The sequence below is a fragment of the Oncorhynchus masou genome, chromosome 1 (genome assembly GCF_036934945.1).
Source record: "Oncorhynchus masou masou isolate Uvic2021 chromosome 1, UVic_Omas_1.1, whole genome shotgun sequence".
NCBI lineage: Eukaryota > Metazoa > Chordata > Actinopteri > Salmoniformes > Salmonidae > Oncorhynchus > Oncorhynchus masou.
The window spans coordinates 17,172,020-17,292,019 of NC_088212.1; the positions used below are offsets into that span (position 1 = coordinate 17,172,020).

The 120,000-nt window shown below is 42.6% G+C and overlaps 1 protein-coding gene and 1 long non-coding RNA gene across 3 annotated transcripts in view; both read right to left on the reverse strand.

Moving 5' to 3' along the window:
- Positions 1 to 33,046: 33,046 nt before the first annotated feature.
- LOC135521789 (transmembrane protein 161B-like) lies at positions 33,047 to 75,802 on the reverse strand. Of its 2 annotated transcripts, XM_064947557.1 has the most exons (12): positions 75,367 to 75,798; positions 62,769 to 62,872; positions 60,965 to 61,048; positions 52,251 to 52,348; positions 51,821 to 51,977; positions 49,806 to 49,957; positions 49,415 to 49,475; positions 49,158 to 49,298; positions 48,783 to 48,896; positions 48,278 to 48,452; positions 42,279 to 42,375; positions 33,047 to 42,166 (listed from the first exon to the last, which is right to left on the reverse strand). In XM_064947557.1, the coding sequence occupies exons 1-12, from the start codon at positions 75,367 to 75,369 to the stop codon at positions 41,904 to 41,906; spliced, it is 1,449 nt and encodes a 482-aa protein (XP_064803629.1). In that variant the 5' UTR covers positions 75,370 to 75,798; the 3' UTR covers positions 33,047 to 41,903. The 2 variants fall into 2 exon arrangements, with proteins under 2 accessions (XP_064803629.1, XP_064803705.1); XM_064947633.1 differs by lacking the exon at positions 48,783 to 48,896 and having other exon boundaries at positions 75,367 to 75,802.
- A 31,299-nt stretch (positions 75,803 to 107,101) lies between these two features.
- LOC135521909 (uncharacterized) overlaps positions 107,102 to 120,000 on the reverse strand; it is a 69,908-nt gene continuing 57,009 nt past the window's right edge. Inside the window, exon 4 of the long non-coding RNA XR_010452623.1 lies at positions 107,102 to 107,622. This is a non-coding gene — a long non-coding RNA (uncharacterized LOC135521909). The remainder of the gene's footprint in view (positions 107,623 to 120,000) is intronic.

Here is a 120,000-nt window from a genome sequence, read left to right on the forward strand (position 1 = left end):
CACAGCTACTCTGAGCCCCTCACTGTAAATGGAAAGAGAGTGAGAGAAATGTTTCGGTCGTTTATTTGATATCTCTCTTTGAATCATCAGAGGGAGTAAAGCAAGGCATACAAAGTTAAGTACAATTAAGACTTGAAATGTATTCACAGATTTGAAAAAAATATGCCCTATACGGTAAACTGTAATCTTACAGTAAGGTCAATCAGTTTTGAGTCTTTTTATTTATTTTTATTTTACCTCGTTTTTCTCCCCAATTTCATGGTATCCAATTGTTTTAGTAGCTACTATCTTGTCTCATCACTACAACTCCTGTACGGGCTCGGGAGAGACGAAAGTCATGAGTCCTCCGTTACACAACCCAAACAAGCCGCACTGCTTATTAACACAGCACGCATCCAATCTGGAAGCCAGCCGCACCAATGTGTCAGAGGAAACACTGTGCACCTGGTAACCTTGGTTAGCACGCACTGCGCCTGGCACACCACAGGAGTCGCTGGTGCGCGATGAGACAAGGATATCCCTACCGGCCAAGCCCTCCCTAACCCGGACGACGCTAGGCCAATTGTGCCGCCCCACGGACCTCCCGGTTACGGCCGGTTACGACAGAGCCTGGGCACGAGCCTAGAGTCTCTGGTGGCATTGCAGTACAGCGCCCTTAACCACTGCGCCACCCGGGAGGCCGTCTTTGAGTCTTAACTCCTACCCTACCATAACGATGTTATAACCGGTTATATTGCCCAGTGAGGGAATTTCATAGTTATTACTGGCCTACCTGAAAACTGCAGATGTTTTTGAGCCAGTCTCCTACAGCAGGAAAATAATCCTGCAGCAACAGGAAGTGTGAATCATTATGTAGATTATAATTAATAGACATTTTTGTAGGTGTTGACAAATTCTTTTGTAAGGGAAAATAAAGTCTGAAATTTAAAAGTGGAAATTAAAAACTTTAGAAGCCTTTTTAAACCTCAAATATACTGCAAGTTTTAAATTCCCTTTGTTGCAGTAACGTTCTCCTGCAACAGGGTGATCAAATGAAGATTGTACATCAGTTGTGCACTGACATGAACTTTGTGGGTTCCTTGTAAGGCATACTGTACTGTGTCTGTTTCTGTTTCCTGCAGGGAGACCCCCTGAGTCTTACTGTATAACGCCAGGGACACTGCAGCTGGGCTGCTTTCACGTCCTCAGACATGCCACGGAGAGCGTGCAGAGTGTGTGTGTATACTGTGTGTGTATATGGTTGGATAGGAGGAGCTCACTGAGTTGTTTTTCTTAAACCATATAAACAACTACAGTACATATATATATACAGTATATATAATGACATAGTATGCACTTGGCCTATATATCAATACCTTTAAATCATCAGGTAAAGTAGGCCTATATCATAATATATCTAAATCATTAGTACCTCTAATAAAGCTGATTCTAATTATTATTACCCCACACAGCTTCAACATATCCTCCCGGAATCACCATCGGCAATATGCTTTCAAATTCAGTCCAAACCTGACAGAGGAAAGACTCAGTGAGTTCTGTGTGGGTTTTCCCTGCTAATTTGCGTTTGTGTGTGTGCGTATTTGTGTGTGTGTATGTGTGTGTGAGCAGCTGTGTGCCTCTGGTAGCAACTGCCAACGGCGAGAGCACGGGATGCTAATCCTGTATCTGCCTCCCGGTGTCTTGGCAGATGTGGGGGAACCTTTCAACCCTTGTAGTGTGCCGTGGGGCACAAACACTTGCCCGTCCACACTGCTACCTTGGTCATGTTCTACAGTTCCTCCATACTATAACCTATTAGCTTTCATCTGTGTCAGTCTTACTGTAGAGGGTGTCCATGAGGTAGCTTTCAATTGGCAGCATCGAGAGGTGGCGTAAGGGGAGAAAATAGCCTTTGACTGCCATGAGGGTTGAGCATGCATACGTCTACAAATGTACATCAATGTCTAGGGTGAAGAGAATTCTTTCTCTATTATCTGCTTCATGTATTTGTTCATCATGACAGGCACTTGGTTATAGAATGGATTAAGCAAAACAAAACAGACACTACATTTCCAAAAGTATGTGGACACCCCTTCAAATGAATGGATTCGGCTATTTCAGCATAAAATCGAGCACACCGCCATGCAATCTCCATAGACAAACACTATTGGTACTTGGTTACAGAATGGATTATGTACTGACATCGGAAATCGCCCAAATATTGAAAAGAAAAGTAGAGTTTATACATACCGAAATCAAGCTCCATGACTGCCGATCAAAATGAAGTCAATTAATGAATTTAATAACTGGCAATACTTGCGTACATCTATTCTGTGAGAGGATATACATCAAATCACATCGAAGCATGTCAGGACCATTTTCCAGGCTGTTACCTGTTAAAATGACTGATTCATCACAGGTAAAGTGAGATAGCTACCCCTCTTCAACAAACTGCTACACAATGTATGGGAAGACTGAAAATTCTAAATGGATTTGTCTAAATGGATAATGAAAAAAATACAAACACACGTCAGATAGAAAAGTAAAATCTACAACCAAGACTGTCCACCACCATAAACATTTCATTTCAACAGTCTGGTCCCATTCATCTGAGGTCGGTGTCTGGCAAATACAAGGTCTTAATCCTTTGGTTTCATGACCACCAGCCCTGGGCCTCTGAAGTGTTTATTAAGGGGTCTGCTGAGGGGGAGTGGTGGGGTGACAGGTGGTCAATAAATACTCCTATCCACCTCAACAACAGAGGGGTGGCCATAGAGCAAACAGCCGGCCAGACACTACCACAATCCATCTGTGAGTACAGGAGGTCTTTACACTGTATGGTCTGTAACAATTGACTGGTATACCATTTGGACTTGTCAATTCTTCTGGCTACGCCTCTTTCCTTTGACTGCATCACAGCTGTGGCAATAATCCTATTAAGACACCCCCTCTTCTGCTTTATTAGATGTAGGACATTCACCATGGAACCAGCGGGCCACCAAGAACCCCTCTCCTCAGTGGTTTCTGTAGCATCAGCTAATCACAGTTATTAGCTCATTTGGAGGGCTAGAATGAGGAACGTCGCTCTTGCTGTGGTGTTGTTTGACCTCCCTGGCCCTCCCAGCTCTGACCACCCTCTCTCTGAGAATGTGCTCGTTAGGAGAGACCCAGTTCCCCCCTGCTGTATTCCAGCACAGTCGTCCGCATCATTAGAGACAGGTAGAGACAGAGGTAAAGGACTGCCATGGCTACAATGCCACTGCTCATGGCTAGGAGATGTGCTGGAGAGTTTCAGACCAGAGTCTTGAAGACAATTATGAACCAGAACAGGTCCTGACCTACCCACCCGCCCATAGACTGGTTGTTCCAAAGCAAACGCCAATCAGCTCAGAGCTATGGTGCCACTATGGCACTGAGCTAGTATCAAGTATGTCTGGGCACAGTACTCTGTGGGGGCTGGGGGAAGGTTGAGTGGATAAAGGCGATTCCACTTTCCTGCTTGTGAAAACAGGGCAGAGAGGTGTGTGGCTGTGATGGTGTTCTGACCAGCTAGAGAGCGGGGTAATACCATGGGCCCCAGACACAGCCCTAGTACATTGATCAATGAATCATTGATCTGCTGCTTCTCTGCTACAGGAAGGGTGAATAGAACAAGGAGGGATTATTATACTGTCAGACCAATAACTGTTTGTTCATAGTTTTCTGCTTTGCTCTTTGAGCGTAGAGATGATAGAAAGTTTAGCTGAAAATGTCACCCTTCCAATTCACACACAATTAAAGCCATTACAGACAATTGCTTAAAATTATAGTGGATTCAATTCACTCAGTCCATAACATTCACCACATATTACAGTTTCTCACTATGCTTAGACCTTTCAATTTCAAGTAGAAATACTATGTGGCATGGGAAGCCTACCACATTTTCATCTCTCAAAAGCTTTATTGTCCAGGAGCTCCTCACAGAAAGCCCACTAGAATGTCTCCTGCCCAAGGTAACTATGATGGCATGAAATTACTGCAGTCTCAGAAGACTCTCTCTCTCTTTCTCTGCGTCGAGTCCATCTCTCTCTTCTCCCTCTCTTTCTCTCTGCTGTTCTCCTTTACCCCCCATTCAAACAGAATGTGTAACTGAATTTGAAATGCAGTGCTACGTCTTTCAAGGGCACCAGCTAATGAGAAGTTTTGCTCTGAATGGCGAGACCCTGTTGGGAAGAGCCTAAAGATAGAATCTGGGACAGGTACACCTGTCCAAATCCCCAAGACAGATGCATCCTGAGAGAAAAAGAGAATGAGAAAGAATGAGAGAGAGAGAGAAAGAGTGTCAGCCAGCAAGCCAGCCCATCCTTGGTATGATCACCTTAAAGCAGTTCCATTTAGCTTCGTAGAACCCCCCCCCCTCCCCAGCAGAGACAGGTCTTAGACAGTTTAGTGCCCACAAAAAAGGGAGTTAAGTACACTTTAAGTCGGAAGCATACATGTACTTAGGCCGGAGTCATTAAAACTCGTTTTCCAACCACTCCACAAATTTCTTGTTAACAAACTATGGTTTTGGCAAGTTGGTTAGGACATCTACTTTGTGCATGACACAAGTCATTTTTCCAAGAGTTGTTACAGACAGATTATTTCACTTATAATTCACTGTATCACAATTCCAGTGGGTCAGAAGTTTATATACACTAAGTTGACTGTGCCTTTAAACAGCTTGGAAAATTCCAGAAAATTATGTCACGGCTTTAGAAGCTTCTGATAGTCTAATTGACATAATGTGAGTCATTTGGAGGTGTACCTGTGGATGTATTTCAAGGCCTACCTTCAAATTCAGTGCCTCTTTGCTTGACATCATGGGAAAATAAAAAAAATTGTAGACCTCCACAAGTCTGGTTCATCCTTGGGAGCAATTTCCAAACGCCTGAAGGTAACACATTTATCTGTACAAACAATAGTACGCAAGTATAAACACCATGGGACCCCGCAGTCGTCATAGCGCTCAGAAAAGAGCGGAAAAAAAGTTGCGAAAAGTGCAAATCAATCCCAGAACAACAGCAAAGGACCTTGTGAAGATGTTGGAGGAAACAGGTACAAAAGTATCTAAATCCACAGTACAAACGAGTCCTATATCGACATATCCTGAAAGGCCGCTCAGCAAGGAAGAAGCCACTGCTCCACAACCTCCATAAAAAAGCCAGACTACGGTTTGCAACTGCACATGGGGACAAAGATTGTACTTTTTGGAGAAATGTCCTCTGGTCTGATGAAACAAAAATAGAACTGTTTAGCCATAATGACCATCTTTATGTTTGGAGGAAAAAGGGGGAGGCTTGCAAGCTGAGGAACACTATCCCAAACGTGAAGCACGGGGGTGGAAGCATCATGATGTGAGGGTGCTTTGCTGCAGGAGGGACTGGTGCACTTCACAAAATAGATGGCATCATGAGGGAGAAAAATTATGTGGATATATTGAAGCAACATCTCAAGACATCAGTCAGGAAGTTAAAGCTTGGTCGCAAATGGGTCTTCCAAATGGACAATGACCCAAAGCAGACTTCCAAAGTTTTGGCAAAATGGCTTAAGGATGACTAAGTCAAGGTATTGGAGTGGCCATCACAAAGCCCTGACCTCAATCCTATAGAACATTTGTGGGCAGAACTGAAAAGTATGTGCGAGCAAGGATACCTACAAACCTGACTCAGTTACACCAGCTCTGTCAGGAGGAATGGGACAAAATTCATCCAACTTATTGTGGGAAGCTTGTGGAAGGTTACTCGAAACGTTTGACCCAAGTTAAACAATTTAAAGGCAATGCTACCGAATACTAATGTAGTGTATGTAAACTTCTGACCCACTGGGAATGTGATGAAATAAATAAAAGCTGAAATAAATCCTTCTCTCTACTATTAATCTGACATTTCACATTCTTAAAATAAAGTGGTGATCCTAACTGGCCTGAGACAGGGAATTTTTACTAGGATTAAATGTCAGGAATTGTGAAAAACTGAGTTTCAATGTATTTGGCTAAAGTGTATGTAAACTTCAGACTTCAATTGTACATTGTCACGGCTGCTAAGGAGTAGTGGGTGGAGGAGTCAGGCGCAGAGAGCAGAGGTAGTTCAATCGTGGTCGTTTATTCCAGGACAACAAGTAACGGTGACGCCAAACACTAAGGCGCATCACTTAACGAGCCCAAAAGTAGGACCAAACAGTCCTGAGGAAAGAGTCCACGAGAATCCACACACACATGAACAGAAAAACAAGTCCGCACAAAAGCAGGTGGGCATACCTGGTTTAAATAGCCCAAATCAAAACCCAAACAAGAAACAGATGAGACTAATCAGACAAAACACATTTTGAAAAGGGGATTGGTGGCAGCTAGTAGGCCGGCGACGACGACCGCCGAGCGCCGCTCGAACAGGAAGAGGAACCACCTTCGGTGGGATGTAATAAAAAACATTCTGTAAATATATATTTATATATATATATATATGAACTCAGCAAAAAAAGACCTTCTCTGTCTTTCAAAGAAAATTCGTAAAAATCCAAATTACTTCACAGATCTTCATTGTAAAGGATTTAAACACTGTTTCCCATGCTTGTTCAATGAACCATAAACAATTCATGAACATGCACCTGTGGAACAGTCATTAAGACACTAGCAGCTTACAGACGGTAGGCAATTAAGGTCACAGTTATGGAAACTTAGGACACTAAGGAGGTCTTTCTACTAACTCTGAAAAACACTAAAATAAAGATGCCCAGGCTCCCTGCTCATCTGTGTGAATGTGCCTTAGGCATGCTGCAAGGAGGCATGAGGACTGCAGATGTGGCCAGGGCAATAAATTGCAATGTCCGTACTGTGAGATGCTTAAGACAGCTCTACAGGGAGATAGGACGAAGAGCTGATTGTCCTCGTAGTGGCAGACCACGTGTAACAACACCTGCACAGGATCGGTACCTCTGAACATCACACCTGCAGGCCAGGCACAGGATGGCAACAACAACTGCCCGAGTTACACCATGAACGCACAATCCCTCCATCAGTGCTCAGACTGTCCACAATAGGCTGAGAGAGGCTGGACTGAGGGCTTGTAGGCCTGTTGTAAGGCAGGTCCTCACCAGACATCACTGGCAACAATGTCGCCTATGGGCACAAACCCACCGTTGCTGGACCACACAGGACTGGCAAAAAGAGCTCTTCATTGACGAGTCACAGTTTTGTCTCACCAGGGGTGATGGTTGGATTCGCGTTTATCGTTGAAGGAATGAGTGTTACACCGAGGCCTGTACTCTGGAGCAGGATTGATTTGGAGGTGGAGGGTCCATCATGGTCTGGAGCGGTGTGTCACAGCATCATCGGACTGAGCTTGTTGTCATTGCAGGCAATCTCAATGCTGTGCATTACAGGGAAGACATCCTCCTTCCTCATGTGGTACCCTTCCTGCAGGCTCCTCCTGACATGACCCTCCAGCATGACAATGCCACCAGCCATACTGCTCATTCTGTGCATGATTTCCTGCAAGACAGGAATGTCAGTGTTCTGCCATGGCCAGAGTAGAGCCCGGATCTCAATCCCAGTGAGGGCTAGGGCCATTCCCCCCAGAAATGTCTGGGAACTTGCAGGTGCCTTGGTGGAAGAGTGGGGTAACATCTCACAGCAAGAACTGGCATATCTGGTGCAGTCCATGAGGAGGAGATGCACTGCAGTACTTAAGGCAGCTGATGGCCACACCAGATACTGACTGTTGCTTTTGATTTTGACTGCCCCTTTGTTTGCTGAAAATAAACGCAGTTGATAGTGAGAGGACGTCTTAAAGGGGTCTTAAAATTCCAAATCAAATAGCTAAGTGATTTTCTGATCAATGCCCCTACCTTTAAAAAAAAAACGTATCTCTGACCAACAGATGCATATCTATATTCCCAGTCATGTAAAATCTATAGATTAGGGCCTAATTTATTTATTTCAATTGACTGATTTCCTTATATGAACTGTAACTCAGTAAAATCTTTGAAATTGTAAGATGTTGCATTTATATTTTTGTTCGGTGTACATTAGGGCTTAAGATGAAAATAAAAACCACAAGGGTCTAGTGGGGAATATAAAGTGACAATTAGATTGAGCAGGAGGTGGTGGGCTGGATTAGACTGGCGTGAGGTGAGACGCATGGAGACTGGAGAGGACAGAGATGGGATGGCGGTGGAGCCCGTGGAAACAGGTACACTTGACAGTTGGCGGTCCAGTCAAGGGATCATCTGAGGGTCAGAGATGTTGAAAGAAGTCGAAAGGTTTGTGTCCGAGGGGTTCTCCTTTTAATCAGGGGCACTGAGGAGAGAGCACTGCAGCCTGTGGGCCTTCAGCCGCTGTTAACCACTGTCAGACTAATGGTAAGGGGCTCTGGGTTGGAATAAATGGAGCTAGCTTGTTACCAGAGTGCTAATTCATGTATGCTGCAGGGGTGTGAGGGGTTCTGCATTTTAATGAGGGATATGAGAGTGTGTGTGTATGCGGGAGGTGAAAGGGTTTTGAAGCATGGCTGAGTGGGATGAGAGGATTGGGTAGGGAATAGTGGCCCAAGTGCACAGGGTGATAAACCAATATTTCTGTCTGATGTGACAGTTGTTTGTGTAATTGTTGACAAGCCGAGACACAACTTGCCACCAAAAACAGAACTTTTGACCATCTCTCCTTTCTTCTCTTCTCCTCTCCTCTCCAGGCTGTTATGTCTGGGTCTCTGAAAGATTCCCCCTGGAGCTCTGAGCTAGGCCTCACCCTACACGACCTGGTCTGGCTGCTCCCTGTTCCCACTGACCTTTGGGCAGAGGACACATCTCTGGCTGCAAGCACAGCATATGGTCCGTAGGCCACAACATTGTCTGAGCCAGTCGTGTGAGGTTTGTGGAGTGGAGAGACAGCATTGTTGCATGTGTCTTCAAGACGAGACGTGTGTCAAAGTAACGTGATGGCCAATGGGGGGCGGGACCTTCCAAACTGCCCAAGCTCTCTCCCACATACCTCTGTGTCGCCTGTAAATGCCCACTCCACAAATACATGAGTGTTTTTATCTATAGAATTGACAGGTATTTTTATTTCATATATATTTTTTACAAAGCTTGATATTGATCTCATTATCATGGTTATCAAGTAAGTGTAAATAGTGTCCATAACCATTGTTCAAATATGGGTAGAATTACTTGGGCTAAATGCTCTGGTTCTTTGGTCTGTCATGGGACATTTTGTTTGAAATTTCAAATTTCTGACTTTGATCAATGGAAATTATTTTTAAAGGTTGAAGCTCTTCCATATCAAAATGATTATCTCTCAGAGACTTACCCAGTGTACTGTTGTTCTGTGCTAACAAATTCTGTTCCTCTTCTGCAGTCCATACCTGGAAACTGTTGCAATCTATTTAGAAAAACTGACTTGTGCCTATTGTGTCACGAATTTAGACTGAACAACCATACCATAAAAATATACCTGGTAGAGCTCTCTGCAGAATTAACTAAACACTACTTCTAGTTTTGACATCACCTACAGTAACAGTCAAAAATTTGGGACACACCTACTGTACTCTTTGAAGGGTTATTCTTTATTTTTACTATCTTCTACATTGTAGAATAATCATATTTCAAAACTATGAAATAACACATACGGAATCATGTAGTAATCAAAAAAGGGTTAAACAAACCTAAATATTTTTATATTTGAGATTCTTCAAAGTAGTGACCCTTTTTCTTGATGACAGCTTTGCACACTATTGGTATTCTCTCAACCAGCTTCATGAGGTAGTCACCTGGAATGCATTTCAATTAACAGGTGTGTCACGACTTCTGCCGAAGTCGATGCCTCTCCTTGTTCGGGTGGTGCTCAGCGGTCAACGTCACCGGTCTTCTAGCCATCATTGATCCATTTTTCATTTTCCATTGGTTTTGTCTTTTCTTCCTACACACCTGGTTTCAATCCCATTCATTATCTGTTGTGTATTTAACCCTCTGTTTCCCATCATGTCTTTGTCAGAGATTGTTTTATGTTCAGTTTCGTGTTGTTTGTATTTGATGCGCGACGGGTCCTCGTACCCAATTTGTTTCTTTTGTATTTATGGTTTTGGAGTTATGTTTTTTTGATTTTTAATTACTCCATTTTACCAAGTTTAATTCTCCTGCGCCTGACTTCCCTGCCATATATACACACGATTGTGACAAGGTGTGCCTTGTTAAACATTACATTTCTGGAATTTCTTTCCTTCTTAATACGTTTGATCCAATCAGTTGTGTTGTGACAAGGTAGGGGTGGTATACAGAAGATATCCCTATTTGGTAAAAGACCAAGTCCATATTATGTCAAGAACAACTCAAATAAGCAAAGAGAAACGACAGTCCACCATTACTTTAAGACATGAAGGTCAATCAATCTGGAAAATTTCAAGAACTATGAACATTTATTCAAGTGCAGTCACAAAAACCATCAAGTGCTATGATGAAACTGGCTCTCATGAGGACCACAACAGGAAAGGAAGACCCAGAGTTACCTCTACTACAGAGGATAAGTTCATTAGAGTTACTAGACTCAGAAATTGCAGCCCAAATAAATGCTTCACAGAGTTCAAGTAACAGACACAACTCAACATCATCTTTTCAGAGGAGAGTGCGTGAATCAGGCCTTCATAGTCAAATTGCTGCAAAGCAGCCAACAAATGCTCAGCATATATTCTTCAAGAATGTTGGATAATTATTCCAGGTAAAGTTGGTTGAGGGAATGCCTAAAGTCTGCAAAGCTGTCATCAAGGCTATATTTCTCATCATTACTCAATGCCTAGGTTTACCTCCAATGTACTCACATCCTACCATACCCCTGTCTGTACATTATGCCTTGAATCTATTCTCTCATGCCCAAAAACCTGCTCCTTTTACTCTCTGCTCTGAACGCACTAAACGACCAGTCCTGATAGCTTTTAGCCGTACCCTCATCCTACTCTTCCTCTGTTCCTCTGGTGATGTAGAGGTTAATCCAGGCCCTGCAGTGCCTAGCTCCACTCCTACTCCCCAGGTGCTCTCATTTGTTGACTTCTGTAACCATAAAAGCCTTGCTTTCATGCATGTTAACATCAGAAGCCTCCTCCCTAAGCTTGTTTTAGTCACTACATTAGCACACACTGCCAACCCGGATGTCCTAGCCGTGTCTGAATCCTGGCTTAGGAAGTCCACCAAAAACGCTGACATTTCCATTCCTAACTATAACATTTTGCGACAAGATAGAACTGCCAAATGGGGCGGTGTTGCAATCTACTGCAGAGATAGCCTGCAGAGTTCTGTCTTACTATCCAGGTCTGTACCCAAATAATTTGAACTTCTACTTTTAAAAATCCATCTTTCCAGAAACAAGTCTCTCACTGTTGCCGCTTGCTATAGACCACCCTCTGCCCCCAGCTCTGCCCTGGACAACATATGTGAATTGATTGCCCCCCATCTATCTTCAGAGGTCGTGCTGCTAGGTGACCTAAACTGTGGCATGCTTAACACCCCGGCCGTCCTACAATCTAAGCTTGATGCCCTCAATCTCACACAAATTATCAATGAACCCACCAGGTACAACCCCAAATCCATAAACACGGGCACCCTCATAGATATCATCCTGACCAACTTGCCCTCCAAATACACCTCTGCTCTTTTCAACCAAGATCTCAGCGATCACTGCCACATTGCCTGCATCCGTAATGGGTCTGCGGTCAAATTACCTCCCCTCATCACTGTCAAACGCTCCCTAAAACACTTCAGCGAGCAGGCCTTTCTTATCAATCTGGCCCGGGTATCCTGGAAGGACATTGACCTCATCCCATCAGTAGAGGATGCCTGGTTATTCTTTAAAAGTGCCTTCCTCACCATCTTAAATAAGCATTCCCCATTCAAAAAATGTAGAACCAGGAACAGATATAGCCCTTGGTTCTCTCCAGACCTGACTGCCCTTGACCAGCACAAAAACATCCTGTGGCGTTTTACAATAGCATTGAACAGCCACCGCGATATGCAACTTTTCAGGGAAGTTAGGAACAAATATACACAGGCAGTTAGGAAAGCTAAGGCTAGCTTTTTTCAAACAGAAATTTGAATCCTGTAGCACAAACTCAATAAAGTTCTGGGACACTGTAAAGTCCATGGAGAATAAGAGCACCTCCTCCCTGCTGCCCACTGCACTGAGGCTAGGAAACACTGTCACCACCGATAAATCCACTATAATTGAGAATTTCAATAAAACATTTCTATGGCTGGCCATGCTTTCCACCTGGCTACCCATACCATGTTCAACAGCCCTGCGCTCCCCACAGCCACACGCCCAAACCTCCCCCACTTTTCCTTCACCCAAATCCAGATAGCTGATGTTCTGAAAGAGCTGCAAAATCTGGATCCCTACAAATCAGCCGGGCTAGAAAATCTGGACCCTCTCTTTCTAAAATTATCTGCCAAAATTGTTGCAATATTACTAGCCTGTTCAAACTCTCTTTCATATCGTCTGAGATTCCCATAGATTGGAAAGCTGCCGTGGTCATCCCCCTCTTCAAAGGGGGAGACACTCTAGAACCAAACTGCTACAGACCTATATCTATTCTACCCTGCCTTTGTAAGGTCTTCGAAAGCCAAGTTAACAAACAGATCTCTGACCATTTTGAACCCAACTGTACCTTCTCCGCTATGCAATCTGGTTTCAGAGCTGGTCATGGGTGCACCTCAGCCACGCTCAAGGTCCTAAACGATATCATCATTTCCATCGATAAGAGACATTACTGTGCAGCTGTATTCTTCGACCTGGCTAAGGCTTTCAACTCTGTCAATCACCGCCTGTTCGCCTGGTGTCGCCTGGTTTACCAACTACTTCTCTGATAGAGTTCAGTATGTCAAATCGGAGGGCTTGTTGTCTGGACAGTCTCTATGGGTGTGCCACAGGGTTAAATTCTCGGGCCGACTCTCTTCTCTGTATACATCAATGATGTCGCTCTTGCTGCTGGTGAGTCTCTGATCCACCTCTACGCAGACGACACCATTCTGTATACTTCTGGTCATTCTTTGGACACTGTGTTAACTAACCTCCAGATGAGCTTCAATGCCATACAACTCTCCTTCCGTGGCCTCCAACTGCTCTTAAATGCAAATAAAACTAAATGCAATCTCTTCAGAGATTTTTATGTCAATGTTTTATTTGCCATTCAATACAGACAAACATCAGATGTATCACACATACATTTCCCCATAGTCTTAAATGGTCTAAGTATTACCCATGTAGTTGTGTCCATGGTCATACAGGCTCGGGGTAGCTTTTTCCACCTACTGTACATGTTGTCCATGTACCGTAAGGGCAAGTCAGTGCCCCCTGTATTCCCAACAACAAAAATACAAAATAGCAAGTATAAAATGCAAAATAGCAAGTATAAAATACAAAATAGCATAACCTATCACAGGTGTCTGTTCTGGACCCATTTTGAGGAACTTAAATGTTGTTCTTGCTCGTCCTCCAATGTAAAGTGCCATTATAAAATGTTAAGGGCTTTTCCCTCTTTCATGTCAAAACCACATGCCGTTATGCCAAATGGTTTTGTGAACATAAACTCTGGTGAAGGATTAACATATTGAACCGGTGATGACATGCATTGTGGCCATGGTGATACAATGATACTAACCAGACATGCGTATAGCAAATACAGGTGTCTATACATGTATGAAATACAGTGAGTACTGTGCATTTGCTTTCAAAGCTCAAAACACTCAATTCACATAAAATTTGGTCATCATCAATGTTCAATATGTATTGTAGTATTTGGGGGAAAATAAGACACACATCCTCAATATATATAAAATCGTATTATGTGACATTACATTATCATGACCTACAATTATTTGCACTGTGACACAACAAAGGACAAATGCCAAAAACATTTCACATGACATTTGCCATGATGTTGCGTATTTTAATGCATTTATTATTAAAATCAATTGAATTGTGTATTTGTATTGTGTGTCAAAATAGCAATAGTATATTGGTGTGTAATTCTAATGACAAAGGTCAACAATAATAATCTATGATGCTATTTTGATATTTTCAAATCAATTAAAAGCCTACATGTATTATGATGCTCTGAGGGAAAGAACTCAAATGTTACCTCAGATTTTCTACACATCTGTAATGAGTGTTTTATTGCGTAATTAATGGATGTGTGTGTGTGATTGTGTTTGTCTGTGCTCGCTTATGTGTTTGTGTGTGCGTGATTGTGTGTGTGTGTGTGTGTGTGTGTGTGTGTGTGTGTGTGTGTGTGTGTGTGTGTGTGTGTGTGTGTGTGTGTGTGTGTGTGTGTGTGTGTGTGTGTGTGTGTGTGTGTGTGTGTGTGTGTGTGTGTGTGTGTGTGTATGAATCAGAGAGAGTGAGAATTTTAACGGTAATCAGGAGTAAACAAAAATCGCTACACAATTACAAAGCGTGTTCATTGTCCTTACTGTACAATTATACAAGCAACCAGAGACAAGCAGTATATATGTCATATACAAGTCAGAGCCATGTCTCCCCTGCTTTTTGAATATGCTTCACTTTAACAGGATGTTCATCCTTTGATACGAGCTCTCAGAAAAATCACACTAAATAGACATGTCCTTGCATGGACTTAACCTCTGAATTTGGTTTTTAAAAGATTTTCACAGAGCATACTAGATATAAAAGTATTACGTAGCTTTATCACTTACAATTCTTAAACTCTCTCCGTTTTCATTGGCCTGAAGTGTCTGTGTTTGAATCAAAATGTCTGAATAGGTTTTGAGGTAAAATTGGAAGCAGGGTGAGTGTGGGAGGAGGTGAGAGTGGGACACACAGTAAGAGGGAAGATTAGACTGTGGAGAAGGTAGAAGGTAGGCGTGAACCTGGAGAGCAGGTCAACCCCATAATATACCAATTTGGAGGGAGCATCATTAGAGCCATTTACCATGACTTTTCCCTACACCCTAGTAATCACACTGTAGGTTCCTCTCAAGTGCTTCGAAGAAAATGGTGGAAATCCTACAAAAGCACACTTACAATACAGTACTTTCAGAGAGAAAGCCTTGGCTGTTATTACATCACTATGGAATGCATAGGCGTCTCCATTATATCTGTAGGCTCTATGGGCTCTGTAGAGAAGAAGGGAAAAGATGGAGATGTTCACGGTGGCAGAGCCACATTTTGACCCATTGTTTTATTACTCTGAATAGAAGTGGTGGATGCTGTTTGAATGACATCACGGGCGATGAAAGGCGATGTGAGGACCTGCTTTACATTTCTACTTTTTGCTCCACCTTACTCGAGCCTGGCACATTTGTAGAAGGTGGTGAATGGCATTTTTTTAGGGTCAAGTGAGACGGCACAGCGAGAGAGAGAGAAAGAGGGATAGAGGTAAAAGAGGATGGGTAGGTGCCTCATTGCTCTTGATATACGCAAGTAAAGGAAAGAGAGGTGAAGGCCTTGTTTGTAGTTCTCTGTGGCTCAAAGTCCTACACACACCTTTAAAGCCTCCTGCACCACTAATGTGCTGTTGGTGTGGGTATGACATCATCTGCATTCAATCAGATAGGCCTGTCAATGACGCAAGTATAGAGAGATGGTGGAAGAAGACAAACTGTGGCCATGTTAGAATGGCAAAGGTAAAACAAAGCAAGAAAGAAGGCAGGGAATATGAACGGTATTATACAGTTGCAGACGTGTCACGGTTTTGATTCACGTTGTGATGAAAAGCCCTGAGATTGGAGGAAATCCTGGGCTTGGAAGAAAAAAAAGCCCTATCCTTGCTGATGCTATTTTAATTAAATAGTTGCTAGGTTACACAGAGCAAGACGGCAGGGGTGTGTGGTGGCAGAGGCACATGGCGAGGGGGGTAGTAGTGGTGGGGGATGGGAGGGGTTTGTTTGAGGAGGGGACTTGTCCCCAAACAATGAACGCACATCCCTTTTTACAAACCCAATCTATAATAATAATTTCAAATTAGACATATTGACATGTAATACAGTGCTCTCTTTCTCTCTTTCTCTCCCTCCTTCCACCCTTTCTCTCTTTCCCCATCTCTCTCATTCCCATCTCCCTCTCTCCATCCTCTCTCTCTCTCTCTCTCTCTCTCTCACCCTCTTTCCCATCTCTCTCTCTCTCTCTCCCTCCATCTCTCCATCTCTCCATCTCTCTCTCTCTCTCTTTCATTTCTCTCACAGATCAGAGGGTGGAGAAGTCCCCTTTTATCTTGGTGACACCGCTTTTCACCTCCATTAGTGACTTACTGGGGGCCGGTGCTCCTGTTGCACCCTGGGATACCAGACGATGGAGGATGCCTCTAGCCCAGGTACCCTGGCAACCGTTCATGGAGCCTACAGCTCCACTCTCCAAACCTCCACCCCCTAACCCCTTCACTCCCCCAGCCCTCAACCCTCCATCCCTTCATCCAGCGTCCTCAGTCCAGGGCTCTGGCCACACATAAACCCCAGACAGGCCTCTGATGGATGGGGCTGGAGAGAGAAGAGATGCCCTTGATGTTGGAAATAAATCTGACAGGCCCTACTGGAAGGGGCCTAATCTTTCCCAGACTAAGGATTTTTCCTTTTCTTATTTTTTTTTATATCCTTCTCTCTCTTTATTTCCACCCCCACTCTCTTCTCTTCATCCATGTCTACAGAGATAATGCTGTAATTTACAGCCAAGCATTATGGAAGATGAATGATAGTTGCTTTTAGACTTAATACACATTAGCCTTTAACAAATAATAGCCTACTGGTAAGAGGAAAACAAAGAAATACCTTCAAAAGGAATTCGTTATTTGGTCATATTCTTCCCCTAATGTTCTAGTTATATAATTCCTGTTCTTTCATAAGATTCAAAGTTGCTACTGATCAAAGTACACTGATCAATCTTCTTTTCAAAGGTACCTTGCTTTTATTTTTCATATTCATGGATAAAGTATAGTTGAGAATAAACAATAAACCAATGCTTTTCCCATTTTTGTGACTGTTTGTGATTTTCCTGAGTGTATACATGTGTGAAACTGGCTGTAAAGACACAATGTGGATATAATTTGAAACACACACACACACACACACACACACACACACACACACACACACACACACACACACACACACACACACACACACACACACACACACACACACACACACAGGTCAACAGCAGATCCACAACAGTGGTTTAGCCATTTTTAGATTGGTAAGTTAGTCTAGCCAGTTATCTAAACTTGTAATAGTCATGGCCGAATAGGGACCGGGCACACAGGGCACGTGCCCAGGGCCCCTGACCTCCAAGGGGCCACCACTGATTTGGTTAGTCACTCTCACTCAGGTATCATTAACATGGCAAAATGGGTAGAATTGTAGGAAATTTGCTTTAAATCTACTAAGATTTCTCTTCACCCCATGGCAAAATGGGTAGAACTGCAGAAAACTTGCTTTAAAACTGCAACAACAACAAAAACTTTTCTCTACCCCATGGCAAAATGTGTGGAATTGGAAATTAACTTTAAAAATACATTCTTATCCACCCAGTCAAAAGGTGGACCACTAAAAATGTTTGTTCGCCTGTTTAAGGCCCCCAAAATGCAAGAGTGGTTTGGTTCTGCATGCATCCGCCAGCTCCCGCTATAGCAGAGGATCAGCCTTGCGGACAGTGGAGTGTGCAGTGCAGGAATGGCCAGTCTCCACAGTCTCCCCTGGGAACCTCCATTGACTCTTCTGAATAGCCCTAATGACCTGAGCTGCTCCCAGGCCGCCGGCCAACGCTCTAACAGGTGGCATGCAGGGGTGAAAGATCAAGTCAATGTGTTACCTAACACAATCAAAGCAGTTAATGGACTTGAAAACACAACCTTATTCATTTTTGTCAAACAGGCTAATTTCAAGTTGTATTTTCAATGACATGAATTTCCTCTGCAGAAATTACATTCGTATGTGTTTATTTTGGTTCGTTAGGTCAAGTCAACCTTATTGAAAATGAATGGATAAAACCAAACAAATACAGTAATCAGAATAAGAGCTCAACCATGCTGTACACGGAGATGAGATTTGGACCCCACATGTTTTTTTACACTATGGTGTAGAAATGAAAGCCTAGATTTAATCAGATCAGGCGGTAGCTGAAGATAGCCGACACCCGCATAGCTGATGTTTAGGTGGTGTCGGAGGTGGAAATGCATTGGAGTTGAGCAGCTGCTCTTGGGATCATTGTCATGCAGCCACACCTGTCTCACTCGCGTTAGAAGTTCAGAATGAGAAAGTGTATCCTATATAGAAATAATGACGCTCAAATTTAAATTCCTTAAACAAAAGAATGATGATTTCGATCAGCCTAATGGAGGTGTAGATTACATCTATCAGCCTAATGGAAGTGTAGATTACATCTATCAGCCTAATGGAAGTGTAGATTACATCTATCAGCCTAATGGAGGTGTAGATTACATCTATCAGCCTAATGGAAGTGTAGATTACATCTATCAGCCTAATGGAGGTGTAGATTACATCTATCAGCCTAATGGAGGTGTAGATTACATCTATCAGCCTAATGGAGGTGTAGATTACACCTATCAGCCTAATGGAAGTGTAGATTACACCTATCACCCTAATGGAGGTGTAGATTACACCTATCAGCCTAATGGAGGTGTAGATTACACCTATCAGCCTAATGGAGGTGTAGATTACACCTATCAGCCTAATGGAGGTGTAGATTACACCTATCAGCCTAATGGAGGTGTAGATTACACCTATCAGCCTAATGGAGGTGTAGATTACACCTATCAGCCTAATGGAGGTGTAGATTACACCTATCAGCCTAATGGAGGTGTAGATTACATCTATCAGCCTAATGGAAGTGCAGATTACATCTATCAGCCTAATGGAGGTGTAGATTACACCTATCAGCCTAATGGAGGTGTAGATTACATCTATCAGCCTAATGGAGGTGTAGATTACACCTATCAGCCTAATGGAGGTGTAGATGACATCTATCAGCCTAATGGAAGTGTAGATTACATCTATCAGCCTAATGGAAGTGTAGATTACATCTATCGGACTAATGGAGGTGTAGATTACATCTATCGGACTAATGGAAGTGTAGATTACATCTATCGGACTAATGGAGGTGTAGATTACATCTATCAGCCTAATGGAAGTGTACATTACATCTATCAGCCTAATGGAAGTGTAGATTACATCTATCGGACTAATGGAAGTGTAGATTACATCTATCGGACTAATGGAGGTGTAGATTACATCTATCAGCCTAATGGAAGTGTAGATTACATCTATCAGCCTAATGGAAGTGTAGATTACATCTCACATCCCAGCGTTCCAACTTGTAAACAAGGCTGCATTGGATTTCTCTTTTTGCGAATCCGTGCAACCAATGGCAATTCTCGCTTTAGGTATAATGCCAGGAGCCGTTTGTGCATTTGACAACTCTAACACAGTTCCCCCTCCGACACTGTCAAAACAACCGCTATGTGGATGTCGGCTAAAGTGGATCTGATTGAATAGAGCTATAAATATGGACACATACTGTAAGAATTCTGTGTGTTCAGCATATTTGCCCAGATTAATAACGAAACATGAAACAGTTGATGTGTGTATACTATCCTCTGTATGATGACATTCTATTGATCTCACTCTAATCAGAATTGAAATGACATTTCCTGAATGTATAGTAGAGTGTTAAATTGCCGTCATGAGGGACATAGGTTGATCTTCTGGAACGGTGTGAAAGGACTGGGCATGTAGAACTCCAGGAATGTATTGTTCATTGTCAGCCTTGATGAAATACAGTGCTGCAAATGAACTCTTATTAGAATTAAGGCATGCAGGAAACATACCCTGTAGCACAATAATGCAGGCATCGGTCGGCTGTGTGTGTGTGTGTGTGTGTGTGTGTGTGTGTGTGTGTGTGTGTGTGTGTGTGTGTGTGTGTGTGTGTGTGTGTGTGTGTGTGTGTGTGTGTGTGCGCGTGTGTGCGTGTTTGAGCGTGTGTGTGTGTGTGTGTGTGTGCGCGTGTGTGCGTGTTTGAGCGTGTGTGTGTGTGCGTGTGTGTGTGTGTGCGCTTGTGTGTGTGTGTATGTGTGTGTGAGCGTGTGTGTGTGTGTATGTGTGTGTGAGCGTGTGTGTGTGTGTGTGTGTGAGCGTGTGTGTGTGTGTGTGTGTGAGTGTGTGTGTGTGTGTGTGTGTGTGTGAGCGTGTGTGTGTGTGTGTGTGTGTGTGTGTGTGTGTGGAGGAGGAGGGAATGCACAGGGTTTTGGATGTTCAAGTATTGGTGTTACACACTATATCAATCTATGACAGTCTAAATCCTATCCAACCAAAATGCAATCCACAGACCGATATTTAATTGAATTAGGACAGATTACTCATTGGGTAGACTTTTTTTCCCCACACTCTTCGATGCAATGTAATGATAGCACACAATAGGCTTATGGATGAGTCAACGCCACTATTTCCGTGATCACAATAACAATCTGTCAATCATCCTGCTGTTCCATGTGGGACACTAATATCTCATGACAAATACACCCCCATTGCCCATCCTTAAATTGCTGAATTTCAGGGTATTCCAAACGTTCTTGTTATTATCATGATTGGATCTTGAAAGAAATAGAAGTGCCCTACCATTGCCAAGGACAAACCTTGATCTTATTCTTAGGCTGAAAAAATATGTACTTGCATTCTTCACCTGGTTCCATTGGATATGAACACTTTAATAAGATGCTTTCTCATTGGACATTCTGAAGGTTGAGGATTATGCTGCTGATTTTCAGGTTTACAGTGCAGTTCTGCCCAAAGACCACTAGGGGGAAGTCAACCCTGTTTATTCACCTCAGTGAGCCGATCCCTCGAAGTGTTCAAATCTAAATGTATATAAAAAAATAAAAACATCTATTTAAAATGATCAGTTGATTGGCATTTACTTTGATGGTGTTTTCCGACATGTTGTAACAATTCAAATACATTTCCCGATTTGTTCCTTTTCAGTGTAGAAGTCTCATGAAAGCCCTATTTTTGTCCTTCTGTACTTCAATTATTTTTAGAATATGTCCTACAGAAGGGTCAACTACCAAATCTAACAGCTATTGTGTTTTCATTTTAAAATCACATTTACTGTAGTTCTGTTTTATAAACTACTATGAATGATCATTATATTACTTGACTGATTTTACACACACACACACACACACACACACACAGAGAGAGAGAGAGCTTTATAGACTATCAGAAAGCTTCTAATTAAAGGCCACACTAGAATGCACCATAGAGACCCCAGAGGAGCCATGTTCATCTCAATGTGAATGAATGTAAGAGTACTGGTGATTACAAGGAGGGCTGCAAGACATTTCATATGGCTATGAGGAGCAAGCACACCCCAATTTGTCCATGAATAGATGTTACTATGAGCACTGTTCAAGATCATGTTTGGGCTCCCTAGTGGTGCAGCGGTCTAAGGCACTGCATCTCTGTGTTAGAGGTGTCACTACAGACACCCTGGTTTGAGTCCAGGCTGTATCACAACTGGCTGTGATTGGGAGGCCCATAGAGCAGTGCACAATTGGCCCAGTGTCGTCTGGGTTTGGCCGGTGTAGGCCGTCATTTTAAATAAGAATTTGTTCTTAAAACTGACTTGCCTAAGTTAAAAAAAAATGTTTATCATGACTTGTTGTAAGTACTGATGTTGCCATAGCTGCTGACTGTAGTATTCATATTTCCATATTTAATCATACAACATTTTTTAGGAATCTTTTCTGAAGCACTGTAAATATTCTGGTCAAAATATTTTGTCTATATTTATTAAAATGTGATTGACTGAAATATTAAAGGCTGTACAAATACAATGTGGGTCCCTTTGCTGTACAGAACTTAGGTAAGATGAGATGGTGCGGTACATTTATGTCGACCAATGATATCATGAACATTTGGTAGAGAAACACTGCCACTAACTAAAACTTTGTTTTCTTGTTCATTCATAACAATAAAATGCTTAAATGTCTCCGTTGTCATAATCAATGAAATGTCTCAATATTCAGCCACAATGGAACTGTAATGTTAACCTGACAAGCATTGTAACTTGACTGAAAATAGCATAACAGGTCTTTCTATTTCGGGGGGGGGGGGGGTCTTGACTGGAGATGTTCATAAACCAGGTAAAAACTTCTGACATGTTCTGACAGTGATGATGAAGGAACGGCAAATGGTGGCATAGCAGGAAGGTTGGCATAGCAAGAACGTTGGAATGCTGTGAACTGTGAGGTTGTGCGTTCAAATCCCAGATGCAGACATATTGAATACTAATAACTGTAGAAATGAACATGCCCAATGTCATCAAGTATGTTAGTGTGTCAAAAGGTTGAAGACATAGTATGATAAAAGCCCTGTGTGGGCGTATAACTAGTTCCATATACTTGTTTTGCTGTCAAATTGAGCAAACACATCATTTTACGTTGATTTAATTTTTGCCAACGTTTTCTCATGTTGGAGCTAAGTTTTGTGACCAACAAAAAATGTAAACTTCAGGTCGCACTTTGATCGAAAAGTTGAGTAACACAAAAAAAAGGCTGTGGAACCAGTTACGTAATTATATTTAGTTGAAAAAAACTAGATTTTTTAATTTTTTTTACAGTTTACCCTTGTTCAACTGATAAAGATTTTGAAAATAGATTTCATGTTTGAGGAAAAAAACTATTACTGGACTACAGCTATTGGAATGGGGCATATACAATTTATTTATTTTTTCTCTCAAAAGTACACTACCAGTCAAAAGTTTTAGAACATCTACTCATTCAATGTTTTTTCTTTATTTTTAATATTTTCTACATTGTAGAATAATAGTGAAGACATCAACACTATGAAATAACACGTGTTGTAACCAAAAAAGTGTTAAACAAATCAAAATATATTTATATTTGAGATTATTCAAATAATCACCCTTAGCCTTGATGACAGCTTTGCACACTCTTGGCATTCTCTCAACCAGCTTCATGAGGTAGTTACCTGGTATATATTTCAATTAACAGTTATACCTTCTTAAAAGTTCATCTGTGGAATTTCTTTCCTTCTTAATGTGTTTGAGCCAATCAGTTGTGCTGTGAGAAGGTAGGGGTAGTATACAGAAGATGGCCCAATTTGGTAAAAGACCAAGACCATATTATAGCAAGAACAGCTCAAATAAGCAAAGAGAAATGAGAGTCCATCATTACTTTAAGACATGAAGCTCATTCAATACGGAAAAATGCAATAAATTTTAGCGTTTCTTTAAGTGCAGTCGCAAAAACCATCAAGTGCTATGATGAAACTGGCTCTCATGAGGACTGCCACAGGAAAAGAACACCCAGAGAGTTACCTCTGCTGCAGAGGGTAAGTTCATTAGAGTTAACTGCAACTCAGATTGCAGCCCAAATAAATGCTTCACAGAGTTCAAGTAACAGACACATCTCAACATCAACTTTTCATAGGAGACTGCGTGAATCAGGCCTTCATTGTCGAATTGCTGAAAAGAAACCACTACTAAAGGGCACCAATAATAATGAGAGACTTGCTTGGGCCAAGAAACACGAGCAATGGACATTAGACCGGTGGAAATCTGTCCTTTGGTCTGATGAGTCCAAATTTGAGATTTTTGGTTCCAACCGCTGTGAGATGCAGAGTAGGTGAACGGATTATCTCCGCATGTATGTTCCCACTGTGAAGCATGGAGGATATGTGATGGTGTGGGGGTGCTGGTGACACTGAATGTGATTTATTTAGAATTCAAGGCACACTTAACCAGCATGGATACACCATCCCATCTGGTTTGCGCTTATGACCTAAAATGACCTCAAATACACCTCCAGGCTGTGTAAGGGCAATTTGACCAAGGAGAGCGATGGAGTACTGCATCAGATGACCTGGCCTCCACAATCACCTGACCTCAACCCAATTGAGATGGTTTGGGATGAGTTGGACCAGAGAGTGACGGGAAGGCAGCCAGCACATGCTCAGCATATGTGGGAACTCCTTCAAGACTGTTGGAAAAGCATTCCTCATGAAGCTGGTTGAGAGAATGCCAAGAGTGTGCAAAGCTGTCATCAAGACAAAGGGTGGCTACTTTGAAGAATCTCAGATATAAAACATGTAAAAAGTAACCACTCTTTTTGATTACTAGATGAGTCTGTATGTGTTATTTCATAGTTTTGATGTCTTCACTATTATTGTACAATGTGGAAAATAGTCAAAATAAAAATAAACCCTTGAATGAGTAGGTGTGTCAACTTTTGACTGGTACTGTATATATTTGGCATTAATGATTGTGGAGGATGTCTTCATTAATCACAGCTTTCATTACACATTGGATATATATTATGGAGATGATAGATTTTCTGTATATTTTGTTGGGTAATGTCACATTTTTCTGCCTAATCTACTGTAATTTACAGTACTGTAGCATATTACTTTTAGCACTTCTAAAGGAGATTTGAAACACGCATCTTACATTGTATACTATTGGCTTGACTGGCAGTTAAAATAACTAAATTGAAAACATGTATGTTGTGCTTTGGTGATTAAACCAATGTTCTCATTACATTTCACAAACTTAGATTTTGAATAAATGGTTGTGTGGTGAAACACACAACAATGAATGCACAGTGACAGGTTTTGAATGAAAGGCATTACAAGTGTGACCAGTTTGTAGTTTTGTACTAAGAGTTGTGAAAATGTACTACATACTTGCAGTATGTGAGTAACCCCCCCCCCAATCCATATTACAAAATATATGTGTTGTGATAGTTGCGTTGTTTGCTCGATAACCTGTTAGTTCATATGCCTTGTCACTGTGACATATAGGCCGAAGACAGAGACAATAAGAAGACACAGTGGCAGAATAAATTCAACCACACCTTGTTTTAATCACCAAACCGGATAGCAACCTCTGTCCAGTGAATTCCACAAAGCATATTGCATGTACAGTTACATCACCTACAGTATGGTTAAAGCAAGTTAATGTTTCCGACATTTTCAGATCACTAAACATGATTGATTTAGAAGTCGCCAAGAAAACAGAAGCTGCCTCCGCTATTCCAGCACCATTTCAACTTCAACATCATCAAATCACCTCTGCTTAGTCTAATACAGTCAAAACTAAAAGATACCAAAAACAATTTAGTCCAATCAACATAAGCTAAATATGATGGTTCTGATTTCTGTGTGTGTGCACATTCGTGCAAGTAGAAACACGTGTTGGCTCACACTACTTGTAGAGAAATGCCAGTGCCATCCTCCCCTCTTTCATGTTGACGAATCGGTCTATGACTCTGTCATACAGTACACGCTTTAAGTTTTTGTTGTCATAGGCTACCTTGCTATAATGCTTGCTCGCTATCCTAACTTCCATTCATGGGCCACGTTAGCTAGTTAACATTAGACTTTTACATATAGCTACATATTGAACTTCCATCCTCTCAGGCCAGGGGTACAGCAATGTATGAATTAATGGTTAGATTAGAATTGCCGTTACAATCATTGGCCAGTACAGAGAATTAAGTAAAACCACAAGTCCATCCATGGCTGATTTAGGAAAGGGCCACTTTTAGCTAGCTGGCCAGCTAGCCACCTGAAGACAACAACAATTCCAAGATGCAACACTTCAAGTTTTTCTGTCAATGACGTATGCTCCCAATGGGATTTGATAGGAGTGACTCCAAATCCAAGCTGGCTTTTTGGTGCGCCAGGACCATTTACAGTTGAGCTCACAAAGTATAGCTCAACACGGATTGGCTGATACATTTTTTTGTCAAGGAAGGCCAAATATTGCTGGCTTCCCTTGCCTTCAATTCTACGGGCTGCAACAACGTCATACTCATTTGGACCAGACAGCATCAGATAGATGGCCTACACGTAGAGACACAGGGGCGCTGTTTCACTCGCTCGGATGCTTTCTCCTGTGAGATACATTTATCCTCTTGTGAATTTAAGGAAAATGATGAAACTCAGAGAGAGACGAAAGAAAAAATGTATGTTTTTCAAATGTTTTATTAGTCCATTTTTGGGGGAAGCCTGGCTTCTCTTGGCATCCATGAATACACGGCACCGCATACTTGAGAAAATAATACCAAAGCAGGCCACGTTTTTCCTTTTTTCAAATCTGAAGTAGAATTGCAAAAATGATCTACATGTATAAAAACAGGTCAGAGGTGTCCAGGAGAACCGAAGTGTCCTCTTTTGAGCCATTCGTTCTACAAGGTCAGGTCATTCAGGGAGCAGCTCCTCTTTATGGCTACTTCTCCCAGTTCCAATAACACAATGGTTGAATTCCTATTCTCCCTCAGAGACCTAGTGATTAAAGGGACACCTCTCCAGAAGATTCCATCATTCTTAATGTGAGATGGGGGTCTGGAGGGGTACGCCAACCCCCCAAAGGGGTGCTCTGTTGCCCTCTGTGGTGAACAGACTGATCTGAATGGGCCCCTTTCAAGGGAAAGAAAAGAGCCTCACCAGAGGTTGGTTTTGGGATCTGTCTCATTGATCCAGCTGCCTTTGAAATGAATGTATTGGCCCAGTTTCCCCTGTCCATATGGAGTATGGACAATGGCACTCAGCCTTTATTATAGCGCTGTACTATTCAAGAAATGCCTCATAATGCCTGAGTTTGAGTATGACTCCCCTGTCGTACAACTCATCACCTCACTCCAACATACAAGGACATCAGAGGACAGGCAAAGCAAATCAATAGAGAATGGCTAAATTAATTTCAGTTGGTACAAGGACTTCCATTTAGTCTAAAGTGTCACTCGAGGCTAAATGAAAAGATATGACGACAAAACAATATTGAACGCTATCTTGAGACTGGTTTACAATGAAGCCGAAAATGTGTCCTCAAAGGTAACTCGATGGAGGCCTTGGAAAGTCAAAATGAACACAAGTAATTTACAGTGAGGGGCTTATCAGAGCATTTTCATTATCAGTCTAGTTGACAGGCTGATGCTAAGCCACATCCTGTTAGGAGCACAACCAGGACAGAGCCAAATGTGAGGAAGACATCGGGGATGAAAAGGCCAGTTACAAAAGTTCATTTCTTTATTTGTTTCTGTTGAACTCTGGAACTGCAAAATGCTGTTGCCTGTAGCCAGTCTACACAAGCTACTGTAACCCCTGAAATAAATAAAAGCAGTGCTGTAGTGGCATAATGTAAACAAACAATGCTATGCATTACATTCAAGCAGCACTTTTCACTGAGGTCTTAAAACACTCATTATTGCATGGGGTTAATTAATCCCATCCACTGACAATATGTAGCATCCACCTGGGTGATGCACGGCAGCCATTTTGGATTGTAAATAACATGGTGGGCTTTTCAACGCATGGGTCGTGTTCCCCTGCTCAGACGTTACATGCATCAACCAATGATTGCGTGCCACATCATCAACTGTGCCGTTGGGCACCAGATTGCTATAACACGATGTGGTTAGCTGATACGTAAAATACCTACCCAGGTGTTGTAAGATCTGGCATGCATCAGTATGACTGACTGACTGTCATCAGATTCCTGCTTACCATATCAGAGTGAGTCTAACTTTCCTCCACATTAAACCAAATAAGTTAAACATAGGTCATAATAAGACATGACAAAGAAAATTACAAAACAAATGCCACTTTATTTAAATGCAAGACTCAAATTCAGACAATTTGAGTCTTCAATTTGAGTCTTCAATTTAAATTCAGACAATGTATAAAATCAGTCGGTTTTTCCACTGAGTAAAAATAAGCAATTACTTGCCTGTTATAGTCTACAGAGAACTGTTAAATCATTGGGAATAATTTCACTATACACACACAGTGTGCCAAACAGTATAAACTCACTGTTGTCAAAAACACATTCAAACAGGAAAGAATGGTTCTCATGTTCTGATTTTGAGAAGAGAGCACAGAGGTGTCGACACAGAGAGAGGGACAATATAAGGACACATGGTTGTGTTTCCCTGCTCAGGTGTTGTTGATGCATGCCAATCTTACAATTCCTGGATTGGCATTTAACGTATCAGCTAACCATGTTATAGAAATCTGGTGCTAGACCCCAGTTGATGACATGGCACTTCAAGGAAAACTCCACTCAAAAACTATCATTTGGTCTTTTTTTCCTTAGTCCACTGTTGATACAGTCCCAAAGTGTTTTGCATGTCAGCAGTAAAGTTTTCAAGATATTGGACTTTTAAGAAGCAAAGTGTCACTTCATCATGAAGTTTCAAGTGACAACTTTGCTTCTTAAAAGTCCAATATCTTGAAAACTTTACTGCTGACATGCAAAACACTTTGGGACTGTATCAACAGTGGACTAAGGAAAAAAAGACCAAATGATGAGTTTTCCTTGAACCAATGCAACATCTGATCAGGGTAACAAGGCATCACTTCTGTCCATTAGTTTTGTACTGAACGCACGTATCAGACAATACTAAGGAGATGATTGTGGACTTCAGGAAACAGCAGAGGGAACACCCCCCTATCCACATCGATGGAACAGTAGTGGAGAGAGTAGCAAGTTTTAAGTTCCTCGGCATACACATCACAGACAAACTGAATTGGTCCACTCACACAGACAGCATTGTGAAGAAGGCGCAGCAGCGCCTCTTCAACCTCAGGAGGCTGAAGAAATTCGGCTTGTCACCAAAAGCACTCACAAACTTCTACAGATGCACAATCGAGAGCATCCTGGCGGGCTGTATCACCGCCTGGTACGGCAACTGCTCCGCCCTCAACCGTAAGGCTCTCCAGAGGGTAGTGAGGTCTGCACAACGCATCACCGGGGCAAACTACCTGCCCTCCAGGACACCTACACCACCCGATGTTACAGGAAGGCCATAAAGATCATCAAGGACATCAACCACCCGAGCCACTGCCTGTTCACCCCGCTATCATCCAGAAGGTGAGGTCAGTACAGGTGCATCAAAGCTGGGACCGAGAGACTGAAAAACAGCTTCTATCTCAAGGCCATCAGACTGTTAAACAGCCACCACTAACATTGAGTGGCTGCTGCCAACACACTGACACCGACTCAACTCCAGCCACTTTAATAATGGGTATTGATGGGAAATGATGTAAATATATCACTAGCCACTTTAAACAATGCTACCTTATATGTTACTTACCCTACATTATTCATCTCATATGCATACGTATATACTGTACTCTATATCATTGACTGCATCCTTATGTAATACATGTATCACTAGCCACTTTAACTATGCCACTTTGTTTACATACTCATCTCATATGTATATACTGTACTCGATACCATCTACTGTATCTTGCCTATGCTGCTCTGTACCATCACTCTTTCATATATCCTTATGTACATATTATTTATCCCCTTACACTGTGTATAAGACAGTAGTTTAGGAATTGTTAGTTAGATTACTTGTTGGTTATTACTGCATTGTCGGAACTAGAAGCACAAGCATTTCGCTACACTCGCATTATCATCTGCTAACCATGTGTATGTGACGAATAAAATTTGATTTTGTTTTTTGATACTGAAACACTAGGAAATAATTCAAATTGAAGCTATTTTTTTTCACTGGTAACATATGATTAATATGAGTCTGGCCTAACTCTTTCTAATCATCATCCAACAGCTGCCTGAAGGTATGATCAATTTAGTTCTAAAGTCAAATACTACAACAGATGCCATCATAATAATAATGCTGATAATGGATTGGATTTATATAGAGCCTTTTTATCGAGGTACTGAAAGCACTTTACATAGTAAGTGGGAAACTCACCTCATCCACAACCAATGATGACTCACTATATTAACACTTGTCTATTGGAAAATGGCTGCATTATTGAGTCAGAAACTGGCAACATTTTCAGAGCTTTCAAGAAGAGGTACATACATGTATGCCATGCCTCTAGTGGCACTCTTCATTCCGTCCTGCAGTGGGTCATCCCTGCAGTGGGTCCCTCCTGCAGTGGGTCATCCCTGCAGCGGGTCATCCCTGCAGTGCGTCCCTCCTACAGCGGGTCATCCCTGCAGTGGGTCCCTCCTACAGTGGGTCATCCCTGCAGTGGGTCCCTCCTGCAGTGTCCACAACTCTGGCGCATAGAGCTCAAGTGATCAGTGGTCTAAAGGTCCTCGATAATATTTCAGAACAAACCGGTTAAAAAATACAAATGTTTTAGATAATATAGTCTTGAACGTAACCTCTCATGCAGTTTAAGTGTAATGGTTACTCAATCATGCCACTGCTGGCCCAGCCTGGCCAGTGGGATAGGAACCCTCTGAGACATAAAACATTTGCTTTTCCTTGTGCTGTGCCTCAACTTGGTCAATTAGCAACCAGTAAGTCAGTAAATGGACATTCTTGAGATTGAAAACAAATTAAAAAAATATATATATATTTTAATTTAAAAGACAAACTAAACCAGAAATAATAAAACACATGGAATGTAGAAATACTGTTGAACCCAAATAAAGAAATACAAACAACAAAAAATCTCAAATGGTGACAGACGAGACAAACAATGCCTTTTGGCCAATGCATTGTAAACGTATCTCAGCTTCTCCCCGATTGACAAATTAAAGATACAATTTGCAATTGATTTGTCTTGAACACATTTCTGAACTGAAACATTGTACAGTCCAATAACACATTGTTTGGTGTTAAGATTAGAAATTATTAGATACAGGCCCTGAAATACTGTATATACTGAACAGAAATATAAACACAACATGCAACAATTTCAATGAGTTTACAGAGTTACAGTTCATATGAAGAAATCAGTTAATTGTAATGAATGAATTAGGCCCAGCCATTGGTGGGCATAGGGCCACCCACTGGGGAGACAGCTTTTCCCCACAAAAGGGCTTTATTACAGACAGGAATACTCCTCAGTTTCACCAGCTGTCTGGGTGGCTGGCTTCAGACGATCCCACAGGTGAAAATGCCGGACGTGGAGGTCCTTGGCTGGTGTGGTTAAAAGTGGTCTGCGGTTGTGAGGCCGGTTGGACGTACTGCCAAATTCTCTAAAACGTCATTGGAGGCGGTTTATGGTAGAAAAATTGACTTTAAATTCTCTGGCAACAGCTCTGGTGGACATTCCTGCAGTCTACATGCCAATTGCACACTCCCTCAAAACTTGAGACATCTGTGGAATTGTGTTTTGTGACAAAACCGCACATTTTAGAGTGGCCTTTAATTATCCCCAGCACAAGGTGCACCTGTGTAATGATCATGCTGTTTAATCAGCTTCTTGTTATGGCAGACCTGTCTGGTGGATGGATTATCTTGGCAAAGGAGAAATGCTCACTAACATGGATGTAAACAAATGTGTGCATATGGAACATTTCTGGGATTTTTTTTATTTCAGCTCATGAAACATGGGATCAACACTTCACATGTTGCATTTATATTTTCGTTCAGTATAGAATAAATGAAAAAAAAAGATTTAATTTAAAACGTGGTGTTCGTAGAGGTTTAATAAATCTTCTGTTGAACTAGTCACAAGGCATAGGGCTGGTAATAAGAGCCATGTGCAGCTGTTAACCGTTGAAGGTAACAATTTAAATCATGGACGCCAAACACTTTCATCATAAGAACAAGCTGAAATTAGGCAGGATTGATACATTCAGTGTGCACACTCCCCACCTTTCAAGAGAGGAACAAGGTAAGACTGACAGAAAGCATTCACATGAAATAAAACAATGATTTTGTCATCCGATATAATGCTGTGTGAACATGTTAAAAGGTTGACTCAGTGAAATGACGTTGCCACAAGCAGCACAGCAGATATTGCGACGAGTGAGATGCAAGACTTCACTCTCACACAGTATCTGTGCATGTGCACGGGTTCGCTTCACGCTGTTCACAGCTTGGTAGCCAGGGCACCAAAACAGCGGAGAAGTTGAGCTTCACGCTTCAACGCTCTTAGTTGTTGTGGAAATTGACCAACTATGCGGTTTACTTTCTGCATCTACGTCACATCGCTGAATCTACATATCAATACGGAGTTAGTGTTACGATAACCATTGACCAAAACAAAGCTCTCTCTGAACTCTGATGGGTATACTGCAATGATCAAGGGGGCTCCCGAGTGGTGCAGCAGTCTAAGGCACTGCATCTCAGTGCTAGAGGCGTCACTACAGACACCCTGGTTCGAATCCAGGCTGTATCATAACCAGCCGTAATTAGGAGTCCCATAGGGCGTCGCACAATTGGCCCAGCGTCGTCCGGGTTTGGCCGGCGTAGGCAAAATCCGCCAAGTAGACATAGGCCTACAATCAGAGTAGTGTACAGACACAACTGTCTTTTATTCCTGAACGGGCTGGACAATCATCCCTGTGTTTAAGCACATGACTGTGTGTGTGTGTGTGTGTGTGTGTGCATGCATGTCAGTAAGCCTGTGAAAGTCTTGCTGCACATAAAAGATATGCACAAGCGTATGAGTACACACTTGTGCTCTATTGATTCCTCATTAGGACTCTGAAGACAGAAGGCCGCAGAGTTGCTGTATGTTCAAAACTAGCAGACATCAAATCCAAAGCCCACTGGAAGGGTCAGTCTAACTTGGCACATCTTTCAAAAAAAATATTCCTAAATTCACAGAAAATCATAGTTTCTCTACTGGCTCTACAATGGGTGGAGGAGGGGAGAAGAGGGGAGAAGAGAGTGGAGGAGGGGAGAAGAGAGTTGAGGATGGTGGAGGAGGGGAGAATGGCCGAGGAGAGTGGAGAGTCGAGGGGAGAGTGCAAGATGGCCGAGGAGAGTAGAGGAGGGTCGAGGGTGGAGGATGGGAGGGGAGGGTGGAGGATGGGAGGGGAGGGTGGAGGATGGAGGGTGGGAGGGGAGGGTGGAGGATGGGAGGGGAGGGTGGAGGATGGGAGGGTGGAGGATGGGAGGGGAGGGTGGAGGATGGGAGGGGAGGGTGGAGGATGGGAGGGTGGAGGATGGGAGGGGAGGGTGGAGGATGGGAGGGGAGGGTGGAGGATGGGAGGGTGGAGGATGGGAGGGGAGGGTGGAGGATGGGAGGGTGGAGGATGGGAGGGTGGAGGATGGGAGGGGAGGGTGGGAGGGGAGGGTGGAGGATGGGAGGGGAGGATGGGAGGGTGGAGAGTCGAGGGGAGGGTGGAGGATGGGAGGGGAGGGTGGAGGATGGGAGGGTGGAGGACGGAGGGTGGGAGGGGAGGGTGGAGGATGGGAGGGTGGAGGATGGGAGGGGAGGGTGGAGGATGGGAGGGGAGGGTGGAGGATGGGAGGGGAGGGTGGAGGATGGGAGGGTGGAGGATGGGAGGGTGGAGGATGGGAGGGGAGGATGGGAGGGTGGAGAGTCGAGGGGAGGGTGGAGGATGGGAGGGGAGGGTGGAGGATGGGAGGGTGGAGGATGGGAGGGGAGGGTGGAGGATGGGAGGGTGGAGGAAAAGAGTCTGTGGCTTATAAGTGGCAGTTGACTTAACTCTTTTCCTCTTGATCAAAATGCCCTTTTAGTTTTTAACCGCTAGGCTACCTGCTGCCCACGGGCATAATGTATGCCAACATGACAGCAGCGATCTTACTCACATTCACATGGATACATACGACACATACACACATGCCAATCTTAGTTAACCCAGAAGTAAAGTCTTGTGTAATTGGTAAAATGCCCATTTAAGTTATGGTTCCACGTTAAGAGAAGATATCGAAAAAGGATCAGACCCGGAACGAAGACCTCCACCTTCTCTCTCTCTGCAGGTTACGGCATGTCTATGGGTCAAATGTCCCCTCTCCTTCCGAAACACCTGCGAAATCGTGATTTGTCCAAAGTACCGGAACTAATACCGCTCGTTATCTCAAGGATCCCATTGCATCATTACAGATCTACAACACAATTTCTGTTTACTTTAGTCTGCACACACAAGTATTAATCTACAGGGCACACCTGTAAAAGAGACATTGGTGTGATTTCCCTGTCAAACTAAAAGATTAAATAAAACATCTACAGATGTTATTCCCTTGAACATGCCCTGTGTGCTGCCCTACCTGACTGCTGTCACAGCTTGTCAGAAGGGACACACGTTTCTTTCAGTATGGCTCAGTTTGTACCAGGGTCAGGTAATATATACACCACAAACCATAAGAACACATTGCACAGTTTCAAGTGATGGGATCTCAGCAAGGAATGTCCCAGTGAGGTTCCCCTCCTCCTCCTCCAGCAGGAATAGCATCGCTTCCAGCTGTCCTTTCTCAAACCGTGACTTGCGAGCAGTGGTTTAGCTCTCATGTCCCATCACACCATCCACAGGTCCCAATCCCCCACCACAGTATGCAGAGACAAGGTCGTTTCTGCTGCTCTGTTTAAGACTGTACGCACATTGAGTGTACAAAATATTATGAACACCTGCTCTTTCCATGACAGACTGGCCAAGGAAATCCAGGTGAAAGCTACTGAATGATCCCTTATTGATGACACTTGTTCAATCCATTTCAAATTCCGTGTAGATGAAGGAGGGACAACAGGGTAAAGGACTTGTAAGCTTTCAGACATGGTGTGTATGTGTGCCATTCAGAGGGTGAATGGGCAAGACAAATATTTAAGTGCCTTTGAAAGGGGTATGGTAGTAGGTGCCAGGCGCACTGGTTTGAGTGTCAAGAACTGCAACACTGCTGGGTTTTTCATGCGCAACAGTTTTCCGTCTGTATCAAGAATGGTCCACCCCCCAAAGGACATCCAGCCAACTTGATATAACTTTGGGAAGCATTGGACTCAACATGGGCCAGTCTCCCTTTGGAACACTATCGACACCATGCCCCGATGAATTGAGGCAACTCAATATTAGGAAGGTGTAGGGCTGTGGTGGTCATGAAATTTTGTCAGCCGGTGAAAATAACTGCCGGTCTCACTGTAATTGACCGTCAATTAACATAAACACGTTTAGCATCTCCTGGCTTCCACGCAGCCTACAAGCCACTGATGTAGAACTTTGGAACATCTACATTTTAAAAAGACTAATAAATCAATGTAATATAGCCTACACCTTCACAATAAATCCATTACAGGTCTAAAGAAACATGATATGAAGAATAGGTAGCCTATTTCAGAAGAGCAGAATCTGGCTATGCCATATGGCTCTGGGCGCAGACAAAATTTGCTTAGAATTCTGTGGTATTATTTTACACTATGAAGAAAATATTTTTGAACATACAGTGGGGCAAAAAAGTATTTAGTCAGTCACCAATTGTGCAAGTTCTCCCACATAAAAAGATGAGAGGCCTGTAATTTTCATCATAGGTACACTTCAACTATGACTAAATCCAGAAAATCACATTGTAGGATTTTTAATGAAATCATTTACAAATTATGGCAGAAAATAAGTATTTGGTCAATAACAAAAGTTTGTTATATACCCTTTTTTGGCAATGACAGAGGTCAAACGCTTTTGGTCCCAGCTCTCTGCAGGTCATTCACTAGGTCCCCCCGTGTGGTTCTGGGATTTTTGCTCACCGTTCTTGTGATCATTTTGACCCCACGGGGTGAGATCTTGCGTGGAGCTCCAGATCGAGGGAGATTATCAGTGGTCTTGTATGTCTTCCATTTCCTAATAATTTCTCCCACAGTTGATTTCTTCAAACCAACCTGCTTACCTATTGCAGATTCAGTCTTCCCAGCCTGGTGCAGGTCTACAATTTTGTTTCTGGTGTCCTTTGACAGCTCTTTGGTCTTGGCCATAGCGGAGTTTGGAGTGTGACTGTTTGAGGTTGTGGACAGGTGTATTTTATACTGATAACAAGTTCAAACAGGTGCCATTAATACAGGTAACGAGTGGAGGACAGAGGAGCCTCTTAAAGAAGAAGTTATAGGTCTGTGAGAGACAGAAATCTTGCTTGTTTCTAGGTGACCAAATACTTATTTTCCACCATAATTTGCAAATAAATTCATTAAAAATCCTACAATGTGATTTTCTGGATTTTTCCCCCTCATTTTGTCTGTCATAGTTGAAGTGTACCTATGATGAAAATTACAGGCCTCTCTCCTTTTTTAAGTGAGGGGGCATGCACAATTGGTGGCTGACTAAATACTTTTTTGCCCCACTGTAGCTGAATAAAACACAAAGGTCTTTTTTCAAACGATTTCTGTGGGAGAGCCCACACATGGCTATTCTGTGATAGGTTAACAAAGAAACAAGTTCTCCTATATGCTTCATTTAGAGTTATTTCTAACTGGTAGGTTTATTTGAACAGTGAGACAGAATAACAACAACAAAACTCCAGAAAAACGCATGTCAAAAATTTTATAAATTGATTTGCATTTTAATGAGTGAAATAAGTATTTGACCCCCTCTCAATTAGAAAGATTTCTGGCTTCCAGGTGTCTTTTATACAGGTAACGAGCTGAGATTAGGAGCACTTAAAGGGAGTGCTTCTAATCTCAGCTTGTTATCTGTATAAAAGACACAGAAGCAATCCATCAATCAGATTCCAAACTCTCCACCATGGCCAAGACCAAAGAGCTCACAAGATTGTAGACCTACACAAAGCTGGAATGGGCAACAAGACCATCGCCAAGCAGCTTGGTGAGAAGGTGACAACAGTTGGTGCGATTATTCGCAAATGGAAGAAACACAAAATAACTGTCAATCTCCCTCGGCCTGGGGCTCCATGCAAGATCTCACCTCGTGGAGTTGCAAAGATCATGAGAACGGTGAGGAATCAGCCCAGAACTACACGGGAGGATCTTGTCAATGATCTCAAGGCAGCTGGGACCATAGTCACCAAGAAAACAATTGGTAACACACTGCGCCGTGAAGGACTGAAATCATGCAGCCCCCGCAAGGTCTCTCTCCTCAAGAAAGCACATATACATACCCGTCTGAAGTCTGCAAATGAACATCTGAATGATTCAGAGGACAACTGGGTGAAAGTGTTGTGGTCAGATGAGACCAAAATGGAGCTCTTTCGGCATCAACTCAACTCGCCGTGTTTGGAGGAGGAATGCTGCCTATGGCCCCAAGAACACCATCCCCACCGTCAAACATGGAGGTGGAAACATTATGCTTTGGGGGACAGGACAACTTCACCGCATCAAAGGGACGATGAACGGGGCCATGTACCGTCAAACCTTGGGTGAGAACCTCCTTCCCTCAGCCAGGGCATTGAAAATGGGTCGTGGATGGGTATTCCAGCATGAATATGACCCAAAACACACGGCCAAGGCAACAAAGGAGTGGCTCAAGAAGAAGCACAATAAGGTCCTGGAGTGGCCGAGCCAGTCTCCAGACCTTAATCCCATATAAAATCTGTGGGGGGAGCTGAAGGTTCGAGTTAACAAACGTCAGCCTCGAAACCTTAATGACTTGGAGAAGATCTGCAAAGAGGAGTGGGACAAAATCCCTTCTGAGATGTGTGCAAACCTGGTGGCCAACTACAAGAAACATCTGACCTCTGTGATTGGCAAAACCCTTGTTGGCACCAAGTACTAAGTCATGTTTTGCAGATTTGCAGAGGGGTCAAATACTTCCCTCATTAAAATGCAAATCAATTTATAACATTTTTAACATGCGTTTTCCTGGATTTTGTTGTTGTTATTCTGTCTCTCACTGTTCAAATAAACCGACCATTAAAATTATAGACTGATCATTTCTTTGTCCGGGGGAAAAAGTACAAAATCAGCAGGGGATCATACTTTTTTCCCTCACTGTGCATAGCTGATGACCCCTGGACTGTTTCAATAACACGGTACCTCATTTTATTTACCTGTTGGCCCCAGCCTCAAACTCAGGTCCTGTATGTACCTAACTGACCCACTCTGCCCATTCATCGCCATTTACCCGTTGTTGTCTTAGCTCTTCTGATCAACACCTGTGTTTGCTTCATGTCTCTCTCTAATGTCAATAGGCCTTGTCTACTGCTGGCTTGGCTAGTTTTTATTGTTTTATATCACTTTAGAGCCCTCAGTCCCGCTCAAAATGCCTTAGATAGCTCTTTTGTTCCACCCCACACACATGCGGCGACCTCACCTGGCTTAACGTGCTTAACGTGCCACCTGGCTTAACGTGCCTCCGGAGACGAAACCTCTCATCATCACTCAACGCCTAGGTTTACCTCCACTGTACTCACATCCTACCATAGTCTATACATTATGCCCTGAATCTATTCTACCATGCCCGGAAATCTGCTCCTTCTATTCTCTGTCCCCAAAGCACTAGACAACCAGTTCTTATAGACTTTAGCAATGCCCTTATCCTACTCCTCCTCTGTTCTTCTGGTGATGTTGAGGTTGACCCAGGACATGTAGCCCTCAGTTCCATTCCTATTCCCCAGGTGCTATCATTTGTTGACTTCTGTAACCGTAAAAGCCATGGTTTCATGCATGTTAACATCAGAAGCCTCCTCCCTAAGTGTGTTTTATTCATTGCGTTAGCACAGTCCTCCAACCCTGATGTCCTAGCCGTGTCTGAATCCTGGCTTAGGAAAGCAACCAAAAATTCAGAAATTTCCATCCCCAACTACAACATTTTCCACCAAGATAGAACTGCCAAAGGGGGTGGAGTTGCAATCTACTGCGGAGATAGCCTGCAGAGGTCTGTCATGCTATCCAGGTCTGTGCCCAAACAGTTTGAGCTTCTACTTTTAAAAATCCACCTTTCCAGAAATAAGTCTCTCACTGTTGTTATTGACCCCCTCAGCCCCCAGTTGTGCCCTGGACACCATATGTGAATTAACTGCCCCCCATTTATCTTCAGAGTTTGTACTGTTAGGTGACCTAAACTGGGATATGCTTAACACCCCAGCTGTCCTACAATCTAAGCTAGATGCCCTCGATCTCACATAAATTATCAAGGAACCTATCAGGGACAACCCTAAATCCGTAAACACGGGCACCTTCATAAATATCATCCTGACTAACCTGCCCTCTAAATACGCCTCTGCTGTCTTCAACTAGGATCTCAGCGATCACTGCCTGCATCCATAATGGGTCCGCGATCAAACGACCACCCCTCATCACTGTCAAACGCTCCCTAAAACACTTTAGCGAGCAGGCCTTTCTAATCGACCTGGCACGGGTATCCTGGAAGGATATTGACCTCATTCTGTCAGTAGAGGATGCCTGGTTATTCTTTAAAAGTGCCTTCCTCACCATCTTAAATAAGCATGCCCTATTAAAAAAAATGTAGAACTAAGAACAGATAAAGCCCCTGGTTCACTCCAGACTTGACTGCCCTTGAGCAGCACAAAAACATCCTGTGGCGTACTGCATTAGCATCGAATAGCCCACGCGATATGCAACTTTTCAGGGAAGTCAGGAACCAATATACACATGCAGTTAGGAAAGCAAAGGCTAGCTTTTTCAAACAAAAATGTGCATCCTGTAGCACTTACCCCAAAAAGTCCATGGAGATAAAGAGCACCTCCTCCCAGCTGCCCACTGCACTGAGGCTTGGAAACACTGTCACCACTGATAAATCTACAATAACCAAGAATTTCAAACATTTTTCTACGGCTGGTCATGCTTTCCACCTGGCTACCCCTACCTGGGTCAACAGCTCTGTACCCCCCACAGCAACTTGCCCAAGCCTCCCCCATTTCTCCTTCACCCAAATCCAGATAGCTGATGTTCTGAAAAAGCTGCAAAATCTAACACCTACAAATCAGCTGGGCTAGACAATCTAGACAGATTGGGGTTGCAAATAGTTACTAGCCTGTTCAACCTCTTTCATATCGTCTGAGATCCCTAAAGATTGGAAAACTGCCACGATCATCCCCCTCTTCAAAGGGGGAGACACTCTAGACCCAAACTGTTAAGGGCCTATATCTATTCTACCCTGCCTTTCTAAAGTCTTCGAAAGCCAAGTTAACAAACAGATCACCAACCATTTTGAAACCCACCGTACCTTCTCCGCTCTGCAATCTGGTTTCCGAGCTGGTCATGGGTGCACCTCAGCCCCGATCAAGGTCCTAAACGATATCATAACCGCCATCAATAAAAGACAGTACTGTGCAGCAGTCTTCATCAACCTGGCCAAGGCTTTCGAATCTGTCAATCACCACATTCTTATCAGGAGAATCCACAGCCTTGGTCTCTCAAATGACTGCTTCACCAACTACTTCTCAGATATACATTACTGTTTCAAATCAGAGGGCCTGTTGTCCGGACTTCTGGCAGTCTCTATGGGGGTGCCACAAGGTTAAATTCTCGGGCCGACTCTTTTCTCTGTATACATCAATGATATCGCTATTGCTGCTGGTGATTTTCTGATCCACCGCTACGCAGACGACACCATTCTGGATACTTTTGGCCCTTCTTTGGACCCTGTGTTAACAAACATCCAGACGAGCTTCAATGCCATGCAACACTTCTTCCGTGGCCTCCAACTGCTCTTAAATGCAAGTAAAACTAAACGCATGCTCTTCAACCGATTGCTGCCCGCACCCGCCTACCTGTCGAGCATCACGACACTGGACAGTTCTGAATTAGAATATGTGGACAACTACAAATACCTAGGTGTCTGGTTATACTGTAAACTCACCCTTCAGACTCACATTAAGCATCTCCAATCCAAAATTACATCTAGAATCGGCATCCTATTTCACAACAAAGTATGCTTCCCTCATGCTATCCTACCGATCCTTGACTTCGGCGATGTCATTTACAAAATAGCCCCCGACATTACTCAGCAAACTGGATGTAGTCTATCACAGTGCCATCCGTCTTGTCACTAAAGCCCCATATACTACCCACCACTGCAACTTGTATGCTCTCATTGGCTGGCCCTTGCTTCATATTTGTCGCCAAACCCACTGGTTCCAGGTCATCTATAAAGTCTTTCTAGGTAAAGCGTCACCTTATCTCAGCTCACCGGTCACCACAGCAGCACCCACCTGTAGCACATGCTCCACCAGGTATATTTCACTGGTCATCCCCAAAGCCAATTCCTCCTTTGGCCACCTTTCCTTCCAGGTCTCTGCTGCCAATGACTGGAATTAATTGCAAAAATAACTGAAGCTGGAGTCTTATATCTCCCTCACTAACTTTAAGCATCAGCTGTCAGAGCAGCTTACCGATCATTGCATCTGTACACAGCCCACCGAACTACCTCATCCCCATATGGTTATTTATTTTTTTGCTTCTTTGCACCCCAGTATCTCTACTTGCACATTTCATCTTCTGCACATCTATCACTCCTGTGTTAATGCTAAATTGTAATTACTTCACCACTATGGTCTATTTATTGCCTTACCTCCCTAATCTTACTACATTTGCACACACTGTATATTGATTTTTCTATTGTGCTATTGACTGTATGTTTGTTTATCCCATGTGTAACTCTGTTGTTTGTGTCGCACTGCTTTGCTCCATCTTGGCCTGCTCGCATTTGTAACTGAGAAGTTGTTCTCAACTGGCCTACCTGGTTTAATAAAGGTGAAATAAATCATAAAAATAGAGGCCATCAAAACTCTTGTTCTCTCACACAATTGCATAGCCTATAGAAATGTTGCACATGAGCTCATGGGCTCACATGGAGTGTTTGATTTTCGATTTCTTTGCATTGTTGTCAGAGTGACAATAGTGTGCTGAGTACCAGGCAGTAAGCAGGTTTGGTAGTCTACTAATGACCATCAGCAGCAGAGCTTGGAGAAGCCAAGTTACCGTGACTAAATGGTCACATGGAATTTGACTGCTGTCATGAACGCCAGTGTGGCGGTAATACGGTCACCATAACAGCCCCTAGGAAGGTGTTCTTAATGTTTTGTACACTCAGTGTATATTATCACTACCCTCATTTACATTAGTCTCATGGTAAGGATTTGTGAATCCTGCTCTCAAAAATAAGGTTGTAAAAAAACAAGGTTTAGAGTCATCCATTGAGGAAGCATTAGGGCACCTAATGACAACTCAGTCACTTCTGAACTGGCCTGGAACAGAGCCTTGTGGGACACCACACTGACCCTGGGGCAATGCTGCTATGCCGCCATAAGATACTGATGATAGAAGAGGCCGAATATTGATGTGGAGAAGAGGCAGGCAGCGATCCACCAGGTGAAGAAGGAGAGGAGGCCGCGGAAAAGCAGGGGGGTGAACACTGTCCGCAAGCCCCCGAGAGCCACTGACAGCTGGGCCTCCACCTCCGGCCCTGGAGCTGCAGTTGGTGCTGCCACCATGGCAGGGTCAGAGTCCAGCGGACAGGGGAAGTCTTCCTCAGGGTACACACCCCAGGAGTGTCCACCTATAACACAGAGAGTAGGGGGTACGTTAGCAGAGTGGTGGGCTAAAGACTGCTGTTAAAACGTTCAATATACTGTACAGACAATCATTTCTGATGATGGTACCAAACTCACCTAAGGTTTTTAGCAGCAAGGTTGTATGCAGCAACATCACCAAGGGTGCCACATACTGCAGTGCGATTACACATAGGTAGTAGAAAATACGGGCCACCTGGAAAGCACAAGAAAAGAGTAAAGACAGTCTTCAAACCCAGCGAGTTTTGTGCCATTGAAATCCTTGGGCGGGCCTCTTAACCTCTCTAGGGTAGGTGAGACGCTAACGTCCCACCAGGCCAACATCAGGTGAAACTGCAGAGAGCTAACAGTCTAAATACACCATTTGGTATAGTGAACATTCTTGTAAATACATGCATCTTACATCATTTAAAAGATGAACGTCTTATTAATCCAGCCGCTGTGTCAGATTTCAAAAAGGTTTACTGCAAAAGCAAACATGCGATGGAGGACGGCGCCCCACACACACAAGTATTACTAGCATGTTCCAACCAAGCATTAGCATTAGAAAGTCAGAAATAACAATAAAATAAATTGCTTACCATTGAAGATCTTCCTCTGGTGGCAATGCCAGGTGTCCGAACTACACAGTGAATGTTGGTTTTGTTTGATGAAATCAATTTTTATAGCCTAACATGAAACATCTGTAAACCGCTTGCATCGTGATTTCCGTCTCATTCAACTTTGGACGAAGCGTTCGTGGTAATTACACACACTAAACAAACGTTTATCCAGTCATTGTTGATTTCATTGCAATCCTCTGGTTGTTACTAACAAAACCATACTGGATGGTTCTATTCCCTGGACGTATTGACCGAAAACAAACCGATTTGAAGACACCAATCAATGACCTCATTGCGCACCAATGGTAGGACCGGTCTATCGTTGATTGACTGTATTTTGGCCCAATGACCACTGATCATCTTGAAATCTAGCTTGGAAGATAGCCAATGCGCTGAGGTAAACAGCAATATGTAATGGTTATACGTTCGAAGACCAGCCTTTGTCGTAAACTCGGGCGTAAAAGAGGTTCATTCGCCATTGCAAATCCTACTTGACCGAGCCACGAGTGTTTACGCATAGCAGTACATATTAAGTAGCATTTTCAACAAGTTTAAATATTTAAATTATGGCAAATAAATCAGGAACAGCTAGAACAAAGTCTAGCTATACAGATTTAACCCAAATGATAGAGGAAAAAGCTAGAGAAAGCGAGACCGAGTTGCTTCAGGAAGTTAGTTTTGACTCCCAGGCGGGAGACATGTTTCTGCAATCCATGCTTGATTGGTAAATTCTAATGTTAATGTCATTGTTTCAAATTAATAATATCAAATATTATTCATTTGAGATTTTTTGTTGTTGATTTTCTTATTTTATTTGCAATATATAAAAATATAATCTGTAATGAAATGTGTAAAGTACACATTGGCTATACTGTGTGTGTGATATATATATTTTCATAAACATGGAATGGAACAGCATTTCACCATAGTGATTATGTTCCCTGTACTCTATATATATATATCTGTTTATTTTACGTGTTGATACAGGGCTCATACATGAAAGTATTGTTACTGATTATTTAAATCTTTCACAGTGGCAGTGATTCTGATTATGAGCCGCCAATGTCTAGGTGTCCATCTCCCTCTGAAGCTGGTTCATCCAGCCGGACCCCCGCTGTCTCCGGCTCCACACCTACCCGGCCATCTAGAGATGTGAAGTCAGTGACAAAGAAGAGGAGGTGGGGAAGAGAGAAACCTGCAGACAGGGGGACAGAGGGTCGTTGTCACTCTGTGTGAGAAGATGATGTGGAACCGTTTTTAGACCCAAAAGGCAGCCAGGACCTCAACTAGACATGACTGCAAAGTACAACCCCCTTCAACTTTTTCAACTGTTTTCACCTCGTCAGTTGTTGATTCCCTGGCGTCGAACACCAATAAGTACGGGGCGAAGAAGCAGGCAGGACAGAAAGAGGCATGGAAGACCATTTCCATGTCAGACCTATTCTGCTACTTTTCAATGGTCATTTACATGGAGCTGGTGAAGTTGAAAACTCTACGGGACTACTGGAAAACGTCAGCTCTCTATCAACTGCCTTTCCCCAAGACTGTCATGTCTTGTAAAGGGTTTCTGACACGCTCACTTCACATCAGTGACCCAGAAGTTGATGGGGAGAATGACAAGGAGGCACAGCAAAGTTTGATAGGTTTGATTTTGCACAGCCCCTCTAACCCAACATCGTTGAGGCCTGCAAGACCTATTTTCAGCCAGACCAGAACCTGTCCATCAATGAGAGGATGGTAGCCTCAAAGGCCAGAATCAGCCTAAAACAATACATGCATAACAAACCAACCAAATGGGGTTACAAACTGTTTGTTTTGGCTGATTCTGTGTGTGCCTATACTAGCAATTGTTTTGTTTATGAGGGGAAAAACAGTTTTGCTACCGGTAATGGACTGAGTTATGATTCCATTATGGAGTTATTGGATTTTCAACTGCTGGGGAAGGGCTACAAACTGTTTGTGGACAACTTCTACACAAGCCCTAACCTGTTTACTGAGCTGAGGAAGCAGGATGTGTGGGCTTGTGTCACCATTCGGACCAACAGAGTGGGCTTTCCAAAGACAAAGGTGAACGACATGCCTAAGCGGGCTGAGCGGGGTACCATGGGATGGATCCGTGAAGATGGCCTACTCTTTGTGAAGTGGATGGATACCAGAGAGGTGGTCATGTGCTCCAGTATCCACAAGTCCTTCAGTGGAGATCACGTTGTCAGGCGTGTGAATGTCCCCATTCCAGCTGCTGTGAAGGACTACAACAAGGGCATGGGAGGTGTGGACTTGTCAGATGCACAGATAGGATACTATAATGTTCTCCACAAGACCATGAAATGGTACAAGACATTTTTCTATCATTTCATTGACATTGCGGTGGTGAATTCCTTCATCCTCCAGAAGGAAATGGCCAAGAGCTGTTCCACATCTCACAACTAGCCTTCAGGGAGCTGCTCATCCAGGAGCTTGCTAGCAACAGCAAGTCCACTGCAGCACAGTCTGTCCCTTCTGCTCCAACCAGTGATGTTCACCTACCCAGATTCATCTATGCAGGCATGAATGTGCCTCAGGGCAAAAAGGGCACAGTAGGGAGACGTCGTTGTACCCTTTGTCACAGGAAATGCCCATCACCTGCACCACCTGTTCAGTAACCCTCTGCTTTACAGCAGAAAGAGACTGCTATGGGCCATGGCACCAGCAGCACAATATTGTGTAGAGGACTGAGGGTCTTCACAATATTGTAAATAGAAAACGTGTAAATAGTTACCCTTGTTATTTGTTTGTTTTATTATTTTTATGTTATTTTTATGTTTTTGGGGGGGTGTGTGTTAGAATAACATTTATGTATTTTGTATATAGTTCTTTCCTTCAAAGTGTATCACTGTACCAATTCGGCCACTTGGGTACATTTGTGTGTGACATCTGGGTGACTTCATGCTCAATGTCATGTAGCTCACTCATTTTTGAAGTTATCTGTCCAAAACTTTACTCAGCTATTGTTGCCATCTTATGTTATTCATTCAAATCATCCCCATCATCCTATTTGTATGTTTGTCTGTTCTTGGTCATTTGAAAGATGATGCAGCAACAATAAAAAACAGAAAATGTATGTTTATTTCCTTGTATTTTCTTCTACCAGATCTATTGGTGTTATGTTCTCCTACATTCAATTCACATTTCCACACAATTCGGAGTGTTTCCTTTCAAATGATACCAAGAATATGCATATCCTTGCCTCAGGCAGTTAGATTAGGGTATGTCTTTCGGCGGAAACGATATCATGGCTTTAGAAGCTTCTGATAGGCTAATTGACATAATGTGAGTCAATTGGTGGTGTACCTGTATTTCAAGGCCTACCTTCAAACTCAGTGCCTCTTAGCTGGACATCATGGGAAAATCAAAAGAAATCAGCCAAGACCTCCACAAGTCTGGTTCATCCATGGGAGCAATTTCCAAACGCCTGAAGGTACCACATTCATCTGTACAAACAATAGTATGCAAGTATAAACACCATGGGACCACGCAGCCATCATACCGCTCAGGAAGGAGACGTGTTCTGTCTCCTAGAGATGAACGTACTTTGGTTCAAAAAGTGCAAATCAATTCCAGAACAACAGCAAAGGACCTTGTGAAGATGCTGGAGGAGACCGGTACAAAAGTATCTATATCCACAGTAAAACGAGTCCTATAAATCGACAAAACCTAAAAGGCCGCTCAGCAAGGAAGAAGCCACTGCTCCACAACCGCCATAAAAAAGCCAGACTACGGTTTGCAACTGCACATGGGGACAAAGATCGTACTTTTTGGAGAAATGTCCTCTGGTCTAATGAAACAAAAATAGAACTGTTTGGCCATAATGACCATCGTTATGTTTGGAGGAAAAAGGGGTGGCTTGCAAGCCAAAGAACACCATCCCAACCATGAAGCACAGGGTTGGCAGGATCATGTTGTGGGGATGCTTTGCTGCAGGAGAGACTGGTGCACTTCATAAAACAGATGGCATCATGAGGACCCCAAGCATACTTCCAAATTGTGGTTAAAATTGCTTAAGGACAACAAAGTCAAGGTATTGGAGTGGCCATCCCAAAGCCCTGACCTCAATCCTATAGAAAATGTGTGGGCAGAACTGAAAAAGCGTGTGCGAGCAAGGAGGCCAACAAACGTGACTCAGTTACATCAGCTCTGTCAGGAGGAATGGGCCAAAATTCACCCAACTTATTGTGGGAAGCTTGTGGAAGGCTACCCGAACCGTTTGTCCCAAATTAAACTATTTAAAGGCAATGCTACCAAATACTAATTGAGTGTATGTAAACTTCTGACCCACTGGGAATGTGAAAGAAATAAAAGCTGAAATAAATAATTCTCTCTACTATTACTCGGACATTTCACATTCTTAAAATAAAGTGGTGATCCTAACAGACCTAAAACAGGAAATTCTTACTAGGATTAAATGTCAGGAATTGTGAAAAACTGAGTTTTAATGTATTTGGCTAAGGTGTATGAAAACCTCCGACTTCAACTGTACACTACCGTTCAAACGTTTGGGGTCAATTAGAAATGCTCTTGTTTATGAAAGCAACTTTTTTGTCCATTAAAATATCAAATTGAACAGAAAAAAAACTGCCATTTCCAGCTACAATAGTCATTTACAACATTAACAATGTATTTCAGATCAATTTGATGTTATTTTAAATGGACAAAAAAATGTGCTTTTCTTTCAAAAACAAGGACATTTCTAAGTGACCCCAAACCTTTGAAAGGTACTGTATATAAAATCACAGGAAATTGGCTTAAATTCAAAAAACATTTTTTTTTTAGAGAAATTCAACTGCACCCATTACCACACCACGTAAGCCCCTTTTAGATCCAGAAAAACAATGGGGTTTTAGAGTTCTCATACTCTGCCCATCTGTCAAGGCCAAATTATTGTCAGATTCAAGGCGCTAGGCTTGGGACGATAAACCGAAAATTAGACAGACATGGCCTCCCTTGTTACCAAAGCATTTTTCTTACATCTGTAATTTTGCTACATAACATTCCTGTAGATTGTTCAAAAACCATTCTTTGATCAACATTAATAGCCTATGCACAAAGATGTCGGCATTTCTCTGAAGAGCCAAAAATAAATCTGATCATTCTGGATCCTATTTTGACAGGTTGCACATTGAAATATCAAATCATACATTTCCTGGATATGTTAAATGAAAGTCTATGAGTCAAAAAGTAAACTACCATCTCAGTTGTCTTACTTGGCACTGGGAAAAAATTGTCTAGATCCCTGCCGCTAATGTAAAGTAACTGTCCATAAAATGTTGTGTGTTATTGGGCCAAATAGTTACATTTATCATGATATAACTTTTTGTCCATATTGCCCAAATGTAACAATTTCCCCCCCAAAAAACTTAAAAAAAGCTGATTTATTGTTTTTGAAGAACATTGGCCAATTTATTGCGATATGGATTTTTTTCTTCTCCATATTGCTCAGATCTGCAACATGTCACTCACCATCTTCTGCAGGTCGACGGTGCCGATGCGTCCCGCCTCCTTCTTCATCTGCTCCACGCCCTTCTGGGCCAGGCTGAGGTAGGCCTGGAGGTGGTGCCTCATCATAGCCAGGCGCAGCACACACAGCAGCAGGATGGTCCATAAACGCAACGTATCGTACGTCTCCTCATTCATCCTGGTGGGGAGAAGAGAGACAGAGAGAGTCAATGTATGAGAGAGAAAGAAAGAGTGTGTGAGTCAGTGTGAGGAAAAATGATTGGCCAACCCAAGTCAATAGCGTGAGAGAAGGTGAGGGTAGGAAAGAAGAGAAGTGGGATGACAGGGAGAGGTGGAAAGAGAGAAGATGGGAAGCTGTTTTACATGATGCAACTTACTACAAATATTTCAAACATTGGAAAGGCCTGGCTCTTTGACCTTGGGTGTGCCGTGTCATCACCATACATGTGGTTGAAAAGCACTGGGAAAACATGAAATGACAAATGAAACAACCCAGAAGTGAACTTACAAAGGCACACTCTCCTTCCCCAGGGTAGGGTTCAGGATGTAGTCCTTGGTTATGGGCTTGACCCACAATAATACCATAATAAGAGGGGCCAGGAAGTTGATATGAAGCAAGGTCCTGGGAGACAGGAATAACATAAATAGGTCACACATTTTAGTCAGCAAAAGCCTTGCCCTATCCAAGAGTCCTTGAGAAAAGTGAATGAGTCCTCATAGGATGTCTCCCCACTCCAATGTGTGTTAACTGCACAGATCTGAAAACAACATAACACTCACACAACTACCGCAGCAAACTCATAGAGGAATGGGATAACAGCAGCTGTTGAACTGTGGTCTGGTTGAGGAAGGAAGAAAGACTGAAAGGAAGAGAGGAACTCACTGTGTGACTTTAGCTGTGGTCAGGTTGAGGGCGTCCAGGTGCATTTGGGCCAATCGTAGGCCGGGGAAGGTGAGAAATGCACCAATCAGAGAGCAGAGCAGGGCCAGGATCAGCTTAAAGGTGAGTTTAGATATGGGACCCCTACAGAAAAGAACAGAGACACAGTCTCACATGACATTCATGTGTCAAAACACACAGTCCAGGAGTCATTTAGATTCATGACACCATGCATACTGATAGAATAAGCTCTTACTTACTGGGACTCCAACCCCTGGTTCTCTAAAAAATGTGTGGCACTTTCGGAGAAATTTGCAAAACCTAGGAGGAAATTAAAACATCTCTATATTTTAATTTGTCCTACAAATACCAGAAAAACAACAATTACAGTATATTAGAAAAATGGATTCAACTATGGTCCTGGGGAACCACAGTGTTTGCATGCTATTCTATCCTATCACTAACACACCTAGCTTGGGGAGTTGAATTGTATGTGTTAGCACTGGGCTGGAACAACAGCCAGACCAGCCTGTGAGTCCTAAGGGTTATATTCATATGGAAGCAAAGTTTTGCACTAATGAATAGGTTGCAGGCGCAGGACTGAAGAAGTGCTATCTAGACGTAATGACAGATGGTTCATGGCCCACTCACCTGTCTCCAGGCCGAACTCCAGGTAGTTCTCGGTGACGATGAGGATGGCCATGGCTTTGACGAAGAAGAAGAAAGCAAAGGTGATGCAGAGCGAGCGCTCACCGCCCTCCTCCAGCTTGAAGTAGAAGGCCGTCAGGGAGAACAGAGTCTTACTGTGGGGCACGGGAGTTAAGGAACACACCAGCAGAAACACACAACTCATGAAATATAGCCTACAAATCATACTGCTGAGCTCCAAGGCTGTGCAGAGATCAAAAATCAAAATCAAACTTTGTCACATGTGCTGAATACAACATGTGTAAACCTTACTGTGATATGCTCACTTACAAGCCCTTAATCAACAGTGCAGTTCAAGAAAGAGTTAAGACAATATTTACCAAATAAAAGCAAGTAAACAATTATAAAAAGTAACACAATAAAACAACAACGAGGCTATATACAGGGGGTACTGGAACCGAGTCAGTGTGCGGGGATACAGGTTAGTCGATGTAATTTGTATATGTAGGTAGGGGTGAAGTGACTATGCATCCTACACATGTATCTGGAGTAATGGTGTAATATACCAGATGTATCAGAAGCACTACTGCATTGTGACCAGCAACACACACACACACAGTCTAGCATCTGTCTCCCTCCTCAACAGTAGCTGTCATACATTACCCTGGGGTTCAATGGGCCAGGCTTCCTCAGACCTAGAATGGTATTTGTTTGTGTCTCTAGAGCTGACCTGGCTCTCCATGGAGAGGGGGCTCAGCCTTTATTTCACAAACCAATGTCTCAGTGCATTCTGAATGGGGGAATCCAATGGACTTTTTCTGTGGGGTCACAAACGGGATACTAAAGGCTGCATTTTAGCTAGCCTCTCAAAAGAGCAATGCAGCCCCATTGACAGAGCTGTCAGTGAGGCTGCTGCTAACGTACCCCTAAACACTATCTGGGAAGCAGCCACAGAAAGTAAGGTGCAAATATTGCAGCAGCATTTCTGTAAGAGTAGCTTTTGCCCATTCCAGTTATACCATCACTGTTTGTCTTGATAAGTCTAGGCTAACCAACATCTACTTGATGTGTATTAGTTTGGGTATTCAACGTCATCAACATTTATAGAAACTCAGAGCTCAGGAACAATCATGAGTTCTAATACTGAGCCACTGCAACCTGTGTTTTTCCTAACTTGCATGAAAACATTTTTATCTGCTAAATACATTCAAACTTAGCCGTTTTAAGATTCCATTCCATGGCTTAGATGCGTCAAGTCGAGGTTACCACAGCAGGTGCCTGGCTGCAGCCTCTGGCTCTTTACCACCTGAGAGGGTTGCTGGAGATGGGAATCTGAAATCAAGTGTGGCATTAACACACAGACCATTGCATGCCCATCATCATCTTCATCATCCATCCAGCCGTGCTCCCCCCTCCTCCTCCTCCCACCACCTCAAAGTCTCGTCTTTTCCCAGGCAAATCAGTCTGGTGGGCTGTGAAAATTGGGCATCCAATCTTCCTCAGCAGGTAGGCAGGAAATGACATGCCTTCCGACCGCACTCAGCCAGTTCCCGACAGGGAGTGTGGGAAAGATTGACTGTGGCGAAGGATAACGCGTTGAATATAGTGACGTGTCGGTGGAAGAAAGTAACAGGTAGGGGGAGACAGGTGGTGGTAGCAGTGGTTGGAGCCGTGTCTGTCAGTTTATGGCCACTAACTGCCTGCTCTCCTGATGATCTCCTGATGCTCCCTGACTACTGAAATGGAGCCTGGAAACAATCAAGGCTCTCGCTCAGGTTTTTTTCTGTTAACCAGAAACAGAAGGGATGATTCTCAGTGTGTGTGTGTGTGGGATACTGCTGAAACTCTTTTACTAGGTCTTTAACCCAATATTTGGGGATTTGGCTTGACGGTGCTACTAGGTGAGATCAAATTGAACCTTCAACATCCTCTCGACAAATGTCAAATTGATTTGATATAAAAAAAGAGTGATTGAAAGAGAGAAGGATGTATTGAACGATGTATTGACTGAAGGATACATGACAAAGGCAAGGACCAGCAGGCACCACACCACGCTGATGTTCATCTCTCCTGAGGGCTGGGCCACAGTGTAGTACAGCTCTGTGATCAGATACACCACTGTGGCTGCCACCGTGAAGTCCACCAGCCACTGGAACTCTGGGAAGTAGTGCAATGCTGCAGAGACCAGGAGAGGCGGGAAGAGGAGGGGCAGCGGGAAGAGGAGGGGCAGCGGGGAGAGGAGGGGCAGCGGGGAGAGGAGGGGCAGTGGGAAGAGGATTAGTTTGTTAATTTATGACAGTAGTTCTGGATGGGGATGTTGATATTTCGGGGAAAATGTAGATGTGCACAAATACTGAATTATGAAGATTTGTTGAGGTTCAAGGGACAAAACGAAGGTCATAAAGATAAGATGATAATTGAATAGTGTTTGTAGATATGGCCTCATACCTAACGTATCCACTTCTGTGATGCACTTGGTCTCCAGCTGCAGGTCTATGTCCTTGGGAATGGTCAGAGGCTTGTAATCTATGTGGCCATTGTTCCTCCTGGGACAAAAGACAGTGCCAAATCACTACCAGACAGACAGACATGTCCCATGTTGCAGGCAGGTGTACTCATGTTTTTCGCGGTCATTGTTCCACCTCTAATCAAGTGCACAGCAAAGACTGCTTAATACAAATATACTGCTATCATGTCTAATTACTGGCTGCCCTAAAGAACAATACATTAAACCCTGGACTAAATCAAACTTGATTTGTGTACAAGGTAGTGATGGGGTTTGAAATAATTCCACTATTCAATTAGTATAATTTTGCCAGATATCGGGATATTCGAAAATACATGTATTTAACCTGAGCACTGCTGCATGATATCATCTAGCAACTTCCAGCGACAAATGGATCAACCAACAGATAACGGTACTTTCCTTGAAAAATAGTTGGGCAACACTGAGCAGACGGAGGGAGAGAGATGCCAAGGCAACTCGGCTACAGCCAAGAATAGATAACTTGTAACAGCCACGTTATTTATCATCCCATAACGTTAACAGTGCTTGTCTTGACTGGAGTAGCCTAGTAGTAGAGAAGATAGCTATAGTAGTTAGCTAAGCTATAGCTTGCTAGGCTAATTAAGGCCACATGCTGTGCTTTCTGCCCAACCCCATTCAAAAAAAAAAAAAAAACAGACTACCTGTTGGTTGCTCGTTGCAGCCTACTCCTCAATTCACGCACTTTTAATTACGTAATTTATTCCATCTGGCATTGCATTCGTGAACTTTCACTCCACTTGCAATACATTGAGCCTCTTTGCATCTTTGCACGTGCATGTCATAAAAAAAATACATTGACAATTTTGTTTTATTAAATTAATCATTTGAAATGTCATGGTATATTCTTGTATGTAACAATGTCACATGGATATTTTAATTTAGAAAAAGACTTTTCAATGTTATAATAGGCCTTATACATTTTAACTCTCATAAACAAATACTCACAAGTATTGAAATACTAATGTCCGTTCAGATATTCAAATAACTGCACATCCCAAGTACAAGGTAATTTGGGCATCTGCTAGCATCAAACTGGCTCGCGTCATCAAACTGGCTAGTCTTCCTTAACTTAGTCTCTATTGTCAACCTAACCAAGGGGTGCTGAGCACTGATGCTTTCTCTTTTGTAGTGCGGATTAGGGCTCATATAATTCATAAATCCAATATTTTGTCATAGGGCTAAAGGGGGCGAAGTGCAGGACAGGCTGCAAGAGCAGCACACGGCAGAGATTGGGCCAGCTGTTCCTGGGACAAACTGACCTTTCTAGTGGGCCTTCGGGACACAGGGCAGTGTTTGCTCAGCTCTGTGTGTGCTGGATTCAGAAGACAATACCTCGGCAAGACACTGGAGCCAAACATGCCCTGGACACATTTCAATTCTGTGGCACCTGACTGGAGAAAAGGGCTTCACAACAAAAGGATGGATATGTGTGGCACAAGCAGGCAAAAGGACAGTGATCCGTCTTTTTAAGCATACACAAATGTGTGGCGTTGAGCTACGACCTGCCTCATGGAAGCTTAAGGAATGGTCTAGGACTAACTCATGGCTCCCAGCGTCAATCTAGATAGCATCAACTTCATACACTTCAATTCTCAAATGTTCCAGAACATTTCACATTGCCCACCTTGCTTTCTGTGAGGCTAAAGGCAGTAACACAGAATGTAGATATGGAATATGATCATTTATCACTGACGGCCATACAGATTAGAAATAAAGACATTACATGGCATGCCTACCTTCAGAACTCGCCATAGCGTCGCCATGACCCCTGACGTGTGGGGCTACAGCTCGTTTTGTTGGGAGTCTGAAAAAACTGCTGTTCATATACTACAGAATTGATTGGTGAATTCAGGAAGCAGAGGAGGCAACATGCCCCAATCCACATTTGTAGTAGAGAGTCACAAGTTAAGTTCCTCTGTGTCCATGCTAGTAGATAACCATAGACTTCCTGTCAACACTAGTTAGCATTGGCTCGCAAAAATACCTCTAAAAATGTGTATTTTTCCATATATAGACATATCATATGTGTTTAAATCAAATCAACTATATGCACTGAGCTTGTCTGATGGTTTAAGCGAACTGTTGGATTAAATAATTAAGACAAATGACTAGGAGTCCGACGCAATTGATTTCATTGTGCTGGGCCTGGCTCAGATTTGCTGTGCTGTGTTAAAAAATAAAACAGAGGGACTGTGTGACTAGCACCAGTTGTCTCTCTCCTCCCTCCTGCAGCGTCCACCACAGAACATCAACGGTGTACATCGCGCTGTCCGTGTTGCTGAAGAGGCAACATACAGTACCAGTCAAAAGTTTGGACACCTACTCATTCAAGGGTTTTTCTTTATTTTTTACATTGTAGAATAATAGTGAAGACATCAAAACAATGGAAGAACACATATGGAATCAGGTAGTAAGCAAAACATATATTTTATATCTGAGATTCTTCAAAGTAGCCACCCTTTGCCTTGATGACAGCTTTGCACACTCTTGGCATTCTCTCAACCAGCTTCATGAGGTAGTCACCTCGAATGCATTTCAATTTCAAGTGTGCCTTGTTAAAAGTTAATTTGTGTAATTTCTTTCCATCTTAATCTGTTTGAGCCAATCAGTTATGTTGTGACAAGGTAGGGGTGGTAAACAGAAGAAATCCCTATTTGGTAAAAGACCAAGTCCATAATATGGCAAAAACAGCTCAAATAAGCAAAGAGAAATTACAGTCCATCCTTAATTTAAGGTTGGTCAATCTGGAACATTTCAAGAACTTTGAATGTTTCTTCAAGTGCAGTCGCAAAAACCATTAAGCACTATGATGAAACTGGCTCTCATGAAGACCGCCACAGGAAAGGAAGACCCAGAGTTACCACTGCAGCAGAGGATAAGTTCATTAGAGTTACAGTGCCTTGCGAAAGTATTTGGCCCCCTTGAACTTTGCGACCTTTTGCCACATTTCAGGCTTGAAACATAAAGATATAAAACTGTATTTTTTTGTGAAGAATCAACAACAAGTGGGACACAATCATGAAGTGGAACGACATTTATTGGATATTTCAAACTTTTTTAACAAATCAAAAACTGAAACATTGGGCGTGCAAAATTATTCAGCCCCCTTAAGTTAATACTTTGTAGCGCCACCTTTTGCTGCGATTGCAACTGTAAGTCGCTTGGGGTATGTCTTTATCAGTTTTGCACATCGAGAGACTGAAATTTTTTCCCATTCCTCCTTGCAAAACAGCTCGAGCTCAGTGAGGTTGGATGGAGAGCATTTGTGAACAGCAGTTTTCAGTTCTTTCCACAGATTCTCGATTGGAATCAGGTCTGGACTTTGACTTGGCCATTCTAACACCTGGATATGTTTATTTTTTAACCATTTCATTGTAGATTTTGCTTTATGTTTTGGATCATTGTCTTGTTGGAAGACAAATCTACGTCCCAGTCTCAGGTCTTTTGCAGACTCCATCAGGTTTTCTTCCAGAATGGTCCTGTATTTGGCTCCATCCATCTTCCCATCAATTTTAACCATCTTCCCTGTCCCTGCTGAAGAAAAGCAGGCCCAAACCATGATGCTGCCACCACCATGTTTGACAGTGGGAATGGTGTGGTCAGGGTGATGTGCTGTGTTGCTTTTACGCCAAACATAACGTTTTGCATTGTTGCCAAAAAGTTCAATTTTGGTTTCATCTGACCAGAGCACCTTCTTCTACATGTTTGGTGTGTCTCCCAGGTGGCTTGTGGCAAACTTTAAACAACACTTTTTATGGATATTTTTAAGAAATGGCTTTCTTCTTGCCACTCTTCCATAAAGGCCAGATTTGTGCAATATATGACTGATTGTTGTCCTATGGACAGCGTCTCCCACCTCAGCTGTAGATCTCTGCAGTTCATCCAGAGTGATCATGGGCCTCTTGGCTGCATCTCTGATTAGTCTTCTCCTTGTATGAGCTGAAAGTTTAGAGGGAAGGCCAGGTATTGGTAGATTTGCAGTGGTCTGATACTCCTTCCATTTCAATATTATCGCTTGCACAGTGCTCCTTGGGATGTTTAAAGCTTGGGAAATCTTTTTGTATCCAAATCCGGCTTTAAACTTCTTCACAACAGTATCTCGGACCTGCCTGGTGTGTTCCATGTACTTCATGATGCTCTCTGCGTTTTTAACAGACCTCTGAGACTATCACAGTGCAGGTGCATTTATACGGAGACTTGATTACTCACAGGTGGATTGTATTTATCATCATTAGTCATTTAGGTCAACATTGGATCATTCAGAGATCCTCACTGAACTTCTGGAGAGAGTTTGCTGCACTGAAAGTAAAGGGGCTGAAAAATTTTGCACGCCCCATTTTTTCTGTTTTAGATTTGTTAAAAAAGTTTGAAATATCCAATAAATGTCGTTCCACTTCATGATTGTGTCCCACTTGTTGTTGATTCTTCACAAAAAAATACAGTTTTATATCTTTATGTTTGAAGCCTGAAATGTGGCAAAAGGTCGCAAAGTTCAAGGGGGCCGAATACTTTCGCAAGGCACTGTAGTAGCCTAAGAAATTGCAGTCCAAATAAATGCTTCACAGAGTTCAAGTAACAGACACAGCTCAACATAAACTGTTCAGAGACTGTGTGAATCAGGCTTTAAAATGGTTGAATTGCTGCAAAGAAACCACTACTGAAGGACACCAATAAGAAGAAGAGACTTGCTTGGGCCAAGAAACACAAGCAATTGACATTAGACTGCTGGAAATCTGTCCTTTGGTCTGATGAGTCCAAATTTGAGATTTTTGGTTCCTACTGCCATGTCTTTGTGAGATGCAGAGTAGGTGAACGGATGATCTCCACATGTGTGGTTCCCACCGTGAAGGATGGAGGTGGAGGTGTGATGATATGGAGGTGCATTGCTGGTGACACTGATTTATTTCGAATTGAAATACCTTAACCAACATGGCTACCACAGCATTCTGCAATGACAAGCCATCCCATCTGGTTTGCGCTTAGTGGGACTATCATTTGTTTTTCAACAGGACAATGACCCAACACACCTCCAGGTTGAAGGAGGAGAGTAATGGAGTGCTGCATCAGATGACCTGGCCTCCACAATCACCTGACCTCAACCCAATTGAGATAGTTTGGGATGAGTTTGGGATGAGTTGGACTGCAGAGTGAAGGAAAAGCAGCCAGCAAGTGCTCAGCATATGTGGGAACTCCTTCAAGACTGTTGAAAAAGCATTCCAGGTGAAGTTGGTTGAGAGAATTCCTAGAGTGTGCAAAGCTGGCTACTTTGAAGAATCTCAAATATATTTTCAGTTGTTTAACAATTTATTTTCTGTAGGTTGCCGCTTCAGCAACACTGACAGTCTGGTTTTAGACCCCACCATAGCATTGAGACGGCACTTGTGAAGGTAGTAAATGACATTTTAATGGCATTGGACCGAGGCTCTGCATCTGTCCTCGTGCTCCTAGACCTTAGTGCTGCTTTTGATACCATCGATCACCACATTCTTTTGGAGAGATTGGAAACCCAAATTGGTCTACACGGACAAGTTCTGGCCTGGTTTAGATCTTACCTGTCGGAAAGATATCAGATTGTCTCTGTGAATGGTTTGTCCTCTGACAAATCAACTGTAGATTTCGGTGTTCCTCAAGGTTCCGTTTTAGGACCACTATTGTTTTCACTAAATATTTTACCTCTTGGGGATGTTATTCGAAAACATAATGTTAACTTTCACTGCTATGCGGATGACACACAGCTGTACATTTCAATGAAACATGGTGAAGCCCCAAAACTGCCCTTGCTAGAAGCATGTGTTTCAGACATAAGGAAGTGGATGGCTGCAAACTTTCTACTTTTAAACTCGGACAAAACAGAGATGCTTGTTCTAGGTCCCAAGAAACAAAGAGATCTTCTGTTGAATCTGACAATTAATCTTAATGGTTGTACAGTCGTCTCAAATAAAACTGTGAAGGACCTCGGCGTTACTCTGGACCCTGATCTCTCTTTTGAAGAATATATCAAGACCATTTCAAGGACAGCTTTTTTCCATCTACATAACATTGCAAAAATCAGAAACTTTCTGTCCAAAAATGATGCAGAAAAATTAATCCATGCTTTTGTCACTTCTAGGTTAGACTACTGCAATGCTCTACTTTCCGGCTACCCGGATAAAGCACTAAATAAACTTCAGTTAGTGCTAAATACGGCTGCTAGAATCCTGACTAGAACAAAAAAAATTGATCATATTACTCCAGTGCTAGCCTCCCTACACTGGCTTCCTGTCAAAGCAAGGGCTGATTTCAAGGTTTTACTGCTAACCTACAAAGCATTACATGGGCTTGCTCCTACCTATCTCTCTGATTTGGTCCTGCCGTACATACCTACACGTACGCTACGGTCACAAGATGCAGGCCTACTAATTGTCCCTAGAATTTCTAAGCAAACAGCTGGAGGCAGGGCTTTCTCCTATAGAGCTCCATTTTTATGGAACAGTCTGCCTACCCATGTCAGAGATGCAAACTCTGTCTCAACCTTTAAGTCTTTACTGAAGACTCATCTCTTCAGTGGGTCATATGATTCAGTGTAGTCTGGCCCAGGAGTGGGAAGGTGAACGGAAAGGCTCTGGAGCAACGAACCGCCTTGCTGTCTCTGCCTGGCCGGTTCCACTCTTTCCACTGGGATTCTCTGCCTCTAACCCTATTACAGGGGCTGAGTCACTGGCTTACTGGGGCTCTCTCATGCCGTCCCTGGAAGGGGTGCGTCACCTGAGTGGGTTGATTCACTGATGTGGTCATCCTGTCTGGGTTGGCGCCCCCCCTTGGGTTGTGCCATGGCGGAGATCTTTGTGGGCTATACTCAGTTTTGTCTCAGGATGGTAAGTTGGTGGTTGAAGATATCCCTCTAGTGGTGTGGGGGCTGTGCTTTGGCAAAGTGGGTGGGGTTATATCCTTCCTGTTTGGACCTGTCCGGGGGTGTCCTCGGATGGGGCCACAGTGTCTCCTGACCCCTCCTGTCTCAGCCTCCAGTATTTATGCTGCAGTAGTTTATGTGTCGGGGGGCTGGGTCAGTTTGTTATATCTGGAGTACTTCTGTCCAATTCGGTGTCCTGTGTGAATCTAAGTGTACGTTCTCTAATTCTCTCCTTCTCTCTCCCTTTCTCTCTCTCGGAGGACCTGAGCCCTAGGACCATGCCCCAGGACTACCTGACATGATGACTCCTTGCTGTCCCCAGTCCACTTAGCCGTGCTGCTGCTCCAGTTTCAACTGTTCTGCCGTTTAATTTTCGACCATGCTGGTCATTTATGAACATTTGAACATCTTGGCCATGTTCTGTTATAATCTCCACCCGGCACAGCCAGAGGAGGACTGGCCACCCCACATAGCCTGGTTCCTCTCTAGGTTTCTTCCTAGGTTTTGGCCTTTCTTGGGAGTTTTTCCTAACCACCGTGCTTCTACACCTGCATTGCTTGCTGTTTGGGGTTTTAGGCTGGGTTTCTGTACAGCACTTTGAGATATCAGCTGATGTACGAAGGGCTATATAAATAAATTTGATTTGATTTGACAGCAAGATACACACTGTTGATGCTCTGTGGTGGTCGCTGGAGGAGGGAGGAGAGAGACAACGGGTGCTAGTCACACAGTCACTCAGTTTGTTTTTTTTAAACAGTGAAAATAAAGAAAAACCCTGGAATGAGTAGGTGTGTCCAAACCTTTGACTGTTACTGAATATGGTTGAATAATAAAGCTAGGCACATGTAACAGTTAGGCTATTGATTATAGACCTAATTAATTTGGAGTTAGCTCTCTCCTCACTTTTCTTAGACAATTAAGGCAAGGGCTGTTTTCTCGTCTCCTAGCTCCGCTGCTGCCTCCACTGCATTGTTCTCAACACAATACGCTGGTTAACTTTGCTATTATGCACATAGAAACATGGTCTAGGAAGGCGACAATTCAACAGCGCACTGATGTGTTTCAGAACCACAGACAGCGACCACTATGCAACGCGGGAGAAAGCGCATCTGTTATAAAAATATAAAATATTTTTCTTACATAATATAACCATATACAATTTCAGTAGCAACTGTCTTAGACTGATGGAATGTGCCATCCCCACAACCTCCACAACGGATTAGTGCACTCAGACGAATCAGACAGGTGTTTCCTACTGCTCGACTAAAGAAATCACGGTCAACCATCAACTTATTGACCAAACAATCGACCAGTCGACTAAATGGGGTCAACCCTAACAGAGACATAAAAATGGTATCTACGAGTTCATCGGAGTAGATAAAATCCTGCCAAAATACTGAAGTATCCCTTTAACTCACTACCACAAGATAGTCAGAGCCCATTCTAATAAGCAAAGGCTAGCTTTGCTCACCGGCAAAAACAAACAAAAATACTTCAGGACTTAAACAAGCTTCCTAAACACATCTGCTTCATCTCTCCGTTGTCGCACCTGTGTTCTCCACCCTTCTCAAACGTCTGCCACTCCTCTTTAAATTCCTGCCTGATCCAAAAGGCACCACTCGCTCCCCTTTGTGCCACTGCCGTCCCCACCCCTACCCTCCCCACCCTCCCCTCCTCACCCCTACCCTCCCCTCCCCACCCCACCCCCCCAGTCTGCTTTCTTACCGGTCCTTCTTGCTCTTTGTTTTTTGTTGTTTTCCAGCAAGGCTCCTCAACTCATCTTCCGTAGGGTGCTGGTACCACCGAAGACTTGGGAAGGAGAGAGGAGACAGAGGAAGGAAGGAGACAAGTTAGTAATCTAGGTAGCTTTAGAACTACACCTGTGGTCCCCAGTCCTGGTTCGGGGGGGGTACAGGGTAGGCAGGCTTTTACTCTGAAGCCTAGCGAGGAAACACCTCAATCTATTAACCAATTAATAGCAGAGAGTGCTACATTTAGATTTTTTATCCCAGCCCCCATCCCCGCAGGAGGCATTTTGCCTCTTGGTAGGCCGTCATTGTAAATAATAATCTGTTCTTAATTGACTTAATACCCGAGTTAAATAAAGGTTAAATAAAAGAATCATCAATGACAGTAGTAATGTGGATTGGAGGTTTTAGTGCTGTGCAATACCAATATAGGCGATTCTACATAGGCTGTGACCCTCCAGGACCCAGTATTGGTGACATAATCCATCATCATACTTAAAAAAAGGAAAATGCCTTCAAAAAGTAGACGTTTATGATATATAGGACAATAGTTTGTCGTTCCAGGCCTACATGATTGAACATGATTAGGACCATCACTAATGAGCTGGATTTGAGATCCTTTACCAAACAAAATACACACATAGGACAAAGAAAACCCTCAAATCATCTTAACATATTCAAATCAACTAATACACTCCTGACAGCAAAGAGGCTAGTTTTTGTGTTCCTTGAGGACCGGACTTAAAAATAAAAGAGCCAATTTAAGCACAGCCTTTTGAAGACTAAGATTTCATACAACCTCTAACTTTGTTTAGAAACCCACTTGTCACAAGCTCTGAGAGGCATAAGGGAAGGAGGGGTGGAGGGCTCAGGTTTAATTTTGTGTACTTACTGTGGATCCGTCTCACCGTATGTACGTGATGAGTTCCAATATTTGCATAATTGTTGTGATTGAAAGGATAGCTGTGAAGGTGATCGAATCAGGATCAAAGCCTCTGTTCTCTCAGAGCACAGTAATGATAGAATGTTGATATTTGAAGATGGCAGAAAGGCCCGTCTCTTTGGCACATCACATGGCGTAAAGGGAGAGGATTAGCTAAAGCGACTAACTGCCTTCCATTTTTGGAGACATGTATTTTCATTGTTAGAGTGGCCACTTGAGTATCTGGTCAAAATAATGGATAATCTGTGGTTACACACGATAACTGAAATGTTTTAGTCACACAGGATACTTCAATTGGCCCAAGGGGGTGCTGCATCATTTGTGGGGCACAACATGTTTACTGCTGCCTTGTTTATTAGGGGAAACTTCATTGCGGATCTCTCTGGAGCGACACTATGGGCCTCCAGCTTGCGTCAAAGTTGTTTTTTTTATGCTTCAAAAGCCCCCTGAAAAAAAGCACTGATTAATTATTAAGTGTTCGGAGGAGCTGTTTACTCAAAAACACATCTGGCGCTAATTATAGGAAACGAGACGGGCGCTTTATTTTAATTCCCAGTCCTCTTGGGTCGTCCCAATAGCTGATGATGCCCTTTGGTCTATGCAATACAACTAATTGTGTTTTTTTTTTAAATGCTTTTTGTGTTTTCAGAAAATGTGCTTTCAGCAGACAACTTGTAAACAAAGAGACTGTTTACAAGTTGAGCAAACACTCTGTTCCACATTGTTAAGCATCCTTTGAAATGAATGAGTCTGAAGGGTAAACCAGTGAGGAGATTAAATCATGGCTCTTACAGACACCATCAGAAACAAAAACAGCAGGTACAGACTTCTACATTACCCTCCACTGCAGAGCAGCCATCTTGCGAAGGAATAATGAGGTATGATCTTCTGAATGACACTGGCCATTACCATGGTAACCACCAGCTGCACACCAATCACACCCTAAGGGAGGGAAAACAAATCAAGTTATATTCTAATATGTACAAAACATTAGGAACACCTGCTCTTTCCATGACAGACTGACTAGGTTAATCCAGGTGAAAGCCATGATCCATTATTGATGGCACCTGTTAAATCCACTTCAAATCAGTGTAGATGAAGGAGACAGGTTAAAGAAGGACTTTTAAGCCTTGAGACAATTGGGACATGGATTGTATATGTGTGCAATAAAGAGGGTGAATGGGCAAGACAAAATATTTAAGTGCCTTTGAAAGGGGTATGGTAGAAGGTGCCAGGCACACCAGTTTGTGTGTGTCAAGAACTCCAACACCGCTGGGTTTTTCATGCTCAACAGTTTCCTGTGTGTATCAAGAATGGTCCACCACCCAAAGGACATCCAGCCAATATGACAACTGTGGGAAGCATTGGAGTCAACATGTGCCAGCATCCCTTTGGAAAGCTTTCAACACCTTGAAGAGTCCATGCCCCAACGATATGAGGCTGTTCTGAGGGTAAAAGGGGTGCAACTCAATATTATAATAATATTCCTCATGTTTGGTATACTCAGTGTATAGCACACATATACACTCTTCCAAATGGAAACAAGTCATTAAATCATGGTGTTTCATCCTCTATGTAAAAAGTTAAATGTATGTAACACAGAAATTCATCACTCAAATTTTCAGTGATCATGTGACAGCTAAATTGAGAATAACTTTGTAGAATTGAGAGCGGCAAAATACAGTATTATTGGAATTTATTCCACCATTTCTAAAATTATCCACCTAAAGGGCGTTATGGGTTTTTGCTGAAGGGAGTTGTGTTTTTTTGCAGAAAAAGCAGTTGTCTCTAACAGCATAGGAACATAAGGGGATGGATGGATGGTGTAGTCAAACTATTGGGCCATAAGACGTGGACAATCCTTATGTGACGTGCTTAGCTAGACACTGATAACACACCAACCCAGACCACACCTCAACACTCCAACCAGAGAGTATCCGGCATGCAGCTCCGAAAGACTGTGTGGGGGGATTCTGAATGGTCCACCTCTTTTCAGTCATGAACGGAACGTGTCTGGGAATGCAGCGGGTGGCAAGGTTGGGGCGTTCAAATTAGAGATTGACCGATTAATTAGGGCCGATTTCAAGTTATCATAACAATCGGTAATCTGCATTTTTGGACACCGATTATGGCCGATTACATTGCACTCCACGAGGAGACTGCGTGGCAGGCTGACTACCTGTTACGCGAGTGCAGCAAGAAGCCATGGTAAATTGCTAGCTAGCATTAAACTTACCTTATAAAAAACAATCAATCTTAACATAATCACTAGTTAACTACACATGGTTGATGATATTACTAGTTTATCTAGCTTGTCCTGCGTTGCATATAATCGATGCGGTGCCTGTTAATTTCTCATTGAATCACAGCCTACTTCGCCAAACGGGTGATGATTTAACAAGCGCATTCGCAAAAAAAGCACTGTCATTGCATCAATGTGTACCTAACCATAAACATCCATGCCTTTCTTTAAAATCTATACACAAGTATATATATTTTAAACCTGCATATTTCGTTAATATTGCCTGCTAACACAAATTTCTTTTAACTAGGGAAATTGTGTCACTTCTCTTGCGTTCTTTGCAAGCAGAGTCAGGGTATACGCAGCAGTTTGGGCTGCCTGGCTCGTTGTGAACTGTGTGAAGACCATTTATTCCTAACAAAGACTAATTCATTTGACAGAATTGTACATAATTATGACATAACATTGAAGGTTGTGCAATGTAACAGCAATATTTAGACTTATGGATGCCACCCGTTAGATAAAATACAGAACGGTTCCGTATTTCACTGAAAGAATAAACATTTTGTTTTCGAAATGATAATTTCCGGATTTGACCATATTAATGACCTATGGCTCGTATTTCTGTGTGTTATCATGTTATAATTAAGTTTATAATTAATTCTATGATTTGATATTCGATAGAAAAGTTTGACTGAGCGGTGGTAGGCAGCAGCAGGCTCGTAAGCATTCATTCAAACAGCATTTCCGTGCATTTGCCAGCAGCTCTTCGCTGTGCTTCAAGCATTGAGCTGTTAATGGCTTCAAGCCTTTCAACTCCCGAGATTAGGCTGCTGTAACCGATGTGAAATGGCTATCTAGTTAGCGGGCTGGGCGCTAAGTGTTTAAATCGGTGACGTCACTCGCTCTGAGACCTTGAAGTATTTGTTCCCCTTGCTCTGCAAGGCCCGCGGCTTGTGGAGAGATGAGTAACGATGCTTCGAGCGTAGCTGTTGTCGATGTGTCCCTGGTTCGAGGAGAGGGATGGAAGCTATACTGTTACACTGGCTATACTAAACTGCCTATAAGAACATCCAATAATCAAAGGTATATGAATTACAAATGGTATAGAGAGAAATAGTCCTATAATTCCTATAATAACTACAACCTAAAACTTCTTACCTGGGAATATTGAAGACTCATGTTAAAAGGAACCACCAGCTTTCATATGTTCTCATGTTCTGAGGAAGGAACTGAAACGTTACCTTTTTTACATCGCACATATTGCACTTTTACTTTCTTCTCCAACACTTTGTTTTTGCATTATTTAAACCAAATTGATCATGTTTCATTATGTATTTGAGGCTAAATTGATTTTATTGATGTATTGTATTAAGTTAAAATAAAAGTGTTCATTCAGTATTGTTGTAATTGTCATTATTACAAATTAATTACTTAAAAAAAAAAAAACTTTTTTTATTTAAAATCGGCAGATTTATCGGTATAGGCTTTTTTTTGGTCTTCCAATAATCGGTATTGGCATTGAAAAATCATAATTGGTCGACCTCTAGTTCAAATTATCCATCTCAAATTGCACACCAGACTCCATATAGAAGTCTCTCAGAAGCAATGCAAACGAAGGGGACCTAACAACAGGGCTGGCAAGACGTCACAGAAGACAGGATTGTTTCAAAACCAAGAGAAACACACAGATAGGCTAAATCGATGGCTCCATGTTTACATGAAAATACCTTACGGAATGAGAGGGCTGAGAGGTGCTGTCGGTCATCAACTCCTTAACAATATCCCTGCTCTTAACAATCACTGACAGTCACAGCCATTTAGACCATGAGTATGAGATCCAACCTGTGGCCTTCTCTTCTGATGAGCGCATAATTCACTTGGCTTAGTATGCATGTTCTCTTCCAGTATTGGCACAGCGTGGACGATTTGGGCTTAAATATAGCCTAGCCAAATCTATACAGGATGGAAGTGGTGGGCTTAAGTAGGCCTACATGGAATAATACCCTGTTTGCAGTGTACCATTAACAAATAGGGTAGTACTACTGGTCCCAGAGTTCCCACAATTTGGAGATAGTGGTGTGGCTGTTCATATTAAACACAAGAGCCTTTTATTCTTCTGTAACATGCAATATGTCTGATTAAAACGGTGTTCACCGCAAAGCAAAGAATGGGAATACGTATTTTGTTGACCTTTTGATTAGATTATATCAATATGGGAAGGGTAGGCCGACTTCTACAGTGACCTTCAATTGAGTTGACAAAGGGACAGGGAAACAGTGCTAGCTAGGTTACTTGTTCATCTGAATGTCAATTCACCTTCCTCATCCTCACAACATGACAGTAAAGGTAAGATTTTTTCCCTAAAACCCCAGGTATTGTAGTTCATTGCGCTTTCTGCTATGTATTGTGGAGGAGAGTTGTTGAACATTTCTAAAGGCTTTGGTAATTGTGCTTTGAGAGTATTCACTTAATCTATTGCCAGGACAGAAAAGAGCTTGAACTGGGCTGAGTGGGAGCTGCCCTCCTGTAGGGGTCGGAGGGCCAAAAGACCAGTATGTGGCAGAACGGAGTGCTCGGGTTGGGGTGAAGGGTTTGAGCATAGTCTGAAGGTGGGGGGGGGGGGGCAGTTCCTCTTACTGCTCTGTAGGCAACATGGTCTTGAAGTGGATGCGAGCTTCAACTGGAAGTCAGTGGAAAGGGCAGAGGAGCGGGGTGACATGGGAAGGTTGAAAACCAGGCAGGCTGCAGTGTTCTGGATAAATTGCAGAGATTTGATGGCACAAGTGGGGAGCCCAGCCAACAGTGAGATGCAGTAGTCCAGATGGGAGATAACAAATTCCTGGATTAGGACCTGCACCGCTTTCTGTGTGAGGTAGGGTCGTACTCTACGGATGTTGCAGAGCATGAAACTGCACGAGCGAGTCACTGCTTTGAGATTTGCAGAGAACAACGGCGTGTTGTCCTGGGTCATGCCAAGGTTCTTTGCACTCTGGGAGGGCAACGCTGTGGAGTTGTCAACTGTGATGAAGAGGTCTTTGAGCAGGCAGGCCTTCCCCGGGAGGAAGAGCAGCTCTATCTTGTCAAGCTTGAGTTTGAGGTGGTGGGCTGAGATACAGTGGCAAGAAAAAGTATGTGAACCCTTTGGAATTAGCTGGATTTCTGCATAAATTGGTCTTCACATTTGATCTGATCATCTAAGTCACAGTAATTGACAAACATAGTTTAAGCACACAAATAATTGTATTTTTCTTATCTATATTGAATTCATAATTGTACATTTTCACAGTGTAGGTTGGACAAAGCATGTGAACCCCTAGACCCCAGCTAACCTGGGGTCCAATCAATGAGACAAGATTGGAGATGTTGGTTAGAGCTGCCTTGCCGTATAAAAGACACACAAAATATGAGTTTGCTATTCACAAGAAGCATTGCCTGATGTGAACCATGCCTCGAACAAATGAGATCTCAGAAGACCTACGATTATGAATTGTTGACTTGCATAAAGCTGGAAAGAGTTACAAAAGTATCTCTAAAAGCCTTGATGTTCATTAGTCCACAGTAAGACAAATTGTCTAGAAATGGAGAAAGTTCAGCACTGTCGCTACTCTCCCTAGGAGTGGCTGTCCTGCAAAGATGACTGCAAGAGCACAGCGCAGAATGCTCAATGAGGTTAAGAAGAAAACTAGAGTGTCATCTAAAGACATACAGAAATCTCGGGAACATGCCAACATCTCGATTGACGAGTTTACGATATGTACAACACTAAACAAGAATGGTGTTCATGGGATGACACCACGGAAGAAGCCACTGCTGTCCAAAAAAAAACATTGCTGCACGTCTGAAGTTTGCAAAAGTGCACCTGGATGTTCCACAGCGCTACTGGCAAAATATTCTGTGGACAGATGAAACTACAGTTGATTTGTTTGGAAAGAACACACAACACTATGTGTGGAGAAAGAAAAAGGCACAGCACACCAACATCAAAACCTCATCCCAACTGTAAAGTATGGTGGAGGGAGCATCATGGTTTGGGGCTGCTTTGCTGCCTCAGGGCCTGGACAGCTTGCTATCAGACGGAAAAATTTAATTCCCATGATTATCAAAACATTTTGCAGGAGAATGATAGGCTGTCTGCCAATTGAAGCTCAACAGAAATTGGGTGATGCAACAGGACAACGACCCAAAACACAGAAGTAAATCAACAACAGAATGGCTTCAACAGAAGAGTCCTGACCTCAACCCGATTGAGATGCTGTGGCATGACCTCAAGAGAGCAGTTCACACCAGACATCCCAAGTATATTGCTGAACTGAAACAGTTTTGTAAAGACGAATGGTCCAAAAGTCCTCCTGACCGTTGTGCAAGTCTGATCCGCAACTACAGAACATGCTTGGTTGAGGTTATTGCTGCCAAAGGAGGGTCAAACTGTCCAAGGGTTCACATACTTTTCCCAACCTGAACTGTGAATATTTACACGGTGTGCTCAATACAGACATGAAAAAGTATACTTGTTTGTGTGTTATTAGTTTAAGCAGACTGTGTTTGTCTATTTCTGTGACCTAGACGAAGATTAATCAAATTATGACCAATTTATGCAGAAATCCAGGTATTTCCAAAGAGTTCACGTTTTTTTCTTGCCATTGTATCTGCCAGGCACGCAGAGATGCGTGTCACCACCTGATGCCTTTTATACGGTTCCATTAATGCCCTTCTAACCATTCCAATGAGCCCATCCTCCAGTAGCACCTTCCACCAGCCTCCTCTGATTTATACATTGTACAATACAGAAGAGCACACTCCCCCCAAAGTCAGAAAATTCATCCATTTATACCATAGTTCAATGTAGCAGTCTTCTTTTTACAGCGATAACTATTTGCTTTCCAAACTATTGCGATATGCCTGGCTTGGCCTCTCTACTTTTCACAGTCACAACTTAACAAAAATCTACCCATATTGAGCGTGCTGCTTTCCTTCCGACTGTAGGTAATATGATTGAAAACAATCCACAATTAATATTTTTTTTAAACAGGTAATGATCCTCTGTGGCCAAATCATGCTTTAGCATTTTTAATTATTACTGTGTAGACAGGAGTAGGCTATATCATTTTGGTACCTAACCTCAATTCAATTGCAGGTGGTCCATTCTAAATAAAACATTATTCCACTCATAGGCTATATGTAAAACCCAGATTAAATTATGAATAGTCTAATGGGTGAGATTATCATCAAGTGCTTGTCAAATTATTGTGAATGAGACTGATAGTGTGCAGGCTGCACAAGAAATAGAGCATGGTACTATTTTCAAATCATCATGCAGCCTTAGAATGTTTTAAAAATCAAAACATATAGCCTAAGGTTTGTATCACAAGTAAAGTTGCATAAATAACTCTAAATTAATCATCTAGGAGGACATGTTTCTTTGTTAACCGCTCAACACAGAATAGCCCATGTGCACACTCCCTCAAATCTTTTGTAGAAAAAAATCCTTTCTATTTTATTCAGCTATGTTCAATTGTATTCTTTATACTATAAAATAATGCCACGGAATTCTAAACAAATCTTGTCTGCTTAATGAACTAGTGTAGCATACAGCCATATGGCAGAGCCAGATCAGGGCCTAACAAGGACATCTCAGAATATGCTATTCTGTTCTTCTGAAATAGGCTACCTATTCTTCATATCATGCTTCTTTAGACCTGTCTAAAATAGATCATGGATTTATTGTGAAGGTTTAGGCTATATTACATGGATTTATTAGACTTTTTAAATGTCCCAACGGTCTCCATCAGTGGATTGTAGGCTATGCATGGAAGTCAGGAGATGCTAAACGTGTTTATGTTCATTAGAAGGTAAATTACAGTGACAGCCACAGCCCTACTTCTTCCCTTATCATATACAACTGCAGTAACAAAGACGTGAGAGCATTTTATTGGCACTTGCACAAAATGCCCTCAGTGCAATACAAAAATTAGTGTCGGACTCTCAGCACCCATGATGCTCAGCTGAGAACAAGCAGCAGTCAACAGTGGAGAGCTGACAGTGATAGCCAGCTTTAGCACAGGGGGTTCAATTTCAACCCTTACAGATCAATATTCCCTTAACAGGTTGGCTAGAAGTGTGCTGCTACTTCATCCCTCACTGTAGGGTAGTCCAACTTTTACCCTAGTAAGTGGGCTTAGTGATATCAGCACACGTGTGTTGGTGAATATAGGCCTTTGAATAGCACACTTCAGAGTTTGTTGGGTATGTTACATAGGCAATAATCAAATGTATTTATCATGCCCTTCTTACATCAGCTGATGTCACAAAGCACTGTACAGAAACCCATAACATATTGCGTAGCAGCTATAACTCTCCCATATGATTAGAATTATCACCTCCAAAAGCAGAGCCAGACACCAAATGCCACCAAGATCCATCCTCTCTCTCTGTTCACCTAGCTATCTGGCTGTGATTACACACGGGAGACACCCAACTGAAGGCCTGCCACCTTGCCCCTGAAAACAACAAGAGCCCAGACAGGGAAGCCCTGGGTGCCCCCTGCTCCCTAAGCTGGCAGTTGTGGGAAGCTTCAAGGTTCTCCTCACAGAAAATGTTTCTCACTACTAGCAATATGGACTCAAAGAGACAACATACAATCTCTTCAAAAGTGGTCAAAGAATTCTGAGTAGACCTACAGTGCATTCGGAAAGTATTCTGACCCCTTCTTTATCCAAACTCTGTTACTTTACAGAGTTTTATTCTAAAATGTTTTTGTTTTTTCCCTCATCAAGCCACACACACACACAATACCCCATAATGACAAAGCAAAAAACAGATGTTAAGACATTTTTGCAAATGTATAAAAACTATAAAAACTGAAATATCACATTTACATACAGTACTAGTCTGTTTGGACACCTACTCATTCAAGGATTTTAATTTTTTGTATTTTTTTACATTGTAGAATAATAGTGAATACAACAAAAACAAATGGAAGAACACATATGGAATCAGGTAGTAACCAGAAAAAAGTGTTAAACAAATCAAAAAATATCTTATATCTGAGATTCTTCAAAGTAGCCACCCTTTGTCTTGATGACAGCTATGCACTCTTGGCATTCTCTCAACCAGCTTCATGAGGTAGTCATGATGCATTTGATCCAATCAGTTGTGTTGTGACAAGGTGGGGTGGTATACAGAAGATAGCCTTATTTGGTAAAAGACCAAGTAAGCAAAGAGAAATGACAGTCCATCATTACTTTAAGACATGAAGGTCAATCAATCTGGAAAATGTCAAGAACTTTGAAAGTGGAGTTGCAATAACCATCAAGCACTATGATGAAACTGGCTCTCATGATGACTGCAACAGGAAAGGAAGACCCAGAGTTACTTCTACTGCAGAGGATAAGTTCATTAGAGTTACCAGCCTAAGAAATTCCAGCCCAAATAAATGTAAAAGAGACATCTCAACATCAACTGCTCAGAGGAGACTGTGTGAATCAGGCCTTCGTGGTCAAATTGCTGCAAAGAAACCACTACTAAAGGACACCAATATCACGAGCAATGGACATTAGACCGGTGGAAAACTGTCCTTTGGTCTGATGAGTCCAAATATTTGGTTCTAACTGAATCAAATCAAATTTTATTTGTCACATACACATGGTTAGCAGATGTTAATGCGAGTGTAGCGAAATGCTTGTGCTTCTAGTTCCGACAATGCAGTAATAACCAACAAGTAATCTAACTAACAATTCCAAAACTACTGTCTTATACACACAAGTGTAAGAGGATAAAGAATATGAACATAAAGATATATGAATGAGTGATGGTACAGAGCAGCATAGGCAAGATACAGATACAGAGTACAGTATATACATATGAGATGAGTATGTAAACAAAGTGGCATAGTTAAAGTGGCTAGTGATACATGTATTACATAAAGATGCAGTAGATGATATAGAGTACAGTATATGTATACATATGAGATGAATAATGTAGGATATGTAAACATTATATTAGGTAGCATTGTTTAAAGTGGCTAGCGATATATTTTACATCATTTCCCATCAATTCCCATTTATTAAAATGGCTGGAGTTGAGTCAGTGTGTTGGCAGCAGCCACTCAATGTTAGTGGTTGCTGTTTAACAGTCTAATGGCCTTGAGATAGAAGCTGTTTTTCAGTCTCTCAGTCACAGCTTTGATGCACCTGTACTGACCTCGCCTTCTGGATGATAGCGGGGTGAACAGGCAGTGGCTCAGGTGGTTGTTGTCCTTGATGATCTTTATGGCCTTCCTGTAACATCGGGTGGTGTAGGTGTCCTGGAGGGCAGGTAGTTTGCCCCCCCGGTGATGCGTTGTGCAGACCTCACTACCCTCTGGAGAGCCTTACGGTTGTGGGCGGAGCAGTTGCCGTACCAGGCGGTGATACAGCCGCCAGGATGCTCTCGATTGTGCATCTGTAGAAGTTTGTGAGTGCTTTTGGTGACAAGCCAAATTTCTTCAGCCTCCTGAGGTTGAAGAGGCGCTGCTGCGCCTTCTTTACGATGCTGTCTGTGTGAGTGGACCAATTCAGTTTGTCTGTGATGTGTATGCCGAGGAACTTAAAACTTACTACCCTCTCCACTACTGTTCCATCGATGTGGATAGGGGGGTGTTCCCTCTGCTGTTTCCTGAAGTCCACAATCATCTCCTTAGTTTTGTTGACGTTGAGTGTGAGGTTATTTTCCTGACACCAGACTCCGAGGGCCCTCACCTCCTCCCTGTAGGCCGTCTCGTCGTTGTTGGTAATCAAGCCTACCACTATTGTGTCGTCCGCAAACTTGATAATTGAGTTGGAGGCGTGTGGCCACGCAGTCGTGGGTGAACAGGGAGTACAGAAGAGGGCAGAACGCACCCGCAACTGCTGTGTCTTTGTGAGATGCAGAGTAGGTGAACGGATGATCTCTGCGTGTGTGGTTCCCACCGTGATGCATGGAGGACAAAGGTGATGTGGGGGTGCTTTGCTGGTGACACTGTCTGTGATTTATTTAGAATTCAAAGCACACTTAACCAGCATGGCTACCACAGCATTCTGAAACGACACGCCATCCCATCTGGTTTGCACTTAGTGGGACTATCATTTGTTTTACAACAGGACAATGACCCAACACACCTCCAGGCTGTGTAAGGGCTATTTGACCAAGAAGGAGAGTGATGGAGTGCTGCATCAGATGACCTGGCCTCCACAATCACCCAATCTCAACACAATTGAGATGGTTTGGATGAGTTGGACCGCAGAGGGAAGGAAAAGCAGCCAACAAGTGTGGGAACTCCTTCAAGACTGTTGGAAAGGCATTCCAGGTGAAGCTGGTTGAGAGAATGCAAAGCTGTCATCAAGGCAAAAAGGGTGGCTCCTTTGAAGAATCTCAAATATAAAAACATTTTTGATTTGTATATCTTCCGAAGGCACTGTATGCCACTTTTGAACAACACAATCATGGTTTGCTACACGTACATTGATTGATTATTAGGCTATTATCCATATTATTTACTACTGTGCAGCCATAGTGCATCCCGTTAAAACTGCTTACTACAGAAAACTTGAGAGGAGCGAGCTCACAAAAGGCAAATCAGTGACTGAGTCAGTCCCACTGACCATCACAGATTACAATTTAGCCTCATAGTTTATCTAAATGTCCAATATGAAAAGCCTAGGCATCATAAGACAAATTGCATTAGAAATGGTCTCCATGACAATCTCTGTTATAAACCTCTTATAACTGGCATATAAACCACCAAATTTAGTGAGTGAGTTCATCCTTAGTGACACTGAACAGGTTTCCTATATCTCACACCTGTGCTTCCATTACACAAAAACATGAGTGCTTTCCTCCAAGTCCCTTTTTTAAATTGTCATGAATTACTTGCCTGACTAACGACGCCACGCCCACGGACGTTAGTTTCTTCTCTGCAATGAGTCTGGATCGGAGTTCATCCCGACAATTTCTAGAACGCAAACACATTCTAACCATTCTGATGGATCCAGAAATTGATGGGTTGGGCCAGAACACATATGGGTGAAGCAGCATTTTGAAAATATGTCATTGGCTTTGATATTCTGATTGGTTAGAAATTATCCAATCGATTATGACTTTGTGTTGTACAACAATTCTCATTTTGACATTATCACAAACGACTTCAATGATCACAGTCTCAGAGGGATGTATGTAGCAAATCATAGAGCAGCAGAAGAATTCCGCTTGAGTCATCAGGCAAGTTAATTACAGACATTTCTGTAAAAGATGAGGCCGCTTTGCTGTAGCCTACTAAATTAGGAATCTAATCTATTTCAGCAAACCTAGGCCTATAGTCTAGGAGACCTTATGATAACACCCAATTCACCTAAACATTCAAATGGACATCAAGAGTCCATTTACATTTAAACCAGAGAGGGTAGGCCCCTTCAAAATGTTTTAAATTGTACTGTTTTGGTCTTTGGTAGTGCATTTGACTTTTATAAAATGCCAAGGGCTGCTATGCTCCTGCTTTTATGTTGCATCTTTTGAACATCCAGTGCCAAAAGTTCTTCTTAACCGGTTGCCCTGGCGATGTTGCAAATAATACCAGTACCCTAACATTATAAGATACACGAATGCGGGACAGTGTATGGCTCATCAAAAAGCAGTTTTACAGTGTATACATTTTGCTCTGAATAGGTAGAAAATAACCCTAAAGCATACCACCTCACGGAGGGCAATCTGAGGTCAAAACGAGTCGTCTAGATGTGAGAAAAACACCTTTCCCTACTTGAACGTTCTCAGGGAGTGACATAAACAACGTGAAGTTAGCAAACCAGCACGTATCTATTTGCTGCGCGTCACGAGCACCAAATGAGCAATCTAAGCAGTTGTCAGAAAACGATGGATAAAAACATTGATTAGTGATATTAGATCATTTGCTTTACTACCTGTCGGCAGCTACCCACAGTAGCTAACGTTAGCTAGTTAACGTTAGCTACTAACTAGCAAGGGAGATGCCAAGCTAACGTTCGCTAACTTCGCTAACACAGAGGGACTGCACATTTAGCTAATATTACAACTGGTTGTGAAACACTATTAGCATGTTCTACCTATATCAAGATACGAACCATTGCTGAAGTGCAGCTGTATTAGTTCTGATATCAAGCTAACGGCTAATAGCTAGCTACTGTAGCCATAGCAGGATACTCACCATGTTGATGCAGTGGTGCTGAAAAGGACTCAACGCCGACACCTGTCACATTAAGCTCCCGAGTCGAAAATCAAGCGTCGCGGAGCACATAAGCCTTTTCTAAAGTTAGTAATATTTAAGAGTAATGCATTTGTAAATCAAACTGCTTCCCGGTTGCTGCAATTATATTTAAATGATCCATTCATTCAACCTCGGTTCCCAAGTGTTTTGAACGGTCGTCACTAGGTGACACAGCCACAGGATCCTGCATAAACCCCGACTATTTCTACAATTTATCTTCTTAAAATGTGATCTTAACCCTTCCCTTGACCAGACTGCTAATCTCAAGCCTAACCCTAAAATTAAAACCAAAAAGCAAATGGTTGTTTTCATACATTTTTACGATAAAGCCAATTTATATTTTGTGGCTGGGGTAACTAGTGGAAACCGTTTTCAACTGGAGTAGAGGTCATGCTAATAGGCGTCACTGGATATGCCAGTTTACAGTATGAGGGATGTGAGCGTTATTTTCCTTTTTACCAACCACTTGCGCACTGTATTTAAAACCTTATTCAAAAACAGTGAGATATTGCATACGTTCTACTGTATTATATTGATTTTATTACGGCATTATGGACGGAAAAAAATATATATAAAACGGAAAACTTAAAGGTACACGTGACTTTTATTTTAGAACTGGTAGATGGTGTTGCCAATTTAGCAACTTTGTCGCTAGATTTAGCGATTTTTTTCCAGACGCCTCCAGCGAATTTTATTGGTTAAAGTCTATAGCAACAAATGTATACGGCTGCCCCAGCGACTTTTGCTTGATTTAGCGACTTCCCTGTTTGTGTATGTGCCTGCTCTGCTGTGCTGCACGCAGCTCCGCCGGCTGCTGCTGAATGTGTGTGTGCATTCGTCACTTGCGCGCATTTCACCCGCCTCTCGGTCTTCTATGGAATTAATATCATGCCAAATGTATTCACAAATGTAAATCACTTTCCACAAATGCAAATCACCAATTCTGAAAAGATTTGACATTGGTCCCTAGATCCTCAAAAGGTTCTACAGCTGCACCATCGAGAGCACCCTGACCAGTTGCATCACTGCCTGGTATGGCAACTTCTCGGCATCTGACTGTAAAGGCGCTACAGGTGGTAGTGCGAACGGCCCAGTACATCACTGGGGCCAAGCTTCCTGTCATCCAGGACCTCAGAGGAAAGCCTATAAAATTGTCTGAGACTCCAGTCACCCAAGTTATAGACTGTTTTCTTTGCTACCATACGGCAAGAGGTACCGGAGAGCCAAGTCTAGGACCAAGAGGCTCTTCAACAGCTTCTACCCCCAAGCCATAAGAGCCACCGGACAATTTACATTGACCACCCCTCCCCTCCCTTTTGTACACTGCTGCCACTCGCTGTTTATTATCTCTGCATAGTCACTTCACCCCCACCTACATGTACAAATGATTCAAATAACCTGTACCCCCACACACTGACTCGGTACTATATAACCTCATTATTGATATTCTTATTGTGTTACTTTTTTATTATAATGTTTTATTATAGTCTACTTGGTAAATATTTTCTTAACTCTTCTTGAACTGCACTCTTGGTTATGTGCTTGTAAGTAAGCATTTCAAGGAAAAGTCTACACTTGTTGTATTCAGAGCATGTGACAAATAAAGTTAGATTTGAATCCACAAATGTAAATCACTTTCCACAAATTTAAATCACCAATCCACAAATGTGAATCGCTATCCGCAAATGCAATTCACTATCCACAAACAAACACCTTTTGATTTGCATTTTCAAATTGATATATTGCATTATATATTTTTTTTATAACTGCAGATATGTGGGTCATTTCCAAGGGCCTTAAGTAAAATGACTGCCATACAGATTTGCACGTAGGAGAGATATGCGCAAACATGACAGATATGGCAAACCTGCAACTCCATAGAGCGCTTAGGTCCATGGAAGCGCTTAGGTCACCTGACTTTTGACAGGGATTTGAGGACAAGAAAAAGACAAGAAGTTATCACGCATAGAAAGCGATTTGTATTCATAGAAAAAGGTTTGTATCCATAGAAAGCGATTTATATAAATCGCTGGCAGCCTCTCGTTTGTTCATGTTGATGCCTGCCTTTCAAGGCTGCAGAAATTATAGTATGGTAACCATAATATGTTAACCATATGTGTAACCAACGTAAATAATCGAAACCCTGGCCCTAGATTACTCCATATTTCTCCCCACGATGAACATGAAGATAAATATTCCTGAGGGCTCTAACCGTTTTCCCAGGAGAGGCATGCAAAAGGTAGAAGGAAGATGTAGGGGATATGGGATCAGACTTTGTAACAGTATTTCTTCCACCCTTCTCCTCGCTCCAACCTTGGCTTGAATCAGGGATTCTCTGCACACATTGACAACAGTCACCCTCGAAGCATTGTTATACCCATCGCTCCACAAAAGCCACGGCCCTTGCAGTGCAAGGGAAACAACTACTTGAAGGGTTTAGAGCGAGTGATGTCACCGATTTAAACGCTATTAGCGGTCACTAGCTAGCCATTTCACACCGGTTACACTCAACCCATTTGACCACCTTTTCGGCAGTTATCCAGGTAAACAACAGCATCAATGGGATCAACTTTTTTTCTACGACTACAAATAGCTGTTTATGCGTGAGAACTTTGTCTTTATGGCAGTCATTTTACTTAAGGCCCTTGGAAATGACCTGCATATCTGCAGTTATATATATTTTTTATATCGATTTACAACTACAACTCAAAAGGTGTTTGTTTGTGGATAGTGAATTGTATTTGTGGAAAGTGATTTACATGTGTGGATTGGTGATTTACCTTTGTGAATACATTTAACATGATACTGATCCAACATTCTCCCTACAGCTGCAGCAGCCGGTTCCGGTTGGAGCGAGCGGTCGCATCTACACTTCGGTCCGCAGGTAGTATAACTTTTCATTACATTTCATTACATTTCGTTATAGTACAACGGTTTGATTTGTCTTATCTTAGCAATTTCTTCTTAGCTAGCTACATAGCCGTCTTTGTATCAACGACAATTGCATATTATCGTATTTCGTCGTCCTAACGTATCTGCCCAGCAGCTAGCTAAGCAGCTAGCTAACATCCACTGTCCACTAGCACTGTAGAAACTATTACACTCAACTGAACGACTCGATTAGCGTAGTGTCAGCTAGCTACATAGTTGTCTTCGCTGTCTTCGTATCCAAGATAATTGTGCAGTTTAGAGTGTGTAGACTTAGAGTGATTATCTTAATTTACCGAGGTTAGCTAGCCAGCTATTTGTCGTCCTTAACGTAGGAAATGCTGCTAGCTAGCTAGCCAACAGCTAGCCAACCTCTACCGAATTGAACTCCAACTACCCGGTCAACATTCCGCGTCGCTCCACAGGTAGTATCACATTTTTCATTTCACTTCATTACAGTACAACGGTTTGATTTGTTTGATCGTAGCTAGCCAGCTACATAGCCGTCTTTGTATCTAAGACAATTGTGTAGTCTAGAGCGATTTTCTAGGTTAGCTGGCCAGCTATTGTCGGTCTTTCAACGTAGCTAGCCAGCTAGCCCCGAATAGCAGCACTGTAGTAACTATTACAGTACAACGGTTTGTTTTGTTTGATCGTAGCTAGCTAGCTACATAGCCGTCTTTGTATCTAAGACAATTGTGTAGCCTAGAGCGATTTTCTAGGTTAGCTGGCCAGCTATTGTCGTTCTCTTAACGTAGCTAGCCAGCTAGCCCCCGAATAGCAGCACTGTAGTAACTATTACAGTACAACGGTTTGTTTTGTTTGATCGTAGCTAGCTAGCTACATAGCCGTCTTTGTATCTAAGTCAATTGTTTAGCCTAGAGCGATTTTCTAGGTTAGCTACATCGCAGCCACTACCAGCTAGCCTACTCCAGCAGTACTGTATCATTTCAATCATTTTAGTCTATAAGATTCTTGCTACGTAAGCTTAACTTTCTGAACATTCGAGACGTGTAGTCCACTTGTCATTCCAATCTCCTTTGCATTAGCGTAGCCTCTTCTGTACCCTGTCAACTATGTGTCTATCTATCCCTGTTCTCTCCTCTCTGCACAGACCATACAAACGCTCCACACCGCGTGGCCGCGGCCACCCTAATCTGGTGGTCCCAGCGCGCACGACCCACGTGGAGTTCCTGGTCTCCGGTAGCCTCTGGAACTGCCGATCTGCGGCCAACAAGGCAGAGTTCATCTCAGCCTATGCCTCCCTCCAGTCCCTCGACTTCCTGGCACTGACGGAAACATGGATCACCACAGATAACACTGCTACTCCTACTGCTCTCTCTTCGTCCGCCCACGTGTTCTCGCACACCCCGAGAGCTTCTGGTCAGCGGGGTGGTGGCACCGGGATCCTCATCTCTCCCAAGTGGTCATTCTCTCTCTCCCCTTACCCATCTATCTATCGCCTCCTTTGAATTCCATGCTGTCACAGTTACCAGCCCTTTCAAGCTTAACATCCTTATCATTTATCGCCCTCCAGGTTCCCTCGGAGAGTTCATCAATGAGCTTGATGCCTTGATAAGCTCCTTTCCTGAGGACGGCTCACCTCTCACAGTCCTGGGCGACTTTAACCTCCCCACGTCTACCTTTGACTCATTCCTCTCTGCCTCCTTCTTTCCACTCCTCTCCTCTTTTGACCTCACCCTCTCACCTTCCCCCTACTCACAAGGCAGGCAATACGCTCGACCTCATCTTTACTAGATGCTGTTCTTCCACTAACCTCATTGCAACTCCCCTCCAAGTCTCCGACCACTACCTTGTATCCTTTTCCCTCTCGCTCTCATCCAACACTTCCCACACTGCCCCTACTCGGATGGTATCGCGCCGTCCCAACCTTCGCTCTCTCTCCCCGCTACTCTCTCCTCTTCCATCCTATCATCTCTTCCCTCTGCTCATACCTTCTCCAACCTTTCTCCTGAGTCTGCCTCCTCAACCCTCCTCTCTTCCCTTTCTGCATCCTTTGACTCTCTATGTCCCCTATCCTCCAGGCCGGCTCGGTCCTCCCCTCCCGCTCCGTGGCTCGATGACTCATTGCGAGCTCACAGAACAGAGCTCCGGGCAGCCGAGCGGAAATGGAGGAAAACTCGCCTCCCTGCGGACCTGGCATCCTTTCACTCCCTCCTCTCTACATTTTCCTCCTCTGTCTCTGCTGCTAAAGCCACTTTCTACCACTCTAAATTCCAAGCATCTGCCTCTAACCCTAGGAAGCTCTTTGCCACCTTCTCCTCCCTCCTGAATCCTCCTCCCCCCCCCCCTCCTCCCTCTCTGCAGATGACTTCGTCAACCATTTTGAAAAGAAGGTCGACGACATCCGATCCTCGTTTGCTAAGTCAAACGACACCGCTGGTTCTGCTCACACTGCCCTACCCTGTGCTCTGACCTCTTTCTCCCTCTCTCTCCAGATGAAATCTCGCTTCTTGTGACGGCCGGCCGCCCAACAACCTGCCCGCTTGACCATATCCCCTCCTCTCTTCTCCAGACCATCTCCGGGGACCTTCTCCCTTACCTCACCTCGCTCATCAACTCATCCCTGACCGCTGGCTACGTCCCTTCCGTCTTCAAGAGAGCGAGAGTTGCACCCCTTCTGAAAAAACCTACACTCGATCCCTCCGATGTCAACAACTACAGACCAGTATCCCTTCTTTCTTTTCTCTCCAAAACTCTTGAACGTGCCGTCCTTGGCCAGCTCTCCCACTATCTCTCTCAGAATGACCTTCTTGATCCAAATCAGTCAGGTTTCAAGACTAGTCATTCAACTGAGACTGCTCTTCTCTGTATCACGGAGGCGCTCCGCACTGCTAAAGCTAACTCTCTCTCCTCTGCTCTCATCCTTCTAGACCTATCGGCTGCCTTCGATACTGTGAACCATCAGATCCTCCTCTCCACCCTCTCCGAGTTGGGCATCTCCGGCGCGGCCCACGCTTGGATTGCGTCCTACCTGACAGGTTGCTCCTACCAGGTGGCGTGGCGAGAATCTGTCTCCTCGCCACGCGCTCTCACCACTGGTGTCCCCCAGGGCTCTGTTCTAGGCCCTCTCCTATTCTCGCTATACACCAAGTCACTTGGCTCTGTCATAACCTCACATGGTCTCTCCTATCATTGCTATGCAGACGACACACAATTAATCTTCTCCTTTCCCCCTTCTGATGACCAGGTGGCGAATCGCATCTCTGCATGTCTGGCAGACATATCAGTGTGGATGACGGATCACCACCTCAAGCTGAACCTCGGCAAGACGGAGCTGCTCTTCCTCCCGGGGAAGGACTGCCCGTTCCATGATCTCGCCATCACGGTTGACAACTCCATTGGGTCCTCCTCCCAGAGCGCTAAGAACCTTGGCGTGATCCTGGACAACACCCTGTCGTTCTCAACCAACATCATGGCGGTGGCCCGTTCCTGTAGGTTCATGCTCTACAACATCCGCAGAGTACGACCCTGCCTCACACAGGAAGCGGCGCAGGTCCTAATCCAGGCACTTGTCATCTCCCGTCTGGATTACTGCAACTCGCTGTTGGCTGGGCTCCCTGCCTGTGCCATTAAACCCCTACAACTCATCCAGAACGCCGCAGCCCGTCTGGTGTTCAACCTTCCCAAGTTCTCTCACGTCACCCCGCTCCTCCGCTCTCTCCACTGGCTTCCAGTTGAAGCTCGCATCCGCTACAAGACCATGGTGCTTGCCTACGGAGCTGTGAGGGGAACGGCACCGCAGTACCTCCAGGCTCTGATCAGGCCCTACACCCAAGCAAGGGCACTGCGTTCATCCACCTCTGGCCTGCTCGCCTCCCTACCATTGAGGAAGTACAGTTCCCGCTCAGCCCAGTCAAAACTGTTCGCTGCTCTGGCCCCCCAATGGTGGAACAAACTCCCTCACGACGCCAGGACAGCGGAGTCAATCACCACCTTCCGGAGACACCTGAAACCCCACCTCTTCAAGGAATACCTAGGATAAGATAAGTAATCCTTCTCACCACCCCCCTTAATGATTTAGATGCACTATTGTAAAGTGGCTGTTCCACTGGATGTCAGAAGGTGAATTCACCAATTTGTAAGTCGCTCTGGATAAGAGCGTCTGCTAAATGACTTAAATGTAAATGTAAGTGCATTTATTAAATCGGTTCCTTATTAAATGATACCACAGCTTTCCAAGGCATAAATATGAATTATAATACTCAGTTTTGTCTTATGTTAAATTTTTCAAACATTTTTGTTCTCCTTCAAACATGCTATTTAGTTTTGCTTTGGGGAATTTATCTTTCATCACGGAGTTGAGATGGGAAACTGGGATGCTAGCAAAGCCGGGAGGAAATTAGTTCTGGGACATGGATATGGGAAGTTGGATTTCAGAGAGGGAAGGATGAAAAAGAGGAAGGGGAAGAAGAGAGTGAGGAAAGCAGAGGTTGAGTTTGAATCTGGTGGGGATGACGATAGTGGGGGAGCTGGTGTGTCGAAGAAGGTTACGTACAAACATAGAGAGCCGTGTGTCAGACCCGTGTTCTGGAAGTGAAATGGAATTGAATGAGGGACATTTAAGTGAGGTGGAAGGTGTGGTGAGGAGCTTGGAGCCCGAGCCTTGCATCGATAGACATGGTAATGATAAAGATGAGTTTGGTCCAGTGGGAATGAGATTTTTGGAGAAAGTGGATCCAGACCTTTTGGCTGATCCATATGTGGCATCAGGTTGGGTGGAAGAGATGTTGGGCGCTGTTGAGTCGGTAAGGTAAGGTAATCCAATTATAACTCTTCCTGTTAGGTTTTTCATGAAAGGAACCATGTCTAAACATTGAAGATCGTATCATCTAACATTGGCTCCCCGTGGTTAAAAGAAACGGAGCCATCTCCTAGGCCTGGAGGCCTGTATTCGTCATCCCACTGGTCGGAGCTTGGAATCGGTCCGTATTCCACCATCTGTTACGTCATCGACCTCTCCAGAGTTCTGGTGATCAAACCTCTCACACATGGTACCAAACAGCATCCACACAAAACCAACACACTCATACAGGTGAAAGCAGCCCACAATACAGTACTTACAATATTTTTCAATTTCCCAGACATGCTATCGAACCACCCTGTCAGGGAAGTATCCACCCCAGACTTCTCTGCTAACTCATGAGCTAATGTGGTCAAACCTGCCAGGGCCTTGGTCACTGATCCGCCTGGAGCTGTGTTATTTAAAAAATAAACATACAGCAATGAACCCCAATCATTCTACATACCCCGCCATTTTCTGCCAATAACATATCGAGAGTCAGTCTATTTTACCAGGTCATGAGGGAGGTGGAGGATAATTGGTCAGAGAACCCCTTTACTGCATCCCCAGTATCATTCACAAATCTGTTGATTAGATGTCATTAATCCAATCCACATTTTTATTTATTGTCAACCACCAAAATAATGTAGTTGTAAAGCCTTCACATATTTGATTCATAGCTTTGTATTCATCTGGAATTTCCCTGGGGATGCCAATAGCATCCATCTAGACAAAGCTATTCTCATCCTGGTCAAAACTCCTCCTGTGCCTACTTTAGCCTCCTATAACTGGCCTCTGATGACTAACTTGAAATGGTTGGACCAATAACCCTGTGGTGTAATTTTCTAACCACCCTTTTTGGTAGTTTATTTCGTGTGCATCTTTATTACTACAAGGCTATTCTTAAACAATGTTTTTAGCAACCACATTGTGTTTACCTTTCACCACTTTGTTGTGTTGAGTTGTGCATAGCTATGGCGAGTCTTTCCATTGTCCCTTGGTTGTGAAGGATATACGTAGATGCTAATTGGTCTATAAACAGTTGGACAGGTTGAATGCCCCTCCCTCTGTTTATATGATACTGTATCAAATCAAATTGTATTGGTCACATGTGCTGAATACAACAGGTGTAGACCTTACAATGAAATAAATGCTTACTTTCAAGCCATTAACCAACAATCCAGTTAAGAAAAATACAAAAAAATAAGAAATAAAGTAACAAATAATTAAAGAGCAGTAGTAAAACAATAGCAGTTGCTATATACAAGGGGTACCGGTACAGAGTCAATGTGCGGGGACACCGGTCAGTCGAGGTAATATATACATGTGGGTAAGGAGCGTGTGAATTCTCAGCTTTTTGTTAAAAATCGCGCAAAATTTCAACATCCTGCTACTCATGCCAGAAATATAGTATATGCATATGATTAGTATGTGTGGATAGAAAACTCTGAAATTTCTAAAACTGGTTAAATCATGTCTGTGACTATAACAGAATGTCTGTTGCAGGCAAAACCCCAAGGAAATCTGTTCACAAAAAAATATCACTCCGCCAGTCTCTGTATTGTCTACGGCAAGAGAAAATAGATAGGAACTGTAAACTGGACCCTACAGCTTCCGCACGATGTCGCCAGTGTTGGGAATTGAGTTAAAGTTAATCCTTGGTGGAATGAGAAATAGGCACTTCCTGTCATCGAGTACACAACAGAAAGTAATGGAAGAGAGAAAATCGTCCAATGATTTGTTGACTTGCTGCTATTGAATACAGATCGCTCAGTGATCAATTTGATCGATTATTAACGTTTACTAATACCTAAAGTTGGATTACAAAAGTAGTTTGAAGTGTTGTCAAAGTTTATAGGCAACTTTTTTAATTTTAAAAAATGACGTTGCGTTTTGAAACAGTTTTTTCCTGGATCTGACGGTCTTCATAAATGGACATTTTGGGTATACATGGACCGATTTAATAAATAAAAAAAGACCCAATTGTGATGTTTATGGGACATATAGGAGTGCCAACAAAGAAGCTCGTCAAAGGGAATGAATGTTTTCTATTTTATTTCTGCGTTGTGTAGCGCCGGCATGCTATCAGATAATAGCTTCTCATGCTTTCGCCGAAAAGCATTTTAAAAATCTGACATCTTGGCTAGATTCACAACAAGTGTAGCTTTGAGTACCCTGCATGTGTGTTTTAATGAAAGTTTGAGTTTTATCGAGTACTATTACTTGTCACTCTGAAATTTCCCCTGTTGTTGAGCCCTGTACAGGGACTGCAGCCATAAAAAGTTAGTGACTTATGCATAGATAATGACAGAGTAGCAGCAGCATAAAATAGGAGGGGGGTGGGCAATGCAAGTAGTCTGGGTATGCATTTGATTAGATGTTCAGTAGTCTTATGGCTTGGAGTAGAAGCTGTTTAGAAGCCTCTTGGACTTAGACTTGGCACCCTGGTACCCCTTGCCGTGCGATAGCAGAGATTTTTTTAGTGCCTTCCTCTCACACTGCGTGGTATAGAGGTCCTGGATGGCACGAAGCTTGGCCCCAGTGATGTACTGGGTTGTACGCACTACCCTCTGTAGTGCCTTGGTCGGAGGCCGAGTAGTTTCCATACCAGGAAGTGATGCAACCAGTCAGGATGCTCTCGATGTTGCAGCTGTAGAACCTTTTGAGGACCTGAGGACCTAAGCCAAATCTTTTCAGTCTCCTGAGGGGGAAATATGTTTTGTCGTGCCCTCTCACAACTGTCTTAGTGTGTTTGGACCATGTTAGTTTGTTGGTGATGTGGACACCAAGGAACTTGAAGCTTTCAACCTGCTCCACTAGCACCGTCGATGAGAATGGGGGCGTGCTCGGTCCTATTTTTCCTGTAGTCCACAATCATCTCCTTCGCCTTGATCACGGTGAGGGAGAGGTTGTTGTCCTGGCACCACACGGCCAGTTCTCTGAACTCCTCCCTATATGCTGTCTCATTGTTGTTGGTGATCAGGCCTGTTGTATCATCGGCTAATTTAATGATGGCGTTGGTGTTGTGCCTGGCCGTGCAGTCATGAGTGAACAGGGAGTACAGGAGTGGACTGAGCACACACCCCTGAGGGGCCCCCATGTTAAGGCTCAGCGTGGCAGATGTGTTGTTACCTTCCCTTACCACCTGGGGGCGGCCCGTCAGGAAGTCTAGGATCCAGTTGCAGAGGGAGGTGTTTAGGCTGCAGTAGTTTGTGTCTGGGGGCTAGGGCAGTCTGTTATATCTGGAGTATTTCTCCTGTCTTATCCAGTGTCCTGTGTGAATTTAAGTATGCTCTGTCTAGGAGGACCTGAGCCCTAGGACCATGCCTCAGGACTATCTGGCATGATGAGTCCTTGCCGTCGCCAGTCCACCTGGCCGTGCTGCTGCTCCAGTTTCAACTGTTCTGCCTGCGGCTATGGAACCCTGACCTGTTCACCGGACGTGCTACCTGTCCCAGACCTGCAGTTTTCAACTCTAGAGACAGCAGGAGCAATAGAGATACTCTCAATGATTGGCTATGAAAAACCAACTGACATTTACTCCTGAGGTGCTGACTTGTTGCACCCTCGACAACTACTGTGATTATTATTATTTGACCATGCTGGTCATTTATGAACATTTGAACATCTTGGCCATGTTCTGTTATAATCTCCACCCGGCACAGCCAGAAGAGGACTGGCCACCCCTCTCTAGGTTTCTTCCTAGGTTTTGGCCTTTCTATGGAGTTTTTCCTAGCCACCGTGATTCTACACCTGCATTTCTTGCTGTTTGGGGTTTTAGGCTGGGTTTCTGTACAGCACTTTGATATATCAGCTGATGTAAGAAGGACTATATAAATACATTTGATTTAATTTTGATTTGATTAGTCCCAGGGTCCTTAGCTTAGTATTGAGCTTTGAGGGAACTATGGTGTTGAACGCTGAGCTGTACTCAATGAATAGCATTCTCGCACAGGTGTTCCTTTTGTCCAGGTGTGAAAGGGCAGTGTGAAGTGCAATAGATCTGTTGTGGCGGTATGCCAATTGGAGTGAGTCTAGGGTTTCTGGGATAATGGTGTTGATGTGTGCTATGACCAGCCTATCAAAGACCTTCATGGCTACAGATGTGAGTGCTACGGGTCGGTAGTCATTTAGGCAGGTTACCTTAGTTCTCTTGGGCACATGGACTATGGTGGTCTGCTTGAAACATGTTGGGATTACAGACTCAGTCTGGTAGAGGTGCTATATATACCAAAGTATGTGTACAACCCTTCAAATTAGTGTATTCGGCTATTTCGGCCACACCCGTTGCTAACAGGTGTATACAATCGAGCACATAGTCATGCAATCTCCATGGACAAACATTGTCAGTAGAATGGCCTTATTGAAAAGCTCATAGGTTGTCAACTTTCCAACAAGTCAGTTTGTCAAATGTTTGCCCTGCTAAAGCTGCCGCGGTCAACTGTAAGGGCTGTTATTATGAAGTGTAAATGTCTAGGAGTAACAATGGCTCAGCCACAAAGTGGTAGGCCACACAAGCTCACAGAATGGGACTGACACGCGTCAGCACAGGACCTGTTCGTCGGGAGCTTCATGAAAGGGGTTTCCATGGCCGAGTCGCCGACACACAAGCCTAAGATCACCATGCGCAATGCCAAGCGTCGGCTGGAGTGGTGTAAATCTCACCGCCATTGGACATGAATCACACTTCACCGTCTAGCAGTCCAACGGACTAATCTGGGTTTGATGGATGCCAGGAGAACTCTACCTGCCTGAATGCATAGTACCAAGTGTAAATTTTGGTGGATGGGGAATAATGGTCCGGGGCTGTTTTTCATGGTTCAGGCTAGGCCTCACTAATGCTCTTGACTGACTGGAAGAAAGTCCCGGCAGCAATGTTCCAACATCTAGTGGAAAGCTTTCCCTGAAGAGTGGAGGCTGTTATAGCAGCAAAGGTGGACCAACTCCATATTAATGCCCATGATTTTGGTATGAGATGGTCGACATACAGGTGTCCACATACTTTTGGTCATGTAGTGTACATCAGAGATTGGCCTAGTGTTGGAAGTATCCATTAGGGTAAATTGTGTTTTTGTATTTCTGAATCATAGTACATTTGACTTAGCCTTCATCAACAGTGTAAATAGGACAACAATAGCCTATTGTCAATTAACATATGTATGCTACACAGTGTTCAAGATAACAAGAAGTATTCAAATCTTACCATGGGAGTCCAAAGTGCTGCTGGTTTTCTGTTTTACCTGATTATGTAACGGGTGTCATCGTCTGAAGAAGAGGAAACGGACCAAAGCGCAGCATGATAAGTGTTCATGATTTTTATTTAAACTGAACAAAATAACAACGAAAATAACCGAAACAGTCCTGTCAGGTGCAAAAAAAAAAAACAACAACCACTAAACAGAAAATAACTACCCACAAAGCATAGGTGGGAAAAAGCTACCTAAGTATGGTTCCTAATCAGAGACAACGATAGTCAGCTGTCCCTGATTGAGAACCATACCCGGCCAAAACAAAGAAATACAAAACATAGAAAAAGGAACATAGAATGCCCAACCAAATCACACCCTGACCAAACCAACATAGAGACATAAAAAGCCCACCCGGTGTCCCAGGTCTAGATCCGTTCGCAACACAAATACAATAATGCATGTTTCCACCAGTCCAGAGGATTTATTTCAGATATGTAGTAGGGGAAGACAGGATACAACCTAGTACAAGACGGTACTTAGTCTGATTAATCAGGCTGTAATACACAATTCATTGGTATATACAGCATGAAACTAACAAATTCATAATCATGTAAATGTTCTGTACAAACCAGAATGTTGAATACAATTACATTTGAACTTACTCTAACGATTGTTCGTGGTGTTGGTCCTTCAGATGGTTGAAATTTGAGACAAAATAACCACGCAAAGGTATTGCCTGACTTTTTAGAGCACCTGTACTGAAGTTGTTTCTACCCCTGGCACATGTGCAAAACCCTGTAAACACCTGCTCACCTCAGTTATTATGCATGCATTGTGTGCATACCCATGCCAACACATGACCGAAGGCACGTGCACAAGACGAAGTACATACACACAATTGCGCATGTGCCAGGGGATAGAAATATCAACCGGTAAAAAGTAATTTTATTCAACATTCTGGCTTGTAAAGAACATTTACACAATTTTGCATTCATTCGTTTCAGGCTGTATATACCAACTAATTGTGTATTGCAGCCTGATTAATCAGAAAAGGCGATACGGTAAGTTAGCCTAAACAATCTGGCATCCTGTCGCTAAAATATGGATTGATACACTGTGGCCTACAGTCATTGCGTATTGAGTTATCGACAAGTCTCCACTTGTTTCTAAACTTCACAATCTAAAAGCAATCTAAATATCTGTAGTGATTAATTGTAGGCCGCCTCTGCAGTCACAAAAATGACTTGTGTCACGCTTACCATTGATGTGACATGGTGGGGGATGGGGAGGAAGCATTGTGTGTGAGAATGTGCATCTGCATGGGTGTGTGCAGCCAGCTTGAGGGCACGCGCACGCCTGTGTATGTATTTGTACATGCGCATGTGTCCATTCGCCAGTCCAGAGCTCTCCTCTCTCATTGCAGGGATCCCTACCCACATGATGCATCACTCCAGCCCCCAGTGGCATACAGATGTAAGTGCTCATACACAAACACACACACACAGGAGGAGTGCGTTTCTCTTCTCTCAATCTGAAACATCGCTCATCTCCCCGTGTTGGCTTCAGGCCTGAAGTGAGCTCACAGAGAAAGCAATTCATTGTGGAAATATTGTGATATGCATTCACCACAAGTGCTGTGTACATATTTCATTTATACGGTAGGGCATGGTTATTCAAAATGTAATACTTTTCTGACAGTACAGATGTAGGATCGTAATTTGATCGCTCTTATGTTACTGATGATCTTCTTGCACCGCAGGAAATGCAGATGAACTCAAAACCCACACTAACACATGGTTATAATAACAGTATTGCACTTTTCATGTAGCCTACTTTTGGCCAGCTAATAGCCTAACCGCTAATCAAGCAACATTATGGAATAAATGTTAAAATCCCGTTGCAGGATTCTTTTTCTGTGACAATATAGGTCAAATTAAGATCCTACATCTATATATACTGTGACATGGTGACTCCATACATTTCAAAAACATTTTACATTCGTAATAAAAAGCCATGCTCTGTATTGTATTGTGTCCATATTGTAAGTGCCCATACATGCTCTATCATTGTTATAAACATCCAGTGTGTCAGCATCCAGTGTGTGCTGTTGAGTTTTACCCATGATTCTAATCCATGTGTCATCTCCTCAGTGTCTCCTGCTCTGTTGAGGTCCCCCTCATGAGCCCTGCCAGATAAATAAAGATAATAGAAATATTACAGTAGAACCTCTGCATATTCAATCCAACACACACATTGCACAATGTCACACTTCATTTTTAATGGCAGGGCTTTTTTCATTAATCAAATAACAGTTTGAAATGCACTCTATTGATCTCAGCAATATACTAGCTTGGAGTTGAAGAAAATCGAACAAAAAAACCCTGTCACCGACAGCACTGAAAACGGTTTGTCTGGTGTAGCGCCTCCTTCCCCATTCAATCTAATCTACAAGAATGCAAATTACATGCAAATGAAAATACTACTGAATAATTTATGCATTGTGTTGCTTAACGCAAACCAAGAGCTTTTGACTTAAACAGAATAATATAGTAGTGCTGCATACATTTGATTTGCCATAGCAGTGCAGCATACACACACACGCGCATACACACAGTTCTGCTTGACAATATGGCAGAAGCTGCACATGCAGAAATGTACTCTACTTGTCTTTTAGTAAGAAAGTAAATACATCCTTCTAAATCATATTATTGTGTGACAGACTGGGTTGTTTCTGTGCTGTGATCAACCAGACCTCCACCTCTACCATACCTGAATGTTAGTAGGACTACTGTAGTCTATACCAGTGAGCTCATATACAGGCCCTTCGTCTCTTTATTTTTCTTGCGGAACATTTAACTGTTTTTCAAATCCATTGTCGTTGCTTGGAGATGGATGGAATGTTGCTGGGTTGTTGTTTTGACTGTTATGTACCAAATGATTTCTCAAAAATGTTTTGTGAAATTTGCTGAAGCTATAGGTTACATCATTAGCTAATTGTAGCAATTGAAACATGTGGGTTATTTTGATATTATGAGCTGCTACTATTACTGTTGTTATTTTATTTTTTATATATTTGTTAATTTTCTTACTTTTTAACCTCATTTTTGGGAAAGGGCTTGTAAGTAAGCATTTCACAGTAAAGTCTACACTTGTTGTATTCGGCACATGTGACAAATAACATTTTATTTTGATTTGCTGCTATTTTAATATGTGAATATTACCCGTGTTGACTTTAGATCATACAACACAGCAACATGGACCTTCCAATGCCCTTCCTTGGACCATATGAGATTCTCAATTGGATACATCTGTCCACTCCTCGACTCCTCTGTCCTCCATTTCCTCCATGAGGAAACTGATAAATGGTCGCCACAAGTTAGTAGGAGAACGGAGGAGTTTGCTACTCTCCTCGATAGCCTCCTCCGATGGAGGATAGACAAGTGTATCCTAGCGCAGAAGAGATTTGAAATCAGCTGGATTGTTGCTGGATTGTTTTTAGTTTTTTGGGGTGGTGATTCTGTAAGACTCCTTTTAATATGACTGAATTCTTTCAACGGGTGCTTTGAGGGGCCATCCAAAAGGGCCTGAAAAGGGGGAGGGCTTAGGTCTGAGTGGGCTCTATGAGGGGTCCATTGGGTCAGAGCGACCCCATGCTAGGATACACCCACACCTTTCACTCCCCTCACCTCCCCTCTCGCCTGCAGAACCACCTTCTAAAGTATCTGTCTAATGGAAGGGGAGGTGCCAGTGTGCTTGGAGCGAGGTCAGCCACCCTGTGTCCCGCTTTGACTGTGCAGGGTAAAAATGTGCAGAGTAAAACAACAATGGCTCGCTTTTTACCAAGCAACATTTTCTAAAGATAAATAGTTCTGAAAATAGCAGCCCAGACTCTAGAGTGCAGCCAACAGTCATTTTATGCTATTTTGAAGACAGAATTCTACAATAATATAAATATAGCTTAATATAGGTACTCCCTAATTGTATTAATTGTAATGACAATGATTGGTGTGCTTGTGATTGACAGAGAAAGAGAAAGAGATGGGGGGGGAGGGGGGAGGGAGACAGACTTCATTATAATCAGCTAATTGCGCCAGTGGATTTAGAAGTGTCCTTATTTTCTCAGGCGGCAGTCAGAGTATGGGGACGTTGAAGTGATTCTTAAACCATGGATAGAGCAGACTCTCTCTGGGCTGACTAAGGGGAGCGGGTGTAGCTCGTTGTAAAACTACAGGATTTGGAGGTGAAAGCCTTTCCCCTCAGCGACCTGGGAGCGCTGGGTCGCAGGGTTCCCCAGGTTCTGGACACTCATTTGCATTGATGAGGATTTTCTTTATGCTTTAGCTCGGCACATCCACAACCAGCGAGACAGGCATCCCTCTCACCAAATCCTCTGGCCTCACTGGTTGGAATTTAAGCTGTGTTTATACAGGTAGCCCAATTCTGATCTTTTTTTTCACCAATTCTGATCTTTTAACCCAAAATATCAGAATTGGGCTGCCTGTGTAAATGCAGCCTTACACAACCACCCAAATGCCATCTAATTCCATATTTATTTCTACAATTTCATAATTTTTTTAATCTAATGTAATAGTATAACCTCTGTGCTGTTCTGTAAATAGATGTCCATATGTCCATATGTCTTACATGTACGAATAGGCCTATTCAAATATAGTAAACCATGAATTGTGTTATTAATGGATTTATGATAATACCTGCCAACTTAATTCACTTCACTTGGCACTGATTGTATAAGGAGGAGTAAGTGCATGAGATGTGTGTCTGGTGTATGTCTGGTGTGTGTCTGGCATGTGTCTGGTGTGTGTGTGTGTGTGTGTGTGTGTGTGTGTGTGTGTGTGTGTGTGTGTGTGTGTGTGTGTGTGTGTGTGTGTGTGTGTGTGTGTGTGTGTGTGTGTGTGTGTACATTTGTCAAGTGTCTTGCCAGTCAAATGAATTAGTTAAATTTAAATTATAGATTACATTTATGGGCTGCTTTAAAGTAGGTTATTCATTTTAGATAGGCTATTTTATCAAGATAAATGTTTCATAATGTCAATGTGAAATGACGCACAGTTTGCGTTAGGCTTAAATAATTAGAGGCATTTGGTCTTCCACAACAGTCAATATTTCCATTGCTCTCAATGAAAACAAATAATAAGCAATATGATATGTTTAAAAAAAATTAGGCCTATAAAAAACACCCATATATATATATATATATACATATATACAGAGAGAGACCTATTTATTTTATAGGCTAATTATGGAATAGACTAGATGTTTCATGTATTTTAATAAATGTGATGCTCTTTTGCATTTGATAGTCTATAGCAGCCTAATACGAAAGTTAGTTCAAACGGCAGTTTATTGAGACCCGAATCGATTGTAACAATATGTTTCTGTCTTAAAGACATTGACCTTGGGGTTAAGGATGTTTGACCATCATTTGACATTTGACCTCGAATATGTTACCTTATCAACCCCTGCTTGTTAACTGCTATTGATCACCTGTCCCCGGAGACATAGCGGTACGGAAATATAAAGAAAATAAATCAATATGATAGTCCTAAATGTTACTCTTGACTCGTGTCTCTTTCAAATAAGATCCTACAACGATTTCCTCAGTACTTGAATATTCACTGGATATTTACGTTTTTTTTAAAGGTAAGAAATATCTAGCATATTGTTTCTATTCCACAACAAAAATGTAATATTTAATTGTATAAATTAATACTCCCTCTCCCCTCTCTTCTCGTTCCATAGTAAGCATTTTTTTCTTCAGTCAACAGCAGGCCAAATCTATCTGGAACAATAATTAAATATTGATTTACAGTATTTTGTATTCATTATGTATGTAAATGATTGTGCTTTGTTGCTCATGCGATTTGGGAAATGTGATCATTTAAAAACGAGTTTTGAGGTATAGGATGTCAATCATTTGTAGATATATTGCAGGATATATTACAGGACCACGCAGTAAATCTTAGACTGTATAAAACTAATGAAAAATTAGACTTCAAATCCTCATCATTAGTGACGCAAGTTTTTGGACATGATGGAACAAATGACTATACACTACACTTTAAAATCAAATGTAAAATTCACGAAAATGTGTCATTAAGCTGTTAATGTATGCACAGTATCATAAACTTCATTAAGCTGATAATGTATGCACAGCATCATAAACTTCATTAAGCTGATAATGTATGCACAGTATCATAAACTTCATTAAGCTGATAATGTATGCACAGTATCATAAACTTCATTAAGCTGATAATGTATGCACAGTATCATAAACTTCATTAAGCTGATAATGTATGCACAGCATCATAAACTTCATTAAGCTGATAATGTATGCACAGTATCATAAACTTCATTAAGCTGATAATGTATGCACAGTATCATAAACTTCATTAAGCTGATAATGTATGCACAGTATCATAAACTTCATTAAGCTGATAATGTATGCACAGTATCATAAACTTCATTAAGCTGATAATGTATGCACAGTATCATAAACTTCATTAAGCTGATAATGTATGCACAGTATCATAAACTTCATTAAGCTGATAATGTATGCACAGTATCATAAACTTCATTAAGCTGATAATGTATGCACAGTATCATAAACTTCATTAAGCTGATAATGTATGCACAGTATCATAAACTTCATTAAGCTGATAATGTATGCACAGTATCATAAACTTCATTAAGCTGATAATGTATGCACAGTATCATAAACTTCATTAAGCTGATAATGTATGCACAGTATCATAAACTTTATTAAGCTGATAATGTATGCACAGTATCATAAACTTCATTAAGCTGATAATGTATGCACAGTATCATAAACTTCATTAAGCTGATAATGTATGCACAGTATCATAAACTTTATTAAGCTGATAATGTATGCACAGTATCACAAACTTCATTAATCTGATAATGTATGCACAGTATCATAAACTTTATTAAGCTGATAATGTATGCACAGTATCACAAACTTCATTAATCTGATAATGTATGCACAGTATCATAAACTTTATTAAGCTGATAATGTATGCTCAGCATCATAAACTTCATTATGCTGATAATGTATGCACAGCATCATAAACTTTATTAAGCTGATAATGTATGCACAGCATCAGAATCTTTGACAATAAATGAGGATGATGCTGACTGAAGCACGCACAATAACAGGCTTATATTGCAGGCTATATATTGATGCACTGAGGCACAGTTTTAGAAGAAGAAGAAGAACAGTAAAGCGGAGGTAGAAGTGTATTATGTAATAACATAGTAACAATGATTTATTATTATGCTATATTTCTCCAGTTGTAAGATGATAAGATAGTGATCATTTGATGCATCTGCTCATCAATTTGGCAAATGAAAACACACACACACACACATGACCGCACACATCCATAAAAAATCAAATGTTCACATTTGTGCAGGGGAGAGGAGGGGGAAAGGCACACAGTGGAATGATGACTCCAGAAAGTTCTCAGGGAAGTGCTTGTGTCTGGCCGTGAAGCAGGCGACTGATTTGGGATTGGGCGTTAGCATAACAAAGGGCCAGACCCTGTGAACTTGGGGCACCTTTCGACCCTGGTGCTGTTGGAATGAATAGCCCCCAGGCCTCCCCATAGAGCGCCCCCACGGCTCGCCTGTTCCTGGCTAAATTGTTAATCAGGGTAATTTAATATAGTTTTCAATATGCCTCATCTCTCATCGGGAAAGCATTCACAGGTTCCTCGAACTCCTGCCGCAAAAAAAATCCCCCCCTATTCACCCGAGCAAGACGGGCAGCTGCAGGACTTCTAGCCCCCTGAATCGAAATGTTAAAACATCAACAACACGGAGGCCTGAGAGCCTGTATGTATGTGTGCGTGTGTGTGTGTGTGTGTGGTGAGGAGGGGTGATGGGAGGAGTGCTTGTATGAACTGGTCCTCTCTCTGTCCTCCAAACCTTAACTTGCCCGAGGACAAATGGCAGTGGCAATAGTAGCTGAAATCATTTGTGAAAATGTTTGCTTATGAAATTTACTTTTTGATATTAGATTGTGTGCCGTACAAAATCAAAGTCAGCAACAAAGTCAGCAATTTGGTGGAGAATGTCGCTTTAGTAAATACAATACCAATTGTCACACAAATATTTTAACGGAGTAATTATTGTCACTTTATCGTTGTGTAACATAAACATAAGAAATAAAATGCTTTTACCAATGGGACCATTATCATGTAGTATTTCTTCAGTCTATAGTTCAAGTAAAGTTCTGCCTTCTGCATTAGTCTCGGTTTTACTGTGCCAAATCAGGTAAGCTGCACGTGATGATGCCAATGCATAAACTACCAATTAATAGTCCTTAATCTGAATGACTGTTCATCGCCTTCCCAGTGTGTTCAGAGTCTGTGCTCGGGAGGAAATCACTTCAACCCTGCTGTGGCAGAACCTCCATGATAGGTTGGGGCTGAACCCTTCTCCTCTTCATCTGCGGCAGATGAGGCATCGCCATGGCTGTCTGCACTGACATGACACATACTGTAATCCCAGGCCGTAGTTCAGCCTGGCCCAGAGTGATGTCATCTCTCTGCGCAATAACTCTGTGTGTCGTCAAGGGTGATGTCACCGCTGGGCTGATGTGTTTTGTGACTATGGTGAGTCACTGGACTGCTGGCTACTGAGTTTGACTGACTGCGAGGAGGGGAGAGACCCAGGGCCCGCTCTTGACTCTGGCTTCTATAAATACTACTGTAATCATGGATGACTCAAGCCCTTCCTTGACTCTGTTTGTGTGGAGGAAGGGAAAAGGATGGTGTAAGACTGTGACACGACACAGGCTCTTCTCTGATTAGATAGGTTTATGTGTGTGTGTGTGCGTGTGCGTGTGTGTGTCATGTTCAATTATAATTTACATTAGCTTTAGACATTAGTTTTAGAGTGGTGTGTCCACTCTTTCTGCACCTGGCTGTCACAGTCAGGTATCCAAGTCTCCACGCCTTCCACCCTCCCTCTATACCACAGCCTTCTGACAAGAACACATACTCCTCTCTACAATAAGTCTGAATATGTTGGCCAGGTGCATTTTGTAAATGTTTCTGCCATTGCTGTAGTCTTCCTTTGGTTCCCAGCAGATGTAGAAAAGAGACATGTTTGGTGTGGCTATGGGTGCATTAGCTAGATGTAGACGAGTAATGCATGACTGTGGGTGGAAAGAGGAGCTTTGTAGGGGGTGTTCTATAATGTGACTGTTCAGAAAAGACGGGTCAGTCAGTTAGAGGAGGGGTTGATGGAAGGCGTGACAACATGGAGTCGTGTATCTATATGCAGGAGATTAGTCCAACATTTAGAGCTCTAACCAATATGTTCATGTTTATAAGCTAAACTGTGTACAACTCTCAATTATTTGTATGTCTATGTTTTGGCCGGGTACGGTTCTCAATCAGGGACAGCTGTCTATCGTTGTCTCTGATTGAGAACCATACTTAGGTAGCCCTTTTCCCACCTGTCTTTGTGGGAAGTTGACTTTTGTTTATGGCACATAGCCTGTAGCTTCACGGTTTGTTTTTTGTAGTGTTTATTGTTTTGTTGGCGTCATTTTTTATAATAAAAGAAAATGTACGCTGACAACGCTGCACCTTGGTCCACTTCCTTCAACAGCCGTGCCAGAACGTCCCACCACAAACGGACCAAGCAGCGTGGTAAGGAGGAATGGATGTGGGATAACATTTTGAATGGCAAGGGATCCTGGACGTGGGAGGAGATCCTGGCCGGGAAGGATTGCCTGCCCTGGGAGCAAGTAGAAGCAGAGAGGAAGGCGAAAGCAGCAGCTAAAGCAGAGCGTCAGAGTTATGAGGGAACATGGCTAGCAAGGAAACCCGAGAGGCAGCCCCACCAAAAATTGGGAGGGGACACACGGGGAGTGTGGCAGAGTCAGGATTCAGACCTAAGCCAAGTCCCGTGCTTACCGTGGCAAGAATGTGACGAGTCAGGCACTGTGCTATGGGGTAATGGGCACAGTGTTTCCAGCGAGCATTCACAGGCCGGTGTGCTCTGTGCCAGCGTCCATGGCACGAAGCCGCCAGTGATGATCCATGGCACGAAGCCTCCAGTGATGATCCATGGCAAGAAGCCTCCAGTGATGATCCATGGCACAAAGCCTCCAGTGATGATTCATGGCACGAAGCCTCCAGTGATGATCCATGGCAAGAAGCCTCCAGTGATGATCCATGGCAAGAAGCCTCCAGTGATGATCCATGGCACAAAGCATCCAGTGATGATCCATGGCAAGAAGCCTCCAGTGATGATCCATGGCACGAAGCCTCCAGTGATGATCCATGGCACAAAGCATCCAGTGAGGATCCATGGCACGAAGCCTCCAGTGATGATCCATGGCAAGAAGCCTCCAGTGATGATCCATGGCACAAAGCATCCAGTGAGGATCCATGGCACGAAGCCTCCAGTGATGATCCATGGCAAGAAGCCTCCAGTGATGATCCATGGCACAAAGCCTCCAGTGATGATTCATGGCACGAAGCCTCCAGCGATGATCCATGGCAAGAAGCCTCCAGTGATGATCCATGGCACGAAGCCTCCAGTGATGATCCATGGCACAAAGCCTCCAGTGAGGATCCATGGCACGAAGCCTCCAGCGACTGCCTCTATTCCGGAGCCTCCAGTGAAGTCCTTCAGTCCGGAGCCTCCAGCGACGTCCTTCAGTCCGGAGCCTCCAGAGACGTCCTTCAGTCCGGAGCCTCCAGAGATGGTCTCCAGTCCGGTGCCCAGTCCGGGGCCCGCGACGAGGGACCGCAGTCCGGGGTCGGCGACGAGTGTTCCCGCACCAGAGGTGCCACCAAAGTGGGGTGAGCCAGTGGTGGAGCGTAGTCTGCGTCCCGCACCTGAGCCGCCACCGCAGATAGATGCCCAGCCAGACCCTCCCCTATAGGTTTAGGTTTTGCGGCTGGAGTCCACACCTTTGGGGGGTACTGTCACGCCCTGACCTTAGAGATCCTGTTTATGTCTCTATTTTGGTTTGGTCTGGGTGTGAGTTGGGGTGGGTATTCTATACTCTATTATTTCTATTTCTATGTTTTGGCCAGGTACGGTTCTGAATCAGGGACAGCTGTCTATCGTTGTCTCTGATTGAGAACCATACTTAGGTAGCCCTTTTTCCCACCTGTCTTTGTTGGAAGTTGACTTTTGTTGATGGCACATAGCCTGTAGCTTCACGGTTTGTTTTTGTAGTGTTTATTATTTATAATAAAAGAAAATGTACGCTGACAACGCTGCACCTTGGTCCACTTCTTTCAACAGCCGTGACAATAACGACAAAGTGAAAATAGGTTTTCAGAATGTTTGCAAAGAAAACAGAAATACCTTATCTACGTAAGTATTCAGACCCTTTGCTATAAGACTCGACATTGAGCTAAGGTGCATCCTGTTTCCATTGATCATCCTTGAGATGTTTCTACAACTGAATTGGAGTCCACTAGTGGTAAGTTCAATTGATTGGACATGATTTGGAAAGGCACACACCTGTCTATATAAGGTCCCACAGTTGACATTGCATTTCAGAGCAAAAACCAAGCCATGAGGTGGAAGAAATTGTCTGTAGAGCTCTGAGACAGGATTGTGTCGAGGCACAGATTTGGGGAAGGGTATCCAAACATCTCTTCCTAGTGCTGGCTACCCGGCCGAACTGAGCAATCGGGGTAGAAGGGCCTTGGTCACGGATGTGACCAAGAACACAATGGTCACGCTGATAGGGTTCTAGAGTTCCTCTGTGGAGAAGGGAGAACCTTCCAGAAGGACAAACATCTCTGCAGCGCTCCACCAATCAGGCCTTTATGGTAGAGGGGCCAGATGTAAGCCACTCCTCAGTAAAAGGCACATGACAGCTCGCTTGGAGTTTGCCAAAAGGCATCTAAAGACTCTCAGACCATGAGAAACAAGATTCTCTGGTCTGATGAAACCAAGATTGAACTCTTTGGCCTGAATGCGAAGCGTCACGTCTGGAGGAAACCTAGCACCATCCCTACGGTGAAGCATGGTGGTGGCAGCATTATGCTGTGGGGATGTTTTTCATTGGCAGGGAGACTAGTCAGGATCGAGGCAATAGATGAATGGATTAAACTTCATAAACACTTGATGAAAACCTGTTCTATAGCTCTCAGGACCTCAGACTGGGGCGAAGGTTCATCTCCCAACAGAACAACGACCCTAAGTACACAGCCAAGACAACGCAGGCATCTCTGAATGTCCTTGAGTGGCCCATCCAGAGCGCTGACTACCCGATCAAACATCTCTGGAGAGACCTGAAAATAGCTGTGCAGCAACGCTCCCCATCCAGCAATTTAATCAAGTTTAGAGTAGATTAAATGTAATCTACTTTAGAATAAGGCTGTAACGTAAAAAAATGTGGAAAAAGTCAAGGGGTCTGAATCAGATATCAACTTATTATTGTCTAGTTTTAATGTTTAAAAATGATTAAGGCCTCTGCACATGCTATTTCCTCCTATGCAAAACCTCCAGACAGTGATGGGATTTTCATACTAGTCAGCCATGCAGAGGGGCCTGTAGGATAGCACAGACACTAGAAGGAGGTGCATTGGCTCCACGTTCCCATGTGGGACATTGAAAAGAAGTGGCCTGCTCTTGTCTCATCTATTAATGCCTGTCCAACGCCTCTGTCCCAAGCCTGTCTGAGGCTGTATGCTAATCCAACCCTAAAGCCAGACACACATACAAGCTAGCACCCAATACCAATCCATTGTCAACGTATACATACTCTTATAATACCCCTACCATACTCCGATCCCAGACACATCCCCACCCCCACCTCTAGACACACCAGGCAGGCACCCTACCCTACCACAGCAAACCTTAACAACAGTCACCAACAAAATCTTAAAATTCATATCACAATTAGAATTCTAAACTTTTTGAACACCAACCAAATACTTTTCAGTTTAAATCTACAATTTTAACTGTTCTAGTGAATTTGGAAATAACTGAATGCAATAGGCATGACAGTAATATTATGTTGAAAATTCATATATTTGCCAATATTCTGGGTTCTTTGTAATAATTCTTATTTCTCCTATGACACATGCCCGGAGTCCAAGTTTAAAAGCATTCTGAAGTTAGGAAGTAACTGTGTTTGTCATGGTGTCAGTCAGGCAGGAAATAGTATATGTAAATAAGAGGACAATAGTCTTTTGGGCCCTTGGGGCCCGGGGTCTAAATCTGGGATCAGGATCGTGGGACGACGTCTAGACGCTTTGCCTTTGTGCCTGGTCTCAACCCCCATGTCCTCCTCTCTGAAAGGAAGAGCCTGACCTGTGCCTAGTCACCATGGGATACTGGGGTAGGAGAGAGGGAGAGACAGCGAGAGGCAGAGCGAGAGAGCGAGAGGAAGAGAGAGTGAGAGAAGAAAAGAGAGAGAGGGGCAGAGAGAGAGGAGGAGAGAGAGGCAGAGAGAGAGGAAGAGGCAGAGAGAGAGAAAGAGGCAGAGAGAGAGAAACAGAGAGAGAGAGAAGATATGATGTATGTAGAGAAGCATAGAGAGAAAGACAGAGAGAGGCAAAGAGATAGCAGAGAGCAGAGAGAGAGAAACAGAGAGAGAGAGGCATAGAGAGAGCAGAGAGCAGAGAGAGAGAAACAGAGAGAGAGAGGCATAGAGAGAGCAGAGAGAGGCAGAGAGAGAGGCATAGAGAGAAAGACAGAGAGAGGCAAAGAGAGAGCAGAGAGCAGAGAGAGAGAAACAGAGAGAGAGAGGCATAGAGAGAGCAGAGAGCAGAGAGAGAGAAACAGAGAGAGAGAGGCATAGAGAGAGCAGAGAGAGGCAGAGAGAGAGAAGCATAGAGAGAAAGACAGAGAGAGGCAAAGAGAGAGCAGAGAGCAGAGAGAGAGAAACAGAGAGAGAGAGGCATAGAGAGAGCAGAGAGCAGAGAGAGAGAAACAGAGAGAGAGAGGCACAGAGAGAGCAGAGAGAGGCAGAGAGAGAGAAACAGAGAGAGAGAGGCACAGAGAGAGCAGAGAGAGGCAGAGAGAGAGAGAGAGAGAAACAGAGAGAGAGAGGCACAGAGAGAGAGGCATAGAGAGAGCAGAGAGAGGCATAGAGAGAGAGGCAGAGAGAGAGAGGCACAGAGAGAGCAGAGAGAGTATAGTAAATACACAGGAGGTCATGCATGATTTTATTTCTCTCTCAATTTGAATGGCCAACAGATAAACCGCTGGACAATGATACAGTTACGATGAACATGTTTTCCATTTTACTCTCTGCTAAGTTGATATTGGCCTCATTAATTTAAATGTTTCATGTGTATTGTGATAAGAGGCTTCAAAGATTCAACCAAGCTAATTTTACAAAGTATGTCATACTGTTATTTGACCTTTTACTTCCAACAATAACATTCTTCCACAGTTGAAAACTGACCATCTGGATAACTGTAACCTCACAGGTACAAGCAACCCACTGCTGATGTCATTGGTCAGTGAACAACTCTGTGAGATCATGTTTGCTTACAAGGACCTGAAAACCCAAGAGAGCAAAGCACACCACCAACAAACGGATCCCTTTCTCTCTCTCGCCCTCTTTCTTGCTCTATGCAGCGAGACAGTGTCGGTGGGTGCCGCGGGGTGCGGTTTAATTGAAAGGCAGAAAAGAACCGTTCTTGTTTAAACCAACCAGCAGGCCACAGGGGCATGATGGGAAAACAAAGCGGGCCCCAGGGGCTGGTGACGTGACACCAAGCAGCAAGAAACATAGCCTCTGTTTTGTTACCATCATCCTAGCGACAACTATCAGGTCAGAGCGCACAACAGCACAACATTCAGCTATTTAGTTGGCATGGTCTCAGTCTTGGTTTATTTGCTCAAAGTAGACCATCAGGATAAATATGCATCACTTCAAATCCATTTTTTTAACAGTCATTTAGCAGACACTCTTATCCAGAGCGACTTACATAAGCAATTAGAGTTTCACCTCGTCGTCTCTGGGATTCAAACCAGCAATCTTTCAGGTATTGGCCCAATGCTCTTAACCACTAGGCTACCTGCAGCCCAAGTGAAATCCTTATGTTACGAGCTCCTATCAATGCAATAAAATGTCAAACAGGTACACAAATAAATTATAATTAAAAAAGATATAATAAATAAAGATCATCAAGAAATGTTGGAAAAAATCTATTTAATAATATATCCACACGATAAAGAGGCAGCATGCGATTTAGGCACAAATTGGTATAACTGAATTAAAATAACCTGAATTAACCCAAATACACATGGTACCGATTCATACTGGATTTTGCTGGATTTCACAGAATGTCTGTGATGATATGTTACTGAATATGTTCTGGGTCTCTCCTTCTGGGTCTCTTCTGATTGACTCAGGTGTTTTTCTCCTGGTGATAAAGGGAGAAAAGGGAATCCATGATTGGCTGAAGAAGATGGGTCTAATTCTATTGTTACATCACAAAGAATTGACTAGTATTGTTACTGTACTTTCCCCTCATTGCACAATTACAATAACTAGTTCCATTGTGGTTCTATGTGGTGTCAGTGTGTGATGCTAGTTAGCATTAGCTCGCAAAACTACCTCTAAGTTCCTTCATACTGTTTGCAGAGACCTAAAAATAGTATCCATGAGTTCATCTGACTCTGGGAAAGCCTTCATTACCAAAAGCCCGAAAAAAACCTTTAAACATGTTTTAAAAGATGCTTAAAAGGATTAAAAGACCAAAAAGCGATTGTGATTGTGTTGAAATGTGTTTGGGAAATAAAGATAGACCTGGTTTTAAAAAGGTAGTAGTAATATTTCATTCATTACAGAAATGTGTATTCGGCTTATTAACTTTGGCCCGCTGCTCAGCTCATCCCATACCCTGTGTAAGCCAAGAGACCACTTTTTTTGGACAAGTTATGTTTTCAAAACTGTAATGTTTACATTCATTCTGATTATTTCCAGGGATACATAACATCCTGAACTATATGTAGATGATATCTTCGCCAGAAAGAATACTATACTTCCCTTGACGGAGTAATGCTGAATGTAAAAAATTGCTCAACTTACCCCACTCTCCCCTATGCGCCATACTGTTTTCTTACCTCTCTACCGTTCTACAGTATGCCAAGTGTGTGCAAACCTGTCATCAAGGCAAAGGGTGGCTACTTTGAAGAATTTCAAATATAAAATATATTTTTATTTGTGTAACACTTGTTTGGTTACTACACGATTCCATAAGTGCTATTTTATAGTTTTGATGTCTTCACAATTATTCTACAATGTAGAAACTTGTACAAATAAAGAAAACCCCTTGAATGAGTAGGTGTGTCAAAACTTTTGACTGGTACTGTATATATACACTAAATGACCAGAATTATGTGGACACCTGCTCGTTGAACATCTCATTCCAAAATCATTGGCATTAATATGGAGTTAATCCCCCATTTGGCTGCTATAACAGCCTCTAATCTTCTGGGAAGGCTTTCCGCTAGATGTTGGAACATTGCTGCAGGGACTTTCTTCCATTCAGCCACAAAAGCTTTAGTGAGGTTGGGTACTGATGTTGGGCGATTAGGCCTGGCTCGCAGTCAGCGTTCCAATTCATCCCAAAGGTGTTCGGTGGGGTTGAGGTTAGGGCTCTGTGCAGGCTAGTCATGTTCTTCCACACTGATCTCAACAAACCATTTCTCTATGGTCCTCGTTTTGTGCACGGGGGCATTGTTATGCTGAAACAGGAAAGGGCCTTCACCAAACTGTTTCCACAAAGTTGGAAGCACAGAAGTGTCTAGAATGTAATTGTATGCTGCAGCATTAAGATTTCCCTTCCCTGGAACTAAGGGTCCTAGCCCCAACCATGACAAACAGCCCAGACCATTATTCCTCCTCCACCAAACTTTACAGTTGGCACTATGCATTCGGGGCAGGTAGCGTTCTCCTGGCATCCACCAAACCCACATTTGTCCGTCAGACTGCCAGATGGTGAAACATGATTCATCACTCCAGAGAACCCATAACCACTGAGTCCAATGGCGACAAGCTTTACAACACTCCAGTCGACGCTTGGCATTGTGCATGGTGATCGTAGGCTTGTGTGCGGCTGCTCGGCCATGGAAACCCATTTCATGAAGCTCCCGACTAACAGTTCTTGTGCTGACATTGCTTCCAGAGGCAGTTTGGAACTCGATAGAGAGTGCATCTTAGACTGTGAATGTGTCATATCTGTACACACACAAAGAAACAGACTATATAGAATAAGCATCTGAAAAAACATAACCCCCACAATCTTTAAGATCCTGAGCTGAGAAGAGTGTTTAAAAACAGACACTAGTGACACTAGCTTGCAGTGCATCCTATGTCTCTTCACAGAACCAGTGAAAGATGAAACAAATGATATTGGAAAAACTCAGATTCATCACTCACCTGTCATGCTCTTACAATCACACCAACTGCACTGTATGTCAATACTGAAGGTGTTACAGTGTTCAGGGTATAACACAAAGATCCCATGTCTCCCCTATTAAGTGCATCTGACCACTCCAGGTGTGTATGCGTATTTCTGTGTGTGTGCGTGCATGTGTGTATGTGTGTGACGATAGCTTATGCCAGGTCCCCTTTAGCGGGGTTAGCGTGGTTAGTACACACTATTGTGTGTGCATAAATGTGTGTGTGTGTGTGTGGAAAAGATCGAGGCCATCTTTCATCTTCTACAGCGTCCAGGCACTCTACACGATATGATGATACAGGCCCAATTAAGGGATAGTGCTGTGTGAAAAATGTGATGACAGGGTGAATGGAAGACTAGACTCTGATCTGACATCTGAGAAAGAGTGAAAAGAGGGGAAGGAGGGAGAGAGAGAGAAAGAAAGAGAAAGAGAGGAAGGGTTGGTAGGGGAAATGAACATGGGGGAGACAGTGACAGAGGAGAGAGATGGAGGGAGGGAGGGAGGGAGGGAGGGAGGGAGGGAGGGAGGGAGGGAGGGAGGGAGGGAGGGAGGGAGGGAGGGAGGGAGGGAGGGAGGGAGGGAGGGAGGGAGGGAGGGAGGGAGGGAGGGAGGGAGAGGTTTAATGGGATTGAGAAGGAGAGAGAAAAAGTAGAGAGAGTGGAGGAGGAGGATATATGATGAGTGAGACAGAGGGAAGAGAGAAAAGTGAGAAGAGAAACATTTTGTCAGGAGAAGAAGTGAGACAGGCCAGTAACAGAGGAAGTGGGGGTTGGGAGACAGGTGAGGAGAGATATTATTTGTCAGGAGAAGGAAAGAGACAGGCAGGTAACAGAGGAAGTGGGAATGAAAACTTTGAACCTTCTTCACGTAGAACAAAACAACAAAATTAAGGCAAACATTGTGACCGAGAAGGGAAAAAGTAGAAGATGCATTCTGCTAGCAAACACAAACGCAAAATGTGTAGAAGGCTACACAGCTTGCCCTGGTTGTCATGGTGCTTCAGGTAGTAAGCATAGCTAGTATCTTTTCCATTTGAGATTTTACAGTTGTATCTAATTTGACATAATATGGTAACACATTTACAAGGTAAATGTAACATGTATGTAGTTTATTTGTACTGTATGCAAACTGTATGTTTCATTCTCACCAATGTCAGGGTCAATCAGGAACTGCTACAGCCATGTCAGCCATGTTGTTTTATTTTGATCAGCACCCATTCCACATTGATCCCACAGAGGATCTAGTCATGTCAAAGGTATATACAGTAGGCCTACTGTAGACATACTGTAAAAAACTCAGAAACAAGATATTCTTGAATATATTTTATTCTGTTCATTGAGAAAATAAAGTGATTTGAGAAAGTACAAAAATATTCCCTTTGATGTTTACTTTTTCTATAAATTCAGTCAATATCAGATAAAGACAATGTGTCCTGCGGGTTCCCTTCAGATGGTATGATGTATTCTAAGGACAGGTTCATTCCAAATCCAATACACCAATACCAATACTTTTACAATTCAGAATAAATAATGTTGTACTTCTACATCCTAGTGAGTAGACATATGGTAAACAGTTTTACAACTTACAGATTTAAATCACAATGATACAAAAAACTGACTTGATTCAAAGGATGTTAGTGGTATTTGGTGGTTTCTGTGTATCTAGAACAGATGTATGCATGCTGATTATAAATAGTAGAGTTCTGTATCTGTCTTCTCAGCGTACTGTATCTTGATGGTTGTGCATGTTGATGTTCAGGTGGTGATCGAAGCCCATGTCTCGAGCCCCACTAGAGACAACAGGTAAGGGTCACGCCGATAGATGCTCCATCTGGAAGAGACAAGCAGAGACTATTAGTTAAACAATATAATCTCTGTCCAAATGATGATGGTGTACATGTACAACTATTGTGTCTTGGGTGAACTTGGAACTTTGAACGTGGAGGGGCATTGTTGTCACACCCAAGGCTATGAATTTCCTTTCATTTTGTTCTCTAGCAGTCAGCTTGTGTGTATTATACAATACAGTTTATATTGTGTTTCAAACCGACTGTTACAAAACAGCTTATATTATGTTTCAAACCGACTGTGACAATACAGTTTAGACTCGAGTCACATGACTTGGACTCGAGTCAGACTCAAGTCACAAATATGATGACTTGCAACTCAACTTTGACTTTTTAATTATTATTATTATTTTTTACCTTTATTTAACCAGGCAAGTCAGTTAAGAACAAATTCTTATTTTCAATGACGGCCTGGGAACAGTGGGTTAACTGCCTGTTCAAAGGCAGAACGACAGATTTGTACCTTGTCAGCTCGTGGGTTTGAACTCACAACCTTGCGGTTTCTAGTCCAACGCTCTAACCACTAGGCTACCCTGCCGCCCCAGGGTGATTTTAACACCAATGACTCGTGACTTAACTTGGACTTGAGCCTTTTGACTCAACCTGACTTGATACACTCCCTAAGCCCAAATATTAAAAATATATATTAAATATTTAAAAAATTAACTCTTCATTTAATAACAGATTACAGTTTGAATCAGACAGCAGCCAATCAAATTGTGCCAGCTGAGAAAAAGTTGTGAGTGGCAGTGCAGAGGAACGTCGGTGGATGAATTCAGATGGAGCCCTTGGAAAAATGATACCCAAATGTATTATTTTCGGATATGAAGACGATGCCGTATCAACAAAAAACGGATTGCACCTTGTAAAACATGCAGAAAGAAAATTACAGACGGAGGCGCAAAAATTTACAACTTTGTTTGACATTTGAAGCTGCACAAAGAACGGTATGTCATGGCTAATATAGCAGACAGCTATAAAATGTATAACTTTGCTAGTAGCATGTAGACTAACGTAATGTTAAATCAATGAGCCTCCACACAGTCAGTCAGTGTGGGAACGTGATCATTGCAGCCAAGATTGAGCTACAACTGGCCAAGCAGTCGGTAGCCTAAATCCTGAGAGAGAGAGAGAGAGAGTGTGTGTGTGTGTGTGTGTGTGTGTTTGTGTGTTTGTGTGTGTGTGTGTGTGTGTGTGTGTGTGTGCCAGGTTGGGCAATTGTGTACAAGCCTAGATTGCCCGATTGCGCCCCATAGCGATCCTCGATAGTCGATCACTATTGGGGGGGGGGGGGTCTTTCTCATGGCTACCCATGCATTTCCATGGAAATATCAAGTTTATTTGGAAAGTAATAAATATGTAGATATTATTAAAAGCATTCATGATTTGCGTTAATGTAATATACTAACTATTACTCTTGTTAAAAGTATGAAGTGGAATTACATTTGGATAAGAGCATATTATGACTTGTTTAGGACTCAAAACTCAAAGTTTAGGACTTGAGACTTGACTTGATACTTGTCAGTCTTGATATTATGTTTCAAACCTACTGTTACAATACAGGTTATATTGTGTTTCAAAACGACTGTTACAATACAGTTTATATTGTGTTTCATACCGACTGATACAATACAGTTCATAATATGTTTCAAATTGATTGTTACAATACAGTTTATATTGTGTTTCATCTGACTGTTACAATACAGTATATATTATGTTTCAAAACGACTGTTACAATACAGTTCATATTGTATTTCAAACCGACTGTTACAATACAGTTTATATTGTGTTTCATCTGACTGTTATAATACAGTTTATATTGTGTTTCAAAACGACTGTTACAATACAGTTCATATTGTATTTCAAACCGACTGTTACAATACAGTTTATATTGTGTTTCATCTGACTGTTATAATACAGTTTATATTGTGTTTCAAAACGACTGTTACAATACAGTTCATATTGTATTTCAAACCGACTGTTACAATACAGTATATATTATGTTTCAAAACGACTGTTACAATACAGTTTATATTGTGTTTCAAAACGACTGTTACAATACAGTTCATATTGTATTTCAAACCGACTGTTACAATACAGTTTATATTGTGTTTCATCTGACTGTTACAATACAGTTTATATTATGTTTCAGACCGACTGTTACAATACAGTTTATATTGTGTTTCAAAATTACTGTTACAATACAGTTTATATTATGTTTCAAAATGACTGTTACAATACAGTATATATTATGTTTCAAACCGACTGTTACAATACAGTATATATTATGTTTCAAACCGAGTGTTACAATTCAGTTTATATTGTGTTTCAAACCGACTGTTACAATTCAGTTTATATTATGTTTCAAACCGACTGTTACAATACAGTTCATGTTATGTTTCAAACCGATTGCTACGTTACAATACAGTTTAAATTGTGTTTTAAAATGACTATTATAGTACAGTTTATATTATGTTTCATCCAACTATTACAATACAGTTTATGTTACATTTCTAATTGACTGTTACAATACAGTTTATGTTGTGTTTCATCCGACTGTTACAATACAGTTTATATTGTGTTTCAAACCAACTGTTACAATACAGTTTATGTTGTTTCATCCGATTGTTATAATACAGTTTATATTATGTATCAAACCGACTGTCACAATACAGTTTATATTATGTATCAAACCGACTGTTACAATACAGTTCATATTGTATTTCAAACCGACTGTTACAATACAGTATATATTATGTTTCAGACCGACTGTTACAATACAGTTTATATTGTGTTTCAAAATTACTGTTACAATACAGTATATATTATGTTTCAAACCGAGTGTTACAATTCAGTTTATATTGTGTTTCAAACTGACTGTTACAATTCAGTTTATATTATGTTTCAAAATGACTGTTACAATACAGTATATATTATGTTTCAAACCGAGTGTTACAATTCAGTTTATATTGTGTTTCAAACCGACTGTTACAATTCAGTTTATATTATGTTTCAAACCGACTGTTACAATACAGTTCATGTTATGTTTCAAACCGATTGCTACGTTACAATACAGTTTAAATTGTGTTTTAAACCAACTGTTACAATACAGTTTATGTTGTTTCATCCGATTGTTATAATACAGTTTATATTATGTATCAAACCGACTGTCACAATACAGTTTATATTATGTATCAAACCGACTGTTACAATACAGTTCATATTGTATTTCAAACCGACTGTTACAATACAGTATATATTATGTTTCAGACCGACTGTTACAATACAGTTCATATTGTATTTCAAACCGACTGTTACAATACAGTTTATATTGTGTTTCATCTGACTGTTACAATACAGTTTATATTATGTTTCAGACCGACTGTTACAATACAGTTTATATTGTGTTTCAAAATTACTGTTACAATACAGTATATATTATGTTTCAAACCGAGTGTTACAATTCAGTTTATATTGTGTTTCAAACTGACTGTTACAATTCAGTTTATATTATGTTTCAAAATGACTGTTACAATACAGTATATATTATGTTTCAAACCGAGTGTTACAATTCAGTTTATATTGTGTTTCAAACCGACTGTTACAATTCAGTTTATATTATGTTTCAAACCGACTGTTACAATACAGTTCATGTTATGTTTCAAACCGATTGCTACGTTACAATACAGTTTAAATTGTGTTTTAAAATGACTATTATAGTACAGTTTATATTATGTTTCATCCAACTATTACAATACAGTTTATGTTATGTTTCAAAATGGCTGTTACAATACAGTTTAAATTGTGTTTCAAAATGACTATTACAGTACAGTTTATATTATGTTTCATCCAACTATTACAATACAGTTTATGTTACATTTCTAATTGACTGTTACAATACAGTTTATGTTGTGTTTCATCCGACTGTTACAATACAGTTTATATTGTGTTTCAAACCAACTGTTACAATACAGTTTATGTTGTTTCATCCGATTGTTATAATACAGTTTATATTATGTATCAAACCGACTGTCACAATACAGTTTATATTATGTATCAAAGCGACTGTTACAATACAGTTCATATTGTATTTCAAACCGACTGTTACAATACAGTTTATATTGTGTTTCATCTGACTGTTACAATACAGTTTATATTATGTTTCAGACCGACTGTTACAATACAGTTTATATTGTGTTTCAAAATTACTGTTACAATACAGTATATATTATGTTTCAAACCGAGTGTTACAATTCAGTTTATATTGTGTTTCAAACCGACTGTTACATTTCAGTTTATATTATGTTTCAAAATGACTGTTACAATACAGTATATATTATGTTTCAAACCGACTGTTACAATACAGTATATATTATGTTTCAAACCGAGTGTTACAATTCAGTTTATATTGTCTTTCAAACCGACTGTTACAATTCAGTTTATATTATGTTTCAAACCGACTGTTACAATACAGTTCATGTTATGTTTCAAACCGATTGCTACGTTACAATACAGTTTAAATTGTGTTTTAAAATGACTATTATAGTACAGTTTATATTATGTTTCATCCAACGATTACAATACAGTTTATGTTATGTTTCAAAATGGCTGTTACAATACAGTTTAAATTGTGTTTCAAAATGACTATTACAGTACAGTTTATATTATGTTTCATCCAACTATTACAATACAGTTTATGTTACATTTCTAATTGACTGTTACAATACAGTTTATGTTGTGTTTCATCCGACTGTTACAATACAGTTTATATTGTGTTTCAAACCAACTGTTACAATACAGTTTATGTTGTTTCATCCGATTGTTATAATACAGTTTATATTATGTATCAAACCGACTGTCACAATACAGTTTATATTATGTATCAAACCGACTGTTACAATACAGTTTATATTATGTTTTAAAATAACTGTTGCAATACAGTTCATATTATGTTTCAATTATTATACAATACAGTTTATATTTTGATTAAAACCGACTGTTAAAATACAGTTTTTATTATGTACAGTGCCTTGCGAAAGTTTTCGGCCCCCTTGAACTTTGCGACCTTTTGCCACATTTCAGGCTTCAAACATAAAGATATAAAACTGTATTTTTTTGTGAAGAATCAACAACAAGTGGGACACAATCATGAAGTGGAACGACATTTATTGGATATTTCAAACTTTTTTAACAAATCAAAAACTGAAAAATTGGGCGTGCAAAATTATTCAGCCCCTTTACTTTCAGTGCAGCAAACTCTCTCCAGAAGTTCAGTGAGGATCTCTGAATGATCCAATGTTGACCTAAATGACTAATGATGATAAATACAATCCACCTGTGTGTAATCAAGTCTCCATATAAATGCACCTGCACTGTGATAGTCTCAGAGGTCCGTTAAAAGCGCAGAGAGCATCATGAAGAACAAGGAACACACCAGGCAGGTCTGAGATACTGTTGTGAAGAAGTTTAAAGCCGGATTTGGATACAAAAAGATTTCCCAAGCTTTAAACATCCCAAGGAGCACTGTGCAAGCAATTATATTGAAATGGAAGGAGTATCAGACCACTGCAAATCTACCAAGACCTGGCCGTCCCTCTAAACGTTCAGCTCATACAAGGAGAAGACTGATCAGAGATGCAGCCAAGAGGCCCATGATCACTCTGGATGAACTGCAGAGATCTACAGCTGAGGTGGGAGACTCTGTCTATAGGACAACAATCAGTTGTATATTGCACAAATCTGGCCTTTATGGAAGAGTGGCAAGAAGAAAGCCATTTCTTAAAGATATCCATAAAAAGTGTTGTTTAAAGTTTGCCACAAGCCACCTGGGAGACACACCAAATATGTGGAAGAAGGTGCTCTGGTCAGATGAAACCAAAATTGAACTTTTTGGCAACAATGCAAAACGTTATGTTTGGCGTAAAAGCAACACAGCTCATCACCCTGAACACACCATACCCACTGTCAAACATGGTGGTGGCAGCATCATGGTTTGGGCCTGCTTTTCTTCAGCAGGGACAGGGAAGATATTTAAAATTGATGGGAAGATGGATGGAGCCAAATACAGGACCATTCTGGAAGAAAACCTGATGGAGTCTGCAAAAGACCTGAGACTGGGACGGAGATTTGTCTTCCAACAAGACAATTATCCAAAACATAAAGCAAAATCTACAATAGAATGGTTCAAAAATAAACAGATCCAGGTGTTAGAATGGCCAAGTCAAAGTCCAGACCTGAATCCAATCGAGAATCTGTGGAAAGAACGGAAAACTGCTGTTCACAAATGCTCTCCATCCAACCTCACTGAGCTCGAGCTGTTTTGCAAGGAGGAATGGGAAAAAATTTCAGTCTCTCAATGTGCAAAACTGATAGAGACATACCCCAAGTGACTTACAGCTGTAATCGCAGCAAAAGGTGGCGCTACAAAGTATTAACTTAAGGGGGCTGAATAATTTTGCACACCCAATTTTTCAGTTTTTGATTTGTTAAAAAAGTTTGAAATATCCAATAAATGTCGTTCCACTTCATGATTGTGTCCCACTTGTTGTTGATTCTTCACAAAAAAATACAGTTTTATATCTTTATGTTTGAAGCCTGAAATGTGGCAAAAGGTCGCAAAGTTCAAGGGGGCGGAATACTTTCGCAAGGCACTGTATCAAACCGACTGTTACAATACAGTTTAAATTGTGTTTCATCCAACTGTAACAATACCGTTTACATTGTGTTTCAAACCGACTGTTCAACCAAATCTAATTTTCAAGAACAGCACAACAAACACATAAAGCTTCCGTCAAAAACATGGTACTTTTCTATACATTATGCATACATTTCACTACATACAAACTCCAGGCTTGCAGATCAAAAGAGGGCTCCGAGTTCTAAGTTCCCAATGTACTCGACAGCAACAAAGGGCCACAACAATGCCCCCTGACATGAGTCCCCGTCATATCACACTGAGCTTTCCACGCATTGTTCCCCTCACCTTCTCACATGTATTGTCTTACATTTTATCCTTAGAAGCCTATAAGACAGCCAGGTTTTGTGCTCTGGACACTAGGCCTGGGAGAGTCTATGCATTACAGCCACTTATTATTCTCTCATAGGGTGATGATGAGGTGATGGAGCTGGGTAACGCCTTATTTGATCCCCCTTACACCCAGCCAAACCTGGGTTCAGATCGCTCGTACAACCCCCCAACATCACCACCCTCTTACCCGACAATCCCTTTCTCCCACAAGGTATTATGTTATCACGTTTCCTGAAACTATAGAGGCTGCTGACAAGCATCGGAGACTCTGTTAGCTTTGTGGGGCCATAGATGAAAGTATGTACCGTGTTGCTATAGCAGCTGAGGCTACTGGAGGTTCAACAGAGATATAACTGAATATTGTGTTTTCTATATATATATATATATTTTAATTGAACCTTTATTTAAAGTCAGTTAACAAAATGTTGCAGTAGCTTGGTGGTAGTTGAAGTAAATTCAAATCTTGGGAGTGTTTTCAGTAGTTAAGTCTTTACTGAAGACTCATCTCTTCAGTAGTCTGGCCCAGGGGTGTGAAGGTGTCTCTGCCTAGCCAGCTCCCCTCTCCATTGGTATTCTCTGCCTCTGACCCTATTACCGGGGCTGAGTTGAGGGAGAGGTTCTTGTTTCCCCCCCATATGTGTCAATGGCTTGCCCCCGCATCATGTATTGCCAGGCCTTTTTTTGCTATACTTGACTTGAGTGGGTTGACACGTTATCTTCCTGTCCAGTCTTGCGCCCCCTCAGGATTGTGTGGTGGGGAAGATCTTCGTTGTCTTAGGGTAGTAAGTTGGTGTCTGTTGATATCCCTCCTGTGTGGGGGCTGTGCTTTGACAAAGTGGGTGGGGCCTGGTTGGCCCTGTCCAGGCATATCGTCCCCCGACCCCCCCGTCACAGTCCCCAGTGTCTATGCTCTATATGTACCGGGGGCTAGGGCTGCGTTTCTCCTGTCTTATCCTAATTATCCCATCTCTCTCTCTCCAGATATTTGGCCGACCAGATTGGACCAGTCAGACAGCTGGCGAGATAGTACCAGTTGGCCAGATGGCCAGATAGTTGGCTGACCAGACAGGAGTAGTCAGACAGCTGGCGAGATAGTACCAGTTGGCCGGATGGCCAGATAGTTGGCTGACCAGATTGGACCAGTCAGACAGCTGGCGAGATAGTACCAGTTGGCCGGATGGCCAGATAGTTGGCTGACCAGATTGGACCAGTCAGACAGCTGGCGAGATAGTACCAGTTGGCCAGATGGCCAGATAGTTGGCTGACCAGATTGGACCAGTCAGACAGCTGGCGAGATAGTACCAGTTGGCCAGATGGCCAGATAGTTGGCCGACCAGACAGGAGTAGTCGGACAGCCGGCGAGATAGGACCTAGATCTAAACTATTTATCATCTAGTAGGCTTTGATTACATTTCCAATATCCTCGCCCACGTGGAAATTCTGTAACAGTAATATATATGCCAATTATGTGATGATCTGACCGCATTCTGTCCCCTATCAACACTTTTTCAACTTTTGGTGCCAGAGAGAATGGTATAAGAAAGTAGTCAAGACGACTAGCTTGATTAAGCCTCCGCCATGTATATCTCACTAGGTCAGGGTATTTAAGCCTCCATATATCCACTAATTCCAATATATCCATGACATTCATGATTTCCTTAAGTGCCTGAGGGTGATAGTTTGTAGTGTGATTTCCTTTCCGGTCCATAGAGGTATTTAAGACCGTATTAAAATCTCCCACCATAATAATAGAGTCAGGGTTGCTTGTAGAGTTGATAAATTCTTAGAAATATTTTCATAATCGGACCGTATAGGTTAATAAGCCATATCAGTTTATTGTCCAATAACATATTTAAAATAATCCACCTACCTTGATAATCTGTTTGGACAATTTGTACATTTGGATTAAAATTACTGTTAATTAAAACCATCACCCCTCTTGAATTTCTTTGCCCATGGGAGAAATATATTTCGCCCCCCCCCCAATTATTTTTCCACATAACTTCATCTAAAATTGTTGAATGGGTTTCCTATAAACAATATATATTATATTCCTTCTCTTTTAGCCAGGTGAATACTAATCGTCTTTTCTTATTATCTGCTTGTCACGACTTCCGCCGAAGTTGTCTCCCCTGCCTGTTCGGGCGGTCGTCGTCACCGTCCTACAAGCCACTACCGATCCCTTATTAGTTTCACCTGTTTGTATTTTAGTTTAATTAGCATCCTTATATATAGTAGGTTGTCCCGCCCTTGTTTTGTGCGGGATTGTTTTTGTTACTCTGTTGTGGTGGTTTTCGTGTATGTATTCTCAGGACTATTTTAGTCCTGTGTTTGGGCTGGTCAATTGTATGCGCCCTGTGTGTTGGCGTGACCGTTTTTGTGCGCCGGAGAATAAATTGACAATATACTGAACCCTGCTCTTTGCGCCTGATTCCATCCACCACTCCTAGTTAATCGTGACAGAATCCCGCGCCCGCGCAATGGAATCAGCAGGAGCAGCCGCATCTCCTCTCCCATCGATGGAGGAGATGGTCCTCCATCACACCAGCGTGATTCACAGGATTGGTTCTGCCATGGACCAAATGATGGAGAGGATGGATCGATGGGAGAGGAGTGGCCTTCCCACCTCATCTCCAGCAACCCCTTCTTCAGCACCTCCTGTTCCTGCGACCACATCTGGCTCCGGGGCTCTTCGGCTGACGCTCCCACGGGAGTATGACGGAACGGCGGCTGGGTGCCAGGGTTTCCTTCTCCAACTGGAACTATACCTGGCTACCGTGCGTCCTGCTCCCTCCGGAGAGGAGAGTGTGAGCGCCCTCGTGTCCTGCTTGACTGAGCGAGCCCTCGAGTGGGCCAATGCAGCGTGGAATGGTCCGGACTCGGCGAGGGATAATTACCCAGAGTTCACCCGCCGATTCCGAGCTGTGTTTGACCCTCCACCAGAGGGTCGGGCGGCGGGTGAACGGCTGTTCCACCTACGTCAGGAGACGAGGGGCGTACAGGACTTTGCTCTGGAGTTCAGGACCTTGGCCGCAGGAGCAGGGTGGAACGACAGGGCCTTGATAGATAATTTCCGATGCAGTCTCAGGGAGGACGTCCGCAGGGAGCTGGCATGTTGGGACACCACCTTCACACTGGATGAACTCATTGACTTGGCTATCCGTCTCGACAACCTGCTGGCTGCCCGCGGGCATTCGGATCAGGTCCTGTTGTTTCCACTTCCCAGCCCTCCTGCCCTTATCCCTATGGAATTAGGAGGAGCGGCTTCGAGGGGGACCGGAGGAGGAGTGTCCTCCTGCACCAGTTGTGGTCGACGAGGGCACACGACCGACCGGTGCTGGAGGAACTCGTCTGGGAGTCGGGAGGGCAGGCGGAGCACTACTTGATCACCCCAGGTGAGTAAGCACCAGACTCACCCAGAGCTTCCTGTCGGTCATATGTATGTGTTGACTTCTTTCCATGGGTTTTTTCCCTCTCTACAGCATAAAGCGCTAGTCGATTCAGGCACAGCTGGGAATTTCATGGATCGTGGGCTCGCGTTAAGGCTAGGGATTCCCCTGGTGTCGTTAGACCTACCTTTCCCTGTGCACTCCTTAGATAGCCGACCATTAGGGTCAGGAGTAGTTAGGGAGGCTACGGTGCCGCTGGACATGGTAACGCAGGGGGATCATAAGGAGCAGATTAGACTGTTCCTTATAGATTCACCTGCGTTTCCAGTGGTGTTGGGAATTCCCTGGCTAGCTCAACACAACCTAATGATTTCCTGGCAACAGGGGGCTCTTAAGGGGTGGTCAGAGGAGTGTTCAGGTAGGTGTTTGAAGCTTGCCAATGACCATCTGGATGATCCAGAGGAGGAATGGGAGAAGGTCATGTGGTCTGATGAGACAAAAATAGAGCTTTTTGGTCTAAACTCCACTCGCCGTGTTTAGAGGAAGAAGAAGGATGAGTACAACCACAAGAACACCATTCCAACCGTGAAGCATGGAGGTGGAAACATCATTCTTTGGGGATGCTTTTCTGCAAAGGGGACAGGACGACTGCACCGCATTGAGGGGAGGATGGATGGGGCCATGAATCACGACATCTTGGCCAACAACCTCCTTCCCTCAGTAAGAGCATTGAATATGGGTCGAGGCAGTGTCTTCCAGCATGACAACGACCCAAAACACACAGCCAGGGCAACTAAGGAGTGGCTCCGTAAGAAGCATCTCAAGGTCCTGGAGTGGCCTAGCCAGTCTCCAGACCTGAACCCAATAGAAAATCTTTGGAGGGAGCTGAACGTCCGTATTGCCCAGCGATAGCCCCGAAACCTGAAGGATCTGGAGAAGGTCTGTATGGAGGAGTGGGCCAAAATCCCTGCTGAAGTGTGTGCACACCTGGTCAAGAACTACACAGGAAAGGTATGATCTCTGTAATTGCAAACAAAGGTTTCTGTACTAAATATTAAGTTCTGCTTTTCTGATGTATCAAATACTTATGTCATGCAATAAAATGCAAATGAATTACTTAAAAATCAGTGATTACTTAAAAATACAATGTGATTTTCTGGATTTTTGTTTTAGATTCCGTCTCTCACAGTTGAAGTAGGAAAACCTGCAAAATTGGCAGTGTCTCAAATACTTCTTCTCCCCACTTTATATGTGTTTTTACTCATCTACCAATAGGTCCCCTTCTTTGCGATGCTTTGGAAAACATCCCTGGTCTTTGTGGTGGAATATGTGTTTGATAATTCACTGCTCAATTTAGGCACCATACAGATAATTGTATGTGTGGGATACAAATAACTTTTTGGTAAAAACTCAACTCGTCGTGTTTGGAGGACAAAGAATGCTGAGTTGCATCCAAAGAACACCATACCTACTGTGAAGCATGGGGGTGGAAACATCATGCTTTGGGGCTGTTTTTCTACAAAAGGACCAGGATGACTGATCCGTGTAAAGGAAAGAATGAATGGGGCCATGTATTGTGAGATTTCGAGTGAAAACCTCCTTCCATCAGCAAGGGCATTGAAGATGAAACGTGGCTGGGTCTTTCAGCATGACAATGATCCCAAACACACCGTCCGGGCAACGAAGGAGTGGCTTCGTGAGAAGCATTTCAAGGTCCTGGAGTGGCCTAGCCAGTCTCCAGATCTCAACCCCAAAATCTTTGGAGGGAGTTGAAAGTCCGTGTTGCCCAGCAACAGCCCCAAAACATCACTGCTCTAGAGGAGATCTGCATGGAGGAATGGGCCAAAATACCAGCAACAGTGTGTGAAAACCTTGTGAAGACTTACAGAAAACGTTTGACCTCTGTCATTGCCAAAAAAAGGGTATATAACAAAGTGTTGAGATTT

Bases quoted from the DNA above. Each gene is read 5' to 3' on its own strand.
- LOC135521789 (XM_064947557.1), bottom strand. The intron at 49,299-49,414 runs GTAAGTAAGAGC...TCTTTTCTGTAG, and splicing joins AACCAGGGGTTGGAGTCCCA to GGGTCCCATATCTAAACTCA. The intron at 48,897-49,157 runs GTGAGTTCCTCT...CCTGTCTCCCAG, and splicing joins ACCACAGCTAAAGTCACACA to GACCTTGCTTCATATCAACT.